The 142,419-nt window shown below is 33.9% G+C and overlaps 14 protein-coding genes, 3 long non-coding RNA genes, 2 other non-coding genes and 1 pseudogene across 28 annotated transcripts; 9 read left to right on the top strand and 11 right to left on the bottom strand.

Moving 5' to 3' along the window:
* Window positions 1-1,518: 1,518 nt before the first annotated feature.
* Window positions 1,519-7,253, bottom strand: LOC123913260 (succinate--CoA ligase [ADP-forming] subunit beta, mitochondrial). The gene is made up of 12 exons (XM_045963946.1): window positions 6,983-7,253; window positions 6,652-6,762; window positions 6,347-6,458; window positions 6,105-6,169; window positions 5,171-5,248; window positions 4,915-4,989; window positions 4,688-4,840; window positions 4,452-4,586; window positions 3,045-3,209; window positions 2,593-2,715; window positions 2,055-2,126; window positions 1,519-1,926 (listed from the first exon to the last, which is right to left on the bottom strand). Exons 1-12 carry the CDS (start codon window positions 7,070-7,072, stop codon window positions 1,852-1,854), a joined length of 1,254 nt encoding a protein of 417 aa, XP_045819902.1. The 5' UTR covers window positions 7,073-7,253; the 3' UTR covers window positions 1,519-1,851.
* Window positions 7,254-12,204: 4,951 nt separating this feature from the next.
* LOC123913252 (protein NPGR2-like) lies at window positions 12,205-17,770 on the top strand. 2 transcript variants are annotated; one of them, XM_045963933.1, is made up of 7 exons: window positions 12,278-12,526; window positions 12,711-12,987; window positions 13,852-14,104; window positions 14,507-15,049; window positions 15,170-15,723; window positions 15,838-15,991; window positions 17,218-17,770. In XM_045963933.1, exons 2-7 carry the CDS (start codon window positions 12,751-12,753, stop codon window positions 17,535-17,537), a joined length of 2,061 nt encoding a protein of 686 aa, XP_045819889.1. In that variant the 5' UTR covers window positions 12,278-12,526; window positions 12,711-12,750; the 3' UTR covers window positions 17,538-17,770. The 2 variants fall into 2 exon arrangements, with proteins under 2 accessions (XP_045819879.1, XP_045819889.1); XM_045963923.1 differs by having other exon boundaries at window positions 12,205-12,526; window positions 14,507-15,723.
* Window positions 17,771-18,627: 857 nt separating this feature from the next.
* On the top strand, window positions 18,628-22,995 carry LOC123913245 (exocyst complex component EXO84A-like). Its single transcript, XM_045963910.1, has 7 exons — window positions 18,628-19,119; window positions 19,220-19,317; window positions 19,654-20,650; window positions 20,929-21,429; window positions 21,722-21,904; window positions 22,095-22,219; window positions 22,471-22,995. Exons 1-7 carry the CDS (start codon window positions 18,925-18,927, stop codon window positions 22,928-22,930), a joined length of 2,559 nt encoding a protein of 852 aa, XP_045819866.1. The 5' UTR covers window positions 18,628-18,924; the 3' UTR covers window positions 22,931-22,995.
* A 1,093-nt stretch (window positions 22,996-24,088) lies between these two features.
* TRNAM-CAU lies at window positions 24,089-24,173 on the top strand. The gene is given in 2 exon segments: window positions 24,089-24,126; window positions 24,138-24,173. It is a non-coding gene; the product is annotated as a tRNA-Met (tRNA).
* A 3,892-nt stretch (window positions 24,174-28,065) lies between these two features.
* LOC123913240 lies at window positions 28,066-30,349 on the top strand. The gene is made up of 4 exons (XM_045963895.1): window positions 28,066-28,245; window positions 28,447-28,535; window positions 28,832-29,822; window positions 29,914-30,349. Exons 1-4 carry the CDS (start codon window positions 28,180-28,182, stop codon window positions 30,034-30,036), a joined length of 1,269 nt encoding a protein of 422 aa, XP_045819851.1. The 5' UTR covers window positions 28,066-28,179; the 3' UTR covers window positions 30,037-30,349.
* A 404-nt stretch (window positions 30,350-30,753) lies between these two features.
* On the bottom strand, window positions 30,754-35,283 carry LOC123913230 (cellulose synthase A catalytic subunit 4 [UDP-forming]-like). Its single transcript, XM_045963884.1, has 10 exons — window positions 35,168-35,283; window positions 34,958-35,024; window positions 34,693-34,807; window positions 33,954-34,566; window positions 33,710-33,847; window positions 33,240-33,365; window positions 32,929-33,141; window positions 32,455-32,826; window positions 32,012-32,362; window positions 30,754-31,640 (listed from the first exon to the last, which is right to left on the bottom strand). Exons 1-10 carry the CDS (start codon window positions 35,243-35,245, stop codon window positions 31,062-31,064), a joined length of 2,652 nt encoding a protein of 883 aa, XP_045819840.1. The 5' UTR covers window positions 35,246-35,283; the 3' UTR covers window positions 30,754-31,061.
* A 2,101-nt stretch (window positions 35,284-37,384) lies between these two features.
* Window positions 37,385-40,719, bottom strand: LOC123913223. 4 transcript variants are annotated; one of them, XR_006811605.1, is made up of 6 exons: window positions 40,419-40,693; window positions 39,645-39,729; window positions 39,438-39,501; window positions 38,559-38,657; window positions 38,287-38,362; window positions 37,385-38,118 (listed from the first exon to the last, which is right to left on the bottom strand). It is a non-coding gene; the product is annotated as an uncharacterized LOC123913223 (long non-coding RNA). The 4 variants fall into 4 exon arrangements; XR_006811604.1 differs by having other exon boundaries at window positions 38,559-39,501; window positions 40,413-40,719; XR_006811602.1 differs by having other exon boundaries at window positions 37,385-37,900; window positions 38,559-39,501; window positions 40,372-40,693.
* Window positions 40,720-43,557: 2,838 nt separating this feature from the next.
* On the top strand, window positions 43,558-47,402 carry LOC123913215 (annotated as a pseudogene).
* A 2,967-nt stretch (window positions 47,403-50,369) lies between these two features.
* LOC123913206 (60S ribosomal protein L23-like) lies at window positions 50,370-52,820 on the bottom strand. The gene is made up of 4 exons (XM_045963842.1): window positions 52,715-52,820; window positions 52,316-52,600; window positions 51,142-51,183; window positions 50,370-50,643 (listed from the first exon to the last, which is right to left on the bottom strand). The coding sequence occupies exons 1-4, from the start codon at window positions 52,725-52,727 to the stop codon at window positions 50,561-50,563; spliced, it is 423 nt and encodes a 140-aa protein (XP_045819798.1). The 5' UTR covers window positions 52,728-52,820; the 3' UTR covers window positions 50,370-50,560.
* LOC123903460 lies at window positions 51,260-51,403 on the bottom strand. The gene has a single exon (XR_006808032.1). It is a non-coding gene; the product is annotated as a small nucleolar RNA snoR137 (small nucleolar RNA).
* A 740-nt stretch (window positions 52,821-53,560) lies between the features above and the next one.
* On the top strand, window positions 53,561-55,275 carry LOC123913196 (glutathionyl-hydroquinone reductase YqjG). The gene is made up of 3 exons (XM_045963831.1): window positions 53,561-54,398; window positions 54,522-54,771; window positions 54,869-55,275. Exons 1-3 carry the CDS (start codon window positions 53,608-53,610, stop codon window positions 55,052-55,054), a joined length of 1,227 nt encoding a protein of 408 aa, XP_045819787.1. The 5' UTR covers window positions 53,561-53,607; the 3' UTR covers window positions 55,055-55,275.
* A 222-nt stretch (window positions 55,276-55,497) lies between these two features.
* On the bottom strand, window positions 55,498-62,797 carry LOC123913173 (probable inactive histone-lysine N-methyltransferase SUVR2). 5 transcript variants are annotated; one of them, XM_045963812.1, is made up of 11 exons: window positions 62,695-62,797; window positions 62,486-62,547; window positions 61,409-61,620; window positions 61,189-61,227; window positions 60,626-61,085; window positions 58,380-59,554; window positions 58,028-58,290; window positions 57,186-57,252; window positions 57,026-57,076; window positions 56,593-56,689; window positions 55,498-56,149 (listed from the first exon to the last, which is right to left on the bottom strand). In XM_045963812.1, exons 3-11 carry the CDS (start codon window positions 61,598-61,600, stop codon window positions 56,118-56,120), a joined length of 2,376 nt encoding a protein of 791 aa, XP_045819768.1. In that variant the 5' UTR covers window positions 61,601-61,620; window positions 62,486-62,547; window positions 62,695-62,797; the 3' UTR covers window positions 55,498-56,117. The 5 variants fall into 5 exon arrangements, with proteins under 5 accessions (XP_045819768.1, XP_045819760.1, XP_045819749.1 ...); XM_045963804.1 differs by having other exon boundaries at window positions 61,409-61,700; window positions 62,695-62,782; XM_045963793.1 differs by having other exon boundaries at window positions 61,409-61,626; window positions 62,695-62,782.
* A 6,709-nt stretch (window positions 62,798-69,506) lies between these two features.
* LOC123913162 lies at window positions 69,507-71,001 on the bottom strand. The gene is made up of 2 exons (XR_006811588.1): window positions 70,330-71,001; window positions 69,507-70,229 (listed from the first exon to the last, which is right to left on the bottom strand). It is a non-coding gene; the product is annotated as an uncharacterized LOC123913162 (long non-coding RNA).
* Window positions 71,002-71,188: 187 nt separating this feature from the next.
* On the top strand, window positions 71,189-74,227 carry LOC123913168. Its single transcript, XR_006811589.1, has 3 exons — window positions 71,189-71,367; window positions 72,005-72,123; window positions 73,841-74,227. It is a non-coding gene; the product is annotated as an uncharacterized LOC123913168 (long non-coding RNA).
* Window positions 74,228-83,213: 8,986 nt separating this feature from the next.
* LOC123894921 (protein FAR1-RELATED SEQUENCE 5-like) lies at window positions 83,214-103,004 on the top strand. Its single transcript, XM_045945057.1, has 2 exons — window positions 83,214-84,003; window positions 102,616-103,004. Exons 1-2 carry the CDS (start codon window positions 83,214-83,216, stop codon window positions 103,002-103,004), a joined length of 1,179 nt encoding a protein of 392 aa, XP_045801013.1.
* A 24-nt stretch (window positions 103,005-103,028) lies between these two features.
* Window positions 103,029-122,109, top strand: LOC123894916 (protein FAR-RED IMPAIRED RESPONSE 1-like). Its single transcript, XM_045945044.1, has 3 exons — window positions 103,029-103,455; window positions 120,549-121,311; window positions 121,926-122,109. The coding sequence occupies exons 1-2, from the start codon at window positions 103,029-103,031 to the stop codon at window positions 121,292-121,294; spliced, it is 1,173 nt and encodes a 390-aa protein (XP_045801000.1). The 3' UTR covers window positions 121,295-121,311; window positions 121,926-122,109.
* A 1,564-nt stretch (window positions 122,110-123,673) lies between these two features.
* LOC123894911 lies at window positions 123,674-125,198 on the bottom strand. Its single transcript, XM_045945029.1, has 4 exons — window positions 125,158-125,198; window positions 124,819-125,064; window positions 123,876-124,059; window positions 123,674-123,790 (listed from the first exon to the last, which is right to left on the bottom strand). The coding sequence occupies exons 1-4, from the start codon at window positions 125,196-125,198 to the stop codon at window positions 123,674-123,676; spliced, it is 588 nt and encodes a 195-aa protein (XP_045800985.1).
* Window positions 125,173-126,330, bottom strand: LOC123894901 (prostatic spermine-binding protein-like). The gene is made up of 2 exons (XM_045945019.1): window positions 125,975-126,330; window positions 125,173-125,248 (listed from the first exon to the last, which is right to left on the bottom strand). The coding sequence occupies exons 1-2, from the start codon at window positions 126,328-126,330 to the stop codon at window positions 125,200-125,202; spliced, it is 405 nt and encodes a 134-aa protein (XP_045800975.1). The 3' UTR covers window positions 125,173-125,199.
* A 585-nt stretch (window positions 126,331-126,915) lies between these two features.
* Window positions 126,916-128,726, bottom strand: LOC123894894. The gene is made up of 3 exons (XM_045945007.1): window positions 128,322-128,726; window positions 127,755-128,105; window positions 126,916-127,675 (listed from the first exon to the last, which is right to left on the bottom strand). Exons 1-3 carry the CDS (start codon window positions 128,724-128,726, stop codon window positions 127,067-127,069), a joined length of 1,365 nt encoding a protein of 454 aa, XP_045800963.1. The 3' UTR covers window positions 126,916-127,066.
* LOC123913150 lies at window positions 128,186-133,120 on the bottom strand. 2 transcript variants are annotated; one of them, XM_045963758.1, is made up of 6 exons: window positions 132,752-133,120; window positions 131,143-132,006; window positions 130,646-130,873; window positions 129,845-130,221; window positions 129,270-129,343; window positions 128,186-128,798 (listed from the first exon to the last, which is right to left on the bottom strand). In XM_045963758.1, exons 1-6 carry the CDS (start codon window positions 132,767-132,769, stop codon window positions 128,767-128,769), a joined length of 1,593 nt encoding a protein of 530 aa, XP_045819714.1. In that variant the 5' UTR covers window positions 132,770-133,120; the 3' UTR covers window positions 128,186-128,766. The 2 variants fall into 2 exon arrangements, with proteins under 2 accessions (XP_045819714.1, XP_045819722.1); XM_045963766.1 differs by lacking the exon at window positions 129,270-129,343.
* Between the last annotated feature and the right edge of the window lie 9,299 nt (window positions 133,121-142,419).

The following is a 142,419-nucleotide window of genomic DNA, read 5'->3' as shown; positions in this document are numbered from 1 at the left end:
GCAAAGCTACTGTCATATGGGTGGATAACAAATCTGCTATTGCTATAGCAAAGAATCCAGTCCAACATGGAAGAACCAAACATATCAAGGTTAAATATCATGCTATTAGAGAAGCTGAAAAGTCAAAGGAAATCGGTTTGGAGCATTGCATTTCAGAAAATCAAATTGCAGATATAATGACTAAAGCTCTTTCCAAGGGAAAGTTTGAAGAGTTGAGGTCAATGTTTGGAGTATTCAAGAAAAACATCAAGGAGGAGTGTTAGAAATTGATGTTCTTCTTAAGCCCATATCCATTATGATCCAAGCTCATCCATTGTAGGATCCCTCCATAGCATTTTGTATGTGATACACTTGGCTTATTGCAAGTATCACACTTGTATTATTGCATGTAGTTTCCCTTACCACTTGTATAGATGCATGTACTTCCTTTACCACTTGTCATGTTGCATGTATTTCTCTTGACACTTGCCATCATGCATGTAAGCTATGTAGTTGCTCCTTCTACTATAAATAGGAGTTCACAATGTACCTTGTATCATCCAACAATTAGTAACATAACATCTTCCTCAAAATCTTTATTGTCTTTCTAGTTTTCTAGTTTCTCTAACCTTCTTTTCCACCACTTTACAATAGCCTTTGTTTTTTCTTACAGAGATGAGCAACATATGTGAACTTGAGTGATTTAATGGAGATGAATTATTTTATTTTTTTGAAAAGTAATGGATGAAGTGGCATGGTTTTAGTCAGTAACAATGGAGAAGTGCTCTTTATGAAGAAGACGACGGCAACAACAAAAAACGTAAAAAAATAAAAAGCAAAAAGCCACACTATTTGCTTTAAAAAAAAAAAAAAAAAAAAAAAGCTATATTACTTGAGAGCTATGTTGCATAAGTGCGGGTACGGTACCGGTACGTGGTACGATATTTTTAAAAAAACTAAGGTACGGGTACCCTCGTATATATATTTTTTTTTAATATAGTTAAAATAATAAAATTATATTCTTAAAGCAAATAATTAAACATAAAAAATAGCAAATTTTAAAAGTAGTTATATTGTGGTTTACACGTTTAGGAAATTAGGAGTAGTAGTAAGACTATGCGGCTCTACTTTTAAAAATAATTAAAAAGGGAACGAGATCGAATCGATTCTAATTTTAAACTAAAGTGAATCTTTATTAAAATAAATAAACAAATAAAAAAAGAATGGGATTGGAAAGTGTTGCAAAAAAAAATGAGAATAGTTTTTGATTAAATATGTACCACGTGTGTACCCTGAGGGTACCACGCGTGTACCCCGGAAGTACCACACGTGTACCCGCATGAAAAAACAAAAAAAAAACTCGGTACTTTGAGGATACGTACAATACATATAAACCAAAATGCCAACCCAAAAAATTAAACAGATTCATATGAATAATCTAAAAAGTTAGATAGTTGTTGAGAAAGAAAACATGTATCATTTCAACATTGATTTTCAAGTCACTAAAATGGGTCTGGCTTCTGTAAAATGAAAAGCTTATTTTAGATAATAAACTATAGAAATATAATACCATAATAAGCTAGTCTTGCTTCGTAAGTTCACAAGTGAACATTTTCATGTTATTCACATAAAGATCAGAGAGAACTCAACCTATCTTGAAATGTAAAAGAGAAGCCACGTAATCATGTGCATAAACCTAATTGAACAATAATGTAGAAAGTGTTGTTTACTTATTTGAAATGCTTTAATAGCCATTGCGGCTTCAATGAGAAGAAGATTTCTTGTATCTATTCCCTTCTAGTCTAATAATTGATAACTCGGAAAATAATGTTTTAACTAAACTGGTTTTAAAATTTCAACAAAATTAACCCTTCATTTGTAAGCTTTCACTGCTTTCTGAGCTGCATCATCCAAATCTTCAGCCGTTATTAGTGCCATACCACTTTCCTGTTGAAACATTGATGATGAATATATTTGTAAGCAATTGAAACATTTTTGTTTTGACGAAACAAATGAAATTCTTGCTTCTTTTTAATAAAGATAGTTTATTTATATTAAATAAACGTAACATTTACCTTCAAAATTCTTTTCCCTTGATCAACATTGGTGCCTTCAAGACGAACTATTACCGGTACTTTTAGGTCAACCTAAAAAATAACAGCAAGAGAAGTTAATTAATGCTATTATGTGATCAGGTCATATGGGTGTCGTGTTCAACCACTATTCTCTTTCCAAAAAATAAAAGCAAAAGAAAAATAAGGTCATGAAAACGATATTCGTTCTAGATTAATTAAAAAAATTGACAACATCCAAGAATATACACCACATTCATAGTATATATCAAAACTTAAATCTTACAAGGCATCAAAAATAAGTAATTTACATTTTCTTGTCATCGTGTTATCTTTTCATTATCAAATAGTTTTAAACAAAATCATTATCTAAAACTGCTAATAAGGATAAAATTAATAAGTTTACTACACAAAGAAATACTCTCGAGTCTTTATTGTAGGAGAAAGGATAAAGCTGTTTTTTTTGTTGATAAGCAAGGATAAAGCTGTTTTAAAAGGCGTCACTTTTGTTTTGGTATAGGCAAAACATAGCTTTTCTAACCTGTTTTGCAGCATTTACTATTCCACTTGCTATAACATCACACTTCATTATACCACCAAAGATGTTAACCAAAATCGCCTTCACTTTGTCATCAGCAGTCAATATCTTAAATGCTTCAACCACCTGATTCACATAATTATAGTAAATATGAACAAAACATCTCAAGGCATAGATCACAGCAGAGATCAGATCATTGAAGGTGATTCTAGTGAGTAGCAACAACTAAAGGATGCTTTTTTAAGAAAATTCCTGAGTTTCAAGTTAATTAATGCACCAAAGACTGCAAACTAATGTGATATAGGAAGAAATAAGAGCAATCATCTTGATCTTAATAATCCAACTAAGACAAATACCATAGTGATCTTAATACCCTGTCTGTAATACATCTTGATCTTACTAATCCAACTAAGAGCAATCATCTTGATCTTAATACCATGTCTGTAATACATTACCTGGCCTTCAGAGGCATTGCCACCTACATCCAGAAAATTGGCAGGAGTACCCCCATGTAACTTGATTATATCCATTGTGGCCATTGCTAACCCTGCGCCATTCACCATGCATCCAATTTCTCCATCTAACCCAATATAATTTAAATCCGCCTTTGCAGCAGTCACCTGATCAAAAGATAAAAGGCACAAATAATGTTGCATTTAGTCATTTACCCGGTGAAAAGAATTATAGCAGGATGTACAAAATAAGATTTTAATAATCAGGCACAAATATATCATGTGAAATCTTGGTATTGCCATATAGAACCTCACTTCACTCCATAACTGTATCATAGGCACAAGCTCCGGATTTTGAAAGCATCAGAGTACAGTGAAATAATGTAAGTAGCTAATAAAGCTAGGCTCTAAGTTTAGGGGTGTGTATGAGACAGGATGAGATGGATTTCACGTAATATCAAAATGAGCCCAATCCAACATTTTAGTCAAGACAATTTTGGAGCCAGACCTTGACCAAATAATAACTGGTCCAACCCAACATTTTTGAATAAAATATACAAAAGCATTATGAGTGTTGCATGGTTGTAATTAAACTTTAGAAGTAGGAAATTAAAATAAAAAGGTGGTATACAACATACTTTATATTACAAAAAAGGTACATAAATATGTGTTATTAATTAAAAAAAATTATTATTTATCCCTGTTACTCCCTCCAGTCCTATATATAAGGAACACTTTGGAAAAAAAAATTGGTCCTTTTTATAAGAAACACTCTTTAAATTTATTCTTTATTAAATAGATAATCTCTTGTATACCCTTATTAAATTGTATAAAATGCAACATATTCCAATGTTATGCATTAATTACACAAACACATTTTCCAAGGTTAGTTTTGGAATAACACATAACATTTTAGAATTTTTAATAAAAAAAATAAGCCTCCTTGGTATGTGTTTTTCTCAATGTGTTCCTTATGACCGGAGGGAGTATTTACAAACGATGTTCTACAATATTGTTTGATATAGTGCCGAATTGGGCTTACCCAAAATGTGTCTTGAACCCAACCCAAAAAATCACTAGGGGTACGTTTGGATTAGCTTATTTTTGAGCTTATTCAAACAATTTATGAAAATAAATAAATTTTTATGTATTATTATAAGTTAGTTTATCATAAAATAGCTTATAAAAATACAATTTTCACAGGTGGGAATTTATAAAATAGCATAAAACCTAATTTATATTGCATAAGTTGTTTGCATAAGCTGAAAAATAAGCTAATCCAAACGAACCCTAGGGCTGGGTAGAAAACCGAAACCCCTGGACTCAAGTTGTAATGACTGGGTGGGTTTAGGACCTTATGTTCAATTTCCATGTAATATAAAACACAAACAACAGAGCATGTAAGTAAACCTCTCGAGGATCCTCTTGTGTTGTATCACGAAGTTTGAATATCTCTTTCTGGCGATATGCAGCATTATCATCAAAATTCAACTTAGCATCAGCAGCCACTAGTTGGTTATCAGCTGTCTCGGCCATGGGATTGATCTGTTAAAGATAATCAATTGTCATTGTAGAGATTCTTAAAAAATAATACTGAATATGTAGAAAGTGCACTCTGCACACAACTAAAAGATGCATATACTTACTTCCAAAAGAGTGCAGTCAGAATCAACAAAAAGTTTATACAAATTCTTCACTTGTTCAATGGATTGATTTCTATCTGCCACTTTGGGAGCCAAACCATCAACAACCTTTGCAGCATCTTCATCGGTAATTCCTTCAAAAACATCAATAGGCACCTACTAGAAAGAAGGAATGCATCAGGAAAATCCTGCAAAGAGTACTGCTCAGCGAAAAATTACGAATCACAAACCTTTACAATCATGTCTGGAAATTTCTCTGCAAGGTCTTCAATGCTCGTTCCTCCCTTTCTACAAGCAATAATAATCTGCAAAAGTACGAAGAAGAAATTGTAATAAGCAACATAGCTGTTTATTATTGGTCAAAATTAAAGGAAAGAAAATAGAACAAGTTGTGCATTAGACATGATACAGAAGTTATAAGAATTTAAGTATTTAAATTATCCCTTAAAGTAGATCAAAGTTAATATGTTGGTATGGGAAACTTACTGGACCAGCAGTCTTACGATCCAGAGTTATAGCAAAGTACATCTCATTCACAAGCGACAGCTTTTCACACAAGTAAACCTGTATAAATTGGACAATTGGATATCAAACAATCGATGATCCAGCAGCAATATGTCCCTCTATTTCCCCTGATATGTGGGCATTCGCCGCACAATAGAAGGGGGAGCTTGCGGCTTCCCACGGCTGGAATAGGTTGCCGAAGAAAGCTCGACCAGCGATAAAAAGTGTTTGGCCGAAGCCAAAAAGAGGTTGACCTATATATATATTCTACATACATAAATTTAATGATAACTCAAAATAAAACAGTAGAACTTGTCATTGTGTATGCCGTTTTAAAATTACATAAATAAATTGACACGAAATTTGCTTCCATGATCAATACAACAATCACAATCACAATCACATAGAATCAAATGGAAGTATATATAGATATAACAATTGGCTAGCCTACCAAATACCGCATATGGTTATAAGTGTATAACTTGCATAACAAATGTAAAATTGACTAGTCCAATGACTCAATTTATTATTATTATGAAATCAATCCACAATAAACCAGATTGGTTTAGTGGCCACTGGCCAGTTTACCGTTCGAACCAGCTGGACCGATCTAGGAAAATGGGGGAAAAAAGACTAAACTTCTAAGTTCTGTTTGGCAAGGAGCAATTTATCCTCCAACAGACATACTGCATGTAAAGAAAAAAGACCCACAGTGGGCTCCAAAGGTAATAAATTTCATAAAGAAAACAAACAATAACAACTCAAATATAATTTATCCGTGAAGATTGATAATGTTTCGTTGCCCGACCAAAATTTCAATTTTTAGAGAAGAAAATTGCTTGGCAAATAGAAAGGTGTTGAAAAATACAGACTAGCATATTATTTTTTACAAATACAATATTGAATAATTTCAAACCTTGCTGACAACTTTTCCCTGAGGACCTGTCTGTTTTGTAACTAGTATCTGCCCAAGCATCTTCCCTGAAAAAACAACAATAAAACAATGATTATGAAGTATTATATCCTCTAACGTCTCTGAATTCAAATTGAATAAATTAATAATCATTAATGGATAGAGTTGTTATATTTAAAGGCATGGAAATGAAATGATAACAGGGAAATTTTGAATTTGAGAATCAACAAAGGATCATGCATTACCAGCTATGTCTTCAACCTGATCAGTCTTAACAATATGTACTCCTCCCTTAAGGCCACTTGTAAAAGTCCCCAAACCTCGTCCACCGGCTAAAATTTGACTCTTAACCACCAACTGCACAATAAATCAATAATCCGAATTACACTGGCTATCATCGCAGTGAAAACTCTCAACTAACTAGGACATTATGTAATAAATTTCCAGAGTAAAAAATTGCATAACGTAGGCCTCAATTTGTTAAACAAGGAACTGATGAAAACACATAGAAGTCATGTTATGGAGTATGGTGTATGGAATCATGGATTACCTCGTTTTGATTGGGGAATGCCTCTTTGATGGCTTTTCGGGTTTCTTCAACGGAAGAAACAGCGACACCTCTCGGAACGTTAACCCCGTATTTGCTCATAAGTTCGGCACCCTAATTTCATGGAAATTCAAAATTCGTTACGGTATAAGAGACGCTAAATCGCTTTAAATAAACATCGAACGATTTCATAGAATTACAACAGATTCGAGAGAAGGAACAACGTCATCCTCAAACACGAATATCAACAGATTCAAGAAAAGGAACAACATCATATCAACAAACACATGATTTATTAGTATTATTAAGAATAAATGGAGAGAGAAATAAAAACCTGATACTCGTGGATGTTGAGGCGGCGGAGCTGTTGGGTCTGCCATTTGCCGGCGACGGAGAGGAGTTTGTTGAGAAATCCTCTGACCATTGTTGTTGGGGATTTGAAGATCGGAGAGTGACGAGATCTGATTGATGAGGAATAATGGAATTGATGAGTAGGTTTTGCTTCAACCACGAATATGAATGAATGAATGTTCAAACAGTGTGTGCCCCGACCCTAGAAATTCTTTTTCTTTTTAGAATGTAAGAAAGTACTACGGTATATATATATATATATATATATATATATATATATATATATATATATATATATATATACACGGATCTACGTGGATTGGGCAAATCCTAACCACCGGTCTAATCCATTCAATTCAACCAAAAAAGTGGTTTGATCGGACAAGTGGTGTATATGGATTTCAAATCCATTTATAATATGGGTTTCGGTTAAAATTAAACCTAACCCAAAAAATCCCCAGACTCATATTGCTGAAGATTTTGTCATCTGATCATTAAATATTTTTATATTGAAAATGATTTATACTATTTATTACGAAAATATAAAAGATTGGATAATTTTTATAAACAAATATGATAATTCATCGCACTATGTTTTTTACAAATAAAAAGATTGAATAATTTTCATAAACAAATATAGTGATTTATCGTTTAGTCACTTGATATTAAAAAAAGCAAAAAAAATCATTTTGATAGCACACTATTCAACCCGTAAATTAGTGGATTTACACAGGTGACTATTTTTTATAGTGAAAATAAGTTACATTATTTTTCAAGAAAATATATTGATTGTGATGATTTGACTTTTATATATTTAATATAAAAAAATAGAAAAATAATTCTTATGGGTTCAGACCTTTAGTCTGTTGCCACGAGATCGTCTATTTCATATGGGTTCGTTCTATAATGTGATCAATATTAAGAACAAAACATTGAAACAAGACAATAATAGATAATAACCGAATAACAATTGAATATAATCTTGTCTGAACCAAATTATATGTCTCAATCATTCATATAATCTAGGTATTTGTTTGTATTTTGTCTTCAATTGTTACTGAAACTACTAAAAACTATACTAAAATACTACTAAAAACATCATATAAATTTTTGTCATCAATTATCAAGGTGCACCTTTCCACTTTGGATAAAAAACCTTGACATTTAGTTATTTTACACTAGAAAAATGAGGGTTAGTTAGGTAAATTTTATTAAATGTTGTGCACTCATTTGCTAATTTAGATCCACTTAATTATAAATAGGATTAAATATGTTTTTGGTCCCTATAGTTTCACAAAATTTTCGTTTTAGTCCCTAAAGTTTGTTTTCACATTTTTTAGTCTATGAAGTTTCATTAGTCAATGGTTTTAGTCCCTGCAGTCCACATAAGTTTAATGGAGGATGACGTGGCAACAACATGGCACTGGCACATGTATTTTTTATTTTTTTTTGCTAGCCACGTCACCATTCTTTTTTTTCAACTTTTTTTTTAAAAAAAAAATTCAATTTTTTTTTCAGAGTTTTTTTTTTTAAAACAAAAATTTCAGTTTATTTTTTGGCACCCCCAATCCCAATTAAAAGGAAAAACAATTCCTAATTATTTGCAATTTCTTCTTTAATTAGTTGGTTTTTTTATAACCAAATTTATATGAATGAAAGAATTTAGAAAAATAAATTTATCTAATTAATAATTAAATTGAGAAAAAGAAAAATTAGATTAAACAAATTGTTAAAAGACCATAAACTCATAATAGAACCAGTAGAAAACAAAATGCGATGAACACAAAACAGAACCTAGAATTCACGGTGCCATAAACCTCTCAATCTTTCCAATCCCAGAAATCAAAACCGAAAATCGCGTTCTGTTTAATTTAATTAATTTAATTAAATTATTAGTTATTAAATCGCGTTCGATTCAATTAAATTATTAATTAACTAAATTTGTTTTTATTAATTAACCAAATTGTTTTTTTTTTTGAACAAGCAATTAACCAAATTGTTAAAAGAACATAAACCTAATTTTTTTTTTAAAAAAATTGAAAAAATGATTGGTGACGTGGCAAGCAAAAAATACATGTGGCAGTGTCACGTCATCCTCCATTAAACTCATGTGGACGGCAGAGACTAAAACCATTGACTAATGAAACTTCAGAGACTAAAACCAAAATTATGTGAAACTATGTTGAAAAAAAAAACACTGAAATTTTTTTTAAAAGAATTTTGGAAAAAAAAATGATTGGTGACGTGGCAAGGCAAGGCAAAATAAAAAATAAAAAATACACGTGGCAGTGTCATGTCGCTGCCACGTCATCCTCCATTAAACCCATGTGGAATGCAACGACTAAAATCATTAGACTAATGAAACTTCAGAGACTAAAAAGTGTTAAAAAAACTTCATGGACCAAAACGAAAATTTTGTAAAACTATTGGGATTAAAAACGTATTTAACCCTTATAAATATATGCAACTTAAATAAACAACCTAGAAATTTGTAACTTCCAACTAAAAACATCAAACAAGCCAAATAAACACAGCGTGAACAAAATACATTCTACGAGTATTGTTTGTCTAAGATTTATTTTTCTCCTTATTTATAGTCTGATCACAAGAAATCAAACACATGGTAAGGAAAATTATAGCTTAAAACATGATAAATTCTAATATGGACCACTTTATCAAGTGATTCATGGTGGACTAGTCATGAGTAACATTATAACGAATATGAATTTTATAAAATCTATCGTTGGATTGAAAGTTTATATCATATAGATTCATCCATAGAAAAATTTTTAAAAATTGAAAATCATTTGATATGTTATTGAGACACATCAAGATTAACGGTTTATTAAATAACGTAAATCTTGATGGGTCTCAATAACATATCAAATGATTTTCAAAAAATTTTAAAAAATTTATGGATGATCTATATGATATAAACTTTCAATCCAACAATGAATTTCGTAAAATTCATATTCGGTAGATCACTTGTCCACGGTGGACCACTTGTGAAGGTGGTCCACCGTAGCATTAGCCCTTAAAACATATACGAAATAGAATAAAACATGATAGTTATATAGCATTTATAGTATTTATATGTATATCAATTTTAAAAAATAAAACACAAGTAGATTATTACACATTTTTAATAAAAAAATTTATTTATAACATAAGGCAAATTTTAAAGTACAAATTAAGCCTTTAATTAAAGTTCAAATTCAATATATATATATATATATATATATATATATATATATATATATATATATATATATATATATATATATATATATATATATATATATATATATATATATGGGGTTTTCTAACTTAGACCCTAGTTAGGTCTAAGTTAGCAAGGTGCACCTTTTCAATTGGACCAAAATACCCATTCTTTTTAATTAATTAACCAAAATACCCATTAATAGACGCGGATCCAGTGTCGCGCGCGTACCGAAGGACCATGGTTACAGACCGTTGATTTCCATCAGACAGCCAAGATCTGATCTCATCAAGACTGTCTGATCAATCCGACAGCCCAGATCATCCTGATCCATCAGATTCCAGCGCGTGCGCCACACTGGATTACACACTGGAGAGAGAAAAATTTGCTTTTTAAAAGTAGGACACGTGTCACACAATGGTTGGCTGGACGTGATTTTTGTTCATTTAATACTTTGAACTCAATTATTTCGTTGTAAATTAATTTTTTATTTTTTTTTTATACCAAAATTCATAATTTTTTTTTTCTACAAATAGAGACTTGGTTCGTTTGATTTGGACACCGAAAAAAAAATGCAATTTTTCACTACCTTAATCTCATTTTTTGTCTACTAAATACGTTACTTGTGTGTTGTAATTTAACACGCACCACTCAACCAACTCACTGAAACCATTATACCAGGAAAATAGTAGATAATATTCTGGAACTTTTGGTATATTTTATGAAATTTTTGGAGACCTGAAACTATTTTTAGTTAATTAAATGAGATAAAACGGTAATTAAAAACTAGTGTTTGCTTCTGAAACCATTTTACTGGTAGAATGATTGCACATAGTTGTATTCTGAAACCATTTTACTGGTAGAATGGTTTCAATGAGTAATTTATTAATTGTGTTTGCTTCTGAAACCATTTATCTGGTACAATGGTTTCAGAGAGTTGTAATCTGAAACCATTTTGCTGGTAGAATGGTTTCAGTAAGTTGATTATTGGTTATTTGCTTCTGAAACCATTTAGCTTGTAGAATGGTTGCACATAGTTGTATTCTGAAACCATTTTACTGGTAGAATGGTTTCAGTGAGTAATTTATTAATTGTGTTTGCTTCTGAAACCATTTATCTGGTACAATGGTTTCAGAGAGTTGTAATCTGAAACCATTTTGCTGGTAGAATGGTTTCAGTGAGTTGATGTAAGGTAGTGAAAAATGAGATTAAGGTAGTGAAAAATTGGATTTTTTTTCTGTGTCCAAATCAAACGAACCAAGTCTCTATTTGTAGAGAAAAAAAAATTATGAATTTTGGTATAAAAAAAAATAAAAAATAATTTACAACGAAATAATTGAGTTCAAAGTATTAAATGGAAAAAAATCACGCCCAGCCGATCAGACAGCGACACGTGTCCTGCTTTTAAAAAGTAGATTCTTCTCTCTCCAGGGTGTAATCCAGTGTGGTGCACGCGCTGGAATCTGATGGATTCGGATGATCTGGGCTGTCTGATTGATCAGACAGTCTTGATGAGATCAGATCTTGGCTGTCTGATGGAAATCAACGGTTTGTAACCATGGTCCTGCGGTACGCGCGCGACACTGGATCCACGTCCATTGATGATAATTTGGTTAATTAATTAAAAAGAATGGGTATTTTTGTCCAACTGAAAAGGTGCACCTTGTTAACTTAGACCCAACTGGGTCTAAGTTAGCAGCCCCCTATATATATATATAATAATAATAATAGTTGTAAAAATGTTATTCATATTTACTTAAATAGGTCAGATCTAAAATGTTTTTTTAATGATGTGAAGCCTGATATTTTTAGTTAAATAGGCATATTAATAAAAAATTTGGTCGGCTCTATTTAAATAAAAAATAGGCTTGTCCAACTTAGAATCTATATAGACTAAGTCTTAGGCCCCTATAAGGTGATCAGGCCTATTCTCAACCAAACATTTATTTATTATAAAAAAAAAGAAAAAAAAATTATTTTGAGACATAACCAGCGTTGTATTGTAATGACCGTTTTTTTGTTTTAAAGACCGAGTAGTACAACGGAGAAATTCATCCATCCATCCATGATCCATCCATCCATCTAATGTTTCCGTCAGCAGTAAATACATACATCATCCACTGGGCCCCACACCACGTTTGTTTGTTTAAACATAACAATAACAATAACATAACATATACACAAACCAAACTCCCTCACCTCAATCTCATCCGTGCGGGCGCACCTTTATTATTGCTCCTCCCTCCTCCTCCTGCCATTGCCGTCAAGTTAGTTACAATTAGATCTCTTCTCTTCAATGAAAAACAGGTAAGTACTATCTCAATTACCTTTCATTTCCATCATAGCACAGGGTTTTCTGGTTGTTGGCTTACAAATTATTCTGTTATGTTCTTCGATTTCACCTTACTACTTATTATTATGCTATCAAATTCCAACTCTTCATTTCTGTTATATGCTGCGTGTTTGTGTTTTTAATTTCATCATGTAACAGATTTTTGTGTCAAGAGAAAAAGAAGCAAGATTAGACAATAATGAAGTTCCTACGCTCAGGGGAGCAGCAATTGGGAGGAGGAACAGATGAAACCTACCCTTCATCTCATCAATCTCTTGTCACCAATCATTTTTTCTCAGCAAGTAGTGCAAATTCCTTCCTACCTGGAAAACTTGATGATGATGATGATCATCATCATCATCTCAAGCCCGACACCGGCAATATAGAAGAAGCAGAATTATCTTTGCGTGAGAGTGGCGGCGTATTGAACTATGAGGTTGCTTGCTTGCTTTCGTCTTAACACTTTACCTTTTAGGAAAATGTGCATTTTTGGGTAAACATTATTTTGGATCTGTTTTGATAAACAATTTAGTTAAGCGCTTATGCTTAAGTTCTTTTTGTAGTCGAAGATAAAATGTGGTCAAACTATTTTCATATAAGCCATGGATTGTTTTCATAAGATGTCTTGGAGAATTTATCCAAATTAGATGGATGAAAACAACTTATGGAACACCGTGTAAGTACTTGTGCAAGTAAATAAGCTTTGATAAGTTGCTGATAAGCCAATCCAAACACAGCCTTTGTATGTTTGATTACTGTTAGGTTTAAGTGTGACTGGAGTGGAGTGTTAGTCCCACATCACTGCCTATGAAGGTATAAAATGTTGGAGTCTGCCTTTCTTGTGGCCCTAGAGCATTGATCCGTTGTTGCTCGCGGCGCTCCTCCACACTCCCTAACAATTACTTTGTATCAAGTTGGATCTTGTTTCCAAACTTTAGTTTGAATACAAAGGTTAGAAAGTAGCTTTTGTGTTATGCTGAAATGTTTTTGCTAAGTTATATGTGAAACTTGCTTTTAGAGTAAAAACATCCACACACAAACTACTTTATTTCTTCAAACTCAATTTTAACGCAAACATTTTTACCAAATCAACTTCATTTAAAATAATATTTGACAAACATTAATCAAAATACGCACATACTGAATAATCAGATGCAATTTACTCTTTGTTATTTGCTCTAGGCCTTAGAGAGAGAACTTATAAATACGCCTATGTATATTCAAGAACTAACTGTTGTTTTAAACTAGTGATTATTGCTACTATTCTAATTTGGAGAAAAAATATGTATGTAATCTACAGGAAGCTAGAGCACTGCTAGGAAGATACGAGTATCAAAAAGGAAATCTAGTATCTGCTTTACATGTCTTTGAAGGAATAGATATAGGTGTTGTGACTCCTAAGATCAAAATTGCCCTTTCAAGAAACAAAGAACGCCGCAAGAAACATTCCCATAATCATGGTGAACCGGAAATGTCTATACATTCTGTCGGCTTACTGTTGGAATCACTCTTCCTAAAAGCAAAATCTTTGCAGGCTCTTGAAAGGTTTAAAGGTACAATTGTTATTAGTTTGATTCTTAGATTTGCCTTTTGTTTTCTATTTCAAGGAATTTGTGGCTTCTCACTGCATATTTACTTTTCCACCTGCACTACTACATATTTCAGAAGTATTCTACTTTATTTTCCAGCAATAAATTGACTTATTTGAACTTATCTACTGACATAAGCACTTGTGTTTAGAAGAGCTTATGGATATTACACGTCCAGAAGTTGTTTTCAACTGATTACCATAAGCTGTCCAAGATAGCTTATGAAAAAAACTTATAACTTATATGAAAACATATTGACTTCATTTTATCTTTTGTTATAGAAATAACTTGTATGACAACGATTGGTTTCCATCACAATAGGACATTAGTCAAAGTTTAATCTAATATTTCAAATCATTCTTGCAGAAGCTGCACAATCTTGCAAAGTTATTATGGACATAGTGGAATCTTCATTACCTGAAGGCTTGCCTGATAACTTTGGTGCTGAATGTAAATTGCAGGAGACCGTGAGCAAGGCAGTTGAGCTACTTCCAGAATTATGGAAGCTTGCTGATTGTCCTCGTGAAGCTACTTTGTCTTATCGGCGAGCCCTCCTTCATCAATGGAATCTTGATGCACGGACGACATCAAAGATTCAGAAAGAATTTGTTGTTTTTCTTCTATATAGTGGAGGAGAAGTAATGCCCCCGAATCTGCGTTCCCAAATGGATGGCTCGTTTGTACCAGGAAACAACATAGAGGAAGCTATACTTCTTCTAATGATTTTGCTGAGAAAAGTCTCTCTCAAGAGAATTGAGTGGGATCCTTCAATTTTAGACCACCTTTCATTTGCTCTGTCGGTTTCGGGAGATTTATCGAGTTTAGCTAATAATTTGGAAGAATTGCTCCCTGGTATTATCCATCGAAGTGAAAGATTCCACACTCTAGCTCTTTGTTATTATGGAGCAGGTAAGGACTTGGTGGCACTTGATCTTCTAAAAAAATTGTTGAACGGTAGTGAAATGCCAAAACATGTTCACGGTTTGTTAATGGCTTCTAAAATTTGTTGCGAGATCCCTACCCTTGCAGAAGAAGGTGTAAGCTTTTCTAAAAGAGCGGTTGAGAGTTTGGACGGAAGATGTAAGCAGTTAGAACATGTTGCGAAATTCTATCATGGTGTTTCATTATCGGCACATTCGAAATTAGCCGTTTCTGATTTCGAGAAGTTTAAAAGACAATCAGAGGCACTTCAAGCATTGGAAACGGCTGGCAGAATGACCGGAATGAAAGACCCTCTAGTACTATACCATCTCAGTTTAGAATATGCGGAACAAAGGAAGTTGGATGAGGCACTTTATTATGCAAAGTGCGTCATAAAACTGGAAGGTGGTTCTAATGTTAAAGGATGGTTACTGTTGGCTCGGATATTATCTGCTCGAAAACAGTTTTTGGAAGCCGAATCTATTATTAATGCTGCTTTGGATCAGACTGGCAAATGGGATCAAGGTGATTTGCTGCGAACAAAAGCTAAGATTCAAATTGCACGGGGCCAGTTAAAGAATGCCATTGAGACATACAGTCAGCTTCTTGCTGTTCTTCAAATTCAGAGAAAAAGTTTTGGTTCTTGGAAGAAGCTATATAAGGTTTGTTGTTGTAACCAACCACTTCTACCAGTTGAAATATTATTTTTTATCTCTTAATGTTTTTATTTTCCTCTTCTAGCTGCTTACCCTCTCATTTGATATTATTTGTGATAGGACAACCGAGATCTTGCTAGGAACTTGGAAGTGGAAATATGGCATGATCTTGCTCATGTGTACATCAGTCTTTCCCAGTGGCATGATGCAGAGGTGTGTCTTTCAAAATCTAAGGCCATCAAACCATACTCCGCTTCTAGATGTCATGCACTAGGTAAATATATATGGTTTTTATCTTTGAGCTGCTTATTTTTCCATTTTTTTTCCTTCATGAGATGGAAATGAAGCTAAAATTGTCAGATATTGTTTGACATAGAGAGTATTCTTTAAGTTTAACTAACTTGTTTAGGGCATCCGGCCTCCGAGATATTGAAGACGTGATAGGATGCAGCTCACGAGGCACACACCTTAGTGTAAGGAAATAAAACATTAAATAGATCTAACATACGCTAAGTTTATCCGTTACTATTACTTTACTAATTACTAAATATTAAAATCGATTACTACCAAAATTACTAATTTATTCATATTACTTTTAACCACATTGCAAGTTTTATATACTTCATTGTAATTTCACAAAAAAAAATATATAGAAAGAATATAAGATAAATACAAAAAAAAAAATGATCCGCTTAAAAATAGAAACAAAAACAGATTATAGATTGAAACAAAACAGAACAATCTATACTCATAAAAATAACAACAAAACAGATTAATACGATCAAGAGAATAAAATAGTCAATAAAAAAATTATAGAAAAATTAAGATGAATATGCATAAAATTAGGAATATAAAAATAGAAACATAAACAATATTTTTCATAAAAAAAATACTATTAACTAATAATAATAATAATAATAATAATAATAATAATAATAATAATAATACAATAAAGTTAATTACTATCAAATTTATTAAATTATTTTAAATATTCCTAATCAAATTTCTAATTTTTTATTAAAAAATATACACGAAACTATTATTTGTAACAGATACATAAAAAATTGAATAATTTATCATTGATAGTTATAATCAAATTTATTCATTTAATAAGTTTTACAAAAAATAGCACAATATATAGTTTCACTTATATTTTAACAATATTATAAATAAATTTTCGACCATAATATAATGACAAACTTAAATATCGAATAAAAGTCAATGACTTGTGCGAATGCACGGGTCTTTTAAACTAGTATACGTATTAAATAGACAATAACATACACTAAGTTTTTATATTACCAAGAACAGGAAAATATAGCAGCATATAAAATCAAAACACAACATAGCATGATATTTAGATGAAAGTTTGTCATTTTCAGCAGAGTTATTAGTTGCATGAGACTATACAATCTCAGACCTATATGTAATGGGCATTTATTATTATTATTATTATTATTATTATTATTATTATTATTATTTTCTTTTCAAATTCAACAGGTATAATGTACGAAGCAAAGGGCCTTTACAATGAGGCTCTGAAAGCTTTTGGTGATGCTTTGAACATTAAGCCTGGCCATGTTCCCAGCTCAATATCCACTGCTGTAGTACTTAGACGTTGCAGTAACAAATCAAATCCGGCAGTCAGAAGTTTTTTCATGGATGCACTACGGCATGACAGATTGAATGATTCTGCTTGGTATAATCTTGGCCTTTATCACAAGGCTGAGGGTACAGTCTCATCATTGGTTGAAGCTACAGAATGTTTTCAAGCAGCACAGTCTCTTGAAGAATCGACTCCACTCGAACCTTTCAGATGACAGATTCTATAAAAACCACAAGGTGGATTTATCAAAGCAGTTTTGTGATGTTACAATTTACTTACACTTAGTATATTCATGTATAATATTCATTGTCTTAAAAATTCAATCTAGAAAGTAATAAAAAAATAATTTAAAAAAAAAGGTGGTCCGCAGTAGAACTTGTCAAAACAATTGTATGCAAACAATTTATAAGCGCCAAAGGAATACAAAATTCAAAATTATGATTTGTATGTTGAATATCTTAAGTAATTGAATTGATGCATCTATAAATCTCCATCAAAATAACATGATTGAATTTGAGGTCCTACTTAGTAAGGTAAACTGTGAAGGCTTCAAAGGTGGCATGAAAGAGAAGCATCACCAATTCACTATGATAAGTTTGACTATAGGTGGAAAGCAGAGTGAGCTTTAGAATAATTTAGTGAATGAAAAGTGAGTACTCATCACAGTTTTTACTAATAAAAAGGATATTGATCATTACATAGCAGAAATCTACTCACAATTTCATCCCTTTCTCACAAATCTTGCAGACAATTACAGGCCTACATGGCTTGTATGGTTGTGCTGTAAGTAATGCTAAATTTTTCAAGGCTACTTACTTTATCCTACTCCCTAGTTTTTCCCTAACGACACACGTTAAAATTTTCCATAATATGGTAGAAGTCTTTTGTACATTAACATAAAATATTCCATCCGGGTGTCTAGAAATTAGAAACTTCTAAAACTAGAGTTTGAAGGTTTACTTATGTTTTTATCGGATGAAGTGACAAGTATAATTGAAACTCACACGTACAAGTACAACTGCGAGATCTGGAACCCACTTGAATTGATCTGGTAGTATTGGCTTGAGACCTGAGAGTGTGCAACTTCTTAAGGCCTCATGTTCGATTATCTCTGGTGCCGATTTGAGTGAAGTAATTTAGATTCTTCAAAAAATTGCGAGATCTAGATTCAAATTCGAATAAAAGTGTTGATTCTTAAACGTTAAACGTTTGTTTTTTTTTTTTGATAAACTACGAAAAATGCTGAGTTAATTTTCTGAAGTTTCTTCTCACTACTTAGCCAAACATTGGATATATCCTTATGCAGACAGAGATTGAGACAAGTAGAGTAAAATAAAACAAAGGACGGTAAGAAAGGTAGAGGCCGAAGCAGGTTTTGTGGGATTACATGCAAAACAAAAAAAAGCACTTAATATGACGAATATATCAATGAAGCATGTTTTACAAATTACAACCATTGTTCTCTAAGGATAAACGACGAAGCCTCAGCGGAAATATCCATGTTCAAAACAACCTAGGATCTTCAAAAAACTATAAAATTAATTAATTAATTTTTTTTCTTCATTTTCATTATTATCACCAAAAGTCATTGCCATCATCATATGCAAATGAAATCTTCATCTGCTCCCAAATTCCAGTTCAGAGACCACTCACTCCCGGGTTCACGAAACTCTATACATTCGTCAGAGCCGAGCTCTGACGATGTTGTTTCCGTCCTCTCACTCTCTAATTCTAATATCAGTACTGATCAACCGGATGCAAATGCCAAACTTGATATTGAATCCATCACTGGAAGGGTACTTTCATTCATTAATATCTCTTCAATTCATTTTATATGTAATATATATCACTACAATATGTTCTATGATATATGTTTTGGCTTAATGATGATGACAGGGCATCAAACATCTGTGTGATGAACTTCAAGAGCTCAAGGAAGCAGCAAATCTAGATTTACACAAAAATATCTTTGCTAATTATTCCTCATTCCTTAGGTAAGTTAATTCATTAAGTTTTGTATAATATATTATATTGATCTTTCTTCAAGGATATATTCCTTTAAATCAAGTGATTGGGTTCAGGATGTTAATGAACTTCTCCTAGAATGAAACATTCAGGAGAATCTGAGTTGGATCATGAGAGAAACAAGTTTTTACCAAGTTTTACTTACCTTGTGGCCGAACTCTAGATTATCACGTCCCTTTCCCCAGGAATCGGAGAGATAACACAAAAGAACAAAAAAGGATATATTTCCTTTATGCTACATACCTCTTAGAAGGCTGCAAAATCAGATTGCTAATCTTTATTCTTTGTTTTTCTCTTATGAGTAGAATACTAGAGGAAGTGACAGGAGTGGAAAATGAGCTTGTGCAACTAGAAAACCACTTCTTATCCCATCAAATGTTAGTTAATGATCTTAAAGATCGCATATATCCTAAGATACTGTCCATAAATTCAACCATTGAAGAATCTATAGATATTGTTGAACCATTGCCACCAAGCGAATTAGAAGCTCATATCAATGATGTGTTAGAGATGCTGGATATTCTCATGTCAGAAAACAAACTAAATGAAGCCTTACAACTTCTAGAATCTGCATATGAAGATGAAGCCCTCTCTAACACTATGATTTCTGAGAAAAAGTCCATGCTGATAAAACAGTTGATTCAGATGGTTGAAAATGGAAGAATAGAAGGACCGGAACAAAAAAGTGCACTAACTACACTTTGCAGGCTTGGTGATACTCAACTTTCCATTCATCTATTGCTTAAATATTACCATTTGTGTATTGTAACTGGAAAAAATAATTTGCAATGGTCAAATTCATCATTAAATGAGATATATATCAGAAAGCTTGCAAGGTTTGTGTTTTCTAAGATCTCACAAGCGGCTAAGAGCTTTGCGATGTTATGTGGAGAAAATTCTCCTTATGCCTCAGAACTTATATTGTGGTCATGTGAAGAAACAATGTCATTTATTACTTGTTTTCACAAATTTGTTAAAAGCACATCAGAAGTAAGTGTTGGTCTGTCCTCTGCCATAAAGGCTTTGAAGTTTGCAGTTTTGTACTGTTCTTTGTTACATAAAAATCAGAAGTTAGTGCTGCTGCCATACTTGGTAAAGCATCTTTTCCCCTGCATGGAAGAAGTTTTGAATACACACATAAACCATTTTAAGAAAGTGATTCTCATATTCTCAGTAAGCGATTCTTGGATTTTAGAGAAATACCTTGTGTCTGGAGTGTTTGGTGGAGCTGGATCTTCAACAGAACAACCTGATTATTGTCTGCTAACTTCTAGCGGTCGGAAGGTTCTGACACTATTGCAGGTGTGTTCAATTACCATATATTACTAAACATTATTGATGTGTTTTGATATTATGTTTAGCTTTATAAAAGAGGTACTTAACACTTAATAGGTGATACACAATATTAGTATAGGTCCAATGCGGTACTATGATTTAATGTTGAACAGTGTTGCTGCCCTATAACTGAACACAACAAATTATAAATTGTAACTAAAATAAATTCTTTCGAATAATTTCTCATCGTGCGTTGCACGTATTCAAAATACTAGTACATAACATATTTGAGTGACTTTGATCAGGCCATTGCAGAAGACATTTCTGCGTTAATTGCTCTTGAAATGGGAAGTCTAGTCATTACTGGACTCAAGAACCTCTTTATTGAGTATATTATCATACTTGAAAGAGCTATTACTTATGAAACAAGTGCAATGGAGCAAAGTAGTCCTAGAATCAAGTTAGCTGAGTCACTGACACAACAGGTTTCTATTCTGGCCAATCTGTCAACATTGGCGCAGTTTCTTTCAACTATGGTCATAGATATCTTTAGCAGCAGAAGCACTAGTCACATGGATTCACAAGTAGTGGAGAACCACTCAGTTGTTCATCATAATCAAGAACTTGATGATTTCCTATTGTTTATTGAAGAGGGATCCAATAAGTTGAGAAATGTATTTTGCAAACAATTAATCCTCAGAGTGTTGTCTACTTGCAGTAATCATGAAATATTTTCTGCTATTCACTATAATGACCAGTTTGATACTAACATGATCCACAATCCAATGCCCTCTGCAATATTTCAGGTATAGTTTTCACAAATGATTAATTCTCTAATAAGCAAGATTGTAAGACAATAGTAATTTACTGATTTTTTTATGCTAAAGTTTTATCTTAATTTGCACTATGCAGCATGCGTTAAAGCTCCTTTTAAACTTTTTGAAATTGCCACATAAAAAGATACCGTTACATGAAAAAATAATGCAAATAACTGTGGCCAGGCCAAATAGTTGCTTCTGATTTTGCATTCATACATCATATACACTTATGCAAGATTTTATATTTATTTAGTATAAAGTTTTCGTCTGTCATGTGCAGGCTTTATTTCTTGAACTGAGGAAAATTGAAAAACTTGAAGAAGAAAATGTGTTTGAAGTGAATTGGCTGATGGAATTACTGAGAGAGGTGATGGTGTACATGTTTATTTCGGTTTCTAAGAACAAAGAGATCAATGCAACAGCAGAAGAGTGTGTTAACTTACAAACTGATGAGGCCGAACAGGTTTCTGATTTCCCTCCAATTTGTTTATTCTTTTGGGTTTGACTATGAGAGATTAAAAGAAACATTGCAGCTAATTTGCACAATGTCTAACAAAATTATGTAGCGAAATGTTTTGTTGCCAATATTCATGATTTTTACATATCTAAAGTGATTCTCAATTTCTCATTCATTATCTTTATTCCTTGAGCAGTTTATTTTGGATGTGCAATTCCTAGTGGAAATTGGAATGTATGGAGGGTACTTCTCCACTGATCCTTTGCTCCTTCTCACTGTCATGAAATCAACCTTTAACTCAGCTGGACTTGACCCTTTCAAGTAATGCATACTATGCTTTCTAAATTCAATTTTTTTTATTCTTCGTAATGGTTTACTAACCAAACTGGACAACGATCCAGCAAGTCTTGAGTCATGGTTCAACCGCCATAAACTGTCAAAATAACCGAACCATAGTAATGACCGGTTTAGGTTAAACCGTCCGGTATGGTTCAATTTTTAAAACACTAATTCTTAGTTATGTTAACAGTTTGATTGCAATCTCAAAGTATCCTTTACATGACTAATTACAGAGATGCAGATAATGATGATTGGGCTATAGATGTTGCTACTAAAACAATTCAAAAGCTGATGGAGATTGAGAAAACAATTTTACATCCAAAAGAGTCTATAGTTACCATCAAAGACGAGCTACAAGAACATGAAAACCAAATGAACCAATCTGCATATGAATATAATTTTTCGGATGTAGGTGATAGAAATTCTTTAGAGGATAAAGTAGACTCAGAGGAGCATGAGTCCGAAGTTGCTATTGATGCAGAAACGGATTCATCAACATTTAGTCCTAGGGAGGGATCATTAGAAGAGAGAGATTATGTTTATACAGACAGTGTAAATATGAGGCAAGTTAGTATCAGTTATGTGCAATTAGAGAATACTGATTTTGAAAAGGAAGCAGATGCAGAAAATGATGAATTGACTCCTGCACCTTCCCTGGGTGTGGTAGGACAAAATTCTGATCAAGCTGAATAAAAATCAGAGAAGAGTCCAATAATTGTATAATTTCTTCATAATATATTTACATAATTTTAGTTTTCCACTTGTTTAAAGCCTACTTGACTTATTTGGATGCTTTCATGCTCAAGTAGACATGTGCACCACACCTAATCTAACCACCCAAAACCTCTATTATGACAAGTTTAACAAAAATGATAAAGTAAACTGAATTTAAAGATGTAAAACATTCAATCAGGATATGTCTGGTGCCTAAAAATTCAAATCAGAAGAATAAAAGTCGCTTTTTGATAAATAAAACTTCCTTCTTGCCTTTGCAAAAATAAAATAAGCAACATTTATAACCTAATCATCACTATCTGTACTACAAAATAATAACATGAAAAAACTATCATCAGGATTCAGGAGAAACACCTACATGAGTTATGTAAAGGATACTTTGAGATTTTATAATTTGTTTTTAGAGTTTACAGAGCTGTAAATAATAAACAACTTCAAAAACATATGCATTACTTGAAAGGGTCAAAGGATTGTTGGAGAAGTATCCTCCATGCATTTCAATATCCACCACGAATTACATATCCAAAATAAACTGCTCAAGGAACAAAGATAAATAATTGCTTTAAGTAGGTAGAAATCATGTGATAAACACAGCCTCGTGTTTTAGGAGGAATCTGCAACGAACTTTCTAGAAGCGGGGAAAGCAGCCCAATTAGAATCTGAGAAACCAAAAAAATATTAAGTCAGAAGATGCAGGATATAAAAGGCCATTGGCAAGAGATTTTTTAAGATGATGTAATATTCTAATGATGGTCTGGTAGTAGTGAACATGTTGAGAGGTATGGAGACATGTTGACTCTTTCTTTTTAAACAGCGAAAGAGATATCTGGCTGATTAGTAGTTGATGTTTTCCTATCAGTCTTCTATACTTTGATTCATCGTGTACATAATAATTTTAATATTATTTTAATTTTTGGTAAAATCATACGATTTTACGAGTCGAGTTTACCTAGACAAAACAACTTGAGGTAAAAACTCAATCCTGACAACATAATAAGGAAATGAATGTTTGGACTTTGTAGAGCAGTGAAACAAACCAACCAGTAGCATATGAATTATCTGAAGAGTAATATGTATTTCTGTATATCTATATCTTTCGTCTAGAATAACAACAATGGGGTGGTGGCGCAGTTGGCTAGCGCGTAGGTCTCATAGCTTCTGAGTTATCCTGAGGTCGAGAGTTCGAGCCTCTCTCACCCCAACGAACTTTTGTTTTTTAGATTAAAATTAATGATCAATTCCTTGTATAGTCCCTTTAATGAGGAGGGTTTGTTTTTTTCTGGAAAGTAATGAGGGTTTTGATATTGTACCAAAAAGTAACTCAGGATATTTACTTTTTTTTTTTACAATTAATCACTTTAGGAAATAGCTTTTTCAATTTTTGTATCGTCAAGTAAAAAAATCTTATAATTTAATTTTTTTATAAAAAAACCTTATAATTTAATTTTTTTATAAAAAACCTTATAATTTTATTTTTATCTCTTATTAATTTTTTCTTGCCAAATTAATTTTTTTATTATAAAAGATTGTTCATGTGAGCTTAGTTCATTTGATAGAGATATCGTATTATATATCCAGGGATCAAGATTCGAATCGCATATACCATAGCGGACCCAAACATAAATTATTAGTGGGGCTAATATTTTTTATCTAAGAACTAAATTAGACTAAATTAATGAAAAAATTATAACAAATAGTCATAGCAACTAAATTTATAAAGAGAATAATCTATTATCTATTTGTTTAAAATGAACTAAAATTACATCATTAATAAGTGTTCTAAGAACTTCTCTTTCAAAAAAAAAAAGAACATCTCTTTCAATGTTTCAATTTCAATGTTTCAATTTCAATGTTTCAAAACAAAAAAACACACAAATTCTAAAAGCAATCATTACTAATTTTAGAGCAAACTAGTGAAATTACCTTTGACATCGATGACAAACGGCGAATGAAGATTCTAAACTATGTCGAATGGCAAATTTAGATGCAATTACTATTTTTTTACTATAATTGGTAGGGGTGACACTCATAATGAGATGAGAAACAAGAGAAAGACTGAGAATGTACCGTTTGACCCAATTTTTTTAAGTGTAGAAGCTATTTTAACCATAAAGCTAGAAATAATAGCTTTAAAACTAAAATTAAAGTTGTTTGGTAAATCTTACTTTTTTTTTTAAAAAAAAGTTAAAAGTTGTTTTTTTATTTATTTATTATAATACGGTTAAAAGATATGTTTGACAATATACTATAATTTTTCTTGAAATATAGAAGTTATTTATTTCTTACTAGAGCTTTTAAAAATTGTTGTTTGGCCTAACTTCTTACTTCTAAGAAAGAAAGAAAAAAAGGAGGAAAATAAGCTAGGCCAAACGGTACCTAAGTTCGGAAGGAGAGGTGAGCCAGTGAGGTTGTGAGGAAAAACTGAGGAAGAAGAAAGGGAAAACTAAACGCGTAAAGTGTTTTTGCAGATAGACAATTTGTCTCTATTCGCTTTACAAAACGATGTCATTTATATATATAAAATCGGATTGGGCTGGTGTGGCTATTAATCCACACCTAGCCTCAAAATAGATCCTCCCACGCTGGATACCCCACATATTATTCTTAAGGGTTAAATTCTAGTAATTAGGTTATTAGACCAAAATAAAAGAAAATAGGGGTGCAGATGCGAAAGTGAAGATGAGAAACCCTATGCAACACCTTAAATAGATTAAAATAATAGAAAATACAAAATACCGAGGGACATCAACATAATCCAGTCAAACCACACATCAATCCAAATGGGGGCAAGTTCTAACATGCACAAGTGCACCATATGGTGCACGATGCATAAGTTAACGTTTTCATTATATCGAATACGAATTTTATAAAATTCACCGTTCGTTTGAAAGTTTATATCATATAGATCATCCATAAAAAAAATTAAAAAATCATTTGATATGTTATTGAGACTCGTAAAGATTAACGGTATTTAATAAAAATTTATAAACCGTTAATTTTGACGGGTCTCAATAACATATCAAATGATTTTCAATTTTTTCAAAAAAAATTATGGATGATCTATATGATATAAACTTTCAATCCAACGGTGAATTTTGTAAAATTTGTATTCGTTATAATGAAATCGCTAACTTGTGCACCGTATACCATATGGTGCACTTGTGCATGTTAGCCAAAGCCTCCAAATGGGTATATAAACGGTTCAAAATACAATAAAAAGTGGTCGAATAAAAGCATAAGCAAACGGACGCACATACCGCATGCACTATTTAGTGAATCCGCGTACAGAACAACCCTTTTGCTTTGTTTGGATGAGAAAAGAAAGTAAAAGGAAAAAATGGTAAAGGAATGAATGTGAGTAGAAAGTGAATGGAAAATGAGATGATTGTTTAGTTGTTTGGAATGAATAGAAGAAAATGAAAGGAAAGAAAGATATATGTAATAAATGACATAATTATCCTCCACATTTAAATAAAATTTATAATCATATATTTTTATATAAATAAAAAACAAGGAACACAAAACAAAGTAACACTGCAATGGAGTATAAAATTAAGAAAGGTACAACACACGTGATGTAAAATTTGGTCAGAAACATACACATGCTGTAAATGTAATAATGGAGTTAGTGTACAGTACACTATATGCACAGGACCGTTTTGTTATTTTCGTTTGTTCCTCATTTTCTTATCAGTTTTGGACGGAAAGTTTTTGGACATGGGACCCATAAAAGAACCAAACGGTGGAATCCCTGTTTTTCCATAAACTTTCTTTCTTTTGATTTATCCATCCACTCACTTTCTCTAGAACCAAACAATGTGTTTGCGATAAATTACAGCAAGCATAATTTATTATAATGAATCATAAAAAAAATAATAAAATATTCTTATACGTAAAAAAAAAAAATCATCAATTTGTTATATAATGAATTTTAAAATATTTTTATAATTTGACAGAATAAAAAATATTCTTTGGATGTTATCGTAAAATTATTTCGCACCATCGATACATATTATATCTTCCCATAAAAAATTAACTATTTTATGTATAAGAAGAGTTTAAAAGATACACACCGTCAGTAATTTTACAGTAACAATAAAAAAGAATCATCAGACCTTCCATTTTATATTATATCAAAAAAGTTGAATAAAATACCAACATAGTGTGGTACAAGTGGTAGTTAATTGAGTTGCTTAACTATTTGGTCCTAGGTTCGATCCCTGACTGGTGTGTATGAAGAAACATTTGTTGGGAGAGGTCAACCCCTTAAATGAATCTCAGTTACCTGGAATTAGTGTTCGCAGTTGCGCGCGTAGAATACCTTTGGTTTACCAAAAAAAAGTAGAATAAAATGCGAGTGAGATGAAAGAATACGAAGTTGTTTTTTGTATTAATTATTATCGATTGTAGTTGTGGATGATCGAACTATAGTCTCTCTACTACATTTAGTGTTAATCACCACTGAACCGACTAACTATCGATTAAAAATATATGTTTTGAGTGAGGTAATTGTATGAGTAGAGCAAGTTACAACGGGGTGAGTTAACACCGCGGAGGACAAGACAACTTTCATCAGTTGGGACCCGTTTCTTCTTGTAGAATCCTAAGACAGATTAAACACCATTATTAACAATAAATAAATACTACTCCCTCCGTCCCAAATTATAAGGGAAAAAACTCCAATTTTTTTGTCCAAAATTATAAGGGAAAAACCATTTTCAAGAATGTTTTTTTCCTTAATCTCATAAAATTAAATGTAAATTGTATTTAATTTTCTCTCTCTCCCCTTTTCTCAATAAACAACAACCAATAAAAATCATTTTTACATCTTCCCATGCAACTTATTCCAAGAAAAACTCACAAAAATATATTTCAAATTATCATCTTTTACTTTTTCTTAATAAGTGTGATTTTTGTTTTTTTCCTTATAATTTGGGACAGAGAGAGTACTTACTATATGAACAAAAAAAAAAAAGAAAAGAAGAAGATTTAATGAAATTCCAATTTCCAGAGTGTAAAGTACTCATAATGTTTCATAACGGTCGTTTCCAACTTTTTTTTAAAATAAAATAAATAAATAATATCAACAAAGATACGCTTTTTTTTTCGTCTTCTTCTTCCTATTGAAAATCTTCAATGTCACTCACCAACTCATTCATCATTCAAATCTTCATCTGAGACGCTCTCTCCTTCATCCCCTTCAATTCATGGGTTGTTTTCTTGCTTGTTTTGGTTCCTCCAAACACACTAAACACAACCGCAACGTTCTTCAAGTAACACTCTTCAACCCTTTTTACTTTCAATTCCAATAATGCCAAGATTTTCTCTTTTTCTTTCTTTAATTTCTTATGTCAAATCAAAATTTCATTTTTTTCATACCCTTTTTCTTGTTTGCTTTTTCTCATTAGCCAAATAGAGCTAAGTTTTTTTTTTTTTTAAGGTTTTAATCTCTCTAATTTAATTATGTGTTTCAGAGAAATGCTAGTTGCAAGCCACAGCAACCTAGGGTCCCTTTGGTTCAGGATCACTCCAAAACCCTTCTTTGCCCTTCACCACAACTTCAGTAAGCAAAAATTTTCAACTTCATTCATCACCCATGAAGCACAAACACGGACACGACATGACACTGACTAAGCAATAATAATTTGACACTGACTAAGCAATAATAATTTGAGAAAATGACATAATTGAATGTAATAATAAGCTTCGTGTCGGTGTCTGGTGTCCGACACCAGGACACACCTAATCGAAGGAGTGTCCGTGCTTCATAGTTCATCACTTTCTATTTTTGGAAGCTTCTGATACATAGATATATAATTGTTTTTGTGTTTTGTTTTTGTTATGTTTTGGTCTATATAGGGATAAAACTGAGGAGGAATTAAGTGTTAATACTAGAAAGAAAGTAACTTTTGACTCCAATGTGAAAACTTATGAGCCTGTTTTGCCTGAAGAAGTTGAAAAGGAAGAAACTTTGGCTAAACCAGATCATTCAAAGTCATCTTCTTCTGAAGATAGTTCTGTGAATTCAACTGGGTCTTACCCTCCTAATCATAGGTATCAGAATTGTAGGGATAGTGATGATGAAGATGAAGAAGAACTTGATGATTGGCCTAGTGATCTTAGTGATGACGAGGATGATGGAATTAGAGAAGAATGTGACGAATTGGGTGTGGAGTTTGAAGGAGATGAAATGGCATACTCAAGGTCTAGGGTGAAAGATGATGTTGTTGATCATGTGTTTGCTGAGGAGGTGGAGAGTCCTATTATCCCTACTTGTGAAAGGGATTTGAAGACAATTGGATTGAACCCGAATGCTAGAGATAGAAGTGTCTATGTTCATCCTGTGCTGAACCCGGTTGAAAATCTGTCTCAGTGGAAAATTGTTAAGGCTAAAAGGACACCACGGTTAAGGCCTCAGAAAGAGAATTATGCTTGTTCCGACCATGAATCACAGGTTGCATTTGGTGTTAAGGAAGTTTCAGAACCCGACATGCCAAAGATGTTGAACCATGAAATTCCAGTTGATGCTAGCCTGTCAAATTGGTTGGGTTCATCAGAGACTACACCTATTAAGAAGGCTTGTTTGTATGCTGTTGGTACTCCTGATAGGAGCACCTCACAAGGTTCAAATTCTATGATAAGCCTTGAAGATAGGCCTATTTTAGGTGCTTTAACGGTGGAAGAGATTAAGCAATTTTCCGCTACCTCGTCCCCAAGGAAGTCACCTTGTAAGAGTCCAGATGAGATGCCGATTATAGGAACAGTTGGGTCCTATTGGAATTCTAATGAGGATTCAGGCTCAGCCTCATCTTTTAAAGGAATTCCAAACACAACTAGCAAGTACAGAGAGGTAAAGATGAAGTGAATTTTTGTAGGTTAAGTTGTTACTCATCATTAGTTTGATGGTGAATTCTTATTTGGATATTTAACTGGATGTGCAGGATAAGAAGGTGAATTGGCACGCTACGCCATTTGAGACAAGGCTAGAGAAAGCATTGAATAGAGGTGCTGCTGGAGAAGCTGCTTCTACTTGTGTTCCTCACATTGAGAAATATATTCATTAATAAATAAACTTATAAATCATTTGAATTATATTCATTTTAGAAAAATTTATTTTAGAAAAGTTTTCAATGCTGTGCAGGATAAGTTTATTTTTTTTGTGTGCATAGGCAAATATGTTAGTGGATTATGTTATTTTCTAGAGTTTGAAGTCTGAACCTCCTTTGCTGTTCCTCAGCTCACCAACCGAGCTGCCTGCTTGGGACAATACCCTATTTGAGACAAGGCTAGAGAAAATATTGAATGGAGGTGCTCGCAGAAGCTTCTTCTACTTGTGTACCTTATATATTTTATAAAAGTTTGCAATGGTGTTATTTATAGGAAGTGTTTTGTGCTGGGAATGCATTTTTTTATTCTTTCTATGGATGAGATGATGTAATGTGTTACTTTGCTCTTGTAATTGTACTCTACTTGGCTTTAAAGTTAAATCTATAATGTGTCCCTTGAATAATTTTTACCCTTCAAAGGTGATTTCAGTTGCATCTTATAACTACAATTATATGGTTACTTTTTGCAGCTTATTTTCATCATTATTCACTTTATTTTTTTGGCTAAGATTTTCATCATTATTCTATAGCTCAAATAAGTTTGGCCTCCCTGTTTTCACAATGGTTACTCTGACGGTATCTTGTAGTTTGATATCGAGCTCCACTGCAAGATACCTTGATACCTTATATCAATCGAAGGATATGTTTGCAGGAATTGTGATAAGAAATTATCTAGATGAATTCGGAGATGTGATTATTTTATGCTGCAATATTAACAATAAATCACATACATATATGTTACAAAGCAATCTTTTGTTTTAAATTTTTAATTAACTGGTGAATCTTCCACCATAAATCATATCATGCTTCAGTGATAACAAGAAATCATATCATATGTCACAAAACAATATTTTTCAATTAACTTATGAATCTTGCATCATAAATCTTGACTGTTCACTTTCTCATAATAAAGGTTAATACTCCAGTGAAACAACAAAGATCAGATAAAATTGGAAGAACGCCGACTTCACTTCTCTACAACCTTAGCATTCTACCCCGCATTGTGTGAGTACAGGACCTATTTTGTTGGGCAAGAAAACATCAATTCTCACCCAAATCATCGAAAAAATCAATGCTAGAAGTGTTGCCCAGAGAACTACTATGATAGGTGTTCTGTTTTGCCTTCCTTGTAGACCTTTGAGGAAAGGATACAAGTGAACAATGACCCAAAAAGAGAAAAAAACCTTCCCAAATAAAAGTCCCCATGAATTATAGCCACTGTTAATGGCTTCAGAGATTCCAGCCACAATTCCCACCACATTCAAGATTACAATACTTGTTGGAGGGATGAGAAGACTAGTCCACTTGAAGAGATGGAGCTGACCAAATGCAGTGTCGTCTGCTGATTTCGTTCTCACGGTGAAATTAGTGCCAAGTCCTGCAACTTTAAGGAGGCCTTGAAACACTGCAAATAGATGTGCAGAAACACCTCCAATGACCCAGAATTGTTCGTTGCGCCACCAGTCTTGAATGTTAACCTTACTCCAACGAAGCTCTAACACACAAGTTAAAATGATGGAGATAAATAGAGCCATCAACCAAATGCTTGCAAGGTTTGTCATCTGCATAAAAGATAACATTCGTTACAAGACATTAATCTAATATCCATATCCCTATATATAGCTTTTTTTCTTCTCATAAATCTAATATATCCATAAAAATGTTTATAGGCATGTATCCAAAAATATTTCACACGTAGATATTTGTGGAGATACTTTAGGAGCCAATATAACAAAATGACATTATGATCTGATTTGTTGAATGCATGTATAAAAAAGTTTTACTCCGTCAGTACATAGAAATTCATCTCTAAAAGTAATTAGGCTTATAGCTCCTTCACATTCGCAAAGTGATTATATTGTGAATGAGGGTAGTCAAAGTCATGTTGCATTCAATTTAATCCAATGTAATAAATTTATTATGATGCACTTACAGTGGGGAGGATGAACTTTCCAGTTAGAAGACAGATAGCTGGAATTGTGCAGTACACCAGAAGAGGGATGGAAGAGAAAGGATAAACGATAGCATTCGTGTAAGCGAGCCTTTGAAGCCATTTCAGTTTTCCACTATAGCCATACCACAATGGACAATAGCCACTAAAGAAAATCTGAGTAGAACCCAAAGCCCATTTCAGAACTTGGTGTAATCTGTCTGATAGGTTTATAGGAGCAGATCCTTTAAAAGCTGCTCTTATAGGCATGCAGTACACTGATTTCCATCCTCTACAATGCATGTTAAACCCTGTCAAAATGTCTTCTGTGACTGAACCATAAAGCCACCCTATCTGCAAAGAAAGAAAAGTCAATGAATGATACTTTGGTCAACAATCATGAAATATAGTATATTCTTGTTGTATAACTGTATTGATTGGATTACCTCTTTGCCCCATTCGGTTTTCTCTTCATATCCAACACTTATAACATGAATTGCTTCCTTCATCAGTATTCGAGTATTAGCTCCTTTTGGAAGTCCACCATCTTCCATCAATGCAGAAGCAATGAAAACCGGTGACTCTCCGAACTTTTTCTCAAAAACTTTGACGGACATAAAGGTTGATTCCTCTTGCTCATCATAGTCTTCAAGCCCATCATCAATCTCTTCACCAGAACAACAGCAGCAGCATGAAAAGCTTGTCTTTCGCCTTTTCTCAGATGGTGGCTTGTAGCCATATAATGCCTGCCTGTTGAACACACATCCAGTACCAACATACACGGGACCTTGAATTCCATCAAGGCATTTCATATTGATCTACAAAACAAGAAAAAATAAAATTCAGGCAGGAGTTAAATAAATATTTGTCAATGAAATAGCATAGAAACTTGTATGGGGGTTCAGAATAACATCCATTACATCAAAGAATACAGTGTTGTGATTAGCGTATCGGTCGTTGCCGTCGATTCCATCAAACCTTCGCGGAAATTGAACATAAGCAGTCTTCTTTCCAAGTAGAGGGTCCATTAGGAAGCACATAGCCTCCCTAAGAGCCTTGCTATTATTGATGTATTGATCGCAATCCAGATTCAACACAAAAGGTGCATTGCTAAGCACAGCAGAAACTCGAAGCTTTTTAAAAAATGAAGCATTTAAAGAGTTATAAACAGTTTTTATAATATCATGTTCTTATAACTTACTTGATGGAATAAAACTATATATTAATTTACCAGAGAATTCATGGCTCCAGCTTTGTTATGGTGTTGATAGCCAGAACATTTCTCGCGCGAAACATACACAAGCCGTGGCAGCTCCTTGCCTTCATTGTCAAGAGCACCAGCACTTCCCAGACACACCTGCAACTCGGCAAGTCCTTATATGTTTTAATTATTATTTATTTTTTGTCATTATCCAACGTCTTGAACATAAACAGACTCTATTTTCCATCTAGTTTCCTAACACTTAACAAGAGAACACAAATGACATGTTTGGTTTGACTTATTTGAGTTTGTCTATTAGCATAAGCATATGCGGATGCGGGACTATTTGGGAGAGCTGATAAAAATAGCTTATGACATGTCCATAAGCTGTTTTCAGCTTATTTCCTTCAGCTCTCTAAGATAGCTTATCAAAATAATTCATAGCTTATATTAAAACAATTTGACTTTAATTTATCCTTCGTTGATGAAGTTAGGCAAACCTGAATCATTCCTGGATGATCGTCAGTGTTGTTCCCAGGCCATGGAGTACCATCTTGCACCACCCACCCTTCTTCTGGTTTTTTCTGAGACTTTGCAACAAGTACATTAATTTTCACCTTGAATTCTTCATACTCTCTCTGCAGAAATGCAAAGGAAATCGGCGGCAAATTTAGAACAAAATAAATATTAATTAAAAAGGGAAAATTTTCATATTCGATTGCAGTTATTTTATCTAGTTTTTACCTTCATAGCCCTGCGATCCTTTACAAATGATGGATGTACCTTGTCTTTCAAGTAATCAACTTTATGAGAAAAATAAGACTCGGGTGCCCTTGGCTCAATGTTATACTTCTTACAAAATGGAATCCATATTCTTGCAAACTGAGAAGTTTGTGACAAAGTATCGAAGAGAAGCATAGATGCACTGTCATCGGAGACATAGCAGCTAACTTTGTCAACAGGATAATCAACAGACAAGATTGATAGAACTGTGTTTGCTGTTATAATAGGCGGTTCCTTCAAAGGGTCTGCAGTGGTAACAAAGACATCAACTGAGGCTAAAAGGTTCGGCTCCCCTTCGCGCTCGAATCTCAGTGACAAGCGCTCCAAGTAAGTTTCGCGAGTCATGGGGAACCATTTGGGGAACTGGTCTACTATCCAAGACAAAGAGAGCCATATTTCGCAGACCACGGAGATTATCCATAAGGCGAATGCATCGTGAACCGGAGTTGTGATGCGGAAGTGGAAGAAGAAAACTAGGACAACAAGACGCATGACTATGACTATACGATATGGATTGATTAGGCTCGAAGCTATTGGGACTTTGCGCCATAACGGTTGCCTTGACTCCTCCAAACTGCAAGATCATAATAGAAGAAAAGAAACAGCTTAGGTAAGAGGTGAAATGAAGAAAAGGCATTCTAATTTACAAAAACTAGTAGCGTTGGGTCGTTGCTAGAGTATCTGAGAGAAGACAAGTTACAGGTAATCATCTTCTCCTATGTCATTGCTCATAAGACTTCTTTTTTCTCGCTTTCCTTTCTCTTTATCCGCATTATAGCTGAATGGTTTCTGTTCTTCAAAATCCTTACTAGATACTACAGAACAGCTCAGAAAAACATGCATAAAATTATTAGATTATCAGAAAACTCCAGAAGGAGAAAGCAACCACTGTAGTGGAACATAATAAACAACTTTGTTTTTTCATTCCAAGATCAAGTTAACAGAAAAATATGCTGATTACTCACCACTTCCATCCAAAGAGAAAGCATGGTTATTGTGTTTCTGTTGCTGCTGATTGAAGTCTCCATTTTCCTGTAAAAGACAAAACATAACTAACAAAGCCTTAATCTTATAACTCTTTTGATTACTTACATATTCCAGCATACTTGTATTCACTCTAATGTTATTAATGTTGTAGTTATAAAAGTTTTATGTAACATAACCATATTGAATACCTCATCCGAGTCATCAAACACTGAGAAACGGTGTCCATTTCGGGAGTGAGAACCAGTGGTTAAGGCTTTTGAGGCCATAACAGAAAGAGAAGGTTGTGGAGTTGTGAAGAGAGGAAGTGAAGGAGGGTGTTATTATAAGAAGGAAAGAGAATCAAGTGCATGAATGCAGTAACCATCAAAATATTTTGGCACACACTATGAGAGTTGAGAGGTCATAGATTTGAGTTGGAATGTATTGGATGATCGCTTTGCTTTTGTTTCTGCATATATGTTTATGCATGTATATTATAGACATAGCTAACCTAAACTCTATCCCAAACATAGTTTCTGTTTTGATGATTAGGAGTAAAAGGTTTTTAATTGTTCTTACTATTCAATGTGTATCTAAGATTAAAAACTAATTAAAGTAGATGACATTGACAATCACATATATAAATAATTGATGTAATGCACAAGCTAGCAAAAATATTATTTTCAAGTGTATATAACTTTATTATTTTTTTAGGCTAACAATTTTGACACTGTGAGTTGAGTTAGACCTTAAAGCCCAAGTGTATGTATATAACTTATACTATATAAGATTGAAAATAAATTAAACATATATTGAAGATTCAATTTTTACGCCACTACTTATGCTAGGATTGTGTGCATCTAGATTGTACAATCAAAATTGAACCGATTTCAATTCAGATTTTGATTTCTTTAAATTTGAAATACCCAGTTTAAAATATTTAAATCATTCGATCTTGATCGTATATGTGACTAATTGCATATTGGTGTGCAACGACAAAAGCATCATTCTACATTAGTTGGATTTTTTTTTAAATAAGAAAGCTGATGTATATGTCTATATATTATTTGCTAATGTTGTATTGGATTAATTCTTGATGGAAATTAACATCACTCTCATTTGTCCTTTCCAAAAAAAAAAAAAAAAATTCACTCTCATTTGTCTTTATGCAAAAGATATGTAATATAAAAGATAAGCATGTTTTGGTTAAAAATTGTAAGCACTTGCACCTCTAGTGTGAAACTGTTGGATATAAATGTCAATTTTAAGTTGCCACATTATAATTTTAGCATCTTATATTGTTAACTTCCTTTTCTATGGGTTGTTAACATAACCAAAGGAAAGTGAACAAATCTATTTACGTCTTTTTCGTTTTCTTTTCCAGCACTTTCCGGAAAAGTCCATTCATATTGTAAATAAAAACTTAATTAGAGCTTATTTTATTTTTTTGTTGGCAAAAAGCTTGTTTTTTCTTGTTATCGCCAATAAATAAAAGTTACATTTTAACTAACTAGTATCCGGACCCGTGCCAAGCACGGGTAAAATGAGACTACAAAAATAATATTTTAAAATTAGCCAAAAAATATAATATTTTAATATTAAAATTTTCATAATTCTCAAATAAAAAGAATGAAAAGTTAAAACATAAAAATGAATATGTTTAATATGTCATACTAAATGCATATGTCGTTAAAAATATATCTAAAAAGTGTTGCTACGTTATAAATTCCAATTCAACCCGTGCACCGCACGGGGAATAAATTACTTATATAATATCAATAGTCTATAATATAGCCTTCCGTGTTATAAGAATTGAAAGTGACAATAATTGAACAATAGTATATACTATAACCTCTCGTGTGATAAGAATTGAACAATAAAGTTTGACAAATTTTTTAACTATTAATTATACAATGAAATCACACGGAATAAAGGAACAAATTACTTAATTATATGATATAATATCAATAGTCTATATTATTGTCTTCCGTGTTATAAGAATTGAATAATAAAGAGTGACAATAATTGAACAATAGTCTATACTATAGTCTTCTGTTTTATAAGAATTGAAAAACAAAGAATAACAAAAAATTTAACAATTAACTATACAATATGACATGTGAATTTAAAGAGAATATATATCCTATTAAGATATCACATAAGCAAGTATTATGCTCTTTGTCATATAGTTATAATAATTTATTTCTCTTCTTCTCTGACTCCTCTAATGCAAAAGATCATAACTTCCCTTAACAGATTACATGATGGTACCATTTTAATGCACCGTACGAATTTAAATCATCAAAATGTTCACAAATGGCTGATCATCAGATCAGACATATAGATAATAAGAAAATAAATCAGTAGGAAAAACCAATTTGATAGATATCATTATAATAAATGAGAAATTCAATAAGGAAATAAGAAATCCAATTTGATTGATATCATTCATCAAAGAGAATGAAACAATGGTAACAATCTTTCTCAGTCCTGTCATAAACAATTCAATTAATAATACAATCTAGTTTCTTAGCCCTGTCATCAAAGAGAATGAAACATTTTACAGTTGTAGGTACAAAGAATTAAACCAATATAATCTAAAAAGCTAATTTGGCAGTATTTAAGTGCTCATTGGTAGTATTTTACAGTTCCCTAATACACAATAACAGTAAATTGTGTTGTAAACCACAACTTTATTTAAGACTGAGGTACAAAGTACAAACTCAAAATTATCCAAAAGTATGTTGTGTCGTGTACATCGACCGAATATTTACCACAACTGCTTTCCATAAGCCGGTGAGCCTCCGCAGCTTCAGCGAGAGGGAATGATTTGTAGACCACATGCTTAACATTTCCTTCTGCAATTGCAGGCCATACATTCTTCTCCACGCCACTAATGATCAATGCTTTATTTTAAGGACTTCTACTACGCAAGCCAGACCCTTCACATAACGTATATACCATAACAGCTTAAAAAAGAATGTTCCATTTCAACGGTGGAAAAGCCAGTTCTTTAATATATCCTCATATCCAACTTATTTCCAAGAAGAAACTAAAAAGTAGATTCCTAAAAATAATGTGTCTACAGAAGAGATATGATGATCTGGTGGGTTAAGGATGAACATAAAAGTTGTAGAGATATATCATTGCATTCTCTAATCTGATACAATATAAATGAGTACAGCATGAGAAGAAATGCACTGAGAGCCTAGTGTCTTATTCTTTTATAATACATGAAGTTTGGAGGATGCAGATCCTTGACAATAAAGTAGTTACATTATTTTTATAAATAATGAAGTGAAAGAAAATAGAAAGAAATAAGGGTTACCTGTGAAAATGATAGCGATGTCATTCGAAGAATCTCAACTTGTTTCTCATTTAAGGTTCGAGCTCCATGAAATTCTCTTTCATGTATAAAACAAAATCAGTTATGTGTGCACAAAACCAGAAATGAAGTGGCAGTAAATGACTTAAAGTGATATTAACTTCAAAGTCTAACTCACATGTACAATCGGACCAACATTAATTTACCAAAAACATCTCTAAATAACATATGATAATCAAAATTTTATTACACGACAGAATATGAAATAAAGTTACCTCATGGTGTTTAATTATATAGACTCCACTTTTTTATCTTCATTATGAATTTGCTGCAAAGCTTCTTTGTACCTAAAAGATGTTATTCCAATGTTGGACCTGTTTGTTATAATTTTTTTAAAATAGATTCTTATAGTGTTAAATAATTTTGTGTAAAAAAAATTTACAAAGAAATTTTTTATAAAAGCTTCAAATGAAAATTTGGTTTGAATAGTTATTCTTAAAATGTGATTTTAGGTATTTGATCATTTTATTGAAACTTTTTTTGGATATCAAAATTTCGAAAAATCACTTCTTTTTGAAGCTATTTCAAATAGATTTTCATAAAAATCATTTTTGAAATACAACTTTTTGAAAAAATTGTGATTTTAACTATGTTTTGATATTCAATAATGTATGTTTATGTTATATGATGTCAAAATTAGTGTTTCAATTTAGAAAAAACAAATATAAAAAAACTTGTAATATTTTGAAAATTGGTTTTAGAAAATCTATTTTAAAAAATACAAAGAAAAAATCCATTTTTTTAAAGTTAAAACAAACAAGCCCGTTATCTCATCCAAAATTCTTGCTTTTACTCTTTGCAGTAAATAGATTGTGGTGCCATTATAACCAAACACAATAAATCAAAATTTCATCATTTTGTGTTGACTGAATGATAAAAAAATAAACCTGATATTACAAATTATAAATCTTAAGAATACACGTATGCTTGTTCACCATTAACCTAGAGATGGGGTGTTGAATGAATAAAAACATAGCCTATAACACCAAATAATTTCAAGAAAAGACTAAACCTGATATTAGAAATCTTAAAAAAATGGGCTAATCAAATAAGAAATGAAACCATAAGTGAATCCTTAAAATAAATAAGGTTACCTTCATAAAAACTTGATTGAAATTAGAAATATGTACCTTCATAGTCAAACAAATGATTGTGGTCCTGAAAAAATCAAATAAATCAGAAAATAACCTTGATTGAAATTAGAAAACAAATTAGGAAAATCAATTGAAGCAAACATTGAAATCAATAGAATTAGAAAAACAATAAAGTAAACTAAAAAATAAGATGCATTTTACTCTTACTTGCTTATGAGCATCTGGAATAACCATTCAAGTATTCTCTTGATCATCATGTCATATCATATGGATGTATGATTCTTTCATAAGCCTTCAATCAAGCAACATATACCCAACAATGAAACTAACAACTAAAATATCAATCAATATAGGAGAAAACATATAAACTCATAATAACAATAACAATATATAATGTAATTGAAGCAACTTACAATTATATCTCAAGTGACCTAAATTCAACACGGGTTGTGAATCTGGATGCAAGCAAACATACTAATACTAGAAAACAATTGAATTGTTGACTTTGTTATTTTCCTTTTTTTTATGGCACAACAAAGACATGTTCTTCTGTAGAAATCCAAAAATCCTACAATACAGTGCAAAAATACTTGTCCATAACATCTCAACAGTCCCGGAATTGTTGTTCTATGAATCTCATTATTTATTCAAGGTTGGATAAACATTTAAAACTTAATTATAGGCATTCGTTATAAGAGCATTTAATGCAACAATCAAAAGCTTCCTCTAATATTTAAAACTTCAATTTTCCTGTGATGTTAAAATTCCTCTAACAATCAAAAGCTTAACTTCAATTTTAGTACTGGATTATTCAATTTGAAACTGTCATGAAACATCATCAAATACAAACATAGAAAAATAAGAAAAATCAGAACAAAGGCAATACCCATTTTTTTTCATACTTGATCAAAACGAAAATAAAGAAGAATCGTACGTGAGAGCAAAATGAAAACAAAATCATCCATAGTCGCTCACTTGTACCATTTGACTGAGAGAGGACAGCGATGATGATCCACCGCAAGGAGAAGACCGAGACGGCAACAGAAGGAAGAGGACGCCAGGAGGATGCCCGTTCTGCAAAGTGAGGAGGACGGCGGAGGTTTGATTCACTGATTACGACGGCGCGAAGTAGGAGATGAGATGGTTACTATTTTTAAAAAGTAGCCGCTGATGACGACGGTGCTGGAGTGAGATGAGGAATTTCAATTGCCGTTAGAAAAATTGATGTGGGGTGCAAAATTATGGGCGAAACCAAATGTATTCTGTTCCTGTATTTTGAATTAATTTCCAATTTTTCCAAGGATAAAACTTAGATACAGTACAATATGTACTGTTTTTACTGTTCTCCAATTACATCAATACACGTGTACTATTTTAATGTTCTAGCTTAACGTCGTGAGCCTTCTGTTTGTTTAATAAAAGCAGTTGAACAATATCCACCCCAAAAATTCATCTTTACCATGGAGCTTTGGTCACTATCCAATTTTTTAAGTCAAAACCGGTGCATTCTTCATTCACCGTTTCGTCCAACAAAACAAAATCCAAAAATTCCACTTGTTTTTAGTTATTGCAGGAAATCTATGTGAGACTTTTCAGAAGAAAACTACTCCCAAAGGACCAAAATTGATGTTTAACAGGAAATCGGATTCATGACTACCGGCGGTGCGACTTGAACTTCGTGTATTGCTAAATCGGATCCACCGCCATGGAGGAAAAAAGTTAGATCTGTATTTAACTGATTCTTTCGACAATGACCCGGCGAATTACAATAAATGTCCGGCCCAAAATTTGTTTTCAATAGTTTCAAAATCGCAAGTCGCAAACCAGTATTTTTTCTTCACGATACAAGAATATGGAACAACAATTGACGCAGGAGGGAGAATGGAGAAGTGGGGTAAAAGAAGACACAAATGAATGTGACGGAAACTCAAACGGTGTTAAAACTGAATATAAAACGATACACGTGTATATTTGTAATTGGAGAACAGTAAAAACAGTACTTATGGTACTGTATTTAAGTTTTGTCCTTTTTCCAATTAAAAATTAATGAGCATTAAAATTTATAATTGTATTAAATGTCATATGAACCACGTAGAATAGAAGAGTGCATGAGAGGCCAGTATTCTAGAGGAGAGAGAAAGAGAAACAAGTCTATCTGACTTTATTTATATTATAGATTATAGATTTATCTTAAAAAGTATTTGTGGATTGCAAAAAAATTCATTGAGAACCATAGTTGCACAACAAATTCAATGGTTTACCATTGGAGGATCCAAATCAACACTTGGAGCTATAGCTATATTTTAGCTTTGTAACATAGTGCAAATTGAGGGAGTTAGTGATGATGCAATTATACATGTTGATGCTGCTTTTCCCTCAATTAATTAATAGCGGTAGAACTATGTAAACCTCGACAAAGTATTTCAACATGGCAAGATTTAGCTAACCTATTGTTTGTGGCCAAGTACTCCTAAAGATGCTAGCATTGTTAGAAAAACACAATAAAGGTGTGTTCCAACCCAAACTAGGCTGCGGGATAAAGGTGTTGATTGTCCACAAAGTTGTGTTTTATGCAACAATGCCGATGAGGATAGCTTGCATATCTTCTTCAAATGTCCAAGTAGCCAAAATGTGTGGAGCATGACTAGTTTCTCCAATGTTATTACTAATGTTGTCTATAATTTTGACGAGGTTCATCTAGCCACTTTATACATTCTGCAGCAGTTGTCTAAGGAGAATAAAGCGATCTTCGCTTGTATCCTTTGGAGTATCTGGAAACAACGGAATAACCAAATATGGAATAATGTGAATGATGCTCAAAACTTTGTTTTTTCCCGTGCTATTAGCATGTTTGCAGGATTGGAAAGTTGTCTGTGATGCTGCTGCAAAAACGAGTTCAAGTCAGCAAACTATTGTGCGGAATTCATGGTGTAAGCCAACAACTCGAAGATTTAAATGCAATATAGACGCATTCTTTCCGTCCGGCTCTAATAGTGTAGGCATCTGTGTTTGTATTAGAGGTGATCAAGGTGCATTTATCCTAGCCAAGACTGAATGGTTCACTCCGCAATGAGAGGTCATATAGGCGAAGCACTTGGCCTTCTCTCGGCGCTCGATTGGGTCCATGAACTTAACTTAGGTCTGGTGGAATTTGAATTAGACTCTAAGAGAGTAGTTGATAGCTTCCATTCTTTGCATCATGACTATACGGAGCTAGGTGCTATTGTCGAGTTATGTTCTCAAATTATTATAGAAACTCTAGCGTTGAGTTTGTGCGGAGACAAGCAAATGAGGCTGCCCATAATTTAGCTAAGGCGGCCACATTGTCGGCTAATTTCCAGGTTTTGGTTGATATACCAATTTGTATTGAACACATTTTAGTTAATGAAATGCTATAAGCACCCTTTCGTCAAAAAAAAGTGTTCACAAAACAAAATGTGTTTTTTTTAGACAAAAGCAAACAAACTGACATTCGGGGTGGGATGGGTAGCTCAACTCAACTGGTTAAGCTAGTTGAGCTAAGGGTTAAGGAGCAGGAGGTCCAGGGTCCATGGTGTGAATTTAAAATTTGGACCTAACTACTAAATGGTATGAAAATTTAAAGGGGAAAGCTAACATGTACCCTTAAAACATTTATTAGTGTACAAAGAGAGAAAGTCTTACTTGGGCACATTAAGGGTCCGTTTGTTACAGATTAAAAAATAGTTATTTTGATGCAAAATAATTTAGAGATTAGTTTTTAGAGATTTTTAGAAAAGTTGAATTTAATTTGTGTTTGTTTATTATAATAAAAATCACTTTTTTTTAAATAAAATAATCTTTAGTTTGTTTGGATACAACTTATAAAAGTGATTTTTTTTAATTACAAGCTACTCTTATAAAAGTGATTTTTTCTCTCCTCTAAAAAAATCTATTATTTTATAAGCTACTCTTAGTAGCTTCTCATTTTTAGTTGTTTTTTAATTATTTGTAGCTTCTGATTATTTTAAAAATCTGTAATAAACATATGCAAAACAATTAAAAGTAATTATTTTTTTAAAAAAAATGATTTTTTTCTAAAATAAGCTATAACAAAAACGCCTCTAAACAGTGTTCTCTGGCCACTTTCATTCCTCGAGACCAATTTTCTCACTTTCATTCTTAGATTTCTCAATTTCATTCAATTCCGAAATTCCTCAATCTTCAACTATGCTTCAGCCGCCGCATCTTCTTCCCTAACCTCTTCGCCACCGCTCTCTCTTCCTTCTCCGAGCTATCGCGTGATTTCACCTCATTGTCACTAAGCTTCAAAGACTCGCATCCGTTTTGATTTCCTTTCGATTTTTCCTAGTTGATTTTTCCCTAATTTTACTTCTTCGGTTGGGTTTCAGTTTGATTTCCTTCATCCCTTCACATATAAGGTAAATTGAAATTTGCAATTCAATTTTGTATCTAAGAGTTTACCTCATCTTATTATGTTTTCTCTTGTTGTTATGATGATTTGTGGTTATATTTCAAGGAATGTTTGTAACACAAGTGCTTATGTATAAGTACTTATCATGTTAAGTGCTTATGTATAAGTTTTCATAACCTATGTTGGAGAACTTACGATTTGTGGCTACATTTCAAGTAATGTTTGTGACTTGTGAGTGTGGTTATTTATGATACAAGTGCTTGAGTATTAGCTATTCCTATAAAAAGATAAAATCAATTCAAACAATTTTTGTATAAGTTATTAGATGTTTTCATAAGCTATCATGGAAAGTTTATTGAAATAAGCTGAAAAACAATTCTTTTGTTTGCTTTTCATTTGACGTCTTAGAAGACGAGTGGTTCATTGGTCGAATGTGACTTATTTAAGGTATTTTGCAGGGGCCATTAGCTTGGGCTTTGACTGATTGCGTTGCAGTTTGACACGTTGCAGGGGCCATTAGTGTTCTCATCCATCTTTTACCTGGTATGTTTTGGCCGTATATATATGTAATAATAGGGGAGCATCCATGATAATTTGTAGGCTAGTATAATGGAGTAAGAGTATTCTTTCTTTTCATTTTTTCTTTTTTATGCTATGACTTAGTTGGAGTTTGGAACTTAATTGGATCAATAGTGATAAATTAATTTAATTAGCGAAGAAAGAAGAACATGTGAGGCCAACTTCACCTTGGATGCCTTTTCCAATTTTGATTACTTGAAATGCAGGGGCCATGGTTGCAATTTATAAAAGTAAAATTGCAATGGTTGTTTTCTATTAGGCATTGTCTCGTTTGCATTTAGGACATGGATTATTTATTAGTTGTCTGCTAGAATAGCACGCGTTCACCAAAATTAGTAAGTTAGAACCGTTGGATGAAGATGAGATATATTATTATAAGTGAAATCATTCACACAATCAATCATATTAAAGTTCTTTAGTAAACATTTCATTTTTCATTGGATGATCCTATTATTTGACTGCGTTAACTAAAACTTAATGAAACTCTGTAATTGTGCTTTTAGTAGAGTTAAAAGATACAGTTTTCAATGGATATATTTTTCAAATTCCTCACGTGTTTAGGACATTGGTTAGTAGGATTCACATAGGATAAGGAGTCCTGGGAGACATGAACACTAAAGAGAAGATAGATGTTGTGAATGCATTGTTTAAAGCTGGGAAATATACAAAAGCTTCTAAAAGATATGAGAAGGTAATCAAAGATACATCGATATATGTCGCCCTCATCTACTTCAATCACTACAAAAAATTCGCTCTAGAGGTCATTGAGATATATAGTTATTTCTTTCTCTAGAGCTCATTGAAGCAACTGCAATAGCATGTTGCTATTCTCACTTTTATTCTCACTATATGGTTGGACTAATCAATTGGGATGCTTATCAGTTTCTGAATCTAACACGAAAGTTGTTGAATTGAGCCTACCTTTTTTTTATAGTGCATTTTGAGCCTAAATACATTTACTTTGAATTGAGCCTACTATTCTTCATTCCAATTAAGCAAATCCTGAGTTTCTTACCATTTGGTTTTTGTTCTCCTTTTTCTTTCCTAGTCTTTAATTATCTTTCAATTGCTATATTATTCAGATTTATAGTTTCAATCAAATTGTTACCAGACATGTACCCTTAAGAGCAGCTTTTGAAAGAAACAAAAAACAGAACAATGTTTGCCACGGTTAAAAGGGTGGCAAACTTTAATGTGTTTCTTTTTGTTACCCAGTACTGTTTTGCCATCGTGGCTAATTGATGCTTGGTTGTAAAAATGCTACCACGCATTATATTTCCGTGGCAAATACTAAATTTTGCAACGCCCCAAATCCCAATAGGCCACCCTCAAAATTAACGCGGTAAACTTTGTTAGTCATGCACTTTTAGCTACGCTTTTAACCGTGGCTAAATGGCGTGTTTTTTGTAATGGCATTAGATTATAAAATTAAAATATATTAAAATTTCATATCTTCAAAAGATATTTATGCGTATTATTTTCAACACTTAAAATTTTTGGTATATAGGGCCCGGAATATCTTATTTTTGAGATTACACAAAATAGTTTATTGCAAATAAACAAGTTTTTATGTTAATTTATAAGTTTCCACTAACAAAAATTGTATTTTTATAAACTAACTTAACAAATTTATAATAATACATAAAAACTTATTTATTTGCATAAGTTCAAAAATAAGTTATTTCAAACGGACTTTTATTTATTAAATTTTTTTGGCATATATAATATTAATATACCCCTAAAAAAATTATTTTAGGCCCCTGATTTTTAGGATCTAGGGCGGTTGCCCTCTTCTCCCTCCCTCTGCGCACAAAGCTAAATATAGTACTACTTCAATATTCCTCACTTGAATATCCAATACAATATTCTCCTTCCATCTCTTGTACTAAAACCAAATGGAATATGAATGTAGCCCTCTTAACATGGAATATGAATGTAGCCCTCTTAACATGGAATTCTATAACCATGATGAGGTATGTATGTCACATATATATACTTTCATAAATTTCTTTCAATTAAATATATTTTTTTTCAAATTAATTGTCCTTAATTATGGTTTTATTTCACTTAATTTGATTAGTTTTGTTTTTTTCATTCTTGAACTTGTAGGGATTATTAGAGGACTTGAAGCATTCTCTTTTGTACACAACTTTAGAGCTAGAAGCAACAATTGTGTCAGCTAAAGAAGAGATTACAAAAAAATAATGTGAATTAATTCATGCTAATGATCTTTTAAGAAAAGTCATTAAAGAAAGAGATGAAGCTAGAGCAAAATGTCAAAAATGCTTGAAAAACAAGAGTTTCAAATAGAGAACAAATCAGGAAGTGAAAATGAGCATTCAGCACCAAATTATGCTTCTTCTGATTGTGAAGAAAATAGTTCAACAACACTTCCAAGTTCCAACACAATTTCAAGCAGTGTTAGAATTAGCTGAAAAGAAACCATTGCCAGAAAAAGGTAAGTTTTTGAAGGCTGTGGTAGAAGCTGGGCCATTGTTGCAAACACTTCTTGTAGCTGGACCTTTACCACAGTGGCAACATCCACCTCTACAACTCAAATCCATTGAGATTCCTCCGGTGTCAATTTCTGTTAAGAGTCCCACATCAGTTGAGAGATAGTCTGACTAAGTGTTTATATACTAGAGGCAATCCTCACCTTACAAGCCGGTTTTGTAAGGATGAGTTAGGCCTAATACTCATTTCTAAGATGGTATCAGAGTCTCTTCATGATCCGCTGGGCCACCTGTTATAAGGTTTATGCTATCGGGCCACCCACCATTTTATATTCACGCACCAAGCTCAATAGTGCTTGGCGTGAGGGGGTGTGTTAAGAGTCCCACATCGGTTGAGAGATGGTATGACTAAGTGTTTATATACTAGATGCAATCCATACCTTACAAGCCGGTTTGTAGGGTTGAGTTAGGCTCAATACTCATTTCTAAGAATTTTGTCTCCAAATTCTTCATCTTTAAGCAAGAAAATGGATTTTTTTTACTCTCTTCAGGTTCTGATTGTTCTGTTTCAAAGTGTAGAAAAGTTGTTCAGCACTTACCAACAACACCTATTAGGGCCTCAAATAATTTCCTACCACATCCATCATTTTCATAAGAGGAGTGTAGGTGATATTAACTCTAACGCTCTTTTTTCTATTATTACTCTCTTTTATTAGGTGGAAATCAATGGTGGATTTCATGTTCTTATACAGTTAAATCAATGGTCGAGATCATTTAACATTAACTAAAGTAATTTGAATTGTATGATGATCAATTTGTATAAGCGTGTGATAATTTTATTGCAGGAATTCGGGTCTTTAAATTTCACTCAATAAAAAATAGCATCGAAAAGATAGAGTTAAAGTGAGCACTCGGTGTTAGTATTAGGATGAAACATGTTACTTTTGTGTATTCCCTCAACTTTGTGGAATCAAATTATGTGTAGTCGTGACTGCATGTAATCAGGGACCGTGAACCGTTACGATTTAGATTTTAAGACAGTTATTTAATTTTGTTTTAATATAAAAGTTTGAGTTGACATATAAACTGTTTGATTAAGATCGTACTGTCTAAATATCGTGACTGCATGACTGCACCTATCGTTAAATTTAATGAATCCAAACCAACTTTGTCACTATCTCAACAAACCCTGACCTACTTTTGTGTATGTTACACAAGAGAGAATCAATGGTTGACGTTTAATGTTTCTCTAATTATATTCTCATGTTTTTATGTATATAACTTAGTCAAATGAGGTTGAATTCTTAGAAAAAAAATGTTAGGAATTGAAAAATCTCATTTTAAGTTGTGACACAATTTTGTAATGTGGTAGGAGGGTGGGGTAACCAAGCTTCAAATGTTATGATATATATATATATGGTTTTTAATTGAAGGTTATTGTTGAGCTCGTGTTATTTTCCAAAAGTTGTTTGTTGCTTTCACATGAAGTACACTTCATTTAATTGTAGTGTCTGCCATTGAAGAGTACATCTAATCACACTCCCCATGATGAATAATGAGAAACATATTTTCTTTGGGTAGAAATTGAACATTACCTTATCTGGTGAAAAAATTCTATTTATCTATCTATTTGTAAATATTTTAGGCTATGGATGTTAAAATTTGTCTCTCCTTAAAACAATCTCTTACTTGCGATTATTAGGACACAATGAAATGAGTTTGTCTAGTACCTTACAAAAGTTTTTTTTTTAATAAAAAAATTAATAATTAATTGTTAGTGTTAATATTTTTCATCTTCGCTAAAACTTAAATTCTGACTCCTTTATCTGTAGTTTGAACTAGTTAAGCTACCCATCTTACACCTTAATTATTTGCCTATCTATGAAATGAAAAGCATACTTGTTTTTTTTTTAAAAAAAAAGAATTGTATTGTAGTTTACTTAATTAACAACCAATAAAAATTAGCCAATTAAACAAATATAATCAACCTTAAATCAAAGATTCACCTGAGATCGATGTTAACAAATATTGATAATTATTTTTTATAATGAGGCCTTTTTTATAATAATAATAATAATATATATATATATATATATATATATATATAGGGTCTTGCTAACGAGTGCTCCCGGGGCACTCTTTAAGCATTCCATTTAAAGAAACTTTTTATTCAAAAAGTTAAACACTACAATTTCCAATGCGTTGACTTTACGCATTCCGATAAAAATTCTATAAAAAGTTTACTATTTAAGGGCTTAAAGAGTGTCCGGGGGCACTATTTAGCATTTGCCATATATATATATATATATATATATATATATACTTTTTTGCAGGCTTAATTAAAACAAGGGCTTTGTCAGCTTTATAATTAGGCCGGCCCTAATTATCATCCAATTAAATTATGTATTTTGTTAGACATGCATTTGGGCAAAAATTATCCCATCATATTGGAGACAAACTCATTTTAATAGCTAAAGGTTACTCTTGTAAAAACATACTACTCTGTCCCAAAATATAAGCAAAATGAGGTCAATAAAAGTGAATGTATCTGGACTAAATTTTAAACCAAATACATCAACTTTCATTGATCAATTTTTGCTTATATTTTGGGACGGATGGAGTATGTACACACACTTATCTTACTCTTTTAGGGTCTGTTTGGTTCGGGGGTTTTGGAGGGGAGGTGAGGGGATATTTTAAATTAATTGTGTTTGGTTCAATTTTTAGGAGGGGAGGGGAGGTGAAAGGAGGTGAACAAAATACCTCCAAATCCCAATTTTTGCTTCCCCCCAAATTGGGGAGATTTGGAGGGGAGGGGAGGGAAGGAGAAAGATATCCAATCATATTGGAGACAAACTCATTTTAATAGCTAAAGGTTACTCTTGTAAAAACATATGTACACACACTTATCTTACTCTTTTAAAATCAGTAGAGATCTTGTACCAACAAAAAAATGAGTAGAGAACATAATTTAGTGAGAAAATTATGACATTCAAAATTTATTATAATCAACTTGCATATCATAACTCATAAAAACCAGTATAGATTGTCAAATTGATTTCCTTTCACTCTCGACCACTAATTGCAATTAGTCAATGAAAATCCCATGAAATAATAAGAGCTTATAGAACAATGATAGTAGAATATCATGGAGTGCACATGCAGATACAAATGACCCTATATTCTGTTACATTTTCTTTATCTGTTGAGGCCCATTGCTTTTCTAACCAGCTTAGCTTAATTATGTTACAAGGGCCGATTATATTGTTGATTTTATATTTTTGAAAAATAATATTGCATGTGATTGGTAGAGGTCACAACCGGATTCAAAAGCCCGACTCCCTAACTTGTGTACAAAACCTAAAGCAAAAACCTAAAAAAACAAAAAAACTACAGCAAAACATGGATGAAATTTGTGCAAAAAAAGTAATTTGTATAGACTAATGTAAAAAGTACAAATAACAGCTAAAACTGAATCCAGAAAGGAGATAATTGTAGATAAGTCAATGAACAACAAAATGGTGATACAATATATTCAAAAAAGAAGATAATTGACAAAAATTCAAGGAACGACAAAATGTTGATAAAATTGGGCCATAAACAAAATCTCAGAAAACTTAACATAGAAAAATAAACATAGGCTAGTCTTAAATTAAAATCCCCCCTTAGGTAGCACTTGCAAGAATCAGAATTTCCACTCATACAATGGCATTGGCAGCACTTGCAATCCTTGGCCAAAGATCAGCACACTCCTTACCAATTGGTCCAGTGATAGCAGACCCTACAACAAACATCATAAATAGAAGTTAAGAACAAAATCAATAACAGCAAAGAATCAATTTGGCCCCAGCAATAAACCGATTAAACCATACAAAGGTAAGAATGAAGCAACCTAACAAATAGGACAGGTGTTGTCCAGTTTTTATCTTCAGAAAAAGTAACCCCACAGAAACATGACCACATTATAACATGAGAATAATTTCTACACGCCAAAAACATTTTTAGACGCATCCAACCAAATCACACCAATTACATATTTGTAAAGATATTTTGGAACTACCTTAAAAGTGGCATTATTCAGTCCATTGATTCAATGCATATGTAAAAAAGTTTTACACTATCAGTGGATACAAATTAAATATTTAAAACATTAGTCAAAAAGCCGCACACTGAAGCAAGTGAATTAGTTTAATATAAAAATAGGATAAACATATGACATTAGAGATAGCAATAATGAATTCTAAGACCTAAACATATATCATAAATGAACAAATTATACCTTTCATTTCACCCTTAGGGTTCACAATAACACCAGCATTATCTGCAGAAAAAACAGTTCACTATAATTAGTTGATTAAATTAAGAAAACATTTTGGTGCTAAAATGGATATATCATGAGATTTACCAGCAGACAGGTAACACAATGCAAAAAAGAAATACACATCATGCTGTTTAAAACTGGCATCAACACAATTATATGCTTCCTATTGTGAATGACCAATCAAACAACAGGTCACTCAGCAATATATTAAAGAAGCAACACAAGTTGGATTGGCTTATTTGAGCAAGAATCTTTGGAAGAACTTATGAAAAAAGCTTATTGGCATTGTACATAAGTTGTTTTCACCTTATTTTTAGGTCACAAAAATATTATATAAAAACAGCTTATAGCTCATACAACACAACTTTGTTAAACATCATGCTATAAGCTGAAAAAAAGCTGTTTATCCGGGAGGACTAAAGTTATGCAAAGGAGTAATTTGAGATGCATCATCATTATTATTATTATTATTATTATTATTATTATTATTATTATTATTATTATTATTATTATTATTATTATTATTATTATTATTATTATTATTATTATTATTATTATTATTATTATTATTATTATTATTATTATTATTATTATTATTATTATTATTATTATTATTATTATTATTATTATTATTATTATTATTATTATTATTATTATTATTATTATTATTATTATTATTATTATTATTATTATTATTATTATTATTATTATTATTATTATTATTATTATTATTATTATTATTATTATTATTATTATTATTATTATTATTATTATTATTATTATTATTATTATTATTATTATTATTATTATTATTATTATTATTATTATTATTATTATTATTATTATTATTATTATTATTATTATTATTATTATTATTATTATTATTATTATTATTATTATAGCAACACGTAATGCTTAGCAAAAAGAATTATATTAGGATTTACCAGCAGACAGGTAACACAATGCAACAAAAATACACATCATGCTGTTTAAAATTGGAATTAACACAGTTATATGCTTCTGATTATGAATGACAAAACAGAACACAGGTCACTCAACATTATAATAATATTTCAGAAGCAACATTTAATTAAAATTAAACATAAAATTTATTTATTTATGATAATTTTACCTTCAAAATACATGAAGACGCCATCCTTTCGGTGCCATGGTTTACGCTGACGAACGATGACGGCAGGTAAAACCTTTTTCCTGAGATTGGGTTTTCCTTTCTTGACGGTGGCCATCACCATGTCACCAACGCAAGCTGAAGGAAGACGGTTAAGTCTACCCTTGATTCCCTTGACGGAAATGAGGTAGAGATTCTTTGCTCCAGTGTTGTCTGCGCAATTCACCGTCGCCGCCACTGGAAGACCCAGTGACATACGGAACTTGTTCCCGGCGGAACCACCACGACCTAATCATAAAAATTGAAGACGAAATTGATAAATAATCTGTCAGGAAAATACAATCAATCAAATCAAATCAAATTGAATAGTAAGGAGCAACGATTAAAAGCCGGCTAACGCACCTCTCTTCGACATGGTTGCCCTCTCTCTGCCGAGACACTTTTCACTAGTTTGTTTGTTTATATATGCAAAGGGAAGTAGGGTTTTTTTTCAGGTTTAGGGGTTTTATTTGGGTTGGGCCTTTTACACCTTATTGTATTCATCCTTTTCTTATGTTCTAGAGTTTCTCTTTTTGCGCCACATCATTTCTCACGCGCCCCCTAAAATATCGCAAACTTCAATTGCAATGAGTTACTCTTATTTCAGTTATCCTCTCTTACGGTTAAGTCTCAATTGTATGGGCCTCATGGTTCATATCAGTTTGAGCCTCAAATTCATCATAGTTAACGTCAAAATTAATGGTCAAGTCAGTGTTTTTGTAAACATAAGATAACTAGAGGGTAACGGTGCAATAAGTTAGAAACTTAACATATTGGGTTGGGTCTTTGGAGTATGCTCATCTCAAGTTCTCAGGTTCGATTATCTCTTATGCCAATTTCGGTGGGCTAGTCCATAAAGAGCAAAAAACTCAGTCTTAAAATGGCCCCCACATGTGGGCAGTGGGATTGGTCCCCTCGGATTAGTCAGCCCTAAGGTCGGATACCGAGTAAAAAAAAAAGAAAAAGAACTTAACATATTTTAAGAGTGGTTTGTGTAATTTGTCCTAACTTTTTTTCTTCTGAGTTATCATGATTTCGGTGTAAAGTTTTCATCATCGTTAGCGATGACTAATCTAAGATATACAAGGTGGGTTTACCCACCCAACCTAATTTTCTCCATAGCATGAATCATAAATCGAACCACGTAAAAATGACTAAAACTCTTACCACTTAAATCAATTCATTTGTCAAATTCAACTTTTATATGTCAAAACAAATGAATAAAAAAAAAAAAGAAACTTCACGTGGCACAAACAATGTCGTTGTTGTGCGCTTCTACCTCTTCCTCTCATCACCTCGTCGCCATTCCTCCGACAACCACTCGGAGACTCACCGTAAACCACTCTATCCGTCATCGCCTGAGCATGTCACTCGACAACAACAAAAACAATTCTAATATTAACTCCTCTTCCCTACTAAGTACCGTAACCAACCTTCTATGGGGCCGGTCCCTCCCTCCAGGACTTGTCGTAACCACCGTACGCACCGCATGGAACTCCACGTGGCATCTCATGATGTCTCAGCTCGCTCCCTCTGACCCCACCGGCGGATACTCCAGACCCGCTTCTAAATTCCGATTCTCTGGTCCTCCTTCACCGAATGGCCTCCATCTCTACGTCGGCCTGCCATGCCCGTGGGCCCACCGTACTCTCATAGTACGTGCACTCAAAGGATTAGAAGACGCTGTGCCGGTGTCAGTTGCGTCTCCAGGCAACGACGGGTCGTGGGAATTCAAACGGGTCGGTGTGAATACGGGTCGGGTAATCAATCCGAGTTTGGATAAAGCAAATGGTTGCAAGACTTTGAAGGAAGTTTATAGGCTTCGAAGTGGTGGGTATGATGGAAGATCAACAGTGCCAATGTTGTGGAACAAAGACTCCAAAGATGTTATCTGTAATGAAAGTTATGATATAATTCAAATTTTCAATTCTGGGTTAAATGGGTTGGCTCGTAACCCGGAGTTGGATCTTTCACCACCTCAATTAAAGGATAAGATTGAAGAATGGTATCAAGTGATATATCCAAATGTGAACAATGGTGTTTATAGGTAAGAAGAATGAGAAATTGAGACTTGTTCATTGATTATTTTTTTGTATCCGGTCCTAAGAGAGACTCAGACAGACTCATTCATTGATTACTAAATCAGGTATATTTGCAATTTGTATTTTAGGTGTGGATTTGCGCAGAGCCAAGAAGCATACGATAGAGCAGTGAACGAGTTGTTTAGTACACTAGATGAGTTGGAGAATCACTTGTCGAATTCGCGCTACTTGTGTGGAGACAAGCTAACACTTGTTGATATATGTTTGTTTACTACTTTGATTCGGTTTGATATTGCTTACAATGTTCTGTTTAAATGCACCAAGAAGAAGTTGTATGAGTATACCAATCTACATGCCTACATGCGTGACATTTATCAGGTGCTTGTTTTGCTAAAAAAATGTTTTGGTTTATCTATCATATATCATTTGTGTTGTTCATTTACCAAGATAAGTATGTGTTTTGTGTCTCGGACAGATTCCCAAAGTCGCAGATACTTGTAATTTTCAAGAAATTATGGATGGTTACTACAAAACACTTTTTCCTCTCAATCCAGGGAGCATTAGACCAATCATGCCTTCAACTTCAGAGCATGAAATTCTTTTCAGGCCTCATGGCAGGGAATCCCTATCTTCACCATCTAAACCAGTGTTTGTCAAATAGTGAACTATTATCTTTCATACTATAGTTCTGTGCTGATGTAAGAGTGTAATAGAAATAATGCAAGTATACAGCATACTTTTACTCAGATTAACAATTTTCACTTGGGGGGTTTTATCCATTTGTACATTAGCACCAAGCTTTGCAGCTTCTGTAACTCAACCAATATTTCTTCTCTAGTTCTCCCAATCACAGCTCAAATCAGATGATGCTTCCAACGATAATTTATGTTGTATCCGATTATAAATGCTAGGTATCACAATAAACATAAACATTTACGAGTTCAAAACCAATAAAACATAAACATAATAGAAAGTCAATTGCAACGAAGATTACAAAGCCCTTGCAAATACAGCAGTTGCAAATATCCAACTTTCATCAAAAGTATCCTTCAACGTCAATTTGATGTATCATGTGAAAATTGACATCTATGTACCAAAACGAAATAGCATTGAACAACCACTTTGATATCATTATAGCTGGAAACCAAACTGAAGATACGAGTATCTTAACTAAGGACCAAAATGACAGTTAATTCATTGGTCTTTCTGTGGACAATACTGCCCACAAAACTGTACAGAGTAACGTTTGCTCACAATAAACATAAACATTTACGAGTTCAAAACCAATAAAACATAAACATAATAGAAAGTCAATTCCAACGAAGGTTACAAAGCCCTTGCAAATACAGCAGTTGCAAATATCCAACTTTCATCAAAAGTATCAAAAGTATCCTTCAACGTCAATTTGATGTATCATATGAAAATTGACATCTATGTACCAAAACGAAATAGCATTGAACAACCACTTTGATATCATTATAGTTGGAAACCAAACTGAAGATAAAGAGTATCTTAACTAAGGACCAAAATGACAGTTAATTCACTGGTCTTTCTGTGGACAATACTGCCCACAAAACTGTACAGAGTAACGTTTGCTCACCCACAAACGTTAAGTTCCCAAAAAGAAAAACCAAAAAACGCATCACTGAAGTAGGCTGGGTCTTGTTACTACACTCATCCAGGGCCTGGATGAGACCACAAAATGGTTTAACGCAGCATGTCTATCATCCAGCAATTAACGCAGATCTAGTTGATCCTGCATCAGAAAAAAGAAAAGAGTTCCGCCGAAATCAAATATAAGTTTGCTAAGCAATGAAATGAAACCAATCAGAGCATAAGCTCTATGCGCATTATTATACACTCCAAAAAGCCAATAAGTTGCCTCCCAATTTCTACAACAAAGTAAATTAAATTTTAAAAATAAAATAAAAATTAAAACATCCAATGTGATATGGGATAATGGGGGCCTTTTCAACAACTATCAATCCAGCAAAAGATTACGTAGAATGCGGAAAGCTTAATGAATAATGATCATTCTGGCTGAAACTTGAAGTACACAATGCAAAACAAAAATCAGCAACAAATTAGAGAAGGCTGTAGCATTGAAATTAACAGCATCCAGAGAAAAGATACGGACCACTCTTTTAGGGATAAAAGTTAAAGAAAAAACACTATCCATAAGCGAGAAATTGAACCTACTGTTTGATCGCTTCATATTCCTGCAGAACTTGCTGCCACATTTGCACTGAAACAGTTTAACAGGTTGATCATGGTCATCAAAGTCAATGCCATAGTCCTGCAGAAACACCATAAATATAAGCTTCTATTCAGAAAAAAAAACATTCTAGATTAATGAAATGATTTGAAGAACTACAAAAATGAATAGGCACTTCTCAGTATAACCTTACTAAATAGTCCGTCAACCAACCAATGTACATAGCTTTGTCAATTACGTAGCCATGAAAAACTAGAAAATAACTTCAACTATAAATAAATTATCTTAACCGTGTTAATTATTAATCTAAGTTGTTCACTACTTGAAAAAAGATAGTAATTAATAAGCACCATAAACTGAATATTTTATGCAATGTAGGACCATTCACAAAAAACCATAGTACATAGTAAAACTTACCCAAGTGAGCTCTTCCTGTGCAGCTATTTTTCTGGTAGTGAAAAGGGCAAACTGCAAATTTTAAAACATCAAAAGCATTGGTAAGCAAAATTGCTAGACAGTTTAGAGTAACAACAAAAGGTAAGTAAAACAGCTTTTCGGACTTAAAGTATCTCCTCACATGATGGTAGTAACGATCTGGACACTCCATTTGAATTGGGATTTCAACCAAATTTGCATCAGAACATCTGGAAAATTAAATAGAGTTGTTACAGAATATTCTAAATTACCAAATAACATTCAAATATTTGCCGAGGCGCTGTTTGGCAGAAGTCAAGAGTTAACATAATACAGTCACGAGTATCTATACATTAGAAGCATGTGAATGAAACAAAGAAAGATCCTTTCATATGCAGTTAACAATATTTTGTCTCTATAAGTATAACTAGTTAGATTTTACTGCACGGCTATGAGAGAAGTAATAATACTTAAAGAGCATACAAGAAAGTAAGCCCAGTTTTATAGAGATAGGAATATTGCAATTGCAATAGACAAACAGTTATGCGAGGCAAGATAAGGAAATGGAAGGTAAATCAGACCGAGGAGGATATTCCAACAGTTTGGAGTAGGGAGAGATCAAGGAAAACTGTAGTTCAAACCATTAAAAGAATTAATATTAAATGGTCTATCATTATATATGATTCGTTATAGGTCACTTAAAGCATAGTTTGATGATGAATGTTGCAGACTAACCTAGTGAGAAAAGGCTCTGAATCATTTTCAAATATCAATGGAAAGTGCAACCAAGTAATGAATGTCAGTTTTTAAGATAAAACCAATATTTATTCCATATAACTTGCAAACAGCAAGTAAGCTTTGCTGTTTAAAACATGGCAATCAAGGTTAGAGCAGCAGAATTTCAACTTTTCCAGTCCCATGGTTCACTTAATTATTGTTTCTTTATTTTCCCTAGCTTGAATTTTAAGGTGTCAAACTTGAAACAATAGGTAAGAAATTCAATACCTGTGATTGATAAATCTAGCAATGTTGCCAAAGGACGCTGCATCTATGCATAGAGCTTCTTCGTCCTTCACAAATCCTGAAACCCAATCCGCATCCAGTAGAATTGGGTGTGTAGATTTACCATTTTCAGCGCATTTCATATTCCTCTCATGCAACTCTTTAATAGTTAAAATTTCTCCAACAAATTCACACACAAATGCTCCTTTTGGCAGGTCCTCTAGGGTACGAAGTCCCCATCCTTTTCCTTCGGAAGTGAAAAATACCTAAGTTTAAAATATTCATCAGAGAAACCATTATACACTATAAATACAATGCATAAGAACATCTTAATACAAATTACTTGAACACTCACCTGCAAGTTGTATGCTACTCCTCGCTGGATAACGCGGTTGGCACATTGTTTCCCACAGCCACATTTGCTCCAACATTCTTTAATAAACTTTCTCTTCAGGTGTCCTTTACACGGTTCCAAACAACCATCATTCTTGGACCTTTCAAGTGGACAATCTTGGCAATAAAAGCAATGTTGTTGAGGGTTGTGACTAATAGCAATGCACTCTTCCAAAAATTCTTCCTTCATTAGGCCTCGAGCAGTATATGCAAATCCGCCCCCAGTTTTATCTATACAGGCACAATTTGTTGACAAGATACAACTTCCGATACAGGAACAGCAGTCCTTGGCCCCAATACGAGATAAAGAAATTTTGACACATGCATCTTGGAACACAAGGTTTTGGGGTATGTAGCTGAAAGGTGGTGGGAAATCATCAGTAGTTTCATTCACCCATGAAATTTGATTATTCTCTTCTCCTTTTGTAAGGTCGTTAACGTCATGAAAAGACCTTATATCATCTGCTGTAAGCTGATGATTTGGAACAACCACTAAACTGAGTGAATTTGTAGACATGGGATCCTCCGGCTGCAATCTAACATCACTTTGTGGAATATCATCTGTCTTGTCCATCATAGAAACTAGTACAGCATCATCCAAACTACTCTGATGGGCTGGCAAAAAGGGGCCTCGAGGTGAAACCAAGGCAGAAAAAGAATTAACTTGGAGTGATCCATTTGATGAGTGAGAACCTGTGTCCAAATCCTTACTGCCCCCAATGCCGGCAGTGCCATTAACATCTAATTCCTTTGACACATCAATGCTTGATCTTGTCCTAGAACCTTCTTGTGAATCATCATTTGAATCAGTAGTAAATTCCAACACGCAATCACATATATCTCTCAACATTTTTGTGGCCGAAAAAGTTGGGTCAGTAATTTTATATGATCGCAGACATTTATCCTCCATCATCTTTAGAAGTTGTTCCTGAGTAGGCATGCGAAAATTTGGTCCCTGAAGTGCTGAGCTGCAGCTCAGAGAAAGTTTAACTTCTCCCTGAGCTGAAGAGGCTATCACAACATCAGAAGCCCCTTCTTTATTTGTGTTGTGATTTGATGACGTCATAGAGACATTGCCACCTTGCTGCTTTCTAGTAATGCCATTCTTCATTGACGAGTGCCTTAAACTTGATGGTTCTTCATTTAAAAATAAAAATAAAAAACTTTAAAAGATGAATGTTAATTGGCAACAAAAGAATTAAATTAAAAGTGGCAAAACAATAATGAAAAAGAAAAATAAATGAAATTAGACAGATTCAGAGACCAAACACTGACTCCTAAAATACAAGCAGTTCCCACCGGAGAGTATATTATGCAAACATTCTAGAAACTCATAAATCAGCAAACACTTGCATATTGTTTATGGAAAATAGTGTATATGAACAACGTGCCTCACTTCTATAAATTTTCAGTTGACAACATGATACAATTATGCAATGGGATATGGTCAAAATCAGTTAAACTAATAAATAAATGTGCATTGACTTTATTCTTTTCAAGTACTGTGACAGTAAAATCCTGTATTTTGTAAGAAAATGTTTACATCTAGCAACCATACACAGTACTTACTATTGGTTTGAATAAAAGATGGCCAAGTTTGGATTGTAGCCTGCACCCCCTGTTAAGAAGTCTCGCATCGGTTGCGATATGGTCTGACTAAGTGTTTATAAACTAGAGGCAATTCTCACTTTACAAGCCGGTTTTGTAAGGTTGAGTTAGGCCCAATACTCAATTTTAAGATGGTATCAGAGCCTATCCACGATTTGCTCCACGATTTGCTGGGCCACTTCATCGGGCCGCCTGCAATCAGGTTTCTGATCGGGCCCTCCACCATTCATATCCGCGCCTCAAGCTCATAGCGCTTGGCGCGAGCGGGGGTGTTAAGAAGTCCCACATCGGTTGTGATATGGCCTGACTAAGTGTTTATAAACTAGAGGCAATCATCACTTTACAGGCCGGTTTTGTAAGGTTGAGTTAAGACCCCCAAAGACATAGTTCCATCCACAAATAATACAGTTAGCAAAACCTAGGTGGGTGGGTGGGTGGGAACATAAGTTTGAATCACAAAACATGTTTTGAAAAGAAGCAAAACAAAGTTACTTTTCTGACGAGTAAAATCAAAGTTTGCAAACTATAATCCAAACATGCCAATCACAACTAAGATGCCAAAAAAAATATATTGATATTAAGCTATAGTTCATTGAATACCAGGGGCAACCATTGCAATGGGAACCTCATAATCAGCTTCATCAACAGGCTCCGGTTTAGGTTCCGTCATTGTATAAGCATGAGGCGTTTGGTAGCTTGGTAACAGAAACTTTCCAGGTTCAACTGTTGGATGTTTAGATGGAGATGCTCTTTCAGATACATGTCTTCTCCCTCCAAGAGAAACTTGAGGCAATGCAGGTTGCTTTCCCCTGTCAGAACTGGTATTCCGTATAGGACTTGGACGTCCTGCAATCCTCACATTTTCCTCAGATGACACTGCTTTGTTTTGAGACTGCTGTGCAGAGCATCCCTGAAGTGCATTGGCATTTTCTATGTGAGGCTTCTTTGATGGGGAAGAAGCTGAACTAGGGGAATTGTTCTCTCCTCTTAATCTCAATCTTTTCAAAGGTCGAGCAGATTCACCATTTATCGGAGCTTTTTCAGCCTCCGTCTCTTCTTCCTAGTTGTATGAAAAAGCAGAATACATTTTCAGCAGCTATAGACATAAAATTAATAAAGTAATGCAGATAACTTGCCAACAAAGAATGATGAATGTTATGTACATTAATAACTCTCTTGTTTTTGTTTTGCTGTTCTGGCTCCTGCCAAATAAAACCCGAAAATAGAAGTAAGTTCACAGAAAAATCATATATATATATATATATATATATATATACACGCGCGTGCGCACACACACATACACAGAGAGAGAGAGAGAGAGAGAGAGTCCGTGTGTGTGCAGCCACAGGTGAGAGCAGGTAGAAAATAAAGTGAGAAAAACACCTCAAAATTATCGCCTTCTTCAAATATAGCATCCAGAAGAGCTCTGTAGTTCTCTTCCTCGATAAGTTCCCAATTTTTATCATACAATTTGAGGAGCTTTTTTAACACCGATTTTACTTTTGCTTCATCAATCCCAAGAGCTCCCATTGCAGTTAAGGCCGCTGCTATTTTTGGATTTGGCCTTGGCGCCATTTTTAACCAACCAACAGTTACTTTTGCTACAAACAGCCAAATGTAAAAGATAGAAACAAATACACCATATGATGATTTATGAGTAATTGAGCAAGAAGACCTAAACATTGTTGTAATAATAAAACGAAAAAATCAGTTATTACCCAACATTTCAGTAACCTGGAAGGAAAAAAGCACTGAAAACACAGATATCTCATTAAACAAAACCCTAGACAAGAATTAATAAAATGAATTAAACAACAGAAAAATGTATGCATTTTGATGTATCTACTACAACTACAAAAACCTATTAGCTTTATATCATATTTAATAAGGGCCCATCTGTAAGAAACAATGAATATAATTTGTTCATTTATTTTTCACACCATCCCATTTGGATTAGCTTATTTTTCAGCTTTATGAAAAATAACTTGTGCTAATAACATAAGCTTTTATGTTAATACTTGTATAAGCTCAAAAATAAGTCAACCCTAAAACCTTCAATGATTAAGAAATAGAACAAAAACCCTTACTAAAAAGCATCCAAAATCATGATGATGAGAGGGAATCAAAAAGGAGTAATTTAACTTGTCAGCCAGTGAGTCACCCTAATCTTTATATTCTTGAAATTAAAAGTGAAAAATAAACAACATTACATAAATGAGTTCGTTCAACTTTGAAAAAGGATAATTTGTAAAAGAAATCACTTCTGTTTATGCATGCACTTGCTTACTTACAGCGATAGAAAGAAAGAAATAACATGCAATGAAAGAATCGGAAAAAGAAGACATTGATTTCATTTTACCAAATGAAAACCCAAAAGCACATACATAGCAAAGAAATAATATATAAAAACACACACTATATTTGATGGTAAAAAGAAGAAAACAATGAAGAGAAATAGACCTAGGGTAAAATCGGAGGAAGAGGAAACAATGTCGTTATCGAGGGTTCTGAGAGAGAATGATCTGGTGAAAGAAGAAGCGAGCGAAATGAAGTTAGTGAAGTGAGAAAATGAAAGAAATTAAATGTTGTGGTTAGTTAGTTAGTTAGTTAGGTGAATAATGTCAAGTGAAAGAAAACGGAAAATGAAGGGTTCAAGCTGGAAAGGTTACCTGGGTGGGTTTTCTATCTTCCCCAAACTCACTGAAATGGTTATTGTTAATGAATGAATGAACTCAATGGACTAAGTTTGGGGAAAATAAATAGGGCAGCTTTGATTTTCTTTTTATTCGTTTTTTTTTAATTAACCCTCACATAAATAAATTGAAGTAGGTGTTTTATGCTAATAAGACATCAATTAAGTTCAGCTATATATATCCAAGTTAAACATTAATAATTTTTTATCAAAAAGTAATTTTGATTATTTTAATTTTCAAATAATTATATTTTAGATTACTACTTTTAATAAATTATATTTTAGGTTACCCATATTCTTATCATTTACTAAAAAACAATTTTCACAAATTCTATTCATTTTTTCTTACGGATTCATCTTTTATTTCTCCGTAAGATCAATTATTTTCGCCGGCGCTTCTCAATAGAAACATACAAGAGAATAAAAAATAAAATCAATGTTATCTAGATGAGCCGATTCTGAAACAAACGTAGTCGAAACAAAATTATGAAAGACAATTGTGAATAGGCCGATGATGGAGAAGTGATTCTGGAGCCTAAGAAAGCGGCGATCTTCAAGGATCACAAGTGAAGCAGCGACGACAAACGAAGCGCTGGCTTCCAAATTTGATCTTACGGAAAAAGATAAAAAAGAATCCGTAAGAAAAAATGAATATGATTTGTGAAAAATGTTTTTTATTAAATGATAAGAATATGGGTAACCTAAAATATAATTAATTAAAAGTAGTAACCTAAAATATAATTAATTAAAAGTGGTAACCTAAAATATAATTATTTTAAAATTAAAGTAGTAAAATTATTTTTTGGTAAAAAATTATTAATGTTTGACTTGGACACATATGGCTTAATTTAATTGGTATCATGTCAGCATATGGTATATACCATCAATTTATGTGAGGGTAGAGAAGTGGTCACCTTTTTTTATTATTTTTTTTCTGACGTAATTTTGTTTTTATGTCATTTATAATTTTATTTATTGGGTTAAATATGTTTTTGGTCTTATAGTTTCCTATAATTTTCATTTTAGTCCGTGAATTTTTTTCCACACTTTTTAGTCCCTGAAGTTTTTTGCGTCAATGTTTTTAGTTCATGCTCTTTATTCAAGTAGTGTATACTTTCACATTTTTTAATGATTTTTTGTATTCATGTTTATAATATTATAAGAACATCTCCGATAAATAAAATTTGAACTTTTTAACATGAGATGAATTATTTATGAACTTTTTATGTGCGAAAAACTAAAAATTCATATTTAATTCATCATTTGTTAAAAAAATTTACTTTTGTAACATATATTCATATAATGTACTAAATATGACCGCAGGAAAAAAAATTTAAATTTAAAATTGTATGCACGAGTTGAATGAAAAGTAGGGACTAAAAACATTGACAGAAAAAACTTCAGGGACTAAAAAGTGTGAAAAATATCTTTAGAGACTAAAATGAAAATTCTGAGAAATTATAAAGACCAAAAACATATTTAACCCTTATTTATTTTTAAGAGATAAAATCACAATTAGTAAATAAATAAATAAAGAGATAAAATCACAAGTACCAACAAAATTTACACAATGCTTATAAAAAATTACATATAGTGCGATAAAATAATTCTTTCTTGTTGTCAAGATAATGGACACTCTCGCAACAGACACGACAACATGTAGCACTCGATTTGTTGATGGTCAGTCTCATACACAATTAGCCACTGTTAACTTTAGGGTCCGTTTGATGGCTAGCATAAGATAATGACGGAATAGGATACAAAGTTGGATAGAGACATGATATGATATAAATAGGATTATCATTTATACTATCATGTGTAACAAATAGAATAGGATATATATTATAATTAAATGACAAAACAACCCTTGTAATTCAATTTCTTTTATTTTTTTCAAGTGAAGTGATTTTTTTTTTCTTTCAAATTAACTTGTGTTATTTTTTTATTTTATTTTATTTTTTACTAAAACTTGTATTATTTTTTAATAACGTAAAAATGTAAACTTGTAACCCAGCACCACCATTAACACCGGCTTATCATCAAATTGAAACCCTCAAACACCATTATTAACAACTCCATTTGAAGAGGAGTGCTAGCAACACACTCCAATAACAAACACACTCTAACACACTCTCTTTTATTGGTTAAAATTTATATGGGTCCCATAAAAATTATATGGGTCCATATTTTTTTATGGGACCCATGTGAATTTCAACCAATAAAAGAGAGTGTGTTGGAGTGTGTTTGTTAAAGAGTGTGTTGCTAGCATTATTCCCATTTGAATTCATTATATGGTTTTTGATTGAAGAAAGTGGGGATGGAAAATGGGTTTCAATTTTATGGGGGTGTTGGTTGAAGTCTTGAGATTGGGATTTTGATTGGATTGGATTGGAAAAAGGGTTTATGTAAAAGAGAAATTTGTTTGCTTGAATCGAGAAGGGTGGTGGTTGAATTAGATGAAAAAGAAACTCAAGAGAGAGAGAGATGAAATAGAAGAAAAGATTATCTGTTGTGCTACATAGGGCGAAATACGAAAACGGTTGTTAATTTTTATTCTTATAGATTATTCCTAACCCAGCCTCATGATAGAAAATACAAAGGTCGATCAGGATATGATTAAAAATAGAATTAAAATATTATATCCAATTGGTGCATCAAAAGAAAAATATGAGGAGGACATGATATATTTATCATTTCCTATATTCCTATCATGGCCATCAAAGGGCCCTTAGTTTATATATTTTATACGTTTTCGGTTGGGTATTCGGATGGACTTTACACATGATCCACTTTTTTTAATTATTTAAATATTTGACAAAATATTTTTAAAAAAATATTACACCTGTTCATATCATTATCACAAAGTAAAAAAAATACTACAAACAAAATACTTCTTTATGTGTAATTTAAAGTTACAATATATTTGGAAAATAAAGAATTGTACTCTCTAATTGAATATAAATAGTCAACTTTGCTCTATTCTCTCTCATAGCGCTTTTTTCCACAACTAATGAACAATCGTTAACAACCAACATCTCCGCCGGTTTGAATTTTTTGCCATAGAAAATCCGATTTTATCTAATGACAATGTCTTGAAGCTTCTTCTCCACCAAATCCATTTGTCACCAAGTCAAACACAAACCCAAAAGTGCAACAAAAGAGATGTTTGTTAAAGCTCTGGATAACGCGTGTTTGACATACCATTTAGTCAACTCCCACAACCATGTGCCAAAGGCGATAGAATCACAGTCACCATTAGTATTTAAGAGGAATATTTAGCAGGAATCAGAGCTTGCAAACATAACCTACATGACTGGATCATTTGGCCAAAGTGTGCAATATTGTTGTGTGTTGAGGTCTTGAATAACAAGTTGCAACCTATATGGAAACACTACAAGAAAAATTCAATTTCCTAACATGCCCTCAACAAAGTTTGAGAAAGTTGATGGAACCTTTCTTGGCGAACTAGTCCGCCATTGAATTTTTTTTTCTACCCCTACATTTATCTTTTTATCCCAACATATTTTAAAATATTTTCATTATACCTTATCTTTTTCTAGTATATTTTATTTTTTATTTTTTACTGCACCCCCTTCAAACACTGTTCCGGTATGTTAATTTTATCGGAATGCTTTTAAAGTGCTCGGGTGTGCAAAAAAAATTGGAATCGTTCTCCTATTTACCGGAACACTTTTTTAAGTGTTCCGATTTGTATTAAATTTGGATTTGTTCTATACCGACAAACTTGTGGGAAGATTTCCGGTAAATTAGCTTCTTACCCACTACAGCCGCCATCACCCCATTTCTTCCTTAGCTTTGCAACCACCATCTTTGTATCCTCCATAACCCCAATCCCACCATCTCTTTCTCAACACAGATCTTATTTGCCAATCACTACTTGAAGCTTTCCCAGTTCTCACTACCAACCTCGTCGCCTCATCCCTCTATGCTTGCAAGGTATCAGCGCCGGCAATAAAGCTTCTCATCTCACTCGATTTTGACACGTCGCTTTTCAAGAAAGAAAAAACTTTTTTTTTTGGTTAAAGGAATAACAAAAAAACACTTATTGGTGTGTTTCTTCATACTTTAATTTTTTATTTGGTTTGCAGAATTATTTTTACTTGGATTGTGTTTTTAATCATATTAGAGAAGATGAAGCCCTTGATTTGGATTTTACAAGACATGACATGAATGTTTTAGCTTTTCCCATAGAAGAATTGGATCTTGAACTGAAAACACACTAAACAAATAACACATGTTGTTTCTTCGATATGATTTTGTTTGTTCTATTTCTATTTCTTTGTTTTTTCTTGTTTCTATTTCTTCCGCCTTTGATTTTATTTTCCTGTTGGTGGTGATTGAATATGGTGGTTGTTTGTGAATGAAGAAGATGCAAGACATTCCTTTTTCAATTTGGTGATTAAAAAGAATAATAAAAAGGGTCATGCTAACCAGTGCCCCGGGCACTAGTTAAGAAACTAAAAAGGGAAAGAAAAGAAAAAAATTGCATTGAAAAAACAAAAATTTAAACTTTTAAGATGTTGACTTCACAAGTTTCAAGATAATATTACTATCTTTAGTTATCTTAACCAGTGCCCGGGGGCACCGGTTAGCATTTTCCTAATAAAAAACCAAAAGGCTTATTTTGTTTTGAAGGAACAAACCGGATGACAAGTTTTTCCGGTATAAATGTTGGGGTGAAAATTAAATTAGGTAAAATTGGAATATCAACTATCAAGTGGTTTGTAGGGATAAAGGTATTAATTATTGTTGGGGTGGAAAAAAAATTCCTAAGTTTACGTATTAATTTACGGAAGAAAAAAAAAAAAACCTAAGTCAATTCACTAACTAGAGAATTATTCTTGACGATTTTAACATTAATTTCATTTTCTTCATGATTTGCATCTCTTTCTCTATCAAACCCCAGTCACATGAATTTCATTCTTCTTCGTGTTATTGGTTAATCACATGAATTTTGACTTACTTATTGATTTTGAATTGGGGTTAATCGGTTGATGTTTTGCTTTCTAATTCGAATCAATACTATTCGATCTAATTTGAAAACATCTGGTGTTGTAAAACATTATATACATACAAGTTAGATATTTGAAATAAATTTAGATTATATTTCTCTAAAACTAATCACACATGTTATACTTACATATCAATAGATCTCATCTCTACAACTCCAAGATAACTAAAATCCATCACTACTAAGATAACTAAAATCCGTCACCACTGCCACACCAAAACCACCCCTAGTTTTCATACCTAGACATGTAAAATCCGGCAATTTTACGTGTTAATGTGTGATTTTAGCTCACACATGACCATTTTTTTAAGGCTTAAATGATCAATTCGTCCCTGTAAGTTCGCAAGTTTTTAGTTTTTGTCCTTGTATCTTTTTTTGTTTTAAAATAGTCCCTGAATGTGTAAATTCTATTGGTTTTGATCCATAACGTTAAGTGTCGTTTCAAAAATGTTGACGTGGCAAATAGAGACTGACGCGGCAACGTGTGACATGGCAAGCGAGGATGATGTGTCAATGACGATGCCCAGTCATCCACTTAGAGGGACCAAATCAAAAAATAAAATTGCAAAGAGGGACCAAAACCAAAAAAACGAAATTAAAGCCAAAAATATATTTTTCTTCTTTTTTCTTTAAACTCAGAAATTGACTCATATTTCTCTGAACACATAAATTGCAAAACATGTTTTAATGGATGCGATTTGAGAGATTCAAAAGAAAAAAATGAATAAAAACGAGTCATTTTATCTTAAAAGTTTGTGAATTTTTTGGTTGACATTTGAGGATATAATGGAACTCAAATTTTACAATATATAAAGTTGTTTGATTAAAAATTTATGTCAAATTTTGAAGATGGTGATTAGTAAATTAATATGGTCTTTTGATTAAATCAAAATAAATGGTATCAGGAAACTCAATTTTTTGTCGGTTAAAAAGTTTTATGAAATTTTAGGTTGGGGAGAAGAAAAAAGAAGAAAATATCATTTTAGTACATTCAACACAAATTTATGAATTTAGAGAAATATGAGTCCATTTTTGGGTTTAGAGAAAAAAATATGAAAAATATGTTTTTAGGTTTAATTTCATTTTTTTGGTTTTGGTCCATCTCGGCAATTTTATTTTTGGATTTGGTTCCTCTAAGTGAATGACTGGGCATCATTATTGACACGTCATCCTCGTTTGCCACGCCAGCCTTTGTTTGTCACGTCATCATTTTTGTAACGACACTTAACGTTAGGAACTAAAACCAAATGGATTTGCACATTAAGAGATTATTTTAAAACAAAAAAAGATACAGGGATGAAAACCAAAAACTCGCGAACTTACAGGGAAGAATTGATCATTTAAGCCTTTTTTTTTAAATATAAATGATAATTTTCATCCGATAAAAACAAGACACATGAAAAAAAAAACATGTTAGCATTTTTTGGGTCAAAATAGGTTAAAATTCGCATGAGGGACTACTAATTGAAAAATGGAATAAAAATAAAGGGTTAAAGTCGCACAATTAAAACTAGGGATCAAAATTGAACAATTGGAAAATTTAGGAGGAAAAAGCGCATTTAACCATTTTTATTTTTGCTGCATTAGGAGAGGAAAGGCTAAGGACAAGATAAGTTGCAATTGCCAATTGGTATCAAGGCAGCAACCATACTTTGTTTGCTGTGCAAAAACATGACCAAAATAAAGCATGTAAACCAACAAAAACGGTGACACAAATACTATGTTTTCCGGGCATAATTACTACCCGAAACAGAGCATTTGATCTGGAAGGAAGTTTTGTTATTTCATGTACAATTCAATCAATCAGCTCCCAAATTATGGGATCACAGAGGATTGTTAGTAGGCCTCCTGTTGTAATTCTACAGAAGTTAATCTCAGAGTACTATTGGTTATGTTCAGTACTAGTTTGTCATAACATGAAACTTTGTCAGCCCTGTCATAACCAATCTAGTTTAGAATACTACAGTTGCAATTACAAGGAATTAAACCAATAAATTCTAAAAAGATCATTGCTATTATGTAAGTGCTCACATCCAAATCCATCAAACTTGATGCAAGTACTTTCCACATTTTGATATATTGTTAACCGATGATGTTGTGGATTATCCTCTTCAGTCAACTCAAAATTGAATACCCTAACCAAGAGAGGTATGAGTGTGGTAGTAGGGAGATAAATGAAAGAAACAAATAAATGACAAAAAGAAAACTAAAAATGAGATGTACTTGGAAAATCCCGTTCACATATTGTATTTTTGCACTGAAATAATTTAAAATCATTATTCCATCAGGGAATGCATGACAGTAAACTAAAATAACAAATAACAAATAATTCCAATAAAAATTAAGCTTTTAGTATTCATAACATAGTAATATCTATATATAACTGGAAGTTTAATTAGTTTTACTCCCCTGGTGTTGTGAACAAATCCAAAGCATTCCTCATTGCTGCTGCTGCTGCATAAAAAACTGAAGTTTCCTGCCTGGTAAAAGAGTAACCTAGAGTTATTATTATTGAATCAAAATGAAAACTTTATGAATTTGAGTATGAAAAGATTAGAATGATACACATATAAAATATACCTTGTTTTTTGTTGAACACCAAGGTTGTTGGAGCGAAATTGAAAATTGAAGTTCTTACACGCTAGGTTTAAAGCAAGTTAACAGGTAGCAGTCTCAGAAGATGATGCCATGTGCAGTGCAGAAGAACAGTAGAAGATGAAATATGATGCTCTGTAAGGCTTAAAACTGGTTTAACCAATAATATAAATCTTATCCATTTTCAAAATAATAACAGATGATAGAATTATTGCAATGAGAAACCCTAGAAACAGAACAATACAGTTATCAATCAATGAACAATAAATCTCCGCATACAAAAATAAATCTATTATCACTTGTTGGGAGGAGTACCGAGGATACTAGCCTGCTGAAGTTCAAGATCGTTGAGCTGCTGTTCACGGTCCATCTCGATGATGAGAGGAACAACGAGGACAAGGAATGTGGTTCCGGTAATCCAAGCAGCTTTACCGGTGGAGATTTGGGAGGAGTCGGAGGCGGCTTTCTTGTTATAGGAGACGACGGAGGAGCGTGATATGTTGTTGATCCAGAAATTGGAATTGGATAGTCTGTCAGTCAGGTAGAGAAATACCGCCTTTTCGACCTTCAGACGCCATAGCCGAACAAAATTGGAAACAGAAACAGCTACTAGGGTTTAGTTTTGCCCCTTCGTGTTTTCTGTGGCAAAAGTTAATATGCATAAGGGTGTTTTTATGCACAGTACATAAGTCAATTATAGCCATTTGATCATGGAATTGTTTTGCCACGTGTTACGATCTGAATGTGTGACACTGTGAGCCTTGTCACACACGATCACACTCAGATCACACAGCTGCGAAATCGCTCGTCTACGCCGTCGCCGTTTCAAAGCTTCTTCTCCATCGTCTTCTCCGTTTCAAAGCTTCTTCTCCGTTCTCTCCATCGTCTGTTCATTGTAGTACTAGAGTAAGCTTCTTCTCCGTCGCTGTTTCAAAGCCTCTTCTCCATCGTCTTCTCCGTTTCAAAGCTTCTTCTCCGTCGTCTTCTCCATTCTCTCCATCGTCTGTTCATTGTAGTACTAGAGTAAGCTTCTTCTGATTTTGATATTCATTTTGATTTTGTCTGAACTGAATGTTGTTTTGATTTGAGAATTAGGTTTCATCATTCATCACCATTGATTTTGATTCTGATTTTGAGAATTAGGTTAAACTAAATTGAATTTTGATTTCATCATTCATCACCATTGATTTCACATTGACAGAAGAAGATTATGTTGAATTGAATAATTTAGGAATTGAATAATTGCTAAAACCATAAAACCATACTTATGGTTTCAATGTTATATTTTCTCTTTATTTTGATAATGTTTACTCTTTCCTAGTTTACTATTTAGATCTATCTTCTGAATGATGGTGAAAAAACATTGGATTTTCTTTGAAATAAGATCTTAGCAATACAGTAAGATCCTGAGAAGTCAGAATCACTCACCATGATGATTCTGAAACAAACCTTCAAAAACATTATTACATCAGTGTCTACTTTTTTTGTACATCCTTTGTTTAACTTGAGAACTATTGAAGAACAATTGGAGTAGCATATACTTCTGGTTTGGTTCTTATTCTTGTTTTCATAAAAATTGGAGTAGCTTTGTTAAACTTTTAAGACCATATTTGATATTTGACGATACTCTAATCAAAATGATTATGTTTTTGTTTTTCAGGTTGCAAAGTTTGTGGTTTTATAGGTTCTCAAAGGCCAAGGCAACTACATATTTTGCAAAGTTGTCAAATGTTTGGATTTTAGAAGATTTATGTGGTAACTCTTCTTGATTAAGTGAAGGTTGGTTCACTCTTTTTTAGTCTTTACTTGAAATTGTTCTTGAATATCAGATAAGTACTCTAAAATCAATATTTTCTTGATTTTCTTGTTTTCTTTTGTAGCATTTTGTTGATGTTGATGGCTTGTGTCGTATGTGTCTATCGTTAGGTTGCACTAGAAGGATAAAAACACCTTAGTAACTGGTTAAAAATTATATTAAGTGGCTCAGTGGCTCTATGTGACTGTTTGTGGCATGCTTGTGTATCTCTGAGAATATATGATGATTAGAATCCACTACAATTTGTTCAGGGTAGTTGTAGCTGTTGTTTTTGTAATATAAGAGAGAAAATATGACAAATGTTTGTGCATAGCATAGCTGATTAGTTGTGTTCGAGATACGGCTGAATAACCATGAATCTGTGTTTTCTATACTGAATAATGGATGGGATCCCTTTAATCTGGTTGGGGTTTACATGGATCACCTCAGTCTCCCACATGCTAGTTCTTTCAAACTAAGTCTAGGTTTGTGACCCAAAACCAGTTCCATACCACAAACCAGTTCCTGCTGCATTACTTACCAAAATGTGCTGCAGTCTATCTATCACTGATAGCGACTTTAGGGTTTTTCTGTCCTCCTATGTTTTTTGAACTCTAGACTTTTTGCTATTTTAATTAAGTGATCAAACACATTTCTTGTATTCAGGTTCTCAAATGATCATAGAAATGCCTAGTAGTAAATCAGCATGCTTTGGTTACTTCTTTGTGGAAGACCATGGTTTTGGTGCTTTGATATATGAATTACTTTTTCTCCCTGGTGTACCCTTGCAATCTTTTGTATGCTTATGCTCAAATCTGAGTTGATATCATGTACAATCTTGCCTTTGCCTTTGGAAATTGGCTCAATGTAAAATTTAGTTTATTTACTTCATTCAAAAGGAAAGAAATCATTTGCTCATTATCCTTAATGTTTTTTGGTTTTACTATATATAGACTGGAAAGTTGCTTATGAAGTATTTACTGTTTATTGTCCAAGTCAAGTAGGTCAGCAACAGATTGAAACCATATAAGTTGAGGATCATCTACTTGAACTGATGGGGATACATTTGTATAGCAAGCAAGAAACACCTGAAAATGCAAACAACAGATTTAGAGATCATGCTGGTTTAACGTGAATCTCTAGTTGTTTTAGTGTATCTCTAAAACAACTAGAGATCATGCTGGTTTAACGTCCTGTTCGGTTTTTAAAACAATATGATACTGTTTTGAAGTGCTTCTTGGTTTCTATTTCTAACATCTGTTATGTTTTTTACAATTATAGTTTGACATAGATCCCAAACCTGACACCAATCAGTCTCTCATTTACAAGCCATAATTAAGTTGCTTTTATAGCTGGAAAATTCAGACGGTGTTATGTGAACTGGTGTCACTACCCCTTTCCGCATCATTTGCTAAAAAATCTTGAAGAATGTTATCATACTTTAGATTATAATGTCTTTTATAAACAATTAGATTATAGTTCTTTCTAATTGAAATAAATATACACATGACTAGCTACATATGATAGAAACAAATATACACTGAAACCATTAATATTGGTAAATGGTTTCAGTGTATAACTTACTGAAACCATAAAACCATACTTATGGTTTCAATGTTATATTTCTCTTTTTTTAGGTTTTTGTATAGTGAATGTGTTCTTGATTTTGATTTTTATTGATTCGATTGTGTTTTTGTATAGGTTTTGATTCAATTGTGTTTTAAATGGATTTAACGTCCACTTCATCTGGAATTGGTGATATTCATTCGACTGAAGCATCTGGAAGTGAACCATTGACTTCATCTGATAGTTCTCAATGTTGCCACCATGACATTAAGAAATCATGGGACACTTTTGAAGTAGAAGAAATAGTCACAAGAAAGGGGGGGTTTTGAATTGTGACCCTTTTAAAATTAATCCTGCACACTACAAAATTGATCTCAAGTGTATACTTGGATGAACGTTAGTGAATGATAAAACAGATTGTTCTGAGAATGTTCTTCACTGCGTGAGAGTTCAAATTAAATGTAAATAAAGTGGTATGTGTGATGTGTGTTTACAGTAAATAAAGAGTTAAAGGTAAGAGAGATTCACACACAAAAATTATACTGGTTCACCCAAATGTTGGGCTAGTCCAGTCCCCACGCCTGTGAGTTTTCACTATGATATTTGGATACTACCGATCTCAAATACAAATCTTCTTTGATCTAAACCAAGATCCAAATCTCCAAGCCCTACAAGCTTGATCTACCTCAGCCTTAAAGAGGTGTCACTCAATCAATAGTTACGTATTGACTTGAGCCATCTTCTTTTACAAAGGAAGTTGTTCTGGATCTAAGCTTATACAAAAACTCAAAACTAGTTTGAGAAGCTTATACAAAATACACTCAATACACTCAATACACTCAGTAATATTGTGATCCAATAGGTTGTTAGGGAGCTGGAGTGTGAGTGGTAAAATTGAGAGACAAAGATATAACCACTTAAAAGTGGGTTATGTTGAAAAGTGGTCTCTTGAGAAATTTGCTTGTAGAAACTCAAAGGTTGTTTGAGAAGCAAATATAAACACTCAATAAACTCAGAAGTATGATGTGAATGAAGAGCCTGAGTTTGAGTGATGAAAGAAGAGCTTTAGGACTTGTAGACAAAAACAAGTAATTGATGATTTGTAGCTTGAACTCTTACTCTTTCTCTTGGATTTGCTTGCCTTTTATAGATGCAACCTTATGTGTGAGTCTTGGCCTTCAAGTATATCAGTTAGAGAGCAAATTATAGCTGTTACTCAGTGCCAAAAATGCTTTAGACAGCTGCTGCAAAATTGCCAGATTCTCTGCTCATTCTTGAAACAGTCTTGAACTGAATTTTGCTTTGATCCACAAGAGCCAAAGAAGTGTGAGCTGTTGGCAAGTACAAATGAGTTGTTTCCTGCTTCCTTCCAATGTCAGAGGTCAGAATATAGCCGTTTGGAACTTCAGTAAAAGGACTCATGACAGTTGGAAATGGTTTTGCAAAACTGTGTGCAAGATCGTTCTTGAATCAGTCTTGAACCAGTCTTGACTATATCAGCAAATGTGATGAAGCTTCATCTCTATTTCCTTTGTGATATGCAGCTGTTTACTAGCCTTAAGGACACTTCAGAAATAGGCTTAGCTTGAGAATAAAACAGCTGGAATAGTACCATGGCATGTGAGACAAAAATTTACTTGTATGACAACACCATTGAAGAATGTTCCAACATAGTCCTTTTGCAAGTACATCACAACTCATAGTTCAAATTGTGTTGTTGCATTTTGATTGGTCTAGGATATTTGATCAGGTATTTTCATTGGATGATCAATACCATAAAAGATCATGAAAGATCAAACTTATAATTCATTGCATGAATTATGACTAGGAAAGCATATACTTAAAATTCCATCAAATGTTGTTGATCCCAAAAGAGATTATCTTATGTAGAGATTTGATCCATAATTCCTTTGTGATACGCCTAAAAATGTGCTATTTATTTAGTTAATTTACTATTATATTTTAATTATTTTTATTTCGATTTCGAAGTTTTATATTATGAATCGTTACTTATTTCTCGTATTTTAAATAAACAGATAAAAATTGTACGAGTTGAAGAAAGGAACGAAAACGGACCAAAAAGGAGCAAAAATGGACAAAAAGGGCCACACATGTGCAGCCAATTGGGCCACACATGTGCAGCCCACCAAACACACGTTGCCGTCCGCCAACCAGGCCAAGATGGCGCCTGCCAACATGCACCAAGTGGCACCCGCCACATGCACACATGGCGCCAGCCATGTGCTTTCTTCATCCTGGCCATTCCTGAAATCAAACGGTCACGCGCTAATTTGCTAAAGTCCCACATCGGCCAGATTTATGTTTTGTCTCTTGTGAAATTAGTATAAATAGGTCCCTTTTCTCCACTTTCTAGACACGCAACTTTGTAACAATTAACTTGTAAAACGAGAATATAACTCGTATAGTTAGTTGGAAAGAATTCTTAAGCCTTTGCGGGAATTCTTTCTAAAGTTGAATATTATTTTCTTTTGTGCCGACGTTATTCCTTGGAGCTTTTATCCAGGTTTTTATTTTATTTTCTTTCTTTTATTTTTCTTTATTGTTTTTATTTATTTATGCTTTATTTATTTATTTATTTGTTTTATGTTTTTATTTCCCGCTTATTTATTTATTTCGTCTTTAGTTTTAGTTTTAGTTATGTCTAGCTAATTTAATATTGCTAGGATGTGTGATTAGTAGCTAGTAGGGTTTCGATAGTTAGTTCGCGCGCTAGTTTCTTTTAAGTTTTCTTTAAGCAGTTTTTATTTTTAAATGACTATAATTTGTCACGAGAGTGAGAATTAATTAAAGTAGGATCAACATAGAACGCCACTTGAGATTTCTACTAGATAGTAAAAACTGAACATTGATTCTAATTCGGAAGAACGCCCACTTAGGATTAGAGTCGATAATTATTTCTAATTCGGAAGAACGCCCACTTAGGATTAGAAGTAATTTAATTATATTTGGTTTTCAAAAAGTACTTTATTAGCGGATGTGAGACGAGAGTTTAGCATCACCTTTATAATCTACAACATTAGTCAAGATTCGCGATAGCTGAGATTAGTGTTTTTAAACCAATATAATTCGAAAACTTAATTGTTTACACCACTAAATATCTAGAAGTAATGCAACTACTTTGTAAAGTATTTTATTAATTTCATGATGAGAGTTGTGAGAGCTGGAAGTGAGAACGGCTTTCGCCTGGAGCATCGACTTTATTAAAATACGACAACTAGGTGGTGTAGTAATTTTACTTAGCACGAAAACTACTTTGATAAGTATTTTATAATTTCATGATGAGAGTTGTGAGAGCTGGAAGTGAGAACGGCTTTCGCCTGGAGCATCGCTTTTATTAAAATACGACAATTAGATGCGGTAGTAATTTTACTTAGCGCGAATTAAATATCGAACCCTGTGAAGCAACTAAGAGCTCATCCTAGCAATACGCTTTATTATTCTAAAAACCCAAAAAAATATTTTCTTTTGTTTTATTTAAAAATTCTACTACTATTTACTATTTAGCCTTAGATTTACAACGTAACATTAGATAACGGTAGGTCGACTATTGGTCTCTGTGGGATCGATAATCTTTTAAAACTACACGCGGCAAGGCTGTATACTTGCAGCGCATCAAGTTTTTGGCGCCGTTGCCGGGGACCAATTTAGTCAATATCGTAACTCCAATGTTGCACCGTAGAGACTAAGGCACTTTTATTTTTAAATTTTTAAAATGGATTACTCATATTTCCTCTACGACCACCACCCCCAATATTATGAGGAACCACAAAATCACTATAAATCCAATCTCGAAATATTAATGGAGGATTTCATTAAGACTCAAACACTCTTTAGGCTAGAGTTTGTGGAAACACAAACTCGCATAAATAAAGAAGTAAATGAAGCTTTCATGAAGTTAAACACTAAGGTCGAGTCCCTCGCGGCCGATAGCAAGGCAATAGAGACTCAAATCTCTTTGCTTGCACAAGCATCTCTAGGATCGTTCACTAAGAGTCATGTACACGTCATAACAACTAATGAAAGTCAAATTGAAAATCTTAAAGAGAGTGATAATGTAATCAATGAGAAATCTAATGAGAAAAGAGTAGAGATTGCGAAAGTTCAACCGACACCACCTAAAGAGGAGGTTGTCAAAGAGGTAGAGAAGGAAGCATCTTACATTCTTCCTCCCCCTTACAATCCACCGACCCCTTTCACCCAAAGGCTTGTGGAAGCCAAGGTAGAATCCCAATCTAAAAGGGATGTAGAAGAGCTGAAAAACATTAACACTAATGCCCCTTTGTATGAAATCCCGTATAAAAAGAAAAATTTAGAGGACAATAGGGAAATTATTAGTGTTAAAAAAGGGAGACTAGACTTTGAGGTGGTTAATGAATAAGATAAACCTAGACCCGAAAAACTGATAATAAAGATTGATCCTGAACCACCACCACACGTTCAGACCTCTGAACTTCCCTATAGGAAAAAGAAAATAAAGAGTGAAGGGTATGGGAGATGGGTTGACAAATGGCGATGGAAACCAAGATTAATTAGGAGTTTAATCGGAGATTCATAGTGCTTACACCTCTAATAAGTCGAGCCAACGACGTTAAACAAAAGCGCTACGTGGGAGGCAACCCATGACTTTTATCGTTTTCTTTTATTTTTGCTTTCTTTTTCTTTGAATTGTTTCCCTGTTTTCATGTGTGATTTTATTTCAGCATATTTTCATTCAAACATTTTCTTTTCAATTTCAATACATTATTAAGTATTTTATTAGTATTTATTTTAATCATTATTACGAAATTATTTTCAATGATTTTCAATTATTTTCGTAACCGTCTATTAGTCGATTAGTATATGCACTTACAAATGTCTATTTAATTGGTCAAACATAAATTAAATGTGCATTCAATCAAAAGAGTAGTCTTTGGTCAAAAAGCATTTTTCAAAGCAAACAAAATTCAATTTCCCACACTCTTAAAATGAAGCATGGCGTGACCATGCTATAGATTCCATAGGGAAAATGTTTTTGGTCAACTCCAAAGAAATGTTTTACATGTTTGCTGCACTTAGAAAAATGAAAATTAACACCGTCCCGTTTTTATTTTCACATATGCTTTCACAAGTTAATACAAGTCGGGGCGGAGCGATAATTTTTGGAGGGCTAATCACGACCATAGCTAAAGCCATAGGACTAGGACCTCAATTGAGAAATTTAGAACATACTCCACCTCGGTTAATCGATGAAGATATGGTAAGGAGTATGAACCTAGTAAGGTTAAGAGAAGATGGTAGATATGATTTAATGATTCAAAATCGTGTTTTTAATAATATCACCCTTCCTAACCAATGGCTAACGGATGTACGTGACCCGAGAAATCTTTGCTATACTAATAATTCTACGACTAATAGAGCTCCCACGCACATTTCTCCAAATGTTGCTGCTGGTGGGGGCGCAAGCATTGTTCCACCTGCACACACTACACATTTTTCTAACACTTTTGCAGGTAGTTCCTCCTCATCAAGGCAAAGCACTATTAATGATGTACTCCATGAGATACGCGCCCAAAATGCACTAAATCAAGAGCGCGATGGATTATTTTATGCCATGCACCAACAACAAGAGGAGATGATGGAACAAATGACATTCATGCAAGCCCAGCAAAACCAAATTCTTCAAAACCAACATGAGATGCAGGGCTATTATCATAGGTGGGAGAGCTCCGAAGAGCACCGTCAACAACAGCTCGACAATGTCATACAAGAGCTAGGCGGTTTGAGGCTTCAGTTCAACAATTTCCAAAATTATCAACATCCTCCCTCATGATCTCTCCACCAGGTTTTGTGCTCCAAAGCTACACTTGAGTCTCAACAGTGAGGACACAGTTGGATTTAAGTTTAGGGGAGTATTCTACCATCCTTACTTTATTTCTCAGTTATTTTATTTTTAGTACAATTTCCCTTTTCGCAAATAAAATAATAGCACTATTTTTGGGTAAATTTTAAATTTTTCCTTTCCTTGAACCAATAATTTTTTTTTTTTTTTCAAAGGCTTAGGCTAATAGCTCACTTAGAAAGTATATAGGTTAAGAAAAGACGAGAGGCTAAGTTAAGGAAATTAGGGAATTTCACAACAAAATCGGTATTTTTCCAACACCCAGAAGTCTCCCTAGTATAGATATCAATTTGAATAACCATTGTGCCAAAATCTCCTGATTTAAATTTGTGGAATCCTTTAGTAGTTTATCTATCCAGTCGGACACCATCTATAAAGTCACACATTAAGTAGGTTTGTCGATGAATATAAGCGAATCATCTAAGCAAATTCTTAAGGTCATACTGTGGTAATACGGTTAAACCTTAAAGAATAAAATAATATGAGGTCATACTGTGGTAATACGGTTAAACCTTGAAAAAAAAAATATTTATATGATTGCTAATACAAAAATTTGTATCATCAAAATTTGTATCATCAAGCTAATTGCGAGTTGAAATAGATGAACAAAGACGCTAACCGGCTTTCTTACCATGTGTGTGACATAGATAAAGGGTCTTAATGTGACTGTCTAGAATGAAAAAGGATGAAACAAAGGAGAAGATTTAGATTTTAGTACAACGGCATGATCCAAATTTGATATGTATAAGAGGGAGAACTTTGTGTGTCGTTGAAATACCCTTCTTGATTGTGTAAAGAACCTAACTAATTAATCTTAGCCGATTTGAATTTCTGACCACGTATGAGTACTTGTGATGTTATTTTCCTCTAAGTCTGTGTGTGTGAGTTGCTTCGCATTTTACATGTTTTCTACATGCAAGCTAAATTGCTTGAGGACAAGCAATGGTTCAAGTTTAGGGGAGTTTGATACGCCTAAAAATGTGCTATTTATTTAGTTAATTTACTATTATATTTTAATTATTTTTATTTCGATTTCGAAGTTTTATATTATGAATCGTTACTTATTTCTCGTATTTTAAATAAACAGATAAAAATTGTACGAGTTGAAAAAAGGAACGAAAACGGACCAAAAAGGAGCAAAAATGGACAAAAAGGGCCACACATGTGCAGCCAATTGGGCCACACATGTGCAGCCCACCAAACACACGTTGCCGTCCGCCAACCAGGCCAAGATGGCGCCTGCCAACATGCACCAAGTGGCACCCGCCACATGCACACATGGCGCCAGCCATGTGCTTTCTTCATCCTGGCCATTCCTGAAATCAAACGGTCACGCGCTAATTTGCTAAAGTCCCACATCGGCCAGATTTATGTTTTGTCTCTTGTGAAATTAGTATAAATAGGTCCCTTTTCTCCACTTTCTAGACACGCAACTTTGTAACAATTAACTTGTAAAACGAGAATATAACTCGTATAGTTAGTTGGAAAGAATTCTTAAGCCTTTGCGGGAATTCTTTCTAAAGTTGAATATTATTTTCTTTTGTGCCGACGTTATTCCTTGGAGCTTTTATCCAGGTTTTTATTTTATTTTCTTTCTTTTATTTTTCTTTATTGTTTTTATTTATTTATGCTTTATTTATTTATTTGCTTTATGTTTTTATTTCCCGCTTATTTATTTATTTCGTCTTTAGTTTTAGTTTTAGTTATGTCTAGCTAATTTAATATTGCTAGGATGTGTGATTAGTAGCTAGTAGGGTTTCGATAGTTAGTTCGCGCGCTAGTTTCTTTTAAGTTTTCTTTAAGCAGTTTTTATTTTTAAATGACTATAATTTGTCACGAGAGTGAGAATTAATTAAAGTAGGATCAACATAGAACGCCACTTGAGATTTCTACTAGATAGTAAAAACTGAACATTGATTCTAATTCGGAAGAACGCCCACTTAGGATTAGAGTCGATAATTATTTCTAATTCGGAAGAACGCCCACTTAGGATTAGAAGTAATTTAATTATATTTGGTTTTCAAAAAGTACTTTATTAGCGGATGTGAGACGAGAGTTTAGCATCACCTATATAATCTACAACATTAGTCAAGATTCGCGATAGCTGAGATTAGTGTTTTTAAACCAATATAATTCGAAAACTTAATTGTTTACACCACTAAATATCTAGAAGTAATGCAACTACTTTGTAAAGTATTTTATTAATTTCATGATGAGAGTTGTGAGAGCTGGAAGTGAGAACGGCTTTCGCCTGGAGCATCGACTTTATTAAAATACGACAACTAGGTGGTGTAGTAATTTTACTTAGCACGAAAACTACTTTGATAAGTATTTTATAATTTCATGATGAGAGTTGTGAGAGCTGGAAGTGAGAACGGCTTTCGCCTGGAGCATCGCTTTTATTAAAATACGACAATTAGATGCGGTAGTAATTTTACTTAGCGCGAATTAAATATCGAACCCGGTGAAGCAACTAAGAGCTCATCCTAGCAATACGCTTTATTATTCTAAAAACCCAAAAAAATATTTTCTTTTGTTTTATTTAAAAATTCTACTACTATTTACTATTTAGCCTTAGATTTACAACGTAACATTAGATAACGGTAGGTCGACTATTGGTCTCTGTGGGATCAATAATCTTTTAAAACTACACGCGGCAAGGCTGTATACTTGCAGCGCATCACTTTGTAACGTGCTTATTTGTTTTGTCCAAAGTTGACTTATAAAATCAGAAAGCACTTAATCCAAAACGTGCTTATATTCAAAAGCGCAGTCTGTCTGTTAAGAATGTTCTCAGATCATTCTTGAAACAGTATCTCAAGATTTTCTTAAAGAGGGATCTTCATGTTGCTGTAAAACTTTCCACAATTCCTCTTGATGTTTTGCACACATTGTTGCTTGTTCATTGAGTACTTTGAGATGCTTTTAGTGGAGGCGTGGGAGTACTCATCATGAGGATTTATCATTTTCTAGCTTTAGACAATGATTAAAACTTTGATGCCTTGTGGTGCATAAGCTCCTTTGTAAATCCATGGAAAATCATTCTTAGATCATTCTTGTCTTGAGAAGCTAAGATGAAACTTTGAGTAGGTTTTGGAGATCTTCAACATATGCATCATTTCCAATTGATGTTAATTGTAGTAGTAAATCCTCAAAGCATGTAACAAAACTCAATGTGAGCTTTGATATGATAACATCAAATATGTTCTTCTGTAGTTCGTGATGCAAGTATTTCCATCAATTATGATCTTCATATTCTTCCTTGAATCTTTAATACTCATTGTGAACCTTGTGGTGATGAGGAAGACTATTAACCATGAAACTTGCTTTCTTGTTTGAATCTTCAAATGAAACCTCTTATAATTCAAACAACATCCTTTAAAAATCTTCATGAAGCTTGTGATGCTATTGTTATGATCATCTGATGCTACTCCGATTCTTTCATTGTTTGAGTATATAAAATTCACTTGTTGATGTGAGTGGCTTCTAGCTTGTCCACTTTTGTCATTACCTATCTTTCAACAAAAACTCAAGTGCAAACATCAGTAGATCACCATTCATAAAACTTAACATTTATTCCATAAGGTTTGTTGTCATTAAAACACTAAAATGGATTTTGCCTCAACAACTTTAGTATTTCATTCTATTAAAGAGGTTGAAGATTTCTATGGTCAGTATGCATATAAAACTAGATTTTCAATCAAGAGTATGTTGAAGTCGAAGAATAATTCAAAGAATAAGAAGTCGGATAAGATACATTACATACGTTATGTTTGTAACAAAGAAGGTTTTAAGAAAGGAAGTTTGCTTAATCCGAACAACAAGCCAAGATCAGACAGTCCGGTTGTTATTGAATTTGAAAAAGTGAAAGAGAGACCGGAGGAAAGGGTTGGTTGTAAAGCTGGAATATATCTCAAGTTGGATGAAGCATTGAATGTTTATAAGATATATAGATGGGAAGGGACACACTGTCATTCACTACATAGAAAAGAGCATCACCGTTACCTCAGATCATTCCGAGAAGTAAATGAAGTTCAAGGACAACTTGCTTTAATTAATTCTAAAGCTGGAATGTCGATGAGGACGTCTTATGAAGTCATGGGTCAAGGAGTTGGAGGCACGGAGAATCTCCCATTTCGATTTTCGGACTTAAAGAATTATTTGATGACAATTCGTTCAAAGGAGATGATGAGGGGTGAAGCAACTGTAATTCAAGAGTTTTTTAGGAATGAAGCTATGTCGAAACCATCTTTTTATTATGATATGCAAGTTGATGCTGCAGAAGACATAGCTAGCATTTTTTGGGAAGATGGAATTATGCAACTGGATTATTCTTTATTTGGCGATGTCATCAGTTTCGTTACAATGTACCGAACAAACAATCAATATTGTCCATTAGGTTAATATTTTTTGCTTTTAAATTAGTACTGAGTTGATTTGGTTCATTTAAAACTGGAATATATCTGAAGTTTGACTTTCAGTAGTTTATACACTGAAACCATTACTCTTGGTAAATGGTTTCAGTTTATAACTTGCTGATCGCTGTCGTTTCGCGATCAAAATAAGTTTTAATTAAGAAAAGTAGTAACAAGGTAGTTAACCTTGGTCGTCTCACAAGGACCTCTAATTTAATAATTAGTAAAAATAAGAACAATGAATAACACAATTAGAAGGCGGGTTTTGGGTTTGTTTAGATCGAAAGAGTATTAGAAATTCAATTGATAAAAAGACGATCAATCCATTGGTTTTAGGAAAACTTCGTTATGATTCTATCCTCGGTTCACATAAAATATTGTTTATATATTCATGCCTTGGTTGGTTTATAAGACCGATTATACAAGCGATAAGCAGTTTTATACGAATTCATTCGATTAAGCAAAGAATGTGTTCAATTAACCATGGGTAGTGAACAAGCGTCACTTAGAACACGGTTTGTATCATGACAAAGTTCGACCAACCCTTTTTTGCTAAGCGCAAAAAAACCTATATCAATTCCTATTCGAACTAGTCATACAAGCGATGAAACAATCCGAAAAGTCTCGCAATATATAACTCGAAACAGAGATTAAGCATCACTATATTCGAGTTTCATAAATAAATAAAGAGCATGAATTGATAAGAGAAGACAGTAAATAAATAAACTGAATTACTATTAAGAATTGAACCTCAAGAAGTCATGAACGATGTTCCCGTATACCAATGAATCAACCTAGGGTTTTTAGGCTTCCATGAGAGCAAAGCAGCCCTCCTTTTCTATTTTGCGTGAATACTCAACTGTCCCTGAAACCCTAGCTGTGTTTTTGCTTAAGTACTCAGAGAAAATTGGGCTTAAAAAGCTACGGGTCGAAAAACATAAGTTTGACCCGAAATTACATTATTTTTATAAAGTCTGAAACATAAACGTAAATATTTGACTGCGTTGCGCTCCGAACTGGGTTCTGGCCTTAACATGAAAGTTGTAGCTTTTTCTCTTGTCTTTCCAACTCATATTCGCACACCTCAATCCGATACTCGTAGCTCAAGTTATGACCTGCGGACTGAGAAGGATCAACATGCAATTAAATCCGAAAATTAATCAAAGAAATACATTAGAGCTCAATTATGACCCAAAGTTTAGAAACATGGTAAAAAGTTAATATTAGGCTAGAAAAACTTCCAATACGTCAAAGTACAAAGCCATAAAATATGTGCCAAAATGCACTGATCAAATTCCCCCACACTTATTCTTTTGCTCTCATGAGCAAAACTCAAGCTTAAAGACTCAAGTAAAACTTTTTTTTTCTTTTAGAGATAACAAAGCATGATACAACGTCATAAGCAATCAACACATTCTAAGATTCAAGCTCAAACCATGGATTGTATTTCAAAGATTGGCATAACTCTTGTATATCAACCGTCAATGATAATCAAGCGTGTGTGTACTGCCTATTACTGTCAACCAGAGTCATGACATGATCTTTCTCAAAAACTACACAGTCAAGATACTAAGCTACCTTTTCTTTCCTACAACTTAGAGTTTGAGTTTAGATTTCAGCTTGAGGGGAAGCTATTCTTTTCTTGTTCTCACAGGCTTTTTGATTTTTATACGCAGAGATACTACTGAAGTTCATTTTAGTTATGCTTTAGGTGCTACTCTACCTTTTCACCTGACGGGATCTCACTTGTAATGAGTCCAACCTGTTACTCCGAATAGAGCACCCTACACATCATTTGTTCCTCCAGTTTTAGGCACAGGAACTCAACATATTCATTATTGTTCCTCCAGTTTCGGGCACAAGAACTTATTATATTTTTATTTTTAATTTTAATTTTTTTATTGTGTAGTATCCCATCATTTAATCTAGCCATGATCCTACAATCAAGTAATCCAGCTTTCCCCCAAACTTAGTCATAATCATACCTCTTTATCATATTCTATACTCAGACAACTTAGGATAATGACTGTGTATTTTAAAGATTTATCAAGCCACTACTAAGTTTGCAAGTTTTTCAGCAGTTTTGCATTAAGGTGCAAAGATCATCATATCAAGCATGAAAATGAGAATTTCCAAAAATTTCACCAATCCTACGGCTATATTGCTCTAGTCCTAAAACATGTAACTACTCATAACAATTGCATCCTAATGTTTAATCGTAATCGAGATCGAGTCCTATCACATGCATGCTAAATTTATTTTTTATTTTATTATTACTATTTTTTTTAATTGACAAAAAAAATAAAATGACTAAATGTCCCCCCCCCCACACTTAAAACAGACATTGTCCGCAATATATAACAATAAGCATAAAGAAAAAGGAAGGAACACACCCGAGGGCTAAGGTGTAGCTTTCATGTCTGGTGGTTTTGGAGGAGGTCGTTCCACACTACGAATACACGTAACAGGAAGAAGCAAGTGGCAAGTGGACTTGCCCTTTAGTAAAAAATCTGGTGGCTTAGGAGGAATAGCCAATGTATATGGTGGACCTGCAATAACAAAAGCACGGGAATCACAAAATCCACAGTTAACTGGTGAGTCGGATAAAATAGGTGGAAGAGATGCATAAATAGTGAAGGACAACTGCATGTTGCGTGGCTTAATCAGAGGTTCCATCAACAATTTTTCCGCTATGGGCAATGGTTGCTTGCGGCTAACATCCACACTTGTAGTGTCAAATTCAATTGTTATTGAATTCTTTTGAATTTCTGCATAAGTGGTTGTCGGCATCAAAATTTCTTCACTTACAATGGCTGCATTGATCTCACAACAAACATTACAAACATCACATTTAGAAGCAAAAATTTCAAAAGACTTATCGACTTCAAGCGAAGTATATAATTCATTTATAACATATTCGAAGGAATTTTGTGGTGTGATCTCTTCCATGCATTCACTTGAATTTATGTTGCTTATTTTGTGTTCATCAACAGAAACAAGTATTGTTTCAATGGGCTCACCTGGAGTTTCATCAACACTTGTATCACATTGCATTACCTCTAAGAGTGCGGCAGGTTGTACATCATCATGCAACATCTTCTTCTCTTGAATTAGATGGGCATTGGAGACTATTTGCTCAACTTGGACTGCTAAACTTTGAAGAGAGGATTGCATCCATTCATCCATTTGCTTATTATTTTCAGCCATCTGCTTTATCAATTCTTCCAAACTAGGTTGTGGCTCAACCACCAATGAATCAATTTGCTGAAACTGTGGATATGACCAAATAGACTGCTCAGCAGGATATGAATTTTGTTCTTGATAGTATTGTCCTTGAAAATTACCTACAAATTGCGTCTCACCACAAAAAGTATCTAAAAATGTAGGACAATCATCACTAATATGAAAACTCGAAGAACAAATATTACACATCACAGTTGGAATATAATTTTGATAGCAAGATTGTTGTTTTCTTGCATCCAATCAATTTATGATATAAGCCAACTGGTCCGATGAATCTCCCATTTTTTTTTTATTGGTTTTTTTTTTGTCTAAATAAAATGAAGAGAAAAATAAAAACCGAGTCAAATAAAATCTAAAAAAAAAATTAAAAATAACACCTAAAATCTCTAAAAATCAAAACAATCTAAATATAATTTTTTGGGATTTTTTTAAATGTATGGAAAATTCAAAAAAAATAAAAAGTGGTCTAAACGAAGGAATTTCGCAATTTCAGCCTCAATTTTCGTATCAAAGATACGAAAGTTTTGTTCCTTAATTTTGTTCGGATTTGTGGACCAAATTTCGGATCAATATGAGATATCAACCGAAAATTAACTATTTTTCAGCTTCACTGCAAAATTCAACGTCAGAACCTGAAACACAACAAAAACTCACAAAACAAAAAGTGTTAGTAACGTTAATTAGTTCTAAATTTTACTAATCCTAATCAGAGATCCCCAGCAACGGCGCCAATTTGATCGCTGTCGTTTCGCGATCAAAATAAGTTTTAATTAAGAAAAGTAGTAACAAGGTAGTTAACCTTGGTCGTCTCACAAGGACCTCTAATTTAATAATTAGTAAAAATAAGAACAATGAATAACACAATTAGAAGGCGGGCCGGTTTTGGGTTTGTTTAGATCGAAAGAGTATTAGAAATTCAATTGATAAAAAGACGATCAATCCATTGGTTTTAGGAAAACTTCGTTATGATTCTATCCTCGGTTCACATAAAATATTGTTTATATATTCATGCCTTGGTTGGTTTATAAGACCGATTATACAAGCGATAAGCAGTTTTATATGAATTCATTCGATTAAGCAAAGAATGTGTTCAATTAACCATGCGTAGTGAACAAGCGTCACTTAGAACACGGTTTGTATCATGACAAAGTTCGACCAACCCTTTTTTGCTAAGTGTAACGACCCAAAATTTAGTATTCGTTATTTAATTATTTTATTACGCGAGGGCGTGATTTATAATTAAATTATTAAGCGGCGAATAATCATTTAGCGAGAACGTAAGTTAATGAGCGAGAAGTTATGTTGATTGGGCCTTGGGGCGTGTAAGTGGTTATTGGGCTTAGCCAATTGGGCTTTGATCCATGAGAATAGAGAGAGCTATAAGTAGCAAGTCAACCATGAATAGTCTCATAATTTATGTTTCATGAGAAAGGAAGATTGAGAGCTAGGGCAAAAGCCAAAGAGAAAGAGAAGAGCAAGCTTGTGGATTCATCGAGCTAAGGTACGAGAGTTAGATTACATATTCGTGAGTGATTCGAAAGAGGGGAGGATGTCGATTCCTCCATTCCCAAACTCTTTCCACTCTATTTTCTTATGGTTTTGTGAGAGATTTACTCAATGAAAAGTAAATGTTTTTGATCCTAAAATGAGTAGTAAACTCTTAGGACATGAGGTGAACAACTTTGGGGAGTTGGAAATGGGTATGTGTAGATGTTTTACTATGTTTGTGGTTTTTGCTTAAAAATACAATTTAATGCATGATCTTGCATGCTTGGAGGTGTTTGGTTGTTTTTGAATGTGTATTTATGTATATATATGTATGATATATGCATGATTGATGGTTTACTTTGCATTTATAACATGTTATAATGTATTTTGGATGGATTTGGGTGTTAAACCGCCTTAGAAAACTCAAGAACAGATATTTTTCTGGTGTAGTTCGCTAAGCGACCAGGAGTTCGCTGTAGCGAACATGTTCGCTGAAGCTCGCCAATGCTCGCCATGAGCAGGTGACTTCCTGGTGAGGTTCGCCATGTCTCGCTGAGCCTTCGCTCAGCGAAGGCCTCTGTGACAGCAATTTTTGTTGATGTTCGTAAGTGTAATTAGGCACTTGTAACATGGTTTAAGGGTATCCTTACATGATTGTTGATACATGTTGATACTGTTAATGCTTATTGTTAATCGTTATATGATTGATAAACGTGTATGCAATAAGTTATAGCTTAAAGTGAGCAATGTGATGGTTTATCATTAATTTGCAATGATAAGAGAATGAGGTATGTTTTATGACATAAGTGTAAATGAAACCTTGTGTGTATAAAAATGAGTATGCAGATAATTATCATGTGAATAATTATGATTGGAGTGATAGGATATTGTGTTATCCTAATGTGTTAGATGTTGGAATTGTGTTTCCGCATCAGTGAATGAATAGCTTCGAGCTAGATAGCGTCATGTATTTGATGTGTTTAAAAGTAATCATGCATTCATGAATAATTGTGTTATGGGAATCATGTGAATTCCAATAATTGATGAAAATGGATTATGTTTATGAAAAGTGGCCGAAGATGGGATTATGTTATCCGAGATCTGGAGCCCATATCCAAACATGATATAAAACTGTGTGACTCCTCTTTATGGGAGAGATGGTTGATGATAACCATATCCTACATGATATAAAACTGTTATTGAGCTTATCCAAGGGAGATAAGGTGGTTCGGTAAGTTCCGACGCATCCAACAAGATGTAAAACTGGGTTCATCTTAAATGGGGTGAATAGCAGCATCCAACATGATGTAAAAACTGGTTTGGTCCACCATTGGTGAGACGCTTATCCTGCATGATGTAAAACTGCTGATGTAGAGTCCGTACATGACTATAATCTGAACAGTCCGTACATGACTATAATCTGAACAGTCCGTCATGACTGAAATCTGAACAATGTAAAATTGGTACCACATGCATTAGTCGTGTCTAGGGATGACATGACATTGGATAATTGGCATTAGATGCATTAGGGTAAATGCACATGTATTTGATAATTGTTATGTGACATTATCTGATTGGATTGTAATGTGTTTTCCGTATGTGTTAAGCTTTGGTATTTACTAATTGTTTAATATTGTGATTGTTGTCATGTCTTGGTATGTGAGCAGAGTCCGTCATGACTATAAAATGAACAAGTGTAGAGTCCGTCATGACTATAAAATGAACAAGTGTAGAGTCCGTCATGACTATAAAATGAACACTTTGGTAGTGTCCGAGAAGACGTGAAACTATATGATTGGTGTGTTTGTGAATGAATGATTAATTGGTAGTCGTATTTGACGATGAATGTGCGTGAGTTAGAAATGTATGATAGCGTGTGAAGTGTGTAGTATACTACTCACACTTATATTTATGTTTATGTTTTCTAACTCTCTGCTTGGTGTTATTTGCTGGACCTTTGGGGGTCTAGGTTGACAGGTTATGTGTTAGCCTCGTCCGAGTGAAATGGTGAAGCTCTGCTCTGATTGAGACAAGGGAAAAAGGGGTTTTTATATGTATATGCATGTAGTCCTCTTAGTATACTCTGTTGGTCTTAAGCTTTCATTTGAAAAGTATCCGTTTGTATAACTAATAACGCATCGTTCGATGTGAGGTTTTGTTTTTAGTTCATTCGAATATTTTACTAGATAAATGTATTAGTATTATCTTTGAATGAAGTTTGTGATATTCAAACCAGCGCTTTATAATCATATTTTCAATTTTTCCGCTGCGTATTTTCGAAAAAGATTTTATAAAGGCAGAGTTAATTAATTAACGGGTTTGGGTGTTACAATAGTGGTATCAGAGCAGGTCGTCTTCGGACTGTGAGGTTATGTGTCAATCAGAGCCGGTCTGTGTATTCAGATCGAGTGAGCATGTGTGCCAGTTGTGTCTGTCTGTTTTTGTTGTGTATTATTATGTTCATAGCTTGAGTGTTTACTTAAGTGTGAATGTATTCTCGTGATTGAGAAGTTGTTGAAAGCATGCTATATTTTATATATATATATATATATATATATATATATATATATATATATATATATATATATATATATATATATACATGTTTGAATTGATTTTGTGGAATTCATATCTGTGAGTGATATGAAATGTAATGCATGTACTTGACTCGATGTCTTGTGTACATGGATGTTTCATTGTCTTACATATAGTTTAGTTATAAATATATGTACAGACATGTGGTAGTAATTATGTATGCTAGTTGTTACGTAGGTTGTTACATTAGCATAGATGGGAATAGTGTGTTTATGTATTTTGTAGTGGTGTGTATGTCAAGAGGACTGCACCGGGGTTTTGAGTAGATGCTTAGATATCTTACCTTATGTTTACCCTTTGCATACGACATGCATGTGAATGCTGTCGGTATTAGATTTCTCTTGGGAGGAATAAATTTGGAATCGATAGGACGGTTAGGTGCTTACACCGGATGTTCTAGTGGAAGTGTAAAGGTGGGTTTGAGATAAGTGGGGGAGAAGATTTTGTCTCTCCAAGATGTTTCGAACGCGAGAAGTAAGGACGAATAGAGATGTTCTTGAAGTGGATTGTTTAAGATTGAGTAGCATTGTTCGAAGTGGAGTTCTTATTTGGAGAATATTTTGGAGGAAGTATCAGATGATCATTTCGGAGTGAGTCGGAATGAAGTTGTTTAGCCGTAGGGAGAATGTGGCCATTGGGGAACGGTGGAGGAGATTGAATGTTAAGTGAACACCGTTGCTGGGAAACGGAGAAGACGTGTGCGTCGAGGGTAAGAAAACCTAGTGATGATCATACGACGAGTATGCGAATGGTGGGTACCTTGAGGGTTAAGTTAAGTGGGAGATTGATGTCAAGGATGAAAGGTGTGGTTAGGGAACTGAAAACCCGATTACAATAAGTGGGATTGGTGGTGTTTCTAGCGGAACTCGTAGCAAGAATGTTCCATTGTTTGGTTGTCTTTCACTTGATGGTTCATCCTCAAAGAGGAGGAAGAGTGATAAAGATGGAAGCTTTGTTGATGAAAAGTTTTCAGAGGAATCTGATGAGAGTTGTGTTGGAATCAACAAGACGGAGATCATGGTTGTTTGGAAATCAACTTTTGATAGTAGCTGAGATTTAAATACAGAATTACTAGGTGATCAAGAAGAGCCTAGGAAGGATTTATAAAGGTTGAGTATGTTTGAACCGAGTAGTCATTTCTTGGAAGGATTTGAGAAGCTAAGTGCGAAGTGTTACCTTTGGATGTTTGGGGATAAGAAAGTTAGCCTTTGGAAATGTAACGACCCGATTTTTAGTAAATCGATATTTTATATATTTGCTTATATTTTGGGTTAGTGTTAAATATTTATTTACGCGACCTATTATTATTTATCGCGAACATAAGTTTGTGAGCGAAACCTTTGTCGTGTTAGTGGGCTTGGGGCGTGTGAGAGCTTAATGGGCTTAGGCTATTGGGCTTGGTTCATGACCATTGGAGAGTAGTATAAGTAGCAAGTCAAAACCATGAATAGTCTCACAATTCACTTTTCATGAGAAGTTAGAAGTTAGCAAGAGAGAAAGCTAAGCTAGGGTTTTGGCTAGGAGAGCAAGGAGAAGAACTCGAGCAAGAGAAGAGTTTAGAGGCCAAGAATCATCTTTCAATCTAAGGTGAGAGTGGTTAAGCATAAGCTTGGGTGATCCAAGAGAGGGGAGGTGTCTAGCCTCCATTCCTGAACTCTCTCATCCAATTTCTTTGGGGTTTGGGTGAAGTTTTCTTTATCATAAACATGTCTTTTCATCTTAGTATGCTTAATGAACATCTAGGAGGGAATATGTATATGTTTGATGATGGTTTTGCATGTTTATGCAACTTTGCTTATTTTGCAAGAAATTGACATGATTTTGTATGTGTGATGTGTTTTGGTGTTTTTGATTGTTGATTCATGTATATATGTATGGTATATACATGATTGATCACTTGTTATGCATTTATAACATGTTTAGATGTATTTTTGAGTGGAATCAATGTTAAACCGCCTTAGAAACTCAAGAACAGATATTTTCTGGTGTGGTTCGCTACCTGTTCGCTCAGCGAATAGTTCGCTACGAGTTCGCTACCTGTTCGCTATGTACCTGTCACCCTCTGATGTTGTTCGCTACCTGTTCGCTCAGCGAATAGTTCGCTACGGGTTCGCTACGGCTTCGCTCAGCGAACAGCTCTGTGACAGCAATTTTTGTTAATGTTTGTAAAGTGTGTGTATCCATGTATTTGGTTTCGTTTTGGTTTGGAATTATTATATGTTTAATAATTGTGTTGTGTAATGGCATTTATATAAAATGTCAAAGAAGTATATGTATGTTTGTATATCGGGTTGTCCGATAAAGAAGAATATCAGTTTGCCTGATAAAGAAGTTTAATGGATTATGTTATCCATGTAGTGAGCAGTAGCTTCGTGCTAAGTGATTATCATATGTTTGGTAAATGCATGGCATTCATAAACTCATGCATTACTTAGGGATATCAGACTTGTCTGATAAAGAAGGATATTGGACTTGTCCAATAAAGAAGGATATCAATGGTAAGTTCCTTGATAAAGAAGATGGTACCACATGCATTAGTCGTGTCTAGGTTGGCATGACATTGAATGTTTGGCATTAGTCGCATTTGAGTAAATGTGCAATTATGTGTTATGTGTTATGTGAGTTCTTTGTGTGGTCCGAAACGACGCGAAACTATCTGGTTGTGTATTTGTGAGTATGTGTTATCTGGTGTGTTGCTTATGGAAGCATGTGTGTGAGTTAGTAATATGTGATAGGTTGAATATAGGTGCGTTTCTATATTCGTATGTATGTGATTATGTTTACTAACTCTCTACCTATTTGTTATGTGCTGGACCTTTGGGGGTTCAGGTATTCAGGTCGAGGTTTCGATCGAGCTTTAGCTGTAGATCGTTTTGGTGTGGAGCACTTTTGGTGAGGAGCTAGTGTAGGCTACCTTTGTATAGTTTTGTTAAGTTAGTTTGGTTGTGATGTATATTAGTGCTCTGGTATGTTGTAACATCGAGTCGGGGATCGTTTGTATTCCGTCGTATACCGATGCGAACATCTTAACTTATGTTTTATGTAAATGATTTATCTTTTGAACTATTTTGTTCATTGTTTTGAAAATCCTTTATGTTATGTTTTCCGCTGCGACGTTTCGTGTCGTGTGCACGATCGTTTTTATAAAATGTTTTCCGTAGCGCTCCGGCTACTTATCTTTAAAAAGTTTTTAAGATCACGTTTTTAAGGGTAGTTAGTTCGGGGTGTTACAATAGTTGGTATCAGAGCAGGTCGGTTCATGTGAGCCATTAGGATTTTCTTTCTCTTGTATGAAGCATGTGTTGGGTACACTGTTAATACATTCTAACGTCGAGTTGTGATTCGTTCAGGAATCATGGCTGCTGCTAGGACCAACGCTCAGATTGCACAAGCTTTGACTGCTTTGACTACATTGGTGGTAAGGGATAATGACCCAGGAAGGGATAGTGAGAAAAGATTGGAAAGGTTTATGTCGCATAAACCAACTCTGTTTACCGGGGGCTATAACCCGGAGGGGGCTATCAAGTGGTTAGATGAGGTGGAGATCATCTTTGAAGCAATGTGTTGTTCTGAGGAGAACAAGACTACTTTGGGAACTTATGCCCTTAGAGAGGAGGCAATCGTTTGGTGGAGGAATGTGAGACTCAGGATAGGAGTGGACGGTGTTGCTATCGTTTGGGAAACTTTCAAAAGGGAATTTTTAAGGAAGTATTTTCCGGCTGATGTGAAGAATAAGAAAGTGATCGAGTTCATGGAGCTCAAGCAAGGAAATTTATCAGTCGCCGAGTATTCGGCTAAGTTTGAAGCTTTGTGTGTGTTTAGTCCACACTACAACACGGTGGAAGCCGAAGAGGATAAGTGTGTCAAGTTCGAGAGTGGACTTCGTCCGGATATCAAGCTTTTGATTGGATTTTCTGAAATCAGGGATTTTCCGACCCTTATGACCAAGGCAAGGATTTGTGATGAAGATAGCAAAGCCAAGACCAACTACTATAAGGCTCTGAATGATAGGAAAGGAAAAGGTTTGGATCGTGGTAAGCCGTATGAGAACAAGGGTAATGGAAGTGGAAAGAAGAAGCAAGGAAGTGGAAGTTGTTACAAATGTGGAGAGCGGGGTCATATGTCATATGATTGCCCGAGGAAAAGCGACAAGTGTTTCAATTGTGGACAGTTTGGGCACAAGGCCGATGCTTGTCGGGTGAAAGTGTTTTGTTTCAATTGTGGCGAGGAAGGTCACAAGAGTCCGGTATGCAAGAAACCGAAGATGCCGCGTTGAGGGTTCGTTCTCTGTTTTATCTCTTAGGTAATTTCGAGGGCGAAATTCTTTTAAGGGGGGTAGAGTTGTAACGACCCGATTTTTAGTAAATCGATATTTTATATATTTGCTTATATTTTGGGTTAGTGTTAAATATTTATTTACGCGACCTATTATTATTTATCGCGAACATAAGTTTGTGAGCGAAACCTTTGTCGTGTTAGTGGGCTTGGGGCGTGTGAGAGCTTAATGGGCTTAGGCTATTGGGCTTGGTTCATGACCATTGGAGAGTAGTATAAGTAGCAAGTCAAAACCATGAATAGTCTCACAATTCACTTTTCATGAGAAGTTAGAAGTTAGCAAGAGAGAAAGCTAAGCTAGGGTTTTGGCTAGGAGAGCAAGGAGAAGAACTCGAGCAAGAGAAGAGTTTAGAGGCCAAGAATCATCTTTCAATCTAAGGTGAGAGTGGTTAAGCATAAGCTTGGGTGATCCAAGAGAGGGGAGGTGTCTAGCCTCCATTCCTGAACTCTCTCATCCAATTTCTTTGGGGTTTGGGTGAAGTTTTCTTTATCATAAACATGTCTTTTCATCTTAGTATGCTTAATGAACATCTAGGAGGGAATATGTATATGTTTGATGATGGTTTTGCATGTTTATGCAACTTTGCTTATTTTGCAAGAAATTGACATGATTTTGTATGTGTGATGTGTTTTGGTGTTTTTGATTGTTGATTCATGTATATATGTATGGTATATACATGATTGATCACTTGTTATGCATTTATAACATGTTTAGATGTATTTTTGAGTGGAATCAATGTTAAACCGCCTTAGAAACTCAAGAACAGATATTTTCTGGTGTGGTTCGCTACCTGTTCGCTCAGCGAATAGTTCGCTACGAGTTCGCTACCTGTTCGCTATGTACCTGTCACCCTCTGATGTTGTTCGCTACCTGTTCGCTCAGCGAATAGTTCGCTACGGGTTCGCTACGGCTTCGCTCAGCGAACAGCTCTGTGACAGCAATTTTTGTTAATGTTTGTAAAGTGTGTGTATCCATGTATTTGGTTTCGTTTTGGTTTGGAATTATTATATGTTTAATAATTGTGTTGTGTAATGGCATTTATATAAAATGTCAAAGAAGTATATGTATGTTTGTATATCGGGTTGTCCGATAAAGAAGAATATCAGTTTGCCTGATAAAGAAGTTTAATGGATTATGTTATCCATGTAGTGAGCAGTAGCTTCGTGCTAAGTGATTATCATATGTTTGGTAAATGCATGGCATTCATAAACTCATGCATTACTTAGGGATATCAGACTTGTCTGATAAAGAAGGATATTGGACTTGTCCAATAAAGAAGGATATCAATGGTAAGTTCCTTGATAAAGAAGATGGTACCACATGCATTAGTCGTGTCTAGGTTGGCATGACATTGAATGTTTGGCATTAGTCGCATTTGAGTAAATGTGCAATTATGTGTTATGTGTTATGTGAGTTCTTTGTGTGGTCCGAAACGACGCGAAACTATCTGGTTGTGTATTTGTGAGTATGTGTTATCTGGTGTGTTGCTTATGGAAGCATGTGTGTGAGTTAGTAATATGTGATAGGTTGAATATAGGTGCGTTTCTATATTCGTATGTATGTGATTATGTTTACTAACTCTCTACCTATTTGTTATGTGCTGGACCTTTGGGGGTTCAGGTATTCAGGTCGAGGTTTCGATCGAGCTTTAGCTGTAGATCGTTTTGGTGTGGAGCACTTTTGGTGAGGAGCTAGTGTAGGCTACCTTTGTATAGTTTTGTTAAGTTAGTTTGGTTGTGATGTATATTAGTGCTCTGGTATGTTGTAACATCGAGTCGGGGATCGTTTGTATTCCGTCGTATACCGATGCGAACATCTTAACTTATGTTTTATGTAAATGATTTATCTTTTGAACTATTTTGTTCATTGTTTTGAAAATCCTTTATGTTATGTTTTCCGCTGCGACGTTTCGTGTCGTGTGCACGATCGTTTTTATAAAATGTTTTCCGTAGCGCTCCGGCTACTTATCTTTAAAAAGTTTTTAAGATCACGTTTTTAAGGGTAGTTAGTTCGGGGTGTTACAGGAAACGTGTCGAGCACGAGTATTAGAGAGACGTAAGAAAGTGACTTATGTCAAGTAAGAATTTGCGGAAAGGACTATCTCACACATAAGTGATTGTTGTGTTTGGAAAATGTGTGTTGAGAATTTGGAAGTGATGCTTGAAGTAAGTATCAGAGATGTTTTGTAGCAATTGGAAAATTATTTATGGAATGGAAAAGTCGGTGGAGACTAAGTGATGTTGGGAACATCGTATATGTTGGAGTAGTATAGTAATACTATGTGGTAAGGAAATAAAATATTTTGGATATTTTCATCATGGACGATGAAATGTTAGTTAGTCGACGAGTGACTTAAGGTAATATTTTGGATAAAAGTACCTCGACGGAAAAGTGACATTGGAAATGTCGTGTTAAGGAACCTAGAAATTTGGATAAGAGATTGTTTGGAAAATAAAACAGTTATGATGGGGTTCGACGCAACGATTTGGGAATTGCGAAGGAAAAGAATTTGACGGTTGGAGTTAATATATTTTTGGAATGTGTTAAGAACTTTGAGAAGTTGGACAACAAATGAGTGTAGAAGTTGTGCTACCGAATGAATGGTTGGAGTGAGATTCGACGCAGTTAAGAACTTATGGAATTTGAAAAGTTGTGAAGTATGCAACGGAAGGGTCTTTCGGAGTATTTTGGGTTAAGTGGTTTTGTTTTGGAGTGGTGATGCGAGTACCGTAAGGTGTTAAGTTGAAATTTTAAGTAGTTTGATAAGAATGATTTATACCGTTGTCACGATTGTTGACTATCTATCGACAAATCGAGGGATTAGCTATCCTTGATCTATTGTTGGTAGTAAACTTCATTGTGTAGATGGGAATAAACTGATTTTGTCAGACTTGGTTTGTTTGGAATTTGAATGATTGTTGGTGTGAATCCGGAAGAAGTGTTATTTTGACCGGAGATGGTATAAAGGAATACCGAGGGAAGTAAAACGATTCGGAAAAGTGACGTATAGGATTGCCTTGCCGCCATCATGGGCGAATTTGCATGAAGTGTTTTGTATGTTTTGGTTAAGGTAGTATGAGGAAACCCATTGGTTAGAATGTAAGTTGGAATTAGAAAGTCGGATGAGAGAGTTCATCCGAGGTTGTTCTTAGTCGAGTCATTTTCGAGGGCGAAAATATTTTTAAGTGGGGGAGAATTGTAACGACCCAAAATTTAGTATTCGTTATTTAATTATTTTATTACGCGAGGGCGTGATTTATAATTAAATTATTAAGCGGCGAATAATCATTTAGCGAGAACGTAAGTTAATGAGCGAGAAGTTATGTTGATTGGGCCTTGGGGCGTGTAAGTGGTTATTGGGCTTAGCCAATTGGGCTTTGATCCATGAGAATAGAGAGAGCTATAAGTAGCAAGTCAACCATGAATAGTCTCATAATTTATGTTTCATGAGAAAGGAAGATTGAGAGCTAGGGCAAAAGCCAAAGAGAAAGAGAAGAGCAAGCTTGTGGATTCGTCGAGCTAAGGTACGAGAGTTAGATTACATATTCGTGAGTGATTCGAAAGAGGGGAGGATGTCGATTCCTCCATTCCCAAACTCTTTCCACTCTATTTTCTTATGGTTTTGTGAGAGATTTACTCAATGAAAAGTAAATGTTTTTGATCCTAAAATGAGTAGTAAACTCCTAGGACATGAGGTGAACAACTTTGGGGAGTTGGAAATGGGTATGTGTAGATGTTTTACTATGTTTGTGGTTTTTGCTTAAAAATACAATTTAATGCATGATCTTGCATGCTTGGAGGTGTTTGGTTGTTTTTGAATGTGTATTTATGTATATATGTATGATATATGCATGATTGATGGTTTACTTTGCATTTATAACATGTTATAATGTATTTTGGATGGATTTGGGTGTTAAACCGCCTTAGAAAACTCAAGAACAGATATTTTTCTGGTGTAGTTCGCTAAGCGACCAGGAGTTCGCTGTAGCGAACATGTTCGCTGAAGCTCGCCAATGCTCGCCATGAGCAGGTGACTTCCTGGTGAGGTTCGCCATGTCTCGCTGAGCCTTCGCTCAGCGAAGGCCTCTGTGACAGCAATTTTTGTTGATGTTCGTAAGTGTAATTAGGCACTTGTAACATGGTTTAAGGGTATCCTTACATGATTGTTGATACATGTTGATACTGTTAATGCTTATTGTTAATCGTTATATGATTGATAAACGTGTATGCAATAAGTTGTAGCTTAAAGTGAGCAATGTGATGGTTTATCATTAATTTGCAATGATAAGAGAATGAGGTATGTTTTATGACATAAGTGTAAATGAAACCTTGTGTGTATAAAAATGAGTATGCAGATAATTATCATGTGAATAATTATGATTGGAGTGATAGGATATTGTGTTATCCTAATGTGTTAGATGTTGGAATTGTGTTTCCGCATCAGTGAATGAATAGCTTCGAGCTAGATAGCGTCATGTATTTGATGTGTTTAAAAGTAATCATGCATTCATGAATAATTGTGTTATGGGAATCATGTGAATTCCAATAATTGATGAAAATGGATTATGTTTATGAAAAGTGGCCGAAGATGGGATTATGTTATCCGAGATCTGGAGCCCATATCCAAACATGATATAAAACTGTGTGACTCCTCTTTATAGGAGAGATGGTTGATGATAACCATATCCTACATGATATAAAACTGTTATTGAGCTTATCCAAGGGAGATAAGGTGGTTCGGTAAGTTCCGACGCATCCAACAAGATGTAAAACTGGGTTCATCTTAAATGGGGTGAATAGCAGCATCCAACATGATGTAAAAACTGGTTTGGTCCACCATTGGTGAGACGCTTATCCTGCATGATGTAAAACTGCTGATGTAGAGTCCGTACATGACTATAATCTGAACAGTCCGTACATGACTATAATCTGAACAGTCCGTCATGACTGAAATCTGAACAATGTAAAATTGGTACCACATGCATTAGTCGTGTCTAGGGATGACATGACATTGGATAATTGGCATTAGATGCATTAGGGTAAATGCACATGTATTTGATAATTGTTATGTGACATTATCTGATTGGATTGTAATGTGTTTTCCGTATGTGTTAAGCTTTGGTATTTACTAATTGTTTAATACTGTGATTGTTGTCATGTCTTGGTATGTGAGCAGAGTCCGTCATGACTATAAAATGAACAAGTGTAGAGTCCGTCATGACTATAAAATGAACAAGTGTAGAGTCCGTCATGACTATAAAATGAACACTTTGGTAGTGTCCGAGAAGACGTGAAACTATATGATTGGTGTGTTTGTGAATGAATGATTAATTGGTAGTCGTATTTGACGATGAATGTGCGTGAGTTAGAAATGTATGATAGCGTGTGAAGTGTGTAGTATACTACTCACACTTATATTTATATTTATGTTTATGTTTTCTAACTCTCTGCTTGGTGTTATTTGCTGGACCTTTGGGGGTCCAGGTTGACAGGTTATGTGTTAGCCTCGTCCGAGTGAAATGGTGAAGCTCTGCTCTGATTGAGACAAGGGAAAAAGGGGTTTTTATATGTATATGCATGTAGTCCTCTTAGTATACTCTGTTGGTCTTAAGCTTTCATTTGAAAAGTATCCGTTTGTATAACTAATAACGCATCGTTCGATGCGAGGTTTTGTTTTTAGTTCATTCGAATATTTTACTAGATAAATGTATTAGTATTATCTTTGAATGAAGTTTGTGATATTCAAACCAGCGCTTTATAATCATATTTTCAATTTTTCCGCTGCGTATTTTCGAAAAAGATTTTATAAAGGCAGAGTTAATTAATTAACGGGTTTGGGTGTTACACTAAGCGCAAAAAAACCTATATCAATTCCTATTCGAACTAGTCATACAAGCGATGAAACAATCCGAAAAGTCTTGCAATATATAAATCGAAACAGAGATTAAGCATCACTATATTCGAGTTTCATAAATAAATAAAGAGCATGAATTGATAAGAGAAGACAGTAAATAAATAAATTGAATTACTATTAAGAATTGAACCTCAAGAAGTCATGAACGATGTTCCCGTATACCAATGAATCAACCTAGGGTTTTTAGGCTTCCATGAGAGCAAAGCATCCCTCCTTTTCTATTTTGCGTGAATGCTCAACTTTCCCTGAAACCCTAGCTGTGTTTTTGCTTAAGTACTCAGAGAAAATTGGGCTTAAAAAGCTACGGGTCGAAAAACATAAGTTTGACCAGAAAATACATTATTTTTATAAAGTCTGAAACATAAACGTAAATATTTGACTGCGTTGCGCTCCGAACTGGGTTCTGGCCTTAACATGAAAGTTGTAGCTTTTTCTCTTGTCTTTCCAACTCATATTCGCACACCTCAATCCGATACTCGTAGCTCAAGTTATGACCTGCGGACTGAGAAGGATCAACATGCAATTAAATCCGAAAATTAATCAAAGAAATACATTAGAGCTCAATTATGACCCAAAGTTTAGAAACATGGTAAAAAGTTAATATTAGGCTAGAAAAACTTCCAATACGTCAAAGTACAAAGCCATAAAATATGTGCCAAAATGCACTGATCACTTGCTGAAACCATAAAACCATACTTATGGTTTCAATGTTATATTTCTCTTTTTTTTAGGTGTTTTGTATATCCCCCTACCAACCATACATAGCTAGCTAGTTGTGTATAATTTTGATTTTGCTTTTGATCTTGATTTTGATTTTGATTCAATTATAATGTCATTTGTAAACAATTAGATTGTAGTTCTTTCTAATTGAAACAAATACACACATGACTAGCTACATATGATAGAAACAAATATACACTGAAACCATTAATATTGGTAAATGGTTTCAGTATATAACTTACTTATGATTGCTTTATATATGTTGTAATTTGTTTTGATTTGGTTCATTTATTTTTGCAGCCGCCTTTCTTGGTTTTGACAATCATCGCAAGAGTGTCTTATTTGGTGCTGCCTTACTGTATGATGAGACAGCTGCTACTTTTCATTGGTTATTTACCGCATTCTTAAAGTGCATGTCTAATAAGAAACCACAGACGATATATACAGACCAGGCTACTGCGTTGTTGAAGTCAGTTCCGAATATTTTTCAAGGTGTTTTCCATGGTCTTTGTTCGTGGCACATGTCAGAGAATGCAAAGAAAAATCTCGGTACTCGTGCGAACAGTTCCTTTTTTGATGAGTTAACTAATTTGATTTCAAATGTAGAAGACGAATCAGATTTTGACTACAATTGGGATCGGATGATGAAAATTTTTTTTGATGGAAGGCCTATTTCAGACTGGACATGACTTGTCCAGACTCATAGGAATCATATGCACTGGTCTTCAGCTTGGGTCAAGTCACATTTTACAGCTGATCTGAAGACGACTCAGTTAAGTGAGTCTTTCAATGCTTTTCTTCGTGGATTTTTGCAGCCAGACAATTCACTTGTTCAATTCTTTAGTCATTTCAACGTTATGGTTCAGAGGATGAGGGATAATCATGCTGATTTGGACTTCAAGGCTGCTAACACTAGAACAAGAAATAATTACCCCAACAGTCAACTGATGCGGTCCGTTGTAAAGAAGTACACACCAGCTTCTTTTGCATTTATCCACAGGCAATATGACCTTTCCTTCAAATACTATTATCAGGAGGACACATCAAAAGGGTCTGAGTTAAATAAGTTTTTCAAAGTGTTCACAATTGAAAAGGTTGATGATCCTGATGAAGTAGATGATCATAATGATGATGATGCTTGTAACGACCCATTTTTCGTATTTATATTTCTTAAATGTTATTTGATTTATTAATTGGCTTTTAATTATTTTAGTGATCGACGAATAATTAGATAGCGCGAACATAAGTTAGTAAACGCGAAACTTTAGTTTTGGGCCATGATTGGGGCGTGGAAAGGCAATGGGCCTAAGCCATTGGGCTTGGTTCAAGACCAATAGAGAGTAGTATAAGTAGCAAGTCAAACCAATGAATAGTATCACAATTTATTTTCTTTGAGACGTTAGAAGAGTTAGTAAGCAAGAGCAAAGCAAAAACCCTAGGAAGAGGGAGAGAGATCACGAGCAAGAGAGAAGAGGAAAGGCTTGGATCATCATCTTTGCTAAGGTAAGAGATTAGAATTCATGATTCTTGAGTGGCAAGGAGAGGGGAGATTGTCTATGTCTCCATTCCCGAACTCTCCCACTCAATTTCTTTTTAGACTTTTAAGTAAGCTTTTGTATGTGAGTGTGATGTTCTTCATCATCACTTTGTATGTGTTTATCACTAGCTTGATTCCATGAAAAATATTAAAGGGATTTAAGAGGGGTTTTTCAAAAAAATTAATCCTCTTAGCGGAACAATCCCGATGGACGGATCTTGATTAAACCATTAATCACAAATCAACGAACACAAAACCACAAGTTTATGTGTTTACCTCTTGAAGTGCAGAACCTTTGAAGTAGAAACTATTTCTGATCACGAGCAAAGCAAAGTAGCGATGCATCTATTCAGTCCACACGAACAGAACTTCTCCGATGACCGGTGCTAGCCAATTCCACCAGAGATTCAGAGAGAACGATGTTTAGAGAGCGGCGGCTAGGTTTCTAAATTTTAGGACTAACTCTTAGGTTAAAATTCAGCACATAAGTGTATTCTTTTTATAGACTTATTTGAATATCCACCGTACCTTACGGTGTGCTGTATTTTACTTAAGTGCACCATACTTTACGGTGTGCCACGCTTCTCTAATTAAATAATAAGTCATACTTAATTATTTAATTACTAATAAGTCCTACTTATTATTTTATAAATAAGTCTTACTTATTTATTTCTCTCATCTATCTGTCCTTTGTGTGTGACCCTATAGGTTCTCGTAACGTTGGCAATAATATTAAATCACATATTTAATATTATAAACAGTGAGCGGTATCTAGCAACACATCACTGCTACCCAAGTGACGAGAATGTCATGTGATCTGACGAAACATTTCCATGATAACGATCGTGTGTATAATTACCCCTTTGCCCTTATATCTATATTGAACACAAGGCATAGATCGTGTCATCCTTGTATGGTTCAATATCTTATTTCTTGATCCCAGAATATACTGAGTAACGAATAAGCTCAATATCTCATATTGACTTAGTTCGGCGTGGCCCCGCATTTTATCAGTCATATTCCATCAAGAGGCCCGTAGATATTACTCCTGTTATGCATGAGGGGCAAATTCCATCTAGGTCACTCATGTCCCTCAGCATGATTTGTGGAGTACCCATCAACCGACTTTATAGTCATCCTGTTACGGACAATGTTTGAACGGCAACTAAGTACTCTACTCCACATCTAGGGTCCATAGTGGTTTCAGGTCGAAGGGTGGTATACACCATTATCACTATGAGAATAACTTATGACACTTTTCATAACACACTATGTAGTATTCTCATGGTGGGTCAATCCAATATAAATATTACTCCTAATATTTATATCTATGTGAAGACTTGATATCTCATATCCATGACACGTGAGATGAGGTCATCAGTCTACTCACATAATAGTCTCTATGTTTTACTGTTATCCCACATCACAGTAAAACTCGACTACGGATACTTTAAGAATAGTGTCCTTATGTTTAATGGAGTCTCACTATTAAGTCACACTTAATGTTCCATTAATTAGACTAGCTATTCTAGGGACTTTATTAGTTTGAAACAAACATAATAAAGAAATGCCTTTTATATATATTAAATATATAAATCAAAGTCATGATACAAAAGAAGATTCTATCAAAACATATTGGCTTTTAGGGCTTACTCCAACAATCTCCCACTAGCACTAAAGTCAATCAGATATTAACTCAACATCTATTGGACTAGCGTGATCATCAAGCATCTTCTATGCAAGATTTTCTATTAGTGGATAAGGAACTCTTTCCTATGTTGGTACCCGATACATCTTCCAATTTACACTTTTGATCTTCTATCAAAAGAAATAAAGTGTCAAAACTTGTATTTGAATCGTTGGTGAGATCTGGTTTTCCGTTGCTTGCAAGATTAAACCATTACCATCTTTAATGAGGTCAAGGGAATCTGCAACGTAAAGAAAACAATTTTCTGCCTCATCCTATGAGACAAACGATTCAAATCATATATTTGACCTTTGTAATAGATATATCAATCTTCTGAAGCTTGTAAGCTTACAGATTTGACATCCGAGCATAAAGTTTATTCCAGACTACAATCTGGGTATACTGTTCTTCGGTTTTGGACAATCAGTATCATTGTAACTCATTTACAATGATCATTTCCAGATCCAATCAAGAAGCCATCCTTAATCCTTTTAAGATATCCATGGATATTCTTGATGGTGATCTAATGACAATCACTAGAAATAATTTGGTACATATTGTTTATGCTAATAGCATATAGTACATCTGGTCTAGTACATATCATGATATACATGATCAACCCAATTGCCAAAGCATTTGGTTACTTCTCATGCATCCCTTTCTCATCCAATGAGGTTGGATATTGTCTTTGAGACAAAAAATACATCATGTGACGTGTGCAATAATTTCAATAAAATTAAGCACATAAGGTGTCTGTACACTTCATCAAATTTGTACATAGGCTAAGGTTGAGATATGTCAATAATCTATCTATATAGATCTTGATTCCTAACTTTTAGGAAGTCTCGCCTAAGTATTTCATCAAGAAACAATTACCTAATCATGTCTTACATGTGTAGTGTATGAAAATTGTCTTGATGATCAGTATGTCATCCACATACAATACCAGATTAATTTAAATACTCCCACTGACTTTCTTGTGTGCACAAGAGTTCCTTTATTAATCTTAGTTTTCATAAAACTTGATCAATAAAACTGATAATTCAACTTTGAGAAATTTGAACAAATTCATAAATGAATTTTGTAATTTATATACTTTTCTAGCATCCTTTAGATTAACGAAACTCCGTCCATATGTCAAATACATATGTAAGGTCATTCCAATTAAGGAATGTAACCTCGTTGTCCATCTGCCAGAACTCGTAGTAAAACATACAATAATTGCAATTGGAATCAAATGAGTTTAAGCACTATGATTGAAATAAAGGTTTCATCATAATTGCATCATGATTTGTGTGAAACCTTTCACATTCAATCACACCATAAAGGTATTCACAATACCATCCATGTGAATCTTTACAACAAGACTCATATTTATCCTATGAGTCTTACTCAATTGGATGACAAAACAATATCCATATATGTTTTGTGTACATGGACTCTTTATAAGTCACATTCTCATCTTCCATGAGCATCATATATCACCTTGTCGAGTCATGGTAAAACCATGACTCTCAACTGTGTGATATGACATATCCGACTTATATAGGTCTTGTGCTACTCGAACTGGTGATCCAACAACAACTCTTGTTGAACCGATTCATGTTCCATTCTCAAAAACATGTGTTTTGTGGTACTCGAATTTACTCAAGTTCTACATCACTCCCACTATCTCTTCTAGAGACACATTCCTTCTAAAGGAATATTTTAATTCTAGTAACAAAACAACTTTTGTCCTAGAGAGTGTTGTAGAATTAGTATTTCTAAGTTTCTTTAGGATCCCTCCACAAATACACATTAATCCAAGTTGGAATTATGTTTATCTTATAAACCGTACAATCCCAAACTACCATAAAGTCAAACTAGGTACTTTTACCTCCATATCAAATATGGTGTCTTTATGATTTCTTTTATTGAAACTTTTGTGGGTAAAGAATAACTCTAATTAAAATAATTTTTCGAAAGACTCGCTGGAGATATAAACGAACTATCTTATTTGTAATCATGTCGAACATGATGTAATATAAATAGTTGTTACTATACTCCTTATCTAAGTATTTACCATTACGACTTGTTCGTATGGTCTTAATACTTTTCAAAATTATTCATTTACTTCATTCATAAATTCTTTGAACAAATTCAAAGAATCATAGTTTGTGTCAACCACACATAATCACATCTACTAAGCTAATTAGTAATGTAAATGAAGTAAAAGAAATAAAATTATATCTAGCAAATAATTAGTTTAGTGGTTCATATACATCTCATATGTATATATTTCAAATAGATCAAATGTCACTTTGCCTTAGTTGGTAATTGACATACCGAACTATTTTCAAAAGTGGAACTCACATCCTTCAAATGATATAAATCAAATGAGTCCAAAAATTCCTATCCATGGAGTATGGAAATGTGTGTCTCACCTATTAGTACTAAACAATATTAATTGCCACTAATTTACAAGGTTCAAATCTTATTTGATCCTTATTCATCATTGTTATAGATAAGGTTATCAAGTTGATGGAACTCAATTCCATTACTCAATTAGAACAATAGAATAGAAAACATTATTTGGATAATGAAACAACACTTGTCTATTATTCAAACAAGCAGTCCTTTTTCTTGTCAATACAAGGTTTAGGTCCAATATTTCTATTATTAAATGAAACATAATAACAATTATTTGGTTCCATGTCAAACTCAACTTCTACGATCAATGAAACTATTTTATTCTAAACGTAGGTTGACTTTATCTATGGTCAAATTTTCACTTCTTTAAACAACTTCATATTTCAACAAATATGAAATTTGCATTTGGTATCATATACCTAAGATGCAAAAGTGAATAATTTAACTTTCTATAACAAAATGTATGAAGAAGTCTTACTTCTTTCTTTCATTTTGACTCTTTCAAAACTATTAGCAGTTTTTCTCGTATTTGAGAACAATTCTCAATATATATGTACCAATTCAGAAACTCTTTTCTGAACTTTATGTCCTTCATAAGGACCTTTTACAGTAAAATATAAATTATATGCCAAATATATCTAATTACGAAAATAAGAATATTTGTATCATGATTAAAACATATTTAACTAGGTCTTTAATTAAATATTCTCCCACTATTTTACTCAAACCAAATGACCCTCAACATTTGATTCGGAAAATTCCGTTGGAAGATTTTCTAGTGGGAATGAGATCCATATTTCACTTTGTTTTAAGTCAGCGTTGGGCTGATTACACAAAACGTAGTTATTTAGGTAGGAAACTGTTTCCAATTGTATCTCATACAACTCTCATATCCTTTCCGTTGGGTGAATAACACTTATTCTAATCCATCATATGGAATGACCCAACATTTGCTTCTAAAGTCATATAATCATATTATATTTTCTTTAGTTAAGTTAAACCCAATAAATAGCAATCAGATAAACTGGTTATCTCACCGCAACTTATCAATATTGACAATGCACTTTACGTTGGCAAAACCTACATTAATCGATATTGATCTTGAAGGGTGCTATTCTTTGGAAAGCATAAAACTTAATATAGACACATCTTACTAGTATAGAAAATGCACCTTGCGTTGGCAAAACCTACATCTTCAATATTAGTCTTTATGAGTACTTGAAGGATTTTTAATTAAATTTGATCTCACCGACATGTGTATCTCATACACGCGTTTAACTTTACATGACATTCATGTAAATATATGTTTAACAATTATATAAAACACACCAGGCAAATATAATTAAAACATACATCTCATGCATCACATACATAAAATAAAACAGATTAGGTAGTATGGTTATGACCTCCTAACGCACAAGAATTAAATAAACTACTTTATTACAATTCTTTGACCCACGAGCAAACTTCTCAAGCTTCTCCATCGGTATCATCATTTGGCATTATCCTCTTTTGAACTCGAGCAATTACATTATTTTAATAACCAAATAAATAAATAAAATCACGACACGCAGGCCGTATTTAAAATAAACCACGACACGCAGGTCGTATTTAAAATAAAATAAATCACGACACGCAGGCCGTATTCAACGCCAAATATCTAAGGTCATAACCATATACCATGTACTTAATAATATAAAATTCATTTATATATACATAAGTGGAAATTAATTCAAAACAATTTTGAACTCACTAATTTCCGTAACAAATTTTAAAATAATCAAATATAGTGATACGCCATTATTATTAATCTCAAAATTTGAATACATAAAATTAATTGAAATAATTAATTTAAAAAACAGAATCAAATCTCTTGATTCACAATTAGTTTTGAAGTGCCAAATCAAATCTTAACCGTTAAGAACCACTTGTAACAAATTATCGGCGATTTGAAAATCTCTTAACCATTAAGAAAATTCAAATTACTGTTTATTATTTGTCTCACAAATATAATTTTGATTTGTTACCAATAAATAATAACATCTTTAATTCCAAATTAAAAGTCAAAATTAATTATGTGACCAAATCAAATATCATATTCTCAGAACAAATCAATTTAATTGATTGCACTTAAAAACTTTTCACTGATTAGCAGCAAACAGGTTTGAGAAATTGATCAATACCAAACAGTAATACATATCACATATGCTTGATTTCAAAGAGTCAAATTGGTTTCAAATTCACGTACTGCCAATAAAAATTAAGGTACTGCCAATAACAAGAAATGTTATATAATCCTTTTAAACACTTTAAAATTTACTCAAGTAATATAATGGTCACCAGACCAATTGTAAAGCAAGAACAGAACATATATACCATGATAGGACCACAATAGGCCTGACCGCAAGATACATATGCATCTCATGCATATTATGTTACGATACGTACCCAAGAAATCATGTTATTTAAGCACAATACATCGCGATCGTAATATATTAAATTTTACGATTAAAATTTATTTCTTTGAAACATATGACTGAACAAATTTAATCAAGCAGATGCACGTAAGCATGATCATATCATCATACGCACACCAAAAGGATTTGAATCTATTGATTTAATCGAAACCATTGCTCTGATACCACTAAAGGGATTTAAGAGGGGTTTTTCAAAAAAATTAATCCTCTTAGCGGAACAATCCCGATGGACGGATCTTGATTAAACCATTAATCACAAATCAACGAACACAAAACCACAAGTTTATGTGTTTACCTCTTGAAGTGCAGAACCTTTGAAGTAGAAACTATTTCTGATCACGAGCAAAGCAAAGTAGCGATGCATCTATTCAGTCCACACGAACAGAACTTCTCCGATGACCGGTGCTAGCCAATTCCACCAGAGATTCAGAGAGAACGATGTTTAGAGAGCGGCGGCTAGGTTTCTAAATTTTAGGACTAACTCTTAGGTTAAAATTCAGCACATAAGTGTATTCTTTTTATAGACTTATTTGAATATCCACCGTACCTTACGGTGTGCTGTATTTTACTTAAGTGCACCATACTTTACGGTGTGCCACGCTTCTCTAATTAAATAATAAGTCATACTTAATTATTTAATTACTAATAAGTCCTACTTATTATTTTATAAATAAGTCTTACTTATTTATTTCTCTCATCTATCTGTCCTTTGTGTGTGACCCTATAGGTTCTCGTAACGTTGGCAATAATATTAAATCACATATTTAATATTATAAACAGTGAGCGGTATCTAGCAACACATCACTGCTACCCAAGTGACGAGAATGTCATGTGATCTGACGAAACATTTCCATGATAACGATCGTGTGTATAATTACCCCTTTGCCCTTATATCTATATTGAACACAAGGCATAGATCGTGTCATCCTTGTATGGTTCAATATCTTATTTCTTGATCCCAGAATATACTGAGTAACGAATAAGCTCAATATCTCATATTGACTTAGTTCGGCGTGGCCCCGCATTTTATCAGTCATATTCCATCAAGAGGCCCGTAGATATTACTCCTGTTATGCATGAGGGGCAAATTCCATCTAGGTCACTCATGTCCCTCAGCATGATTTGCGGAGTACCCATCAACCGACTTTATAGTCATCCTGTTACGGACAATGTTTGAACGGCAACTAAGTACTCTACTCCACATCTAGGGTCCATAGTGGTTTCAGGTCGAAGGGTGGTATACACCATTATCACTATGAGAATAACTTATGACACTTTTCATAACACACTATGTAGTATTCTCATGGTGGGTCAATCCAATATAAATATTACTCCTAATATTTATATCTATGTGAAGACTTGATATCTCATATCCATGACACGTGAGATGAGGTCATCAGTCTACTCACATAATAGTCTCTATGTTTTACTGTTATCCCACATCACAGTAAAACTCGACTACGGATACTTTAAGAATAGTGTCCTTATGTTTAATGGAGTCTCACTATTAAGTCACACTTAATGTTCCATTAATTAGACTAGCTATTCTAGGGACTTTATTAGTTTGAAACAAACATAATAAAGAAATGCCTTTTATATATATTAAATATATAAATCAAAGTCATGATACAAAAGAAGATTCTATCAAAACATATTGGCTTTTAGGGCTTACTCCAACAAATATGTATGTGTTTGAATCATGTTTGAAAAGTTTATGAAAGTTGCTTAAAATCCAAGAAAAGGGCATGATCATGATTTTGTGAGGTATTTGGAGGTTTGTAAGGGATGATTAATGTTCCTTGATACCATATATGCTTGAAATTGCTGTTTATAAGAATTTATAACTTGGTTGGTTGAATTTTTGAGCTGATTCAATGTTAAACCGCCTTAGAAAAACTCAAGAACAGATATTTTTCTGGTGTAGTTCGCTAAGCGACCAGGAGATTCGCTACGCGAACCTGCTCGCCACAAGCTCGCTACCTGTTCGCCATGCACCTGTAATCCTCTGACGTAGTTCGCTGCAGCGAACTGAGCTTCGCTTAGCGAATAGTTCGCTACCTGTTCGTTACTGCTTCGCTTAGCGAACAGTACTGAACCTGCAACTTTTTGTTAAAGGTTGTAAGTGTAATTAGGCACTTGTAACATGGTTTAAGGGTATCCTTACATGATTGTTGATACATGTTGATGCTGTTAATGCTTATTGTTAATCGTTATATGATTTGTACGTGTATGCAATAAGTTGCAGTTTAAAGTGAGTAATGTGATGTTTTGGCATTAATTTGTAATGTTAAGTGAATGTGTTAGGATTGTGCTCCCGCATTCATAAAAGAGTAGCTTCGAGCTAAAGAATATCATATGGTTGATATGTGCATACAGACATGCATTCATGATTGTATGTGAACATTGGAAACTTGGGTTCCAATAACGAAAATGGATTATGTGTCCATAATGAAGCCGAGGATCGGATTAGATGAATCCATGAGTCCAGAGCTGCTATCCAACAGGATATAAAACTGTGTTGGCTTATCCAAGGGAGATAAGATGGTTCGGTAAGTTCCGACATATCCAGCAAGATATAAAACTGTTCTTGGTCCACCGTTGGTGAGACGCCTTGGTACCACATGCATTTAGTCATGTCTAGGGATGGCATGACAGTGAATTAATTGGCATTAGATTGCATTAAGGTATATGCACATTTACTTGGTAATTGTTATGTGACCTTACTTGACTGGTTCTGACGTGTTTGCTGTAAGTAGCATACTAGGTAAATTCCTATGTACTTAATACTGTAATTGTATGGCGTGAGTTAGAATATGTATGATAGTTCGAAAGTGTAAGGCCTTTCTTATGCTCGTATGTTATGCAATTATGTTTTCTAACTCTCTGCTTTGTGTTATTTGCTGGACCTTTGGGGGTTCAGATATTCAGGCTGAGGACTGTGCCGACGATTAGACTGTTGTTTTAGCTTGGTGTTGAAGTATCTTTTGGTGAGGAGACTTAGCATAGATTTCTCCTTTTAGTGCTAGCTTTTGGTTAGAGTTTGTAAATAGTAACTGCTCTGGTAATGTAACATCGAGTCGGGGATTACGTTTGGCTTTCATCGTATATCGGTGTTACCTTTTTGATATGCTAGTTCTTGTATAAGTGACATCCTTAGGGATGAATATGGCTTATGTATATATATATATATATATATATATATATATATATATATATATATATATATATATATATGCATGCTTGGTTTTATTGAATCCGCTGTTGCTTTTCATGTTAAACTTCATGACGCTCTGTGTGTATGCTTGTGTTTTAATTACCGCGTGGCACTCTGCCTTTACACTTGTTAAAAAGTTTTTAATATTACGTTTTTAAGGGTAGTATAGGTTAGGGTGTTACAATAGTGGTATCAGAGCTGGTCGGTTCGTGTGAACCAATTAGGACTTTTCTTTTCCCCGTATGAGCATGTGTAGGGAACACTGTTAGTACTTTCTAACGTCTAGTTGTGATTCGTTCAGGAATCATGGCTGCTGCGAGAACGAATGCCCAGATTGCGGAAGCTTTGGCCGCACTCACCAACATAGTGGTTAGAGATCATCAACCTGGAAGAGAGGTAGAGATGAGGTTGGAACGGTTCATGAAGCAGAAACCGCCAACATTTACCGAAGGTTACAACCCGGATGGAGCTTACAAGTGGCTGGAGGAACTTGAAATAATTTTTGAAGCAATGGATTGTTCCGAGGAAGGGAAGACAACCCTTGGAACATATGTGTTGCGCGAGGAAGCAAACGTGTGGTGGAAGAACGCCAAGTTGAGGCTAGGACCCGGTGGTATGGCTATACCATGGGCAATGTTTAAAAGAGAATTTTTGGTTAAGTATTTTCCTGTTGATGTGAAGAACAAGAAATTGGTGGAATTCATGGAACTGAAACAGGGGAATATGACGGTAGCTGATTATGCCGTCAAGTTTGAGACTTTGTGTGCGTTTAGTCCGCATTACAACACTTTGGAAGCGGAGGACGACAAGTGCGTGAAGTTCGAGAGTGGCTTACGCCCGGACATTAAACATATGATCGGATTTTCACAGATAAGGGATTTTGCGACCCTTGTGAACAAGAGTAGGATTTGTGATGAGGATGGTAGAGCTAAGGTGAACTATTATAAAGCTGTGAACGACCGAAAAGGGAAAGGACAAGAGCGCGGAAAACCTTATGATAACCGCGGTAGAAGTAATACAAGTGGTGGTAAGAAGCCGGTGAATGGAAGTTGTTACAACTGTGGAGAACGGGGTCATATGTCTTATGATTGCCCGAAGAGAGGGGATAGGTGTAAGAATTGTGGAAAGCTGGGCCACAAGACCGAAGCTTGCAGAGGAAAAGTGGTGTGTTTCAACTGTGGTGAGGAAGGCCACAAGAGTCCGACTTGTAAGAAGCCCAAGAAGGTGATGGGCAAGGTGTTTGCTTTGAGTGGAGAGGATGCTAGCCATGAGGACAATCTCATTAGAGGTACGTGTTTCATCTATGACACTCCTTTAATTGCGATTATAGATACGGGAGCGACACATTCTTTTATTTCTTTGGATTGTGCGAAGCGTCTTAGTATTCCTTTAACGGATATGTCGGGTAGGATGGAAATAGAAACTCCTGCTAATGGTTCAGTGATTACTCGACAAGTATGTCGTAATTGCCCCGTAACCATTTTTGATAGGCACTTTGGTATGGATTTAGTGTGTATTCCACTTAGTGGTATGGATGTAATTTTTGGTATGAATTGGTTAATCTTCAACCGAATTCATATCAACTGTCGTGAGAAGGCCGTTGTTTTTCCGAAGCCGGAGGAGAACTTGCAATTGATGAGCGGGAAGGAAGTATCGAAATCGTTGAAAGAACATGCCGAGATGTTCATGATGTTTGCATCATTGAAACTCGAAGGAGGAGTTAAGGTAGAAGAGTTACCGATCGTTTGTGAATTCCCAGATGTGTTTCCGGATGATATATCTGACGTGCCTCCAAAGCGAGAGGTAGAGTTTTCTATCGACCTAGTACCTGGAACTAGTCCGATATCGATGGCGCCGTATCGAATGTCAGCGTCAGAGTTGAATGAGTTGAAGAAGCAACTTGAAGAGCTGCTTGAGAAGAGGTTTGTTCGGCCGAGTGTTTCGCCATGGGGAGCACCTGTTTTGTTGGTAAAGAAGAAAGATGGAAGCATGAGATTATGTATAGACTATCGTCAGTTGAACAAAGTGACGATCAAGAATAAATATCCACTTCCGAGGATAGATGATTTGATGGATCAACTAGTTGGAGCTTGCGTGTTTAGTAAGATCGATTTGAGATCCGGATACCATCAGATTAGAGTGAAGACGGAAGACATACCTAAGACTGCATTCAGGACGAGGTATGGGCACTACGAGTATTCAGTTATGCCGTTTGGTGTGACCAATGCACCCGGAGTTTTCATGGAATATATGAACCGAATTTTCCATTCATTTTTGGATAGATTCGTGGTGGTGTTCATCGACGACATTTTGATTTACTCGAAATCCGAGGAAGAGCACGAAGAGCACTTGAGGATTGTTTTGCAAGTCTTGAAGGAGAAGAAGTTGTATGCCAAGTTGTCGAAGTGTGAATTTTGGATGAAAGAGGTGAGTTTCCTAGGGCATATAATTTCAAGTGGAGGAATCGCGGTAGATCCTGCGAAGGTTGACGCTGTGTCATAGTGGGGAACGCCGGAATCTGTTTCAGAGATTAGAAGTTTCCTTGGTTTAGCCGGTTATTATAGAAGATTCATCGAAGGTTTTTCGAAGTTGGCTTTACCGTTAACCAAGTTGACAAGGAAAGATCAAGCGTTTGTTTGGGATGGTAATTGTGAGAAGAGCTTCCAAGAGCTCAAGAGAAGATTGACTACTGCACCCGTGTTGATTTTACCCGATGCCAAAGAGTCGTTCGTCGTGTATTGCGATGCTTCGAAGTTAGGACTTGGCGGAGTGCTTATGCAAGGGGGTAATGTGGTAGCATATGCTTCAAGGCAACTGAAGGTTCACGAGAGGAACTATCCAACACATGATTTGGAGTTAGCCGCAGTGGTGTTTGCTTTGAAAGTGTGGAGACACTACTTGTATGGATCGAGGTTTGAAGTGTTTAGTGATCACAAGAGTCTGAAATACTTATTCGACCAGAAGGAGTTGAATATGAGGCAACGAAGATGGCTCGAATTCTTAAAGGACTACGATTTTGGATTGAGTTATCACCCCGGAAAAGCCAATGTGGTGGCCGATGCATTAAGTAGGAAAACTTTGCATATGTCATCGTTGATGGTGAAAGAGTTAGAGTTGATTGAAGAATTTCGAGACTTGAGTCTTGTGTGTGAGGTTACTTCTTCAAGTGTGAAGCTTGGAATGTTAAAGTTGACGAATCCTTTTCTCGAGGATATTAAAGAACGTCAGAAATCGGATAAGAAATTGATGGAGAAGTTGGTACTCATCAATGAAGGCAAGGAGACCAATATCAAGATTGACGAAAGTGGAGTCATGAGATTTCAAGGAAGAGTTTGTGTACCGGATGTACCCGAATTGAAAAGAATGATCATGGAAGAAGGTCACAGAAGTGGTTTGAGTATTCATCCTGGAGTAACCAAGATGTATCAGGATTTGAGGAAGTTATTTTGGTGGCCGGGAATGAAGAGGCAAATTTCTGAATTTGTTTATTCATGCTTAACTTGTCAGAAATCGAAGATTGAGCATCAGAAGCCATTTGGTTTGTTGCAACCAATGTTTATACCAGAATGGAAATGGGATAGCATTGCAATGGATTTTGTGGGAGGTTTACCGAAGACCAAGAAAGGTAACGAGGTGATTTGGGTAGTGGTAGATCGTCTGACGAAGTGTGCTCACTTCATTGCTGTCAGGAAAGGTACTTTGGTGCCTAAGTTGGCCGAGATTTATGTGGAGCAGATTGTGAAGCTACATGGTATTCCAACAAGTATTATTTCGAATAGAGATCCGAGATTTACTTCCAGATTTTGGGAAAGCTTGCAAGAAGCTTTAGGAACGAAGTTGAGGTTGAGTTCAGCTTATCATCCTCAGACAGATGGTCAGTCGGAGAGGACGATACAATCCTTAGAGGATTTGTTGAGAGCTTGTGTTTTGGAGCAAAACGTGAATTGGGATTCTTGTTTGCCGTTGGTAGAGTTTACATACAACAACAGTTACCATTCTAGTATCGGAATGGCACCGTTTGAGGCTTTGTATGGGAGAAGGTGTAGGACACCTCTGTGTTGGTATGAAACTGGAGAAGGTGCAATTCTTGGACCAGAGATTGTACAAGAAACAACGGAGAAGATTCGGATGATTCGTGAGAAGATGAAAGCGTCTCAGAGTCGACAGAAGAGTTATCATGATAAGAGGAGGAAGGACATTGAATTCCAAGAGGGGGATCATGTATTCCTACGAGTTACATCGACTACTGGAGTAGGACGTGCGTTGAAGTTGCGAAAGTTAACATCGAGGTTTATTGGGCCGTTTGAAATTTTGAAGCGAGTTGGGAAAGTGGCGTATAGGATTGCATTACCGCCATCATTGGCGAATTTGCACGATGTTTTCCATGTATCACAGTTGCGCAAGTATGTGTCTGATTCGACACACGTGATTGAATCGGACGATGTTCAAGTGAGGGATGACTTGACCATTGAGACCGTACCCTTGAGGATAGAAGGAAGAGAAGTGAAGAGGTTGAGGAATAAAGAGATTGCATCCGTGAAAGTCGTGTGGGGAGGACCGGCTGGTGAGAATGCAACGTGGGAGCTGGAAAGTAAGATGAGAGATTCTTATCCCGATCTGTTTCTAGGTAATTTCGAGGGCGAAATTCTTTTAAGGGGGGTAGGATTGTAACAACCCATTTTTCGTATTTATATTTCTTAAATGTTATTTGATTTATTAATTGGCTTTTAATTATTTTAGTGATCGACGAATAATTAGATAGCGCGAACATAAGTTAGTAAGCGCGAAACTTTAGTTTTGGGCCAAGATTGGGGCGTGGAAAGGCAATGGGCCTAAGCCATTGGGCTTGGTTCAAGAACAATAGAGAGTAGTATAAGTAGCAAGTCAAACCAATGAATAGTATCACAATTTATTTTCTTTGAGAAGTTAGAAGAGTTAGTAAGCAAGAGCAAAGCAAAAACCCTAGGAAGAGGGAGAGAGATCACGAGCAAGAGAGAAGAGAAAAGGCTTGGATCATCATCTTTGCTAAGGTAAGAGATTAGAATTCATGATTCTTGAGTGGCAAGGAGAGGGGAGATTGTCTATGTCTCCATTCCCGAACTCTCCCACTCAATTTCTTTTTAGACTTTTGAGTAAGCTTTTGTATGTGAGTGTGATGTTCTTCATCATCACTTTGTATGTGTTTATCACTAGCTTGATTCCATGAAAAATATGTATGTGTTTGAATCATGTTTGAAAAGTTTATGAAAGTTGCTTAAAATCCAAGAAAAGGGCATGATCATGATTTTGTGAGGTATTTGGAGGTTTGTAAGGGATGATTAATGTTCCTTGATACCATATATGCTTGAAATTGCTGTTATAAGAATTTATAACTTGGTTGGTTGAATTTTTGAGTTGATTCAATGTTAAACCGCCTTAGAAAAACTCAAGAACAGATATTTTTCTGGTGTAGTTCGCTAAGCGACCAGGAGATTCGCTACGCGAACCTGCTCGCCACAAGCTCGCTACCTGTTCGCCATGCACCTGTAATCCTCTGACGTAGTTCGCTGCAGCGAACTGAGCTTCGCTTAGCGAATAGTTCGCTACCTGTTCGTTACTGCTTCGCTTAGCGAACAGTACTGAACCTGCAACTTTTTGTTAAAGGTTGTAAGTGTAATTAGGCACTTGTAACATGGTTTAAGGGTATCCTTACATGATTGTTGATACATGTTGATGCTGTTAATGCTTATTGTTAATCGTTATATGATTTGTACGTGTATGCAATAAGTTGCAGTTTAAAGTGAGTAATGTGATGTTTTGGCATTAATTTGTAATGTTAAGTGAATGTGTTAGGATTGTGCTCCCGCATTCATAAACGAGTAGCTTCGAGCTAAAGAATATCATATGGTTGATATGTGCATACATACATGCATTCATGATTGTATGTGAACATTGAAAACTTGGGTTCCAATAACGAAAATGGATTATGTGTCCATAATGAAGCCGAGGATCGGATTAGATGAATCCATGAGTCCAGAGCTGCTATCCAACAGGATATAAAACTGTGTTGGCTTATCCAAGGGAGATAAGATGGTTCGGTAAGTTCCGACATATCCAGCAAGATATAAAACTGTTCTTGGTCCACCGTTGGTGAGACGCCTTGGTACCACATGCATTTAGTCATGTCTAGGGATGGCATGACAGTGAATTAATTGGCATTAGATTGCATTAAGGTATATGCACATTTACTTGGTAATTGTTACCTTACTTGACTGGTTCTGACGTGTTTGCTGTAAGTAGCATACTAGGTAAATTCCTATGTATTTAATACTGTAATTGTATGGCGTGAGTTAGAATTTGTATGATAGTTCGAAAGTGTAAGGCCTTTCTTATGCTCGTATGTTATGCGATTATGTTTTCTAACTCTCTGCTTTGTGTTATTTGCTGGACCTTTGGGGGTTCAGATATTCAGGCTGAGGACTGTGCCGACGATTAGACTGCTGTTTTAGCTTGGTGTTGAAGTATCTTTTGGTGAGGAGACTTAGCATAGATTTCTCCTTTTAGTGCTAGCTTTTGGTTAGAGTTTGTAAATAGTATCTGCTCTGGTAATGTAACATCGAGTCGGGGATTACGCTTGGCTTTCATCGTATATCGGTGTTACCTTTTTGATATGCTAGTTCTTGTATAAGTGACATCCTTAGGGATGAATATGGCTTATGTATATATATATATATATATATATATATATATATATATATATATATATATATATATATGCATGCTTGGTTTTATTGAATCTGCTGTTGCTTTTCATGTTAAACTTCATGACGCTCTGTGTGTATGCTTGTGTTTTAATTACCGCGTGGCACTCCGCCTTTACACTTGTTAAAAAGTTTTTAATATTACGTTTTTAAGGGTAGTATGGGTTAGGGTGTTACAATGCTCATAATGATAATGGTGGGGCTTCAAATTCTGATGAATTTCAAGAAATTATCCCGAGTTTTGAAGATCTTGATCGACTTGATGAGAGGGTTGTCACAGTTGACATTAGGAGCAAAAGTTTTAGTTGCACATGTCGTATGTTTGAGAACAGGGGATTCTTATGTCGACATGTTTTCAAAATCTTGGAGTTCTTGGGTGGTTCTGTGCAATATCATTGTTTGAAGACAATACCTGCACAATATATTTTGAAGCGTTGGACTAGAGATGTGCGTCCGTCTGTCGATAAGCTGAAATCTTCCATCACTGTTGGCACTGAAGACACCACCCAAGCACAACGATATCAACAAATTTGTGCTGTTACAGTTCAGCTTTCTACGCGTGTTTGTGAAGATGAGGAGGCTTCTCAAATTTTTCTTGATGGTGTTCTTGAAGCTGGGAAAAAGGCAGAGGAGTTACTTTTTTCTAAAGGTATCGGTACAAACCCGTCGTCAGTGACGCCATCTAAGTCTTCAAAAGCAATTGTTGTTGTTGGTGAACCATCTTCCGGGAAGTCCACTGCACCAAAGTTCAAAGAAAGACCAAATCCAATTAAGTCAAAGAAACGACTTAAAAGTGATTATGAAAAAGCTAGAGAAAGACAAAAATTCATTATGGAACGGAAGAAACAAAAGAGAGAAGATGAGGAAGCTTTAAAGAAAAAAAGTGCAGCAGGAGAAATGCAAGAGCAGCAGTAATGTTCCTGACTTCCAAGGTTCGGCTTCAATTTGCATTCTTTTATTCATTTCTTGATACAATTGGGTTATGTTTGTTTTTGCTTGTAATATCTAAAGTTTAATAAATGGAATGCAGCACTTTGAATAGCATTATTATATGAATGTATTTGATATTTTAGTTTAATGAATTGTAATCTTCCTAGTAGCTGTATGTGAAATGATTGTAGTTTTTGGAATAGATAAAGGGAATACATTATATGGTTTTTTGGTTTCCTGGTTTGTATATGGTTTCATTTGATAAGCTTATGAGTTAGTAGTGAACAATGTATGTTCTATTAATGCAGAATTTGGTCATAGAAATATGCTTGATCTGATTTAGTACATATTTTTCATTCCAATTTGATGGCTGCCCAATGGAAAGAAGTAGGACATAACAATGTGTCAGTTGTTTCGATAATTTGTTTTAATATTCAGATTTAATACACATTTTGATGTTTGGTTGTGCTACATTGTGATTTATTATGTTAGAAGTGTTATAGTTTCCTTTTGACCATTTTTTTACGCGCTTTATTGCACTGAGTGCAGCTTTACCACTGAATTTGATGCTTTTATATTTGGTTTATCTCATGTTATTCTTTACTGAAATCTCCAGGTTCTAAGAATTTCAGGGTTGCAAGCAGAGGTTGATGCCATCGTCTCATTCCCTTTTGTGGAGCAAAGATTGTTTTCACTCTACAAATGTCAAGATTAAGCTTGCATTTGTATGTCTATTTGAGCTTTAAAATCAAACTTGTAAAGGATGTGAGACATGGTTGTGTATTTTTTGATAATTCATTATCTTTGATTGGTAAATTGATAATATAATAACATTTTTATATTTGGTCCATTATTATGATTATATTTAGTCATTTGTTACTTTCCTCTTGCACTTTTAACAAGACTGATGGAAGACTAATGAAAGTTTCAACTAATGGAAGTTCATGAACCTTTTATCAAAAGTGTATATGTAACTGAAACCATTTAACAAGATTAATGGTTTCAGTGTATAACGTACTGAAACCATTTATCAAGCATAATGGTTTCAGTGTATAACTTACTGAAACCATTTAACAAGAGTAATGGTTTCAGTGTACAAATCCATCATGGGTTAATAATATTCAAAATCAAGGTTATAATATTGAAAATCATAAGTATGAAAACCAAAATCAAGAGTTTTTTGATGTGTTGGATTCAAATGCACGTCCTTCAAATGGGTTGATTCGAAGACCATGCTTATCTTTCTCATGTTGGGAGACCATCCTTAAGTAGGTTTCAACTAATGGAAGTTCCTGAACCTTTTGTCAAAAATGTATATCTTGTAACTACAATATCCATCCACGTTATCAATTCCATGCCTTTCGGTACAAATTCGGTAAGGAAAATTCGGTGCATATAGCACCGCTGTTACATCTAATTTGATTGTTTAAATTACATAAAATCAGGACACTAAAGTGCTTGTAGGCCCAACAAAAGAGAGACTGAAAATCAAAGCTGCCTTGTCCAATTCATTTGGATTTGAGGAAAAAAGTCTAGTTGCAATATTAAGCTTGAAACCATTTAACAATAATAATGATTTCAGTGTATAACAACTTGAAACCATTTAACAATAATAATGGTTTCCACCATCATAAATTTCATACAAATCCAGAAACTCATCAACATCTTTAAAGGAAGTCAATAAAAAAAAACATTAAAATTAACTCACATAAACATTATTCCAGCAATGGGGAGGCAACTTATCATGCTGGACGTTCTAGCTTTTGAAGCATTTCTTCATAGTATGAATTTGCTTCCTTCTCCACATTATCTTTGTTGGCATTGCTGGGGTCAGTTAATATTGTTGAACAGATTTGAATTCTGAAATCCATAATCTTTTCAAACTTGCCATTCTTCCCTTTCTTTGCCTTTTTGGACCAACCTTTGAAAGATACCAGTGAGTCATTGTGACCATCCCATTCATTTAGAAACTTCATGCAAAAGAGACTCCACAACTGTCTTTATCAGGCTGAGAAGGCACTATTGGTATTTCCCACTTAAATTTGCTAAACTTGAAAGGCATTTCGATTTTTCTATGTCTATACAATCCTTCCACAAATGCTCGCACCTCATTCAACCATATATCAAACATTCTCTTGTACACAGTGGGTGCTTGATTCTCCGTGTGCAACCGCTCTCCAACTCCGACCAAGCTGTTTAGGAATTCAAATTTCTGGTTCTTAATATTCACAACAAAGCACACATAATGATAACCTGGATCCCCAACTAGTACTGGTGTCATGATCTGTTTCATCAGTAAAATCATTATCAACATATAATTCAAACAAACAATCAATCAATAGAAATTTTCAAAATGATTTGAACTTAGGGTGGGTCAATATCCAAGATTTCAATGTACTTGAACAGTGACAGTCTCTTGACAAAATTATCACATGCAACTGATTTGCTTTTATTATCCACATCAGGTCCTTCCAAGACAGTCTGTTTATATAAAATTATAAAAATCAGTTCCAAAAAGACTTAAAGAGTATGTAAATTCTTAATATGCATGGAATATAATGCATACATAATTAAGCAGTGGTGTAATCAGTCTTGTCCTCTTGTCATTTGGTTGGTTCCAGTTCAAGCAATTGACCCAGCTATTTATCACAAAGGATGACACCCATTGGTCTTGTTGAAGTGTGCACAAGTGACTCCTTTGTAGTAGAAAACAACGAGCCTTCTTAAACGAGCTGTACAAAACATCCTCCCTATATAACATAGGTTTAACTACACATTTGGTCCCTTACGTTTATTTTAAGTTTCAATTTGGTCCCTTACGTTTAAAAAGTATCAATTTGGTCCCTTACGTTTATTTTAGGTTTCAAGCTAGTCATTTCCGTTAGTTTTGTCACTAACACCATTTGAACAGTACACGTGTCAGCGTGTCCAAGTGCCACGTGTCAGTCCACATATGCAAATTGACTGCCACATATGACAAAATTGACGGAAAGGACTAATTTGAAACCTAAAATAAACGTAAGGGACCAAATTGATATTTTTAAAACGTAAGGGACCAAATTGAAACCTAAAATAAACGTAAGGGACCAAATGTATAGTTAAGCCTATAACATATTAAGCCTTGTTACAAAAGCAGCAGAAGTACACGAAGTACTTAATACAGACTATACTTTTTTTCTTTGAATAAGGAAAAATTTTATGCTACCAGATATGCTACAGCATACACAGATCAACACCAAGTATACGAGGCTAAATCATAAAACTACACCAAGTATAGGTTTAAATATTTGTGAAGTACTTATTAAAGAGTTATTTTTAGCATAAAATATCTGAAACCATTCTACCATCAAAATGGTTTCAGAGTACAACTCTGTGAAACCATTCTACCAGCTAAATGGTTTTACCCTGTATAAGCTTCTGCAGTTGCAGTTTTTTAAACTAAAACAATATTAGTAGTACTATTGTACTAGTATGATGTGCACTATTGTAAAGCTCACTAATCCACTTACTGATCATGTGAAGGGCTCCATGCATATGATGCTATATACTTCTGCAACTTAGTTGCACTTGAGTCGTTGACAGCTTTATCATATGGGTTTTGAAGATACTTCGATTTCTTGACAGGTCTGCGACGTTCAGGTTGTGTGTGATCGGAATAAAGCATACCATGCTTCTTTCCTTTCTTTGTCTTGCATTTTTCCACACTAGAACAGTCAAATTCTACATCTGCTAAGACCGTCCTTATCGGAGTTACACTGTCAAAAAAATTACATAATTGTTATTTTGCAGTATTTAATTAATATTGTTATTGTGCAAAATTTAATTAATCAATTCTAAAGTAGAATTGCCACATTGGTTGATTCTTACAGTAGAACATTTGTTGGATCATTTTATTCTGTCTTCTCTGAATCTGTCTTCAATGAATCATGTTTATTGAACCTGAAACCAATTAAGCAAAATGGTTTAGGAAACAACAATTAAGCATCAATTATCTGAAACCATTCTACTAGCAAAATGGTTTCAGTGTACAACTCTCTGAAACCATTCTACCAGCAAAATGGTTCCAGTGTACAACTCTCTGAAACCATTAAAAATCATTTTGGTTTAAGACATCACATATCAAAACCATTGACAAAAACTTTTAAAGTTATGGTTTAAGATGTTACGCTATTATCTTTCCTTAAGACACATCATATATATAAAAACCATCAGTCAATTATCATAGTTTTACTCGCAAATAAAAAACCAAAATGATTTATGGATCACTGGTCACACAACCATTAATTTTACCGATCAATTCATGACACGTCTTAAGTATTGTGATCACTGGTCACACAATTACTACTACAATATCTATTATACAAATTTATCACAGTATTATTTGAAGTCACTCTTATTGGACAAAAATAACTTTGTTGAGAAAATCAGCATGATTATTCTTAAGTCATTGAAATCGAACATTTTAATTTTAACATGCATGTGTAAAAATACAGGAGGCTGCAGAAACAAGACAATAGCAAAGTGTCTGCAGTGGAGACATAGGCAGACATATGAACTTTGGTTTCAATGATGGTTTAATGCTAATGTTAGATTAACAGCAGCAGCAGAACATTATAAGCAAGTAGAAAGTAATGAAATTCAAATAGATATATATTCATTTCTTACCTTTCATTTGAACCTTCACCGGCATCAAAATATTGTGGAAACTGCAAGATTGTTTGTTGTGTGGGTGAAAGTCCCACATTGCATGATGTTCTCACTGCGTCATCCATCTTATTGGCATCAAACTCTTCTTCTTCGCTAGTTGAATTTCCATCATTTTTGTCATCAGCTCCACGTCCCACATCCTTTATCTCATCATTTTTCTCATCTTTCTTCTCATGCTTCTTCTCATCAGTTTTATCATCCTTCTTATCATCCTTCTTCGCATCAGTTTTGTGATCCTTCTTCTCAACTTCTGGTTTCACATCATTTTTCTCCTCCGTCACTGCATCGGTCTTAACTGAATCAGTTGTTTCCATCCTGAAACCAGTGTTAAAGGTATGGTATAAGATGTTAGAGTATTATCTTCATTGACAAGGCTCTATTTTATATAATATATATGCATCAAAAGTGAAACAATTTAACAAGACTAATGGTTTCAGTGTATAACATGTTGAAACCATTTATCAAGATTAATGGTTTCAGTGTATAACATTATTCAATATTAACGGGTTAACAAAACTGAAACCATTTAACAAGACTAAGGGTCTGTTTGGTTCAAAATAGGAGGAGGGGAGGTGAGGTATTTTTATAGAGGGGAGGGGAGGGGAGGGGAGGGAAATTTTTTAATTACATATATGTTTGGTTCAAAAGAGAGGAGAGGAGGGGAGGTGAGGTATTTTAATTAAATATATGTTTGGTTCACAAGGGGAGGGGAGGTATTTTAAAAGCAATTTACTTTTTTACCCTTAAAATCTTATAACACTCATATTGTAAAAACTAATATCTCTTTATTATTACATCAAAACAAATAACACATACTTTTCAACGAAAAAAAATATCACATACACGAAACTCACTACCACACCAAGAAATTCACGACATAGACATTAAAAAACTTTGATTCAATAAAACACGGAAGAAAATATTCAAACAAAGTACATCGTACAACCTCCAAAATATTCGTAAATATTCAAACAAGTGTTCCAAATATTAAAAAACATATTAAAATGCAAATAAAGTATTCATAAACATCATAGCACCATTATAGGATGATTAATCTGATGAACCAAAGACCAGTTGCATTATCACAGCTTTGCGTGCTTCAAGTGGACATTGGAGAATCATTCTAAGCTTGTTAACATCTTTCATGACAGCACAATATATCTCAGGCACTGACGCTGCCTCACACCCGCAACCCTCTATTAAATTCCATGTTTCTTGACCAGAAATTGGAGGCAGATCATATTTTTGACGTTCTCTCATTATTTCATTTCCTTCTCGTATTGCCTCAGCAACCATATTCATTGACTCTTTCATTTCAATCATTTCATTGTTTGACTCTTTATTCTTAGCCACTTTCAATTTCTTCTTTTTACTACCACTTGCTATAGGAGAAGGGTCTGATGATTGTGTTTCAGGTACAGTAAAATCAAAACGAGGAGCATCAAAACCCTCTAAATTCACCTCATTTTGAGCAACATGACCATCAATGTCTTGAATAGTTTCTACAAAGTCTTCATCGATGACCGATGAACTTTGTTTTCTTGTCTCCTTTAAAGTCTCCGATTCATCGCCATCAGCTCGGTTGGGTCCATAAAGTGTCACCATTTTCTCATAATTTGGAAGTGGAACATTTCTCCAATATGCCGCTTTTGGTTTTGACTGAAAAATAAGTTTCACAATAGTTATACAACTATTAATTAATAAAAATATTGCAAAATACAAGATTTATAAAACTTACCGCAATTAGAGCATCCCAAACTTCTGGCTCAGCATCCCATAATTGTGTAGTTGGATTCATAGAAAATCCACTCATACCACCTTTAAAAATGTCGTAATATTCGGTGAAGTTTTTTTTCAAAGTTTTCCAACGGTTTTTTATCTTCACCCTGTCAATTTTTCCCCCAAATAATGCACTGATTTCAGCTGTAATATGGTCATACGCTGTTGATGTGAAGGTACCATTAACTTTGTTACCATTTTCAAATTCATGCATGAAAGCATCAACAAGAGCATCGTCCATGGCTCTAGTCCAACTCAAAGTCCTAGAGTTACCATTGTTGGTTGATAATTGCTTTTTCGATGCCATAAGCTATAAAAATGATCAATTATAACATAACAAAATTAAAATATATCTTAATATGAAGTCTCAGTATCATTCGCTAAACATCATAATAAACTCAGTACTACTTTAACAAAGAACATCAAACATTAAAATAATAATAAAACATACAAGATAAACTATTTAGGCAAAAACATTATTTTCATAATTTAACCACATTTCATGTGCAACACTATTTTTTATAACCCCGCCCAAAGCAACTTCGTCCCTATCACTTGTTGAAGCTTGATGATTTTCTTGAGATAGATTTTGATTTGCAAGTTCAGCATCTACTTCAGCTATAAGGTCTTCATCTGGGTCTGCGCTCATTAGATAATTGTGAAGAATACAACATGCAAAAATGATTAATTTTTGAGCTTTGACTCCATAATTGGGCTCTGTTGAATTAGATATAATCTCAAATCTTTTTTTCAATACACCAAAAGCTCTTTCAATTGCATTGCGTAAAGATGCATGTCGGAGATTAAACAATTCTTTGTAATTTTGGGGTGGATTTTTTGCCGAATATTCTTTCAAGTGATACCGAACTCCTCTATAAGGTGTAATAAGTCCACTTGTCAGCATGAAGCCAGCATCAACAATTGCACACATAAGTTGAGCTACAGCTCTTCGACGCAGATCAAACCATCTATTAATAACAATTTCTCGATCTTGATGATCCATCTAATTCAATAAAATATTTTAAAAAAAATAAATTTCACATATAATAGTTTAACAAACTATCAATACTCCTATAAAAAAATTAACATTTAAACTACATATAAAAATTCAAATTTCATTACAGATGCTTGAAGAGTAATATGTATTTACTCAAATTTCAATTTCTCATTCTCAATACATATATATTCTTTTCTCAAAAGAAGAGCAAAACAATACAATACAGTCACATATATATGTATAAACGCAAATGATCATATATCCATGTATGCTCGCGAAAATAAATGACGCAGAAAAGCAATAAGCATATATATGTATGTACAGGAAAACAACGAAAAGAAATAAACGCAGAAACAAGACACCACATCATACTACAGAAACGCAGAAACACGACACCACATCATTAGTACATAAACGCAGAAACGTCATATATATAAACGCAGAAAAGAAATAACGCAAATAAACGCAGATACATACTTGATGAGCAGCAACGGCACCACAGGTACAAACAGAGGTAGACAAGGAGTATAAGCAATACAGACAACAAAGACCTAATAATAAAAATGGTAATAAGGATAATATTGGAATTCTAAAATATATTGAGGATAATTTTGTCAGTTTAATAAACTTTAAAAAAGCTTCCCTCCAAATCCCCCCAATTTGGGGGGAAGCAAAAATTGAGTTTAGGAGGGATTCTGCTTACCTCCCCTCCCCTCATATCCCCTCCTAAAAATTGAACCAAACACAAAAAAATTAAAATATTACCTCCCCTCCCCTCACCTCCCCTCCAAAACCCCCGAACCAAACAGACCCTAATGGTTTCAGTGTATAACATGCTGAAACCATTTATCAAGTTTAATGGTTTCAGTGTATAACATTATTCAATATTAACGGGATAACAAAACTGAAACCATTTAACAAGACTAATGGTTTCAATGTATAGTATTAGTAAATATTAATGGGTTAACAAAACTGAAACCATATAAAAAACTGAAACGTACATCACAAATAAAAAAGCATTAAAACATGCATCATATATAGTCATTACTTACCCTGCATTTGTAGCTTCACCGCGATCAAAATATTGTGGATACTTCAAGATTGTTTCTTGTGTACATGAAAGTGGTGTTTGTGGCATGGATGTTTGTGGTGCTTGTCCATCATCTGCTTGTCCATATTCTACATTGGAAACTACTTTTCTTCTTTTGATTGATGATTTATACCTCAAACTTTTTCTCACTTCAGTTTTACACTCCTCTTTCCCAACATTTCCCTCGTCATTATTAGCATCCTCAGTTCCAACATTTCTTTCATCTGTTTTATCATCCTGAATTTGAACATTTGCCTCAGACATTCTTCTTTCCAATGTTTCCGCGGTTGTAGTGTAGATTTGTATACGTGCCCTACAATGATCAAGATGCATTTTTGCCTGCAATTGTTGCATGTATATGATTTGTTACAATCAGATCCAGATGAATTTGCAGAAGCAAAGACACATACAGAGCACAGTTTTATATACAAATCTTGTTCATTTTAGAAGTCGACAACCAAATAAGTTTAATTATAACCAGAAAAAGGAGAACAGAATCAGATCCAGATGAATTTGCAGGAGCAAAGACACATATACAGAGCACATATAAGTTTAATTATTATCGGAGAAAGTAGAACAGAATCAGATCAAGATGAATTTGCAGAAGCAAAGACACATGTACAGAGCACAGTTTAATCAAATATTGTTTAATTTATAAGTAGACAACCAAATAAGTTTAATTATAATGGTTTCAGGCAAAATATTAATGGTTTCAGGCAAAATATTGCATTAAATGGTAGTTATATCGTTATTTTTTTCTCACCTTAGATAGTAGACATGTATCATCATCAAAACACAATACTACCGGTCCTTCATTAGTGGCATTCAGTCGTGTGACCCCAGCTGTCAATCCATTCTCGAGTCCCATAACATCATAGACCTTCTGAAGATCTTGGTTTGCCATCTTCACATCCCAATCACGAAGTGATGGGTGCTTGTATTTTCCAGTCAGAAATGGGCTTCTCTTCCCCATTTTATCCAAGTAGTTAATCTGCACAATAAAATCATACATAATCAGTTGTTTTAAAAATACAACTTATTGAAACCATTTAACAAGACTAATGGTTTCAGTGTATAACATGCTGAAACCATTTATCAAGACTAATGGTTTCAGCGTATAAACTATTGCAACCATTTAACAAGACTAATGGTTTCAGTTTGTAACTTATTGAAACCATTTAAACAGAAATTCAGAAATTCATCTCTATACATATTGAAAAACGTATTAACATAATATGAATTTATATATAGAATTATTACCATGAGGAAGTGAAAATCCGCCAACGGATTTGCAACTCCTGGACTTTGGAGGCCTTCTTTCATATACTGAAGGATGTGTGAGCACCAATTGTGGGATAATGCGGTGGCTGCATCTACTAATATGTGGGCATACTGTAGAGATACATCGCTATGGTTAGTGGGGCACAATAGGTTGTGAATTATGTAACATATTGCACCCTTCACCCAAGCGGTTGCTTTCTCAGTTGTATTCAATACTCTCTCCAATTCTGCCACCTTCACAAATGGAGAAGAATTTTCGGTCAGTCCTAATTCTCTCCTCAACCTATTTATCGCTGCATCCGAGCAAAGATCGGTGTTTATCTTCTTTCCCACCATTGGAAGCTCATAGACGCGGTGGACGTCATCCTCTTTCAATTCGAGCACCTCTGTGTTTCTCAATCTGATCCACATGTGATCTTTCTCAAAATTATTCACTATCCAATCCACAAAGAATGTGTGGATCCTAGTCCAGTTGCATATGTGCAACATTCCTCCAAACCCAAATTGATTCAATTCCTCAACTATCTTCTTTTTAAATTTTTTTGTATTCACGGATTGCATAAGGATGTAGACCTTAGGAATACTCATTTTGTGCCTCAACCTCTGATCAGGCTCAGTAACTTCCTTCAGCTTTTTCCCCTTTACTTTTTCACCATCATCTGAACTTCCTTCATCATTTTGTTGATGCACAGTTTTTTTATACTGCTTCTTTTCATTCGCTTTTGTCTGTTCTATTTTCCCCTTCAGTTGTCTAGAAGGACGCGATGATGAAGCCTTTGAGTCATCGGACTGTGTTAGTCCAAGGCTGAAGGTTGGTGCGTCTACAACCTTAGATTTTTCAACCTGCATCAGTGAAAATCATTCCCACATCAATAAGATAATCAATAATGCAGAACAACAGTACTCAGAGAACACATCCGCTATACAAAACACCTAAAAAAAGATAAACATAACATTGAAACTATAAGCATGGTTTTATGGTTTTGATATTTTGTTTTTGAAACCATAATACTTGCCTAATGGTTTCAAGCAAAATCAATACAAGCTAAATTCAAAATACTTACATAATGCTAAATTCCAAAATTAATACAAGGTAGTAGAATATCAGAATCAAAATAAAAAATGTAGTAGCATATCAGAAACCAAAATACTTGCCTAATGGTTTCAGGCAAAAACAACATTCATGCTTATCAGATTCAAAATCAAAATCAAAATCAAAGTTTATCAGAATCAAAATCAAAATACTTGTCTAATGTGAAACCAAAATACTTGCCTAATGGTTTCAGGCAAAAACAACATTCATGCTTATGCTTATCAGATTCAAACTCAAAATCAAAATCAAAGTTTATCAGAATCAAAATCAAAATATTTGCCTAATGTGAAACCAAAATACTTGCCTAATGGTTTCAGGCAAAAACAACATTCATGCTTATCAGATTCAAACTCAAAATCAAAATCAAAGTAGAATATCAGTTTCAAATTCAAAATGTAATAGCATATCAGAATCAAAGTTAAACATATTCAAGCATGCAAAATTATCAAACCTAATTCTGAAATCAAAATCAAAGTAAATATTCATTGTGTTAACCTGTTTTCTTTTCATCATTTGGTTCGTTCAGTGATGAATGTTGAACGACGATGAATGATGAATGATGATGTTTGAAGATGAAACGCACCGACTCGACGAAGATGGTGAAGAGGAAACGGTGACGTTATGTTCTTGCGATGGTTGATGGCGATGGTTACGTTATGTTCTTGAAACTAAAAACGAATCGTTGTCGAGGAAGAAGAGAATCGGAAGAAGAAAAAGCGAATCGGAAGCGAAGGTGAAGAGGAGAGAGTGCGATTTCTGAGCAGAAAGGTGAAGAGGAGGAGGTTTTGGGTTTCCGGTGAGGAGGAAGATGGTATGGTTTGCGAGAATTGTTTTGTCTGGCGCGTTGATTTTGCGAAAGGAGAAGAGTTGTTGTTTTGCATGGGGGCGCGAGAAGCAAGGGGGGCGCGAGAAGCAATTGCATTGGGCTTATGCACTGTGTATAAGTTTGGGCTTATGCACAGTAACTGGACCCGTTTTCTGTGATCATGAAATCGTAATTATATTTTTGTGCACCGTAAAATAAAAATACTGTTTTTTTTTTTAATTAAAAAGGAAAACTGTATGGATACTTTTTTTATTGCGGTTTTGCCTTTTTATAAGGCCAAAAGTAGTAAGAAAAATCTTTTACTAGTAAAAGGAAGGTTGAATTGCTCATAAGCAAGCATTGTGATGATGTGGCACTCTACAAGAAAAGTTTACAATCTCTATTAAAACATTTTCATCAACTTTTTTCTAAATCATTTTAAATTATCACTATATACAATTATCGTAAAAATAAAAAAACTTCTTACAAATTATGGTTACCAAATCCAAAAGTAATTTCTTTGCTTCACTGATAAAAAATTTATACTACTTTTTTAAAAAGATTGTACTAATGCAAAATCTAAATTAATAATTTGACATTTAACAATTTTTATTAATTTCGTATTATCCTATTCTTTTTTAAAATAATTTTAATGAGTGTTTTGTATAGTAGTTAATATTGGAGATAAATAAAAGTAAATTCTTTTATTTGTTGAATTATTTTATATTTATTTATTGTTTGAAATTATAATATTTTATAAATTTATTTCCAACTATTTTATTTATTCACTTTTCTGATTATTTTTTATCTTTTCAAGTTATAATTACTAAGTGTCTTCAAAAAAGTTATAATTACTAAAAAATTATTTTTATAGAGCAGGCCAATGGATCGAAATTTATTTGTTGGTTATAATTCATACTCCAAATCAATGATTCATTTTTGTTATTTTTTTGTTGATAGTCAATGGTCTATAACATCTTTTGCCTTTGCATTTCCCTCATCTACTTTATTATGTAACTCTCAATTAATTAATAGTATTTGTAACCACAATTTAGTGTCTTTGTCCAATTATCTCCAAAGCATGTTGTCTGCATCCTTTTGTTTCCTTCACCTACTAATATTAATTAATAATTGAATAATAAGTATATGCGTGCACCCCCTATAAGAAAAATGTTATGAAAGATTAATAAAATAATGAAATTAAATAAATTGTTATGAAAGATGAAACAATCACCTCTTTTAATGTTGATTTTTTGGGTAGGTACTAAGTCTTTCATTCTTCTTAACTTTTCAATCTCATACTAATAAAAAATGGTTGTGTGAATTAATTATTATATAATATATATATATATATATATATGGGGGCTGCTAATTTAGACCCAGTTGGGTCTAAATTAGCAAGGTGCACCTTTTGAGTTGGACAAAAATAACCTTTCTTTTTTTATAAAAAAAAAAAAAAACATATTGGCGCTGATCCAGTGTCGCGCGCCTACCGCAGGACCACCGTTACAGACCGTTGATTTCCATCAGACGGCCAAGAGATGATCTCATCATGGCTGTCGGATCAATCAGACAGTCTAAATCATCCATCTCCATGATAAGCCAGCGCATGCACCACACTAGATCTGCGTCTGGAGAGAGAAAATTTCATTTTAAAAAAGCAGGACACGTGTCAACTGCTGGGTGGTTGGCGTGTTTTTTTTTTCATTTAATACTTTAAACTCAATTATTTCGTTGTAAATTAATTTTTTATTTTTTTATTTTTATACCAAAATTCATAATTTTTTTTTGTCTACAAATAGAGACTTGGTTCGTTTGATTTGGACACAAAAAAAAAAAACTCAATTTTTCACTACCTTTAATTATCTTTATATAATACTGTGAAACCATTTAGCTGGTAGAATGGTTTCACAGTATAACTCTCTGAAACCATTTTACTGGTAGAATGGTTTCAGTGAGTAATTTCTTAATTGTTTGCTTCTGAAACCATTCTGAAACCATTTAGCTGGTACAATGGTTTCAGAGCGTTGCACTTTGAAATCATTTCACTGATAGAATGGTTTCAGGGGAGTTGATTTTTAATTGTTTGCTTCTGAAACCATTTTACTGCTAGAATGGTTTCACAGTATAACTCTCTGAAACCATTCTTCCAGCTAAATGGTTTCAGAAGCAAACAATAGTTTTTAATTACCGTTTTATCTCATTTAATTAACGAAAAATAGTTTCAGGTCTCAAAAAATTTCATAAAATATACCAAAAGTTCCAGAATATTATCTAATATTTTATTAGAAACAAATAAAAAAACAATTGGTTTCAGAGTACAAATCTATGAAATTATTTTTATTATTTGTTAAATGGTTTTAAATAATCAGCGGAATTTGTGAAAATAATTTCATGACTTGAACTAGGGAGAGTGAGGTACACAAGAGGGTTCTAAATAATTCATAGTACTTTACATAAAATTTTGGAAATTTTTTATGGAATTATAATATTTTTAATTACCTTTTTACTCATTTAATTAACTAAAAATAGTTTCGTGTCTCCAAAAATTTCATACAATATACCAAAATTTCCAGAATATTATCTACTACTTTATTATGAAAAAATAAAAAAAAAATAGATCCTCCCTGAGGCCGCACGCGCCCCCACGCGCCGCCGGTGAGAGTGGGCGTGGGCGACGCGCACTGTTCATCGTCCCTCCCACCCGTTTTATGCAGAAACGGGTCGTGCGACCCGGTTTTTGACCCGGTTCGATCTCCCTCAATACTCAACGAAACTCGACGTTCCTTATATGGATTTTGATCGTTTTTCAATTTTACAAAGGTTTCCGGTATTAGTTTTTGAAATCGGCGTTCGATTCGCACGTAAAATGAGGTCGAAATTTGGAAGAAATTTAAAAAATGTAATAGTTGTTCTATTGTTTCAAAAAAAAAAAAGGGTATTTTTATTATGCAAATTACATACATGCCCCAGTTGCTCTATTGTTTCAAAAAAAAAAAAATGGGTATTTTTGTCCAACTCAAAAGGTGCACCTTGCTAACTTAGACCTAACTAGGGTCTAAGTTAGAAAACCCCTATATATATATATATATATATATATATATATATATATATATATATATATTATATACAACCCCTCCTCATACATATATGGGCATGTAAAGTTTCTATTTCAAAGGGTTATTAGTATTTTAGAAGAATGGTAGTTTTCTGAAACTTTTGTGATCTCATTGTATTTTTTCTTTTTCTTTGTATTCAACGAGTGAGATATTATTGTTAATGTTGCAAGCATATTTTATACATTTATTTCTAGCAATAACTAGCACTAACAATTTGTGTTTGATGCAAAAACTTTACTTCTCTTTTACCATCTTTTACGTATGTGTGGTGTAATTAGTACATATTTTATATACTGTCTGCTCTATATATTGATTGAGCAATTTTGAAGTGAATGATGTATCACTTCATGTATATTGTGTACTCTAATTAGTATTTTGCCAGGAAAAAATATGTCGGGACTGCAATGGTACCTGCAATCAATTTGAAAACAAGTTATGCTCATTGTGATCTTTAGTTTAGTTAGTGTGGAAATTAATTCCACACACGTTTTTGATGGATAAAAAAAATGAATATGTATGACAATGATAGGATGATAAAACACAAAAACATGCATGGGTTTGTGTATGAATTTCTGAATGATATTGGTTTTATTGATTTAAATTTCTTGAAAATGTTTATATTTTCAAGAAATTGCCTTATTAGAATTCGATACTCTTTTTTTTTTTTGACAATATAGAGAATTGTATAAAAAAATGTCGATTGTATAAGAATACATAGAGAATTGTATAAGGAAATGGGTACATAATGAAAAAGTGTCGATTGTATAAAAAAATGGCTTTGAACTGCTCTTTATAAAATACTTAATTGTAATAATGTGACAACTCTAAAAAAAACTTCTAAACAAATTGCATTCTAACAAGCACTACTAAACTAAACTGGAAATCCAAATAAAAATTATTAAATAAAAAAAAGACAAAAATGAGGGGACAAAACTCATAAAAAAATGAGAAATGTATAAAAAAAAATGAATTAAGCTTAGTAAAAAGAAAATAAATAATTGTAACCAAGAAAAAAAAATCGCTGGCTAAAAATATTCTAAATTTTTGACCAATAAATATGAGATATAATTTTACCAAGTAAATGTTTGAGAAGAAACTTCAATAGAAATCAATTTATTATTAGAACAAGAATCATCTTTTTTATAAATATGAGAGACTTTCAATTGTATGAAGGAGTAGAGTAAATAGTTATAATTTTTCAAGAAAAAAAATGAAAATCATCAATTATCAATGCTCATGCGTCAAAATATAGTGTGTGTGTGTGTGTGTGTGTGTATGTGCTCTGAAATTTACTAAAATTTCCAAAATTATTAATTTGATTTAAATAATAATAATTTAACTATTTAAATAAAATAAGTACATATTCTAAAGTATTAAAAAAAATATGTAAGTTACGGCTCGAAAAAAAATAGTGAGATATTTATAAGAATAATATCACTTTTTTAACCAAATAATAAGTTGACATGTTAAATTCTTCTAAAATACTAAACTTTCTTTACCTTAGCCAAATAACTAAACCTAAATTCAAATATATGAAATTAGTATCCAAACTTATATCAACAAAAAATAATAAGTATGTAGAAAAGTTATTTGGTACTTTAAATTTCATAGAAGGAAGTAAGCTATTACGCTATTTTATATGTAATTTTCAAAAAATGAGATCACGTGATAAAAAAGTATGTATGTATGTATGTATGTATGCATGTCTCCAACTCTTATTGAAAATAAAATAATGGATACGTCAAAAATAAAAAGCAAAGTGACATGTGACTATACAATTGCAACTTATATAAAGAAAACTAAGATCTTATACAATCACACTATTAAACTAAAATATGATGTATCCTTTCAAATTTATAAAATATTATAAGAGATCTATTACATTAAAATATTAACAAAATTACGATATAAATCAATAAAAAATCTCATATTTCTAAACAACCTATTTTTATTTTTTATACATATACTAATATTAAACATAATCATTTTTATATATATATATATAGAAACATAATCATATTTTAAAAGTTAGTATCTATCTTTTAACTATATGTAATTATACTTATCACAATTATTATTTTTCATTTATAAAAATATTTTAATTATATATTTTAACTAAACCCGTGCAACGCACGGGTTTATCCCTAGTAAATAAATAAAAGCAAAGTGATAATACTCAATTTGGAGCTATTGATAAGTGTCATAGTTTATTAGTCTTGAATCAAAACTCGTGATTGATGCCGAACTTGGTAGAGATGATTATGATTCGATCTCCCGCAACTGTGATCGGGAGGGGGCTGGAGCCACTTGATGCCAGAATTGACCCCAAACCAGATTCAACTAGTGGTGAAAAACCAAAAAAAAAAAAACTGTAGTGGTATCAATTATGTTATGCAACAAGCTAATAGAGTTGCTCATGATTTAGCTCAGGCATCTCACTTTTATGCTAGTCCCCAAGTTTTTAATCGTTATCCATTTTGTATTGAACCTATTATTATGAATGAAATATATCAAGTGATTTTGTAAAAAAAAAAAGTAAAAATAAATTTTGGTGCAGCTTAGCACTCACTTTTGTCTTCTTGTCTTAAAAGAAAAACCGTGCTTTCTTGGATTCTTAAGAACTTGTAACCAACAATAAAAAAATTGTAGCCAATAATATTACTAGTCATCATGCCCGTGCGTTCGCACGGATCAATAATTGTACATCGATTATATTATACATCAGTAGAATAATAAACAAAGTAATTTATACGCATAGAAACCAAAAATACTTAGTCAATTATATTATTGACATTGTCTAATATATTTCCACCAACTTATGTAAACATGAAAGTACAAACAATCCTACAAATTTCGGAATATTTATTTATAAACTATATTTGAAGTGGTATTTATAAGGTTGTCATCATCATCAACGACTAAAATCTTCAAACCATTTTTCGATGTGACTCTTGACACAACAACGAATAACTGACTAAGTGAAAATACTGATTGCGGAAGTAAATAGATCACAATGAAGTTTACTCATGTCATCGACGGCAATTCTTCGTGCGCCACCATTCTTTTCCATTCGCCACCAATCTTAAAATATATGAGAATACAATTCTACATGTCCCGCAGTCATCAACAATATTAATTGTAGTAATTTTCTTCTCAAAAGCCTGTAACTACAGCAAACCTATCTTTTATAAAATTATACCAAATTGTCATCTTCCGGTATATATCATAATAACTCAAGTCCTGATAGAGATGTTGTAAAAATCCTTTAAAGCATACCAGCCATGCGTTAAATAAATATTCTTGTTTATTTTTCGACTAATACTTTGAATTGATTCCCGAATGGGTCTACCAAATTTGCAAAACGATAATGAAAATGAGCAGAAAACATTTCGGAAGCATCAACACCCTATAAACGCAACATACAACAGAAATAAGAATCATATTATTTTGCAAATTACAGACAAAAAACCGTATATATTCATAAATTTAGAACTACACTAACTTCAGTTACGCTAAACTCAACGTAGTAGGTCCGATATCTAATCTGCAGTTCATTAATCAGCTTCTTTCGATCAGATTGAGATTCAAAGTTAGCATAAAATTTTAGAAAAATTTTGATTTCATGAATAAAAAATGATAAATCACAAAACAACATGCAAATACAAATACAAATTCCAGCTTAAATTGCAAAGATAATTAGGGTTAACCTAATTGCAAATTATAACCATTAGATATAAGAAAAGTTAAAAATGACAGCTAGCATTATTTTCTGATTAAATTAGGATTTAATGATTATAATCACGTCTTTATTGACTGTATAGTTTATTTCCTAGAATAGGATTGTACTCTGTGTATATATACATCTTATGTGTATATATACATCTTATGCATATGGAATAAAATATACCATTCAGCTAATTTCAATTTGGTATCAGAGCAAAAAAAAAAGAAAAAAATTTCCGCTGCTATCTCTCTGTCTCTGAACCCTAGCCACCTTCCTCTTCTCCTCTCCTTTACATTCTTCTTAGTTTCTACACCATGTCCGGAACAGAGATTCATAAAACTGTGGAGAATACTTCCAACAGCAAGACATCATCCACGACACCATCGACGGTGACCGTTCACGAAACTTCCTCCCCGCCAGTTTCTATAATATTGGATGGGGCTAACTATCGGATCTGGTCCCAAATCATGGAGATGCATATTGCTGGAAGGAAAAAAAAAGGATACATCAATGGAAGGAAGGCTGCTCCAGCAGAGAGCGACCCTAAGTATGATGACTGGGAGGCCGAAGATGCGCTCGTCAAGGGTTGGCTCATAAATTCCATGACAGACAAACTGATGACACACTTCGTCCAATGTGGGACGGCAAAAGATGTCTGGGATGCTGTCAAAAGGAGCTATCTTGATGTCTCAGATTCTTCACAAGTCTATGAACTAATGAAGAAGTCTTTTCAATCTCGTCAAGAAGGTCGTCCACTTTCAGAATATTACAATGAGCTTAATTCAATTTTTCTAGAACTTGATTATCGCAGACCCAATGATATGTCATGTCCAAATGATGTTGAAAAATTGAGGAAACGCACTGCTGACGATCGAGTTTATGTATTTCTCGCTGGCCTTGATCACAGCCTGGATCACATTAGTAGCCGAATCTTAGCAGCTACTCCTTTTCCAAGTCTTGAAGAAGTCTATTCACAAGTCCGTCATGAAGAGCAGAGACAACGCACCATGGGAATAGAAGATCGATCAGAAGTATCAGCCCTAGTTGTCCATAAGAATAACTCTCAGGAAATAACTGCTTCCCGGTCTTCTAACTCACTCTCTCGTTTCTGCAATTATTGCAACAAAAATACTCACACTGAGGATATTTGCTGGAAGAAACATGGTTATCCGGAGTGGTACAAAATCAAGCAAGCTGAAAGGAAAAGTAAAAAATCTGCACAGGTTGCTTCGATAGATAATCCAACTTCTGTTTTTCACGTAACTCAGGCATCTCCAAAGGAAGGTAATTCTGGTTTTGCTTTCATTTCTGCTGCTACTAACACCTGGGTTATTGATTCAGGGGCAACTGATCACATGACTAGTTATTCTTCTGTGATTGACTCACTAATTCCTTCACCTGTTAAGTCTGTCCAGGTTGCTAATGGGACTCCTATGCCGATCTCTGGATCTGGAAATGCCTCACTTTCTTCCTCACTTCCCTTATCCTCAGTTTTACTTGCACCTAACCTCTCTAACAATCTTCTATCCATTAGCAAGATTACCAAAAATCTTAATTGTTCTGTAACCTTTCATTCTTCGCATTGTGTATTTCAGGACAATCTTACGAAGATGACGATTGGTGTTGGTAAGGATAGAGGGGGTCTATATTACTTGGAAGGGGCAGGAGGATTACAACAAAAACCAGATCAAGTTCTTCAAGTGACACAGAAGTCGTCTGAGAGATTGAAGCTTCTCTTATGGCATTGTCGATTGGGTCATCCATCATTTTTTTTACTTAGAACGTTTGTTCCCTCAGTTGTTCAAAAACGTTCACGTTTCTAGTTTAAGATGTGAACATTGCATTTATGCTAAAAATCATCGTGTACCTTTCAAAATAAGTATTAATAAAAGTCCATTTCCTTTTACCCGTGTCTTTACAGATGTTTGGGGTCCTTTTTCTACTCCTTCAACATTGGGTTATAGATATTTTGTGTCTTTTATTGATGATTGTACTAGAGTGAGTTGGGTATATTTGCTAAAATCTAAACATGAAGTTTTAGATGTTATTCCAAAATTTTCAAAAATGATAGTAACTCAATTCAACACTCAGGTTAAAGTGTTTCATTCTGACAATGGTCGTGAGTTTAAAAATCAGTCACTTGCTAAGTTTTTTGAAGAAAATGGAATTTTGCACCAGACATCATGCACTTATACACCACAACAGAATGGTACAGCAGAGCGAAAAAACCGACACATTCTTGAGGTGGCTCGGGCATTATGCTTTGCTATGCATGTTCCTAAACGTTTTTGGGCTGATGCAGTCATGACTGCTATTTTTCTAATAAACCGAATGCCTGCACGTACTATTGACTATCAAACACCTTTCAGAATGTTATCTCAATTTTACTCTATTCCTTCCGCCTTAAACATTTGTCCTAGAGTTTTTGGTTGTGTTTACTATATTCATGTTCACTCACACCAGAGGGATAAGCTTGATCCTCGTGCTCTAAAATGTGTCTTTCTTGGTTATTCAT

This window comes from Trifolium pratense, linkage group LG1 (assembly GCF_020283565.1).
Source record: "Trifolium pratense cultivar HEN17-A07 linkage group LG1, ARS_RC_1.1, whole genome shotgun sequence".
Classification (NCBI taxonomy): Eukaryota; Viridiplantae; Streptophyta; class Magnoliopsida; order Fabales; family Fabaceae; genus Trifolium; species Trifolium pratense.
The sequence above is the reverse complement of the archived record's forward strand: the minus strand, read 5'-3'. Positions and strand labels throughout refer to the sequence as shown.

Bases quoted from the DNA above. Each gene is read 5' to 3' on its own strand.
- LOC123913260 (XM_045963946.1), bottom strand. From the start codon at position 7,072: ATGGTCAGAGGATTTCTCAACAAACTCCTCTCCGTCGCCGGCAAATGG. The intron at 6,763-6,982 runs GTTTTTATTTCT...CCATGAAATTAG, and splicing joins TCAACATCCACGAGTATCAG to GGTGCCGAACTTATGAGCAA. The intron at 6,170-6,346 runs GTAATGCATGAT...TTGTTTTTTCAG, and splicing joins TCAGGTTGAAGACATAGCTG to GGAAGATGCTTGGGCAGATA.
- LOC123913252 (XM_045963923.1), top strand. From the start codon at position 12,751: ATGAAGTTCCTACGCTCAGGGGAGCAGCAATTGGGAGGAGGAACAGAT. The intron at 12,988-13,851 runs GTTGCTTGCTTG...TGTAATCTACAG, and splicing joins GCGGCGTATTGAACTATGAG to GAAGCTAGAGCACTGCTAGG. The intron at 15,992-17,217 runs GTAAATATATAT...CAAATTCAACAG, and splicing joins TTCTAGATGTCATGCACTAG to GTATAATGTACGAAGCAAAG.
- LOC123913245 (XM_045963910.1), top strand. From the start codon at position 18,925: ATGCAAATGAAATCTTCATCTGCTCCCAAATTCCAGTTCAGAGACCAC. The intron at 19,120-19,219 runs GTACTTTCATTC...TGATGATGACAG, and splicing joins TTGAATCCATCACTGGAAGG to GGCATCAAACATCTGTGTGA. The intron at 19,318-19,653 runs GTAAGTTAATTC...TCTTATGAGTAG, and splicing joins AATTATTCCTCATTCCTTAG to AATACTAGAGGAAGTGACAG.
- LOC123913240 (XM_045963895.1), top strand. From the start codon at position 28,180: ATGGGTTGTTTTCTTGCTTGTTTTGGTTCCTCCAAACACACTAAACAC. The intron at 28,246-28,446 runs GTAACACTCTTC...TATGTGTTTCAG, and splicing joins ACAACCGCAACGTTCTTCAA to AGAAATGCTAGTTGCAAGCC. The intron at 29,823-29,913 runs GTAAAGATGAAG...CTGGATGTGCAG, and splicing joins CAACTAGCAAGTACAGAGAG to GATAAGAAGGTGAATTGGCA.
- LOC123913230 (XM_045963884.1), bottom strand. From the start codon at position 35,245: ATGGCCTCAAAAGCCTTAACCACTGGTTCTCACTCCCGAAATGGACAC. The intron at 35,025-35,167 runs GTATTCAATATG...TGTCTTTTACAG, and splicing joins TGTTTGATGACTCGGATGAG to GAAAATGGAGACTTCAATCA. The intron at 31,641-32,011 runs GTAAGTGCATCA...TCTTTTATGCAG, and splicing joins GAAAGTTCATCCTCCCCACT to ATGACAAACCTTGCAAGCAT.
- LOC123913206 (XM_045963842.1), bottom strand. The intron at 51,184-52,315 runs GTAAAATTATCA...TTTTTTCTGCAG, and splicing joins CGTCTTCATGTATTTTGAAG to ATAATGCTGGTGTTATTGTG. The intron at 50,644-51,141 runs GTATAATTTGTT...TGTTTGTTGTAG, and splicing joins CCCTAAGGGTGAAATGAAAG to GGTCTGCTATCACTGGACCA.
- LOC123913196 (XM_045963831.1), top strand. From the start codon at position 53,608: ATGTCGTTGTTGTGCGCTTCTACCTCTTCCTCTCATCACCTCGTCGCC. The intron at 54,399-54,521 runs GTAAGAAGAATG...TTTGTATTTTAG, and splicing joins GTGAACAATGGTGTTTATAG to GTGTGGATTTGCGCAGAGCC. The intron at 54,772-54,868 runs GTGCTTGTTTTG...TGTCTCGGACAG, and splicing joins ACATGCGTGACATTTATCAG to ATTCCCAAAGTCGCAGATAC.
- LOC123913173 (XM_045963788.1), bottom strand. From the start codon at position 61,708: ATGTTTAGGTCTTCTTGCTCAATTACTCATAAATCATCATATGGTGTA. The intron at 61,086-61,188 runs GTACATAACATT...TCATACAACTAG, and splicing joins AAAACAAGAGAGTTATTAAT to GAAGAAGAGACGGAGGCTGA. The intron at 58,291-58,379 runs GTGAGTGTTCAA...TTTTAAACTTAG, and splicing joins GAGTAGCATACAACTTGCAG to GTATTTTTCACTTCCGAAGG.
- LOC123894921 (XM_045945057.1), top strand. From the start codon at position 83,214: ATGGATTTTGCCTCAACAACTTTAGTATTTCATTCTATTAAAGAGGTT. The intron at 84,004-102,615 runs GTTAATATTTTT...TTATTTTTGCAG, and splicing joins CAATCAATATTGTCCATTAG to CCGCCTTTCTTGGTTTTGAC.
- LOC123894916 (XM_045945044.1), top strand. From the start codon at position 103,029: ATGCACTGGTCTTCAGCTTGGGTCAAGTCACATTTTACAGCTGATCTG. The intron at 103,456-120,548 runs GTAACGACCCAT...AGTATGGGTTAG, and splicing joins TCATAATGATGATGATGCTT to GGTGTTACAATGCTCATAAT.
- LOC123894911 (XM_045945029.1), bottom strand. From the start codon at position 125,198: ATGATCCAACAAATGTTCTACTGTAAGAATCAACCAATGTG. The intron at 124,060-124,818 runs GTAAGTGGATTA...TATGTTATATAG, and splicing joins TGGAGCCCTTCACATGATCA to GGAGGATGTTTTGTACAGCT. The intron at 123,791-123,875 runs GTATGCATTATA...TTATATAAACAG, and splicing joins TTACACCACTGCTTAATTAT to ACTGTCTTGGAAGGACCTGA.
- LOC123894901 (XM_045945019.1), bottom strand. From the start codon at position 126,330: ATGGAAACAACTGATTCAGTTAAGACCGATGCAGTGACGGAGGAGAAA. The intron at 125,249-125,974 runs GTAAGAAATGAA...AATTGGTTTCAG, and splicing joins GGTGAAGGTTCAAATGAAAG to GTTCAATAAACATGATTCAT.
- LOC123894894 (XM_045945007.1), bottom strand. From the start codon at position 128,726: ATGTGTGCAATTGTTGATGCTGGCTTCATGCTGACAAGTGGACTTATT. The intron at 128,106-128,321 runs GTTATAAAAAAT...TCATTTTTATAG, and splicing joins ACGAAGTTGCTTTGGGCGGG to CTTATGGCATCGAAAAAGCA. The intron at 127,676-127,754 runs GTAAGTTTTATA...CTTATTTTTCAG, and splicing joins TTTGGGATGCTCTAATTGCG to TCAAAACCAAAAGCGGCATA.
- LOC123913150 (XM_045963758.1), bottom strand. The intron at 130,874-131,142 runs GTAATAATTCTA...TTTATTGTGCAG, and splicing joins CGGATTTTCACTTCCTCATG to ATTAACTACTTGGATAAAAT. The intron at 128,799-129,269 runs GTATGTATCTGC...TTATTGAATTAG, and splicing joins GTGCCGTTGCTGCTCATCAA to ATGGATCATCAAGATCGAGA.